The sequence below is a fragment of the Stenella coeruleoalba genome, assembly GCF_951394435.1.
Source record: "Stenella coeruleoalba genome assembly, chromosome: 1".
Lineage (NCBI taxonomy): Eukaryota > Metazoa > Chordata > Mammalia > Artiodactyla > Delphinidae > Stenella > Stenella coeruleoalba.
In genome coordinates, this window is record NC_137169.1 from 9150713 (window position 1) to 9265774 (window position 115062).

The following is a 115062-nucleotide window of genomic DNA, read 5'->3' on the forward strand; positions in this document are numbered from 1 at the left end:
TAGTCACATGTTATACCTTATTTTTTTTACAGCTGAAAGTTTATAACCTTTTACCGAACTCTCCCTATTTCCCCCACCTCCCAGCCCTGGCAACCACTTTCTACTCTCTGTTTCTATGAGTTTGATTTTTTTTTTAAGATTCCACATATAAATGATACCATGCAGTGTGTATTATATCTGTCTGTCTCTGATTGGCTTATGTCACTTATCATAATGCCTTCAAGTTTCACCCATGCTGTTGTAAATGGGAAGATTTCACTCTTCTTTATGTCTGAGTAGTACTCCACTATCTATCTATCTATCTATCTATCTATTCCATTATATATATATATATATATATAAAACACATCCTTTTTATCCATTCATCTGTTGGTGGACACTTAGGTTGTTTCCATGTCTTGGCTATTGTAATAATGCTGTGATGAACATAACGGTGTATATATCTTTTCAAATTAGTGATTTAGCCTTCCTCAGGTAAATACCCAGAAGTGGAATTGCTGGGTCATGTGGTAGTTTTCATTTTAATTTTTTGATTTAATTTTGGCCTCTCCTCCTACCTCTTTGGAGCAGGTCCTCAGGGCTGTCTGAGGAGCTATTTCCCAGGCTGTAGTCCTCAGTAAGGTCCCTGAATAACGCTGAAAACCACAACTCTTTTTGTTTTTTGGTTTTGGGGTTGTTTTGGCCGCGCCGTATGTGGGATCTTAGTTCCCCTGAAAATCGCAACCCTCAATTGTGCATTTTTCATTGTGTTGACAAGGGGAAGATACTGACCAGCTGGTACATTTGGGGGTGGGAAGATAAGGCTCCTGTTCTCTCAGTGAAACCCTTGGGAGGTCATGGGCTGAGAGTGAGTCAGGGATGGGGGGCATGAAGGTGAGAGGAGAAAGTTTAAAAGGAGCATACTGGGGGTTGGACAGCCAGAGAAATGTCCAAAAAAACTGAGGCCCTCCTTCGAGTTTTGCTCAATTGTCTGATATTTCCAGCAGTTCAGCCGCCCCAGAGCAGATGCTGAAAAGGCAGAGGGTGGGGTATTCCCAGCTGAGGAAGTTGGAGGGAACTTGGGGCAGGCAGAAGGAGGTGGATGGAGGAACGGGCTCCATCAACGCCGGTCTTTGGGGTGGAGGGATCACCATGCTCCCCCTTCCCTCCTTTCCTTCTGCTACCTAGGGCGTGGGGTCCTTCCTCTAACCTGAAGTCAGCTACTGCCCCCTCCCCATTTCCCACCCCACCCTCATCTATTGTTTTTCTTTTTAAAATTTTTATTGAAGTATAGTTGACTTTCCATGTTGTTTAATTTCTGCTGTACATCAAAGCGACTCAGTTATATATATATATATATATATATTCTTGTTCATCTTCTTTTCCATTACGGTTTACCACAGGATATTGGATATAGTTCCCTGTGCTGTACAGTAGGACCTTGTTTACTTCCCCTCTCCTGCATCTTCATTCTCTCCCTCTGCGCTGCCTCCTCCCCAGCGAAGTTTGAACCCCTTTAACACTTTCCTGATGTCAAAGAAAGAAAAAGTCCTCCTCTAACCTCACACCCCTTCCGGCCGGTCTCTCTGGAGCCTTCACTCTCCACCCCACTCACTCCCTCATCAGCTCCCCACAGTGGGGCTTCTAACACTTCCACTCCCTGAAAACGCCTCTGGTCAAGGTCATGACTTCTGTCCCGTGACATCCACTGGCCTTTACAGTCCCCACCTTAATTGACCTCTGGTGGACATTTGACACAACTGACTGCTCCCTTCTGCCCTTGATTTCTCGGTGGTCCCCAGTCCTGGTCTTCCTTCTGCCTCCCTGGTCTCTTCCTAATGACCTTCACATGCTTCTCCTGCTGCATCAACTCCCCTCAATGCCACCATCCCCTAAGGATCTCCCTAGAATGTTTTCTCTCCTCGACTTTGACCCTTTCCCAGGCCTTGTCCCCCATCCAGGCCACCGTATTTCTCTCTGCTTTAATTCTCAGGCTCCTAATTTGCTTCCCCAAACCTCCTTGCTTTCCAACAATAGCCACACTTTAACCAGAGTGGTTGTCCAACAGTGTTTCTCAACCCAGCCGGCATCACACTCACCTGGAGGGCTTGTTAAAACCCAGCTGCTGGGCCCCACTCTCAGAGTTTCAGATTCAGTGGGTCTTGGAGTAGGACCCAAGAACCTGCATCTCTAACACGTACCCAGGTGACACTGATCTGCTGGTCCCAGGACCACTGTGTTAAAAAGCTAATCTGATCATGTATTCATTTTTAAAGCTCTTCACTGCCTCCCCACTGTCCTCAGGGTAAATCCAAGCTCTTAGCTGGCACTGATGGCCATCTGGTTACTTGCCCTCTCAGCACTGTGCCTCCCTGCCCGGAATACCCTCACCACCCGGCTCCTGTTCTGCCCAGATGTCATCTTCTGTTAACAGTGCTCATCACTGACACCTGGCTCCCCATCACACTGAGCACTCCTTGAAGATGAAATATTACGGTTATCACTCTATCCCTAGAGGCCGGCACGGGGTTGAACACAGTGTTCAATAAATTTTTGTTGAATGAATGAAGATAATTATTTCAAGCTTTTAAATTATTTTATTTTATTCTATTTTATTATATTTAACTCCAAGAGAAATTTTTACTTGTAATGCCACCTATAAAACAGACTTTTTCTAGCTGGATCAGCCTCAGCTCTCCATCCCTGTTAAGTCTCGCCTCCGTTCTGCCCTCTGGCGGTAGTCTCGGTCCCAGCACAAGATGAATGAACTATTTGAGGTATTTCCGGAAACCGGAGAGTAAAGACTGCGGTTTTAATTTGCATATCCAGAATGCATTGCACCCAGGACAAATTTTCGACTAAAAATGACTCGATTCTCCTTCTTTCTTTAATTATTTTTTCCTAGAAGTGAAAACTCTTTCATAGAATTGTCTGAGAAAAAAGCAGATGTTAATAGCTCTTTCAGTTAAATAATCACCATTACTGTGTTAGGGGTAGCAGTTACCCGAGGAATGCGTGCCGCCCAGAAAGAGGTATACTCTGGTTTCTCTTCAGATCGTATAAATCTTTCGCCTTTTACTAAAGATTTCCGTGGAGAGGAACAATTCTGAGTTTGTACCCAATTTTTTGAGGTCTTGCGTTTTGCAAGGCCAATGATAACGTTTAAAAATAGATTATCAGTTCGGGGTGTTCTAGTTGGAGTGCGATATTTAACTTCGCGCCCCACGTTTGTTTCTCGGAGAGAAGTTTGTTGTGGTTTTCCAGACTGCTACCGTTTTGAAAACGTTGTTTTCGGTCTCCGTCATGGGAGTAAACGCTGTCAATATACTTAAAACAGAAAAACCGAACTACGGACAGTGGAGTAGTTGCTGTTGTTAAAGTGGAAGGGGTGTAGTTTATTCGTATTCTTTAGTTGCTTTTTCAGTGCCAAGTGCGGCCCGCGGTGGGAGGATTTCTTAAACTGTGGCGTGCAAGTTTTGGCGCCCCGGGATTTAATAATGGTGGTCAGTGGGCATAGTTCCCCCGCGTAATGCAGAATCATAGTTTCGCGACCACGAACCTAGACGCCGTCCCCCGCATTAAAAGAGAGATTCTTAACCGTTGGACCGTGAAGGAAATCTTTAAAATTTTTTCTTCAGAAAGAATTTAAGCGTGGATTCATTGTTTCTTCTAGAGTGTAAGTATCGTTGTTTTATTCTGTTGAGGTAATTTAGGTTTAGAACAGAAACTCTACTATTTGCGAAAAATACCACTCAAGAAAGACGTTTGATCACGGTTACAACGAATTTGATAGAACCCGAACGGAAGTGAATATTTTAACCGATCACAGTGGCCAGAATTCAGCTTTCTGAGCCCGCATAACTGCAAAGCAGGCTGGGAAATGTAGTTTTTTCTCCAGGCAGCCATGACGTTTGCGAGATCCTAGGAGGGAGGAAGTGAATATGCGGAAAGAAAACTAGCAGCGTCTGCCCAGTAAAGAAAGGAGGGAATCCATCCGCACGTTTCCTTCTTGCAAGTTCCTTTGTTGAGTTTCGTGTTCCTGCCTTCCAGGTTTCTACCTGTAGCCAGATCTCCCATACATGTACAAGAAACCTCTCGGAGGCTGTCATGCGGCTGTGGGGATCACCCCTTCCCAGGCCCTTTTGAATGTTCTCTTGTGTAGAAAACCAGAATCCCAGGCTCAGGCAGTTGTCCTCCGTCTACCCCTGCCCCACTGGCGCGGGTAGCTTTCTTGTCCCCCTAGAAGAAGCGCTGCTTTTCTCACGACGAGGTCTGGTCAGTGAGAACGAAATACTGGTGACAGTGCTTTCTTGGGCTCTGAAGACCGAGTGTTCATCCAAAGTAGGGGTTCTAACATTTTTGTTGTTCACTTTCGGCAAAAGCAACGATCCAGAGTAACGAGCACGCCGAGCAGCCAGAGAGCTAGATATTATATGTCTCCGGGTGAAAGAGTGCGCTGCTCCCATGAAATTGTCTGGCCGGGGAAAATCGAACTTGAGTTCGCTGAAGACTAGATCTGACCACTAATTGACAGAAGAGCAGAACACAGTCGAGCTTGTCTGCATCTCTGCGGGGATGGACGCAATCAGCAAAGCCCTGGCTGCGAGGAGCTTTTCAGGGCGAACCATCAGATTTTTTCAACAAATAAATTACAAGAAGAAATGAGAGAGGGAGATAAAAAGGGAATCTATAGGTTAAAAGAGTTAAAAGAACCCATCTTACCAAACAGAACTTACTGGGATTCCGGTTTAAACAAACACTATTTTCAGAACTTATTACATTTATGAGATGTCTTCATTTTTCAATCTGACCAGATATTTGATGATATTAAGGAATTACTGAAGAGTTTGGGGTACGATTATCATATTGTGGTAATGATTTTTGTTTTAACCTCCTTATACTTAGAAGTAGCTAAAGCAATATCTACAATATAAAGTTTTTTTGGGGGGTGGGGCACACCGCACAGCTTGTGGGATCTTGGTTTTCTGACCGGGGATGGAATCCACGCCTGCAGCAGGGAGAGCATGGAGTCCTAACCACTGGACTGCCAGTGAATTCCCCGGAAATATCTACAGATGAAATGATATTATATCTTGGATTTGCTTCAAAAGAATGAGTGCAAAGAAAAAGCCCCACCCCCCCCAAATAAAAAGAACAAAGACAAAAATAAAATTTTGTTTACGTGATGGTTGTTGGACTTGGTAACCAGCACACGGAGGTTCTTTATACTATTACGTCTACTTTTGTGAATGTTAAACATTACTCATAATTTAAAAGTTTTGAATATATTTTATTTATTTATTTATTGTTTTTTTGGCCGCACCGCTCGGCTTGTGAGATCCTAGTTCCCGGACCAGGGATCGAACCCAGGCCCCCTACAGTGGAAGCATGGAGTCCTAACCACTGGACCGCCAGGGAATTCCCCGAATACATCTTAAAACAACTTTGCGGTTGGTAACATATGCACTTCTTTATTAATAGATCAAATATTGGTATCTAGTGGGAAGTCTCATGACTACCAGCATTTCAAAGTCACGATGAACGTGAGCAATATTTCAAGATGCCTGCCACCACCGGGCGTGTCATGACTGCATCTGTGATTTCTATTTGTGACAATGATGCAAATGTCAAAGTTAATCATGGAAGGAGATGCTGAATTTCAGTTGGAGGTTAGCGAAAATAAAGATTTCTTCCAATCCAATTTCGCAGACCCCCTGACTTCTGTTCAGGGACCCAAGGTTTAGAAGTCCTGATCTGCGTTCCCTTGCCTCTAGGCACATAATACAAACAATTCCCCCTTGTATGGGGAGAAGGTTTTGAATTTATCAAAGCACCTTCACACAAGAGTCATTTATTTCATGGGAATTCCTAACCATCTTTCTGAAGTTGGAAGGTGTTACTAGACCCATTTTACAGGTGGGAACATAGAGCGTAACACATAACCCACTTGTTTGAGGTTACAGAATGATAATGACAGAGCTGGAGACAGAACCCAGGTCCCCTAACTCCCAGCCCACTCCCCACTCTTTCGCATCAAGCTCCCAGCTCCAGAAATGCTGCTTAGTTAACTTTTCTTGAAGTTTTCTTTTGAGAGACGCCACAGCCTTTCTCCTGAGCTCACCTGTCCTCCGTTTGGTCATCTCTCAGGACCCCCTTGAACAGCCACATTGATTCCTGTGGTGCTCGCGGGCAACCAGGAGCTCTGATTTCCAGCACTCTCCTTCACATACTAGCAGAGGTGATAATTAACCTGCCACTGGGAGAGTGTCAATCCTGCAAGGTGGTCAGTGACCTCTGGCAAGTCTCTTTCACTGTGTCTCAGTTTCTACTTTTGTAAAACAGGATGATGAACTGTCGTCCTTGGTTTTGGAGGAAGCTGTAAAATTGGCTAAAATTATGACAGTAACTAGGGGAGAGTAAGTGATTCATCCTCGGGAGAAATTATTACCTGTAATGTTATCATTGCCATGAGTTAGGGCCAGAGCCCACCTATACCTTGCCTTTACAGGTCAATGAGGTAGAACCATAAATCCCAACTCTCTAAGCTTATTACCTACTTTATTTCCCTTCCTGGACTCTATGCTCCAGACAAACTGAAGTATTACTGTCCATTGCCTCTCAAACTTCCCCATTTCTGTATGTCTACTCGTGCTCTGCCCACTGCCTGGACGGTCCTCTCCCACACCTTGACCTAGGATGTGGGATCTTAGTTCCCTGACCAGGGATCAAACCCATGTGCCCTGCAGTGGAAGCGCAGAGTCTTAACCACTGGACCGCCAGGGAAATCCCAAAGATTCACAATGAACATTTACTGAGTCAAATGATTTATTTGAAGCTTCCATCAGCCTAAGTCCAGAGGAGAGGCTCCCAGGAAGCACGATTATGAGACTAGGTAGCTTGTTCACAGCGAGGCTGCTTGCTCAGCTCAGCTGAGATGGGCCTCCTTTCTGCAAGGGGAGTAAGTGCCCCTCAGCAAGTGAGGTGATCCACCCAATCACCAGACCCCTAAGCCGATGGCCGGAGGTCAGACCACTGCTGCTTCTTAGGGGTGGGGTGGGGGGCTGAAAACAAGACCCCAAAGTGCAGGTTATCTTGTTCTTAAGGGTTTTTTTTAAGAGGTCAGGAATCCTTTTAAGAATCTGAGGAAAGCTACAGAAACTCTCCTCATGAAAAAAAAAAGTACATACATTTTGCAATTCCAGGGGTTCACAGGTCACTTGAAGCCAGGTTACGGACACTTGAGCAAAAAAACCTCTAAGGTTTTTTTAATCTAAGACCCTGCAAATGTCTGGATTTTTGGCTTCTTATCACCCTTGAAGAGTTCCATTCCTCCACTGGAAGAATATGACTGTCTTAGTCCGTTTGGGCTCCTACAGCGGAATACCACACACCAGGTGGCTTATGAACAACAGAAATCTATTTCTCACAGTTCTGGAGGCTGGAAGGCTGAGATCAGGTGCCGGCGTGGTCGGGTTCTGATGAGAGCCCTCTTCTGGGCTGGAGATAGCTGTCGTCTCTCTGCGTCCTCACACGGCAGGGAGAGGACTAGAGAGCTCCCTGGGGTCTCTTGTATAATGGCACTGATACCATTCATGAGGGCTCCACCCTCATGATCTATTCACCTCCCAGAGGCCCCACCTCCAAACACCATCACACTGGGGGTTAGGCTTCAACATGTGAATCAGCCCGTAACAACGCCCACAGGAGAATCCAACTTCCTCTTGGAAAAACCCTCCAGAGGAGCCCCAGACCTCCTGCTTAGTGTCTTAACCCGAAGCAAAACTTGTGTTCAGGTAGTTTATTTAGGAAGAGATCCCGGGGGACAGCAGAGGGAGGCTGGGGAGGGTAAAATGGAGGGAGGGAAATTGAATCAAGCGTGTCTTCCCAAGTTCTTCGCCACTGTGGGCAGTGGGGGGCCTGATCTTGCCGTCTGAGGAGCCGTGTAGAATGTGTCACAGAACTGTCCGCCCAGGGGATGGCGGAGGGAGCACTGGTCCACTGGCTCCATCTGTCATGGGAGAATGGCTGCCCCTAGCAGCGATATCCTTGGCCTGCTTTGAGGCTCCGCACATGCTGAGCGCAGAGCAGCTTCCTGAAGGTCAGAGAGAAGGTGAGGTCAGATGCTGCCAGGGACCTGCACCTGGAAAGAGCTGGTGGCTGCAACCACGGCAGGAGTGAAAGGTGGCCTGAGAGGACATGAGATGGGGCACGAGAGGCCAAGGTGCCCGTAGGTTTTCAGGGAGTTAATACATTTCCAAACCAACTTTTCAGCTGTTGGGAACTGCTGGGTAGTGTGCAATTCCATACCAGGTGTCTACCCCTGAAAAGCAACTTGACCAAGCCGCTCTGTGCATCTAGCCCAAGAAGAGAGCTCCAGGGCATTACCGGACCGTGAGAGGCAGACCCGCTAGAGTTAGTGGATGGCCTGCTCCCAACTGAGGCTGAACTGGAGGCGCTGCAGAGGCTCACGGCAGACGCCCAGCAGCTTTCAGAGTGGGCTGATGTCATCCCAGAGGGCAGGAGCAAATGCATTACCCACCCCATCCTGTGGGAGCCATCAGAGGAGTGTGTGGGGAGAGAGCATGGGCAGAAACAGAGTGTAGGGACTGAGAGAGAGGCTGGGCTGACAGTGAGCCCCAGTTTGCATCCCAGCCTGGGCTGCTCGGCCTTGAGCACATTTCCTCATCTCTCAAATTGGGATCTTAACCCTTAGCAACCTCCTCCCTGCATGAGGCCGTGTTGATGTAAAATACGTAACACACGTGCTCGCTTCAATGACCTATAATTCGCAAGTGTTCGTCTACTGAAATTCTAGTCGTTGGCTCAGTATTCTCCAGGCACAGGTACATGGGTTCATGTTTACATGTATGGGAGCCCACACCATGCCTGGTTCCAAGTTAACAGGGTGAGTGGGAGCCCTGAAGCGCTGCTCCTGTGGTCAAGTAACTTCCAGTTGAACGCAATGACTAGAGGGCATGTCACGCCAGACACCACAGCCCACCACACCCTGCCGCCAGCCAAGGGCCCCTGGCCAGAAGGGTGAGGCACCCCCAGGGCAGGAGTGGAAGGCGCACAGGACTGGAGCGACAGCAGCAAAACCAGAGCAACTCGTAGAAGAGCCTGAAACCCTTGTGTGCTTTCTCTCCCAGCCACCTGCGGGGGCCGGACACTCGGCAACTTGGCAAGCAAACCAGGCTTCCTGGTGAGCCAGGGTGCTCAAAACGCCCATCTGGGAAGCCAGGGAAACCACCAAGACACTGAGGATGATGGTCCACACTCAGCCCGGCCCCTCTTTGCTCCATTCTCCCCACAAAGGAAGGACTCAGACCTTAGCTTCGAGAACAATCTGCAGGAGGCCCACTCAGGGTTTTTCCTGCCCCCGGTCCTATGGGCAGCAAAACCGGGGCAGGCAACTCTCTTTAGGGCAGGCAGGGGGAGAGGCACTGCAGCAGGAAGGGGCCAGGGTAATGTTCCTCGAGCAGCCCACTCAGCTGGGACATGCAGCAATCCCCCAGGTGGGCAGCACGGGGGCCACCTCCACAGCCTCTGAGTGGGCTCCTCTGAAGAGGAGAGGACGTGGGAAAAGTATACTGTCACCACGGCGGGGCCTTTGCTTCGGACTCCACCCAAAAGTCTGGTGACCGAGGAAGGTCCGATGTCTCCAGAGGTCTCAACCACACGCAAACCGGTCGTGGAGGTTTGAAAGAGATTTATTTAAAAACAGAACACAAAAAAAAGCTTTGGTATTCCAAAACCCAACAATCATCGATCACTAGAAAGTTAAACACCTCCCCTAAAGCCCAGAGGTACAAAACCACAGATCTCCATAGGCTCACGATAAGAAAGACGCAATGTGCAAACCCGAGGGTGACGGAGACCCACCCCTTCACGCAGGCGGCGTGCGGGCCTCCAAACCTCCCGAGGTGGTGCACATTGGAAATCATTGCCAAGATTCCCTACCGAGAGTGGATGCAAAAGCCATCCAGCAAAATCTCAACAATAAATTAAAAATTCATTCAAGAAAGAACACATTAAATTAGGAAAAGAACACAGTTTTTCCTAGACAAGAGTCTTTTCAAAAGAGGGTCTATTTCCTGGGACAGAAGAAAGGGGGAAAGTGGAAAGAGTGAGTTCAATTTCAAGTATTTTCCATATAGGTTCACTTTATTGAGTCGAAAGCTTACAAAAGGTCCACCAGCCCCGCCCCTCCCGCTCCCTGATGCAAACTCCTGAACATCCACGCGCACTTCGAGTCACTGGTGTCCCCCAACAAGGCACAAAAGGCTGGGTGCTTTCAAAGGATCCCTTGTTCGCAGCAGCAGGACTTTCAGTGCTGGGTGTCTTGTGCAAGTGGCGACTGAAAGCAGGACTGATGCCACTCAGACACTGGGATCTTCCTGTTCAATCAACAAGACAGGTCGTTACTGCTCACGCCAACCCCGGTGGACAGCTACAGAAATCTCAAGGGAAGCAGGCGATGGAGACACCCTGCTGGCACCCCACCCAGGCTCCGAGCCCGCCTTGCTGACAGCGCTTGGCCCAGGGGCGGGCTAGAGCTGCCACAGACTCGGGGGCCCAGGCGCCTCCTTAGGCGAGTGCGGCGAGTTCACGGGCTCTGCTCTGGCCAGGCCCGGCTGGAGCTCAGACCTGCCTCTGGCCCTTCTCCCACTCCTTCAGGTCAAGTGCTACTTCCTTCTCCAAACCAGAAGCCACAGAGCCCCTCTCTCCTGAGTCCGGGCTCTTTAAAGAGTGGGAGCACAGAGCTGGAGCTTAACGTACCCTCCACCCCACTACACTAGACTCGGGACAGAACGCGAGGCCAGGGCCCCGGGCTCTGGAGGCGCAGTGGCTTTATACCTTACTCCTGAAGAGGGGTTTGGCGCCAGGCCCACAGTACTCGTTGTAGATGAGCTTGAATAGGAAGAGGTGGAAGAGGGTGATGAGGGAGGCCACGCTGAACCAGAAGAGGAAGGGCAGCCCGGGGTCCTGCTGGGCCATGTGCTCGTCGTGGGCCAGGATGGCCTTGAGATGTAGCGTGTGCCGCAGGTCCTGCAGGTGCGTGAGGTCGGTGGAGATGTAGAGCAGCGGCGTGATGGGCTGCGTCACCATGACCGAGAAGGTGTGGCCCTGGGGCGCCGAGGTCAGCTCCACAGGCTCGTCCAGGCAGCCCGCTTCGCAGGCGTAGATCTTGACGAGCTGGCCGCGGGACTCCACAGACACGTGCAGGTACGGCTTGCCCTCAGGGTCCGCGAGCACGGCCAGGTTGATGTGGTCATTCTTGTAGCGGATGCCATGCAGGGCGTAGCTGTTGTGCAGCACGTCGGGGTCAGCCTGGAACTGGAGGTGGTTCTCGGTGAACTGCAGGCCGCCGAAGCTGAGCACCATGCCCTGCAGGATGCCCGGGGCGCCCGCCCGCACCAGCCCCTTGCAGCCGCGCTTCTGCAGGGTCAGCCTCCACAGGTCCCAGAGCTGCAGGATCTGCTGGATGGAGGACAGGCGGCCCGGCCAGAGGTTCCCAGCGTGCATGGTGGCGTGGCCGCTGAAGCAGTGATCTTCATAGTTGAGTGTCGACTCCATCTGGTCTCGCTCCCTGTGGCTCAGGTCGGGGCTGAGCAGTGGCGCGGGGGAGCAGGAAAGCATGTAGTACAGCGTCAGGTTCACGGTCAGGCCTGATGGAGTGTGAGCATCGGTGATCTTCTTCATTTCCACACCTGCAACACCACAGAGGTTGTACATTAAGGAAGAATGGCATGGCCAAGAGGCTGAGGTTATGAAACAAAGATCAAGAGCAGCAGAGACACGAAGCTTTTGTCCTCAGGGATGAAAACAGCAGCTCCAGTCTCCCACGAGTACGGGAGAGCAGCATTGCCTGGCTTCCTCACGTGACCACCTTGAGCCCTCTGGGCCTGAAACTGAAAATCCCGCCAGTGGGGCTCCTGCCAGAGCCCAGAAGAACACAGATTTAGCCAAGCCTAGGGCGCCAAATCAAAAGGCCAGTTTCCCGACTCCAAGAACTGTCACAACGCCCTGGCCAGTCGTGGGCTGCTTCTCTCTCACCGGGCCTGCAGCTTTAAACAACATCTGAGCACAGGATCGCACAGATTTGTATGAGCTCTAGACTCAGACAGCTCACCGCCCACATGGTGTCTCAAGCTGGATGTCTGACAGGCATTTGGGAACGGACAAGGTTTGAATCCTTCCAGCCCCATGCTAATCCTTCCCTAAATCACCTCCAGACACCCGCTGGAGCCCTCCCCCCAAATCCAGGAGTCACCCTCAAGTTCTCACTCCCCACAGCCAGTCCACAGAACGCCCAGTGGTTGCAGCTGCAAAAGTTTCCGACTCATCCACCCCTGCTTCCACGGTTGCAGCGCTGGTCCCAGCCACCGTCCTCTCAGCTGGGCTCCTGCCAAAACCTCCTATGTGGTCTCCACACTCTACTTCCCCCTCTCCCCCACACTGTCTACACTCTGACACAGCAGCACCGCGACCTTTAAAAACGTGCACCAGATAGTGCCTCCGCCCTGCCTCCCATCTCACTTAGAATAAAATTCACTGTCCTCACCAAGGCCCCAAGGTAAACCCTCTGGCCACTGCCACCCTCCCCTTGCTCACTACCTGCCAGCCACACTGGCCACTCAACCAAGCCCGCCCCTGCCTCAGGGCCTCTGCCCTGCTGGCTCCCTCCAGACCACCACACAGCGCTTCCTCTAGCTGTGTAGGCCTCAGCTTCTGCAATTCCTGCTCACAGAGGCCTGCCCGACAGCGGAGCTACACACTCTTAGCCCCACCCACTGCAGTCACTCACCCCCAAGCACATATTTTTATCTTTTCTCCTTATAACGCTTGAGCCTAAAAAGCTATCTCGCTTTTTTAATCCAAATTTCCGCTTTCTAATATCTGTCTTCCGCCCGCCCAGAATTTAAGAACCATGAGAACCGGAACTTTGTTCTGTTTGCTTCCGTATGCCCCACGTGAAGAACACTTTCTGGCAGAAGCATTCGATAAATACTTGACTAAATTAAAGGCTCTTTGAGCAACTATGTTTAAGGATTTAGACAACTAGAACTCTGGAAACCAAAATCTCTTAATCTCTCTCTCCTCTACACTAGGATTTCCTTTTCTTAAGCAGTCAAGGGGGCGAAGGAGTTTTCATTTGACAGGAGCATCCCACCTGCTGAAGAGATTCCACTACACCCGCCCCCCATGAAAAAGCTGCAGCCACAACAGCGAGGCCACAGCTCAGGTTAGCGGGAGTCATGTCAAGAAGCCCATGCCTGTCACCAGCCAGAAATGTGGGGAACTGAGTTAAGAACCCCGGGATCGGGCTTTCCTCGTGGCTCAGTGGTTAAGAATCCGCCTGCCAATGCAAGGAACACGGGTTCGAGCCCTGTTCTGGGAAGATCCCACATGCCGCGGAGTAACTAAGCCTGTGCGCCACAACCACTGAGCCTGTGCTCTAGAGCCCGCGTGCCACAACTACTGAGCGCATGTGTCACAACTACTGAAGCCCGCGCGCCTAGAGCCCGTGCTCACAACAAGAGAAACCCGTGCAGCGCAATGAAGGTAGCCCCCCACTCACAACTAGAGAAAGCATCCGCGCAGCAGCGAAGACCCAATGCAGCCCAAAATAAATAAATACATTAAAAAAAAAAAAAAGAATCCCGGGATCGGCCAGGCCTCTGACCTCCCAAACCACGCTGCTCAAATGAGGCTTCAGCCACAAGAACGAATAACAATAAGATCTGCCCTTTGCACTCCTCTTTCACGACCATCTCATAAAAGTCCTCTGAGGTACGTGCTACTGTTATTATTGAACACAAGCCCAGAGAGAGTAGGGTTCAAGGTCACACAGCTACTAAGTGGTGGAGCAAGAGTCAGCCCCAAATCAAACGCCACGCCCAAGTTTGAACTACCCCGGGACCCCGCCCTTCAGTGTCACCTCTGCAGACTCTGCAGGGGCATCTCCAGGATGGACCGTGCTCACCCTGGTGCAAGGTGTGGACGGTGGACCAAGCACTCGCCAGGCCTCACCTGGGCTGAAGAGCTGGGCCCAGAGGCGCTGGTGGTCCTGAAGCAGCTCCGCCGCCGGCATCTCCAAGAGCTCCAGCATTTCCTTCCGTGCCAAGTCCTGGAGCACCTTGAGCTCCTTGCCTGCTTTGCTTTTGAGCACCTGGGGGTTAAGAGGGCCGGAGACGTGCACCACCCACAGCACAGTCTCGTCCAGTTGCGTCTTGGGAGCCACTTGGAGACGGTTCACTAACTTCTTGGCGGCCACCACCAGCAGGTGCACCAGCCCCGTGGGAAAAGGCGGGGACCGGCCCGAGTAGAGGAGGAACTGATGGTCTCCGACCTTCTCCAGGGTGCTGGTGAAGGCCTTGGGGACCGGGCCGGCAGTGGGCCCGACAGTCTGCAGCGCGGCCACGCGTTCCGTGGGGTTGTTGAGCTGGATGCGCTGCAGATAGACGTGGGGTCGGCCCCGGTGCGCAAGAAAGTCCTCTTGCAGCAGCACGCAGTCTCGGCCGGATCCCGTGACGAGGCCGGAGGCCGAGGCGGGGCCCGGGCCGGCGGCCGCAGGGCCGGGACCCGGAGTCCCGAGCTGCAGGCAGCGCACCCGCCGCAGCAGCCCTTCCCGCAGCAGCAACACTGACTCTCCGGCTTCAGAGAGCGCGCTCAGCGGGCGCAGCTGCACGAAGGGCACGAAGTCCGGCGCCACGGCGGGCTCCCGCTCCCCAGGGGTCACCCACAGCCGGTTGGCGACCACGTCCAGGGCCAGGAAGCCGTTGGCCACCAGGGCCGGCACTCCGGGGCCCAGCGGTACAGCCTCGCCCCGCTCCCGCAGGCCGCGCCACGCGCGGGTGGCTGCCTCCAGACAGGCAGAGGGCTCGGCGGCGCCCGGCTCGCCGCGGGGCCAGGGCAATAGCTGCAGACCGCCCGCCGCCCGCCGCGCCCCGGAGCCCGCGAACCACAGAAGCAGCACCAGGAGGCCGAGCAGGCAGAGTAGGCGGCGGGCCCAGCTGCTCGACAGCAGTCCCGGCAGCCCCTTAAGCCGCTGCTGCAGCCACATCGGGCCGCCAGGCGCGGGCGCGGCGCGGGGGCGGCCGCCGGGCCCGCCGCCCAGCCCACCGGCCCGGCCGCCCGCGCCTCACTCCCGGGCCCGGACCGCGGCGCCCACCCCAGCCCCCGTCACAGGCGCCGCGGCAGCCGCCACAGCTGCTCCCTCCTCCTTCTCGGTTGCCTCCGGCCGTCAAACGACGCGGGCCGTCAAGCGCCAGCTACTCTTTTGCGACAGATGGAAAAGGGGAGGGCTGAGGGAGGGGAGAGGGGCGTGCCCGGGAGAAGGAGGCGTGGCCACAGCGAGGAGGGGGCGGGCACCGCAGGGGTTTGACCACCAGTTCTCGGGCCTGAAAAGTCAAGTCCAGAAGAGGAGAGGGGTCTGCGGAGGACTGGAAGCGGCCAATTCATGGGAACTTAAAACAGAAACGAAAAAACCAACCGCGCTAGCCAAACCGAACACGTGTTGTGCCCCATTCGCTACTAATGGATTCAACAGCCCCAAGATTTTTAAAAAATAATTTTAAAAACTTTTTTTCTGTAAAAATGATCCTCACTGCAAAAAAAAAAAAAAGACTTAGTACAGAATAGTACCCCCCAAAAAAAGAAAGAAAGAAAAAGAAAAGTAAGCACTGTCAACCAGACTTCCTAGGATATATTTTGTTGACGACTCTTCCAGACCTGTCTGGCTGCATGTACAGCATATAGGACACAAATCAGGCCCAGGACTGTCCATTTCTCTACCACACCAAGTTGTCTTCTTGATGTCAACCGTGAGTCTTAACTTATTAAATAACATAAAACACTAAAGTCTCATGCTTTGAAAATGCTGTTAAATTGTGTATTATCAATGCAAAAGACAAATTTTGTTTCTGGGGAAAAAATTCAATCTGAGCACAGGGGCAGACAATGGGGCGATTGTTTCCACTTTAGTTTCAGGACATTCCAAAGCCAGACAGTGCTTCCCAGTTGTTGAAAATTAAATGGTCATTTGAGGTGGCTTCTTGTGGGCTGTGAGCAGACACATGTGTGTTTGCCAAGTCTTAGGGCCAGCACCCTATAAGAAGGCAGCTGTCCAGGTGATCCTACAGTATGCTTACCTTCTTTGTTTTCTTTTTTAAGATCATTATCAAAACATACACACAAAATTCTTAATTTCCACCAGGATTTCACAAACCCCACAGAATAACTTCATGGATGTGCAGGAATCCATAACCTACAGTTAGAGAGATAGGATCCATCCAAGCCCCTCAGGGAGGCAGAAACACTTGGGAGGCACAGTGAGATGAGAGCAAAGGACTAAACCAGGCTTGATCCCACCTGTGAAATGGGGATGACCAGAGAAACTGCCTCTCAGGTTTCTGAGGAATAAGTAAGTTAATACAGGCAAAGCAAGCAAGGTGCATGACATGGGGTAAGTACACAGTAAATGTAAACCCACATAATTATTTTTCGCTATTATGAATGTCTGTGTAATAGACATATATAGGCCTACTTTTGAGACTGTTTCTGGGGGAGCAATTCCTGGAAGTAGATTCCTACGTTAAAGAGAAGGTTCATGCTGGTGCTCTTAACTCCCTTACCACTCTCAAACACCCCAGGGGAGGGAATCACAGCCCATGATCAGCAACATAGCCACAACAAAGCCAGGAGGTCAAGAGTAAGGACACTGGCACGAGGCTGCCTGGGTTTTGAATCTTGGCCTTGCCCCTTGCTAGCAAGTCAGCTAACTTCCTTGGGCCTTGGTTTCTCCATCCATAAAATGGGGATCATGAGACAGAGTAGGATTGCTCTGAGACTTAAGTTAGATAAACAAGTTAAACATTTAGCATACTGCCTGGCTTAAAATAACCGTTCATTATTTTATTTATTTTTACTAGGAAACAGGAAACACATGTACATGACACAAAATTCAACATATATGAAAGGGTGAAGAGTGGCCATTAAGTCTTCCTCTTTCCTGGAGTCCCAGCTAGTCAGTTCCTCTTCCCAGATGCAACCACTGCTTCCTGTTCCTTGGGTGCTCTTCCAGAAATTCTATTCACTTACAGATATATAGCCATATAGACAGAGACCTATATTTTTCCCTTCACAGAAATTGTAGCATATTATATACTCTTGCATATTACTTTTTTTGTTTGTTTTTTTTGTTTTTTTTTGCGGTACGTGGGCCTCTCACTGTTGTGGCCTCTCCTGCTGCGGAGCACAGGATCCGGACGCGCAGGCTCAGCGGCCATGGCTCACGGGCCCAGCCGCTCCGCGGCATGTGGGATCTTCCCGGACCGGGGCACGAACCCGTGTCCCCTGCATTGGCAGGCGGACTCTCAACCACTGCACCACCAGGGAAGCCCTTGCATATTACTTTTTTCATTTAAGGGAACAGCTTGGAAATTCCATTATTATTATTATCATCATCATCATCATCATCAAAGGGGGTAGGTGCCAGTGGGACTGGCTGATGGGTGTAAACAGGGAGGAGGCTGAGAATCGGCTGGCAGCAGAGAACGTGGCTCTCCACTGAGGCCATCGCTCTTCCTCGGGTCAAGAAAGGAAATGGTAAAAATGGAGAAAAGCAGAGGATGAGAGGGAGAAAAGCCCCTTGTGGCACCAGACCACTACCCTCCAGTCCAGCTATCCTTTCTGCTTCCCAGAAAAGCAGAGTCCTGTGCCTTTAACTGTGAACAACAGGTGCAGCACTTACCCTGAGTAACATCTAGGCAGCAGCCACCCCTGGTTAAAGAGACAAGTCCTCCTTTTGGGTGAAGCTTGGACCGATTTCAAGTTCCAGCAATTTGGTGAAGGGTGGCAGGCAGGCTTCACCAGGATGAATCCTTTCTCCAGGGGCGGCCAGCAGCCTCCAAGATTGATCCCCCCTCCCGATTTGCAATGACTCTGGGAACTCTACTGCGCAAGGATTTTTTTCCGTCCATAGTATGCCACCATTGAGGTTCTCTTGGGCCCGAGCAAAAGGGAAGTTAGAGCCGGTTTCCAAAGTCGCCTCCCTTACTGTGGTCCCCCATCAGCTGTGTGACTTTGAGGAAGTTGCTTCACATCTCTGAGCCCCGGTTTCCTTATTTCACAAATGGGGGCAATACTGCCTAACTGGCAGGGCTGTGGGGAACATGGCATAAGCCAGAGCTTTGAAAATTGAGCCACTCAACACATGCTCCTCTTCCCCTCTGCTTATCTCTCCATTTCCTCCTCAAAGGAGCTGGAATTTCAGTCTGCATCCTCCTGAATTCAAAAACATCCGGTGGATTCTGGCACCATGTCCTGTCCCCAGCTGCAGAAACTCCCCGCCCTAGGTCCCAGGTCCCAACTGGATGGCAGCCCTGGATTGCACTCCTGCCTCTTCCCTTTACTTGCCTTTCGAATTTGAGCTTGCTGTTGGGTCCCCCTGGGCCTTACTTCTACCATCTTTACCATGAGTAAATCTCTGTTCAGTGAGATAATTTCCCAGGTTCGCAGGGACTGTACCTATCGTCTAAAAAGAACATGTGTTGGCTTTGTTTGGGTTGTACAAATAGTATATATTCATTGTAAAATGATTGTAAAAACAATGAAAAATATAAATAAGAAGATAAAAACTACCTGGCAAGAACACACACACACACACACACACACACACATTCCCACAAGTTGGAAATAATGACTGTAAATATTTGGCTGTCATTTTCTTTTAGCATCATCTCTATGCATTGTACCTGTAAGGATATATTTTTGCTGAGTGGGGTCATACAGTATATACTGCTTTTCCCATGTAACGTCATGTTGGTAGTGCATTACCCTGGCTGAATCAGTCTTAAGAGTACTGCCGATTTCTCTTTTCCCCAGGACCTAGCACGGCCTGCTTTATGTTGTTCATTGATAATCATGACATTCCTCCTCCCTCTGCCCTTTCCCCCTGTGGGTGGGGAACCCCCTGCCCACCCAGGGTTGTACTCACTACCCACTCCTCTGGAGCCTAACCTGCTGGAAAGGATCTCCCTTTGAGGGTCTCTTCCAAGGATGAAAATTGTTGTTGTTGTTTTCCCAGAGATGGCTGCCCCTAGCTGACATCTGCTCCAGGAACCCTTGTTCTAGAAACGCTTGAGTTGTGTTTTGAAGACCCACATCTGTGAAGAGACCCTAAACAACTTCTTTCTTCCTTCCTTCCTTCCTTCCTCCCTCCTTCTTTCATCCCTCCTTCCCTCCCTCCCTCTCTTTCTTCTCTCTCTCTCTCATTCATTCATTCATCCATTCATTCAACAATGTGACCTCAGGAACAAGACCTTCCTTGTCTCAGAGGTTCCCTTTGCCTCCCAGGGACAAAAAGGCAGATTAAGTGAGTCCCTTTTTGCGGGGCGGGGATGCACTTTTTGCACTTGCAGCAGCCAGGAGGGTCTTGGCAGGCGTGTGGATGCCTCTGAAAACATTCCTGCCAGGCCTCGCCCGCTCCAGGCTCAGAGCCTCACGCCCAGGGCTTTGGACAAGGGCGAATGAAATCTGAATAGCTGAGATTTACTGAGGGCTTATCGAGGGGCTGTTCTAAGGGCACTGCAGGTAACAATGTCATTAACCCGTGCAAGGCCCAACGCATAGATACCATTATAAACCCCACTTTCCAGAGAGGAAACCGAGGGTCACGTTTATCGATACCATCAAGGCTTGGCGCGGGGTCCGGGGTATAGAAATTGTTGCCTCGCCCCCGTCTCCCCTCCTCTTTCCGGTCGGAGTGAAGCTCCCCGGAGACGGGAGGGAGGAGGCCGGCGGCGGAAGGACCCGGGAGCCGCAGGGACGGGCCCGTAGGGAGCTGCCCAGACTCGGAGAGGCGGCGGGTTCGGGCGAGTCTGCAGGAAACCCTTCCCCCCCCCCCCCGGCACCACGGCGCGACACCGCCCCCGGGGCGGGCCCAGTGCGTGGCAGCGGGATCGCCGACCCCGTCGGGAAGTTTCCAGCCTGCGAACGAGCGCCGCTGGACACGCCGGACGTTCCCAGACACGGACCATGCGGCTCCAGCTGCTCCTGGCCCCGCTGGGCTGGCTGCTCCTTGTCGAAACGAAGGGTGATGCCAAGCCGGAGGGTGAGGGCTCCGGGCCGGGGGCGGGAGGGGGGATCCGGGGCCGGAGGTGGGGTGGGGGGGATGGGGGCAGGTGGGCTGGTCTGGGGGCTGCCTCCGTTAGGACCGGCCTGTAGGGGAGGCCTGGGCTTCCGAGGGGTTCTGGGTTCAGGCCAGTTGTCCACTGACTCAGTGGTGACTTGGACAAGGCACTTCCCCTTTTAGGGTTGCGTTTCCCACTTTCGGGCAGCTGGAGGGGAGGAACGGCCCAAGTCCCGTTCATTACCCAGAGGGGCAAATAATAATAGCACTCATAATAATAAGGACGATAACTACGTTTGTGGGGCACTGGCTATGAGTCAGACGTCGATTAAGCAGGACCCTAACCTTCAGAAGTGCATCCTTCTGTCATTTCCATTTTCTAGCTGGGAAAACTGAGTCTCCAGAGTTGATTGACTTGCCCAAGGTCACACCGCTTGTGGGCTTTGAACTCAGGATTCACACCTAGGCCTCATAACTATGGAGTGCGGGGCACCTGGGTGGGGTGGGAGACAGAAGGGGTGGCTCACATCACAGAGCCGTTTGTACTTTCACCCGTGTCCTCAGTGGTCTGCTCTGCCCCTCCCAGGTGGGTCTTACTCTCTCTGGGTTGCACATGAGGAAACTGAGGCCCAGACAGGTGTAGTGACTGCCCAGGGGGATCCAGCTTTGGAGCGGTGGGTCTCAGATCTGCTGGACTCCGGGTCTAGTGCTTTTTCTACAACCCCAAGGCAGATTGGATTTCAAAGTGTGTCCCACTATCCTGAGCGGGTGCTACTCTCCTCCCCAGCCCTCCCTGGACCACCTGCAGGGCCGCCCAGTCAGCATCTGAGAGCCCCAGGAGGACACAGACCACTGGCAGTCCCAGCGAAGCAGAGCCAGACTGACCACACCCTCCATCAGCCCCCGTTCCCCTTGGCCCACTCTTCTAGGGAAACTGGGAACCAGAGTGGGGCAGGATGGTAGTTTAGCAGACCCTTGGGCCAGGAAAAGGGATAGGAACCACCATTTCTTGAGTACTTCCTTTGTGCCAGGTTCTGCCCAAGGCCACGCGTCTCCCGTGGTAAAACAGTGGTGCTTAATCTCCACAAGGCTTGCTGTTCTAGCCTGCAAAACAGGTGTGATGATGCCTGCGCCCTAGAGCTCTTGACAAGGATTCCGTGGGATGAGGCCTGTTGGTGAGAGTTCAGCTCAATGCCCAGCCCATAAAGGCATTTTCTTTCTTGGCCCAGCGCTGCCAGCTTTCCTGGAGTATCCCAGCAGGACAGTAAGACAGGTCAAAAAATACAGTGAGGGAGGTGCTAAGCACAGGGCTGGGCTGGTGGTGTGTGCAGAGGTCCTGTGGCCTGGGTCCAGTTGCTGGCTTTTTTCCCCCTGGGCCTCTCTTCCCTCTGCTTTTGCTGATGTAGGCTCCCTCCACCCCAGACCATCCCAGGAGAAAAACTCCAGCTGCCCAGGGAGGTGATGAAGCCCGGGAGGTGAGTTGGAGGGACCAAATTGATGACAAGGCTTCAGGTGCCCTGACCCCTAGCAGGTGACGGGAGGGGACAGAGTAGACACAAGGCAGCCCCCACAGAGGGTACAGGATTCAGGGTGTTGCTGAGATAATCCAGGTAAAGCACCTAGTAGATAGTAAGCGGGTCCCCAGGCATGTGGCGAAAGTCAGGCCGCTCTCAAGTTTGAGGCCCTGTGCTTCCCTTGCTCCATTCAAACCCTTTTGATACATAAGGAATCATTGGCCTCATTTTACAGATAGGAAGACTGAGACCCTAAACGGTTAAACACCTGGTCTCAGGTTGCCACAGCTGATTGGAAGTAGCATCATTGACTGGGACTCAGACCCTCTGCTCATTCCTGCTGACCCCCAGCTCCAGATGGGGGGGCAGGTGTTGCCGGGAGATACACGGATAGAAAGAGGGACAGTTGTCCCTTTCAGCGTGCTCCCAATCTGAGGGAGGACACAGAGCTCCTCACCCCAGTGGACGCCCAGTCTGATGGGGGAGACACAGCCCTCTGCTCCCAGAGAGCCCTGTGCCTGAGGGAGGAGACAGTGCCCTGTGCTGGGGGGCCCCCAGACTGATGTGGGGGAAAGAAAAAGGCCTTCAACAAAGCGGCATCCAAACAAGCAAATTTGCACAGAGCTGAGGGGGTGGGAGAGTCCAGGAGCAACATGGTCCGTCCTTCTTTTTTTTTTTTTTTTTTTTGTGGTACGCGGGCCTCTCACTGTTGTGGCCTCTCCCGTTGCGGAGCACAGGCTCCGGACGCGCAGGCCCAGCGGCCACGGCTCACGGGCCCAGCCGCTCCGTGGTACGCGGGATCCTCCCGGACCGGGGCATGAACCCACGTCCCCCGCATCGGCAGGCGGACTCCCAACCACTGTGCCACCAGGGAAGCCCCCGTCCTTCTTTTTGTAGTTGCTTCTGGCTGAGACCCCCTGTCTCCCTGGGCCCATGCCTTTCCCTGCAGGCCTTCATCTGGCCACGGAGAGGGAAGGAGCAGCCTGAGCCTGATGGCCGCTGAGACCTGAGACTCCAGGGATGCCGGTTGGTCTTGGGTGGGAGCTTCAGGTTGTGCTGTTCCGCTGCAGGAAATGGAGAAGCAGGCAGACCCAGCTGGCTGTGTGTGTGTCAGGGCGGGGGAGTCTCAGGAGCCCTGAGGTGGCAGAAATGAGTGGGAGGCCAGACCTGGGGAAGAGGCAGGGCTGGCTCCAGCCCTGGGAATCCCCATCTCCTGGCTTCCGTTCCAGCCCCAGGTGGGTGTGGGGGATGGGAGAGGAGCTTCATTCATTCCCGCCTCCCCAGAGAGCAGCCTGGGTGTGTCATGACCGTGCCTAGGGAGCCAAGGCCACACGCTGACCCTCCACCCCCTTGCCTGGACCGGCACTGCTTGGGGAGAGGAGGTGGCATCTGAGGGAGCACAGCCGAACGGGGCCTGAGTCCTCAGCGTTCTCTTAGGATCCCAGAGAGATGTCTGCACTCCCCGCACGGCCCCCGTGCCCCCCCACTCCCCGTCATTCTCACCCTCAGGAAGGCAGCTCCTCTCCATCCCTGCCCCCCAGGGCAGCACTTTAATTCCCTGACCAGGGATTGAACCCGGGCCCTTGTCAGTAAAAGTGCAGAGTCCTAACCACTCCTGGACCGCCAAAGAATTCCCTGGTACTATTGTTATTACTCCCATTTTACAGATAAGAAAACAGAGGCACAGAGAGGCTAAGTTACTGTCCCAGCAATCTGTGGCAGTTGCCACTCCACTCTGCTCTCTGGTTTGTCTCTGCTGACCCTGGATCATGGGTCATCCATCTGGGGAAACCACTGCTGGACTTTGAGCAGCGGGTCAGGGGGACCAAGAGCCCTGTATGTTGGGCCTCATGTGGGCCCTGGCCTCAGCCCAAGGCGGCTGGCTGGGCCAGACAGAAGCAGGTGGGCGGGGCCCTGGGCCACGTTGTCACCTGTAGGCTGCCCAGAGCTCTGGCTGTGCAGTGAGTTGGGAAGAGACCTCATCTGGTGACTGGAGCGGGTGCCCACACTGGGGAGGCCTGAGAGAAGGTGGCTGGAAATGCTGGATTCAGTCTACAGCTGGGATTCCCAGCATTCCGGGTTGTTGGACAGGGAAACAGTGTGGTGAAGGGCATGGGCATTTGGAATTCCAGCTCGTTTCCTCCTCACTTCGAGGTCCTGTGACCTCGAGGTTATATAGCCTCTCTGTGCCTCAGTTTCCTCACCTGTAGAAGGGGGGTAGAAATATCACCTACCGCACAGGGTGTTGATGGTTAAATTTGATAACGAATGTAACACGCTTCACAAGGTGCATGGCACCTAGAAAAGGCTCAGCAGTGCTAGCGCTTCCTAGTCACCTCCACAGGGCTCCTGAAGGCCAGACACTGCACCTGAGGCCCAAGTCACACTCACTCCGAGTCCTGGGGAGGGGGAGGGACACCAAGGAAATAGAGACGTGGGCCTGGCCTGGCAAAGGGAGAAGCAGGTTTGTACCGGTACTTCACCTACTGTGCACACGGAGACTTCACGGGCCGAGGACTGACTGGGTAAGGGGATGAGATTGAGGAGGGCTTCCTGGAGGAAGTGGCCTGGGGCCTTTTCAGGGGAAGGAGCAAGTTTTGCAGGCAGGACAAAGGAATGGGGTGGCTGGATTCAGCGACGCAGTTTCATGGGGGTGTTGAGGGGTGATGCCAGGGTCCCTTAGGGGAGGGGCCTGCCTTGAGTTCTCTTGCTGTGAACCACCTCCCAGGCCCCTGCATTGGAGCCCAGAGTCAGAGGACCAAGGGATGGGTTTCTAAACGTGGCTGACATCAGAAATCACCAGGGGAATGTAGGACAAATCCAGACTCCTGGGTCCATCTCTGATCTGTGGTCCTGGGGCCCAGGAATGTGGATGTCACAGCCTCCCTTGTGATGCCGATATGCAGGCAGGTTTGGGGCCCTCAGCACTGGGGGACTGTGGGGTCCTTGGCCAGGAGAGTGGGCGTTGTGTTGCCCAAGGAACCCAGGATTTGTTAAGGCGCCGTTGCAAGCACCTGGCAGGAAAACTGAGTGGAGACAGGCTGGGCAGGAGGAAGGGGGCATGTGGGGAGGGTCCAGCATGGCCTGAGCTGGACACTCTCATTAGACAGATGGAGATGGACGCCTGGCCACGTCTCAGGCCTGAGCGGTGCATGCAGAGGTGAAGAGAGGGGATTCTGGGTCCGGGTATCTGGGTCCAAATCATGGTGCTGCCACTTCGTGGCTCCCTTGGGCAGGTTACCGTGTCTGAGTCTTGGGTTCCTCACTTCCCCTCCCCCACTTCCTGACTTCAGGAGCCCTGGTCCAACGGAGAGTCCAGAATCTCACATAGATACACACGCTGGCTTTTTCCATCCATGAAATGTGACACTCTTCCTGTCCCCAGCAGCCCCTGTTGTCGACAAGAGGGCCTCAGAGCTGGGGCTCTGGCTCTCCTTGCCTGAGGGCAGACTTAACCATCCTGGCAGGAGCTGGGGGGAGCCCTTCCCCAAGTGTGAGCAGCACCCCTCTTTCCTGGACCCCAGGGTCAGATGGTGAGGTCTCCCCTCTCCGTATCTGCCTAATGAATCCACCCGCTTCTGCCCCAGGTCTCTGGACCCACCCGCAGCAGATTCTTGCCAGTCCTGGCTGGGCCACCTGGCACCAACCCCTTGCTCTGGGACCAGCAGCCTGCAGCTCGGCTCAGCCAGCTCTGTCAGGCTGGACTTCTTTGTTCTTTTAGCCCAGGCTCCTCCTGACTTCCTGGGGAGGTCGAGGTGGGAGGGCCTTACCTGCCTGTGCTGGCCTGGCCACTTGGTGAGTCTGTTCACCCAGAAAAGTGTTAAGACCTGGACCCCAGGGAAGTAAGGCTCACCTAGTGAAACAATGATGGGCGCTGCAAAGTGGGGTCCTGCCCTCTGCTCAGAGAGAGGTCAGGAGAAATCCAAGAAGGCTTCATAGAGGTGGTGGCAGGGAAGAAGTATCACTGGCCCTGGGACCTGGAGGAAGGTTAGAGAAAGAGCAGAGAGAGGAAGCCCTAGCAGGAGGGAGGAGCCCAGCCAGGAGGAGGGCCCACTCAATGGAGGGAATGAGTGTGTCACCAGGCCAATCAACGGGGGCCTTGAATGCCAGAGCAAGGCGTTTGCCTCTCAGTAATAAGCACCAATAATAGCTTAGTGTGTGCCAGTATCCCAACAAGGATTTTACAGGCCTGATCTCATTTAATTAGTCCAGCAGCCCTGGGAGGTAGGTACTACTACTATCCCTATTTTACGAGGGGGAAACCAGCTCAGAAGGGTCAAGGACTTTCCCAAGGTCACACAGTTGGTAAGGAGCAGAGCTAGGAGCCTAACCAGGCCAGCTACAGGGAATTTTTTTTTTTGTTTCTCCTGTGCAGCGCGGCATGTGGGATCTCAGGTCCCCGACCAGGGATTGAACCAGGGCCTCAGCAGTGAAAGCCCGAAATCGTAACCACTAGGCCACCAGGGGACTCCCAGAGCCTTCACTTCTCGTAGAACACAGCCTCAAAGTATGGGCTGGGAGGTGCTTCTTCACGGCTCCCAGAAATGGCATCTGGGAGTGTTTTCAGCAGGTTCTGTTGCAGAGGTGAAGCCACACTACAGAGCCCAGAGAGGTCCCTTGTTAAAAAGGTAGCATAGCCGCTCTGGCCAAAGGCCAGGATTTCAAGTCAGTTTCCACTGCAGGCCAGCTCTTATTGGTTCTCACAGTGTTGGGAGAATCCAAGGCCAAGTGAGGCTCAGCAAGAAAGTCTGTTGGGATTGATTAGCAATGTCTGCCCTGAGTGCGGGCATGGAGAGCTGTGATTGTTGCCAGGCTAATGTCTGATATTGGCCAGAGAGGTCCTCCTGTTGTTCAGCATTCAGAGCGAATCCTTTCCTCTGCTCCTAAATCCAGAGAGACCCAGTCTCACCATGCAAGGTGCAGACACCTCTGCTCTGGGTACTTCCTGCCACATTGGTCAGTTACCAGATGAACGGAGCCCTGAAGGAGAATTGGGAGACCCAGGTTATGTCCCAGCTCTGTCATTAACCAGCTGAGTAGTCTTAGGTGTGTCTCTTCCTATCTGGGCCCTGGGCCCTTGTCTATAATGGGTTGACATGAAGATACGTCCTGTGGGATTTGACACATCCCGCTGGGCACGGTCATCCATTCCTGCTGTCACCTCTCTTCATCCTTCATTCCCTTCTCTGTCCCTAGACAACCTTTTGGTCCTCACGGTGGCCACAAAGGAGACCGAGGGCTTCCGACGCTTCAAGCGCTCAGCTCAGTTCTTCAACTACAAGATCCAGGTAAGGGGCTCCCCAGGTGGGGCAGAGATAGCCGAGGGGTGGTGGGAGAGTCCAGGAGCTGGATGTCTGCCTTTCCCAAACTGACTTGGGCCCAAAGGGAAATCTTCTGGAAAAGTAAGATGGGAAGACCATAAGCGAAGTCTAGGAGGTGCTGGAGATAGAGGGTGTGTGGAAGGTGAGACTCGAGAGGTATGTGGGCATACTCATGTTAGTGCATAAGACTCACCTGGGGACCTGTGGCTAGTTTAGAGGGTAGGGCCTGGGGATCAGCATTTCCACAAGGCCTCCCAGGTGATTTGGGGATGCCCTTGTCTGGATATCTTACCTGTATAAACACTGCTGTAAAGAAACACAAGCTAATGCCATGTCCACTGGTGGCATGGATTTCATGTCCTGTGCGTGCAGTCTGTGGGGCTGAGCCCTGCAGGGAGAGATTCCTCCATTTCACTGAGTGTGCTGAGTGCCTCCTTGTGTCAGGTGCCGTGGTTGGCACTGGGGACAGAATGATGGACGAGACAGACCAGGGCACTGCCTACACAGCTTGCAGTGTAGTGGCTTTAAGCCAGAAAGAAAGTGTATTCGTTTGTGGCTTCCCTGGTGGTGCAGTGGTTAAGAATTTGCCTGCCAATGGAGGGGACAGGGGTTCGAGCCCTAGTCCAGGAAGATCCCACATGCCGAGGAGCAGCTAAGCCCATGCGCTGCAACTACTGGAGCCCGCGCACCTAGAGCCCATGCTTCGCAACAAGAGAAGCCACTGCAGTGAGAAGCCCGCGTACCACAATGAAGAGTAGCCCCCACTCACCACAACTAGAGAAAGCCCGTGTGCAGGAACAAAGACCCAATGCAGCCAAAAATAAATAAATAAAATAAATAAATTAAAAAAAGTTCATTATAAGAAAGTGTATTCGTTTACATAAATGGGGCTTGAGGCAGCGGGTTGCTTCAGGCATAGCTGGATCTAGGCGTTCAAGCAGCATGGTAAGGGCCTTGTCTTTCCATCTCTAGGCCCTGTTTGTTTTCATTTGCAGACATGCTCTCTCTACATGGTAGCAGGATGACCACCAGCCATAGACCCACATGCCCCAGCTTCACAACCTCAGCAGAACAAGACAACCTTTCCTTACTTTTAACAGAACAGTCCCAGGGAAGACTCTGATAGGCCCTACTTGGGTTACATGCTCAAACTCATGGCTCTGGGAGAGATGGGAGACTCTGATTGGCCAGCCATGGTCACATGACCACACCAGGAGCCTGCTCAGCCCCACTTATGTCTTAGAATGGTTTCCCATGGGGAGGGGAGGAGGTGCTGGACACAGACAGAAGCACAGATGTGCACTGCCCAGGTGGGGGTGGAAATTGAGCTGGCCAGATCTTTTCTTTACCAAAAGCTCATGTTAAGGGGCCTTTCTCTGCAGGCGCTGGGGCTGGGGGAGGACTGGCATGAGGAGAAGGAGATGTCGGCAGGTGGAGGGCTGAAGGTTCGACTACTGAAGAAAGCCCTGGAGAAGCACGCAGACAAGGAGAACCTGGTCATTCTCTTCACAGACAGGTAGGCAGCTGAGAGGTAGAGGAATATTCTAGAATGAGGTCCTGCCAGGACATCAGGGATGAGGGGGGTTACTCTAGCTAAGGTTGCCTGCAGTTTTAAGGGGTCTGTGAACCCCAGAAAAGACCCATGTCCACTCTTGGTGAAAAGATGGGTGGGGGGACCTGCCCAGGTATGGTGAGCTATGCTTTGAGTGTGAGATGGGCACAGATTATGGGGACCACGTCTCTGCCCAGGAAGGGGGTGGAAACGTGGTGGGCAGGGGCAAAGGCAACAGAGCAGATCTATTTCCCAGACGTGGCCTGGGGCTGGCGTGGGAGGAGGGGGGGGAGCCTTGATCCCTGGTCTCCTCCTGCCTGTGCCCTCCTGAGCCCCTGCCTCCCTCTCCCCCGCCCTGCTCTCCCCCGCCCCTTCTCCTCCCTGTTCACCTTTGCCCTGCCTGTCTTCTCCCGGCTCTGGCCATAGCTACGACGTGGTGTTTGCCTCGGGGCCCCGAGAGCTCCTGAAGAAGTTCCGGCAGGCCAGGAGCCAAGTGGTCTTCTCTGCCGAGGAGCTCATCTACCCAGACCGCAGGCTGGAGGCCAAGTACCCGGTGGTATCTGACGGCAAGAGGTTCCTGGGCTCTGGAGGTGAGGGGCCCGGGTGCGGAGTGTGTGGCAGGCTGGGCAGGCTCCAGAGGGGTCCGTCTGCTGCCTGGGTGCAGATCCCCCCTGGCTTGACATCCCATGCGGATGGCTCACGGGTCCTGAATGCAGAATGACCTCAGTAGAACTCCTGATTTTTTAACCCTTAAATCAGCTTCTCTGCAATCTTCCTTGTCTCATTCAATAGCCCCCCATCTGCACAGGGCAAAACAGGGAGTCGAGAGTCACCCCTGATTCCTCCCTTGCCTTCCCGCACCTTAGTCCATCAGCAGGTCACACCACTTCCAGTTCAAAAGATCCCTGGAATCTGCCCTCTCATGTCCAGGCCCCTTGCCGCTGCCTCATGGGGCCCCTGGCATAGGCACTAGTCTCCTAACTGCTCTGCCAGCCTCCACCCTCGCCCCTTCCAGTCCATCCTCCACCCAGCAGCCGGATGCGAGTCTGCACACATCACTCAGTGACTTCCTACTGCACGGAGAATAAAATCCATATTTTATTCTGGATTCCTCTGTCCAGCCACGGAAGGGGGATCCGCCCCCAGGGACCACGTTTCCCCATTGGCCAAGAGAGTTAGCACAGTCCAGATGGCCTGGCCCTGGCCCAGGGGTAGAGGTGTTCCCTAGGGCAGGGCCCTCCCTGGCTGCCCACCTTCTCCCTTTTCTCTTCCCTTCTCACCAGTCTGCACTGTAGCCTGGGGTCTGTGTGGGCCTTACCCTCTAAGCCCTCCTGTACTGTGTGACCTTGGCTCAGCCTCTGCCCTTCTCTGGGTCAAGTTTCTCAGATAACTAGAAAAGGGGCTCCAAGCCTATGCCCCACCAGCCCTGCTCTCCTGGGCTTCTGGTCTAATTCATTTATTCACCACCTGTGTGGTGCCCAGGACCTGAGCTGGTGCAGCTTAATGGACAGCACTGATTTTTCTCTCTGGGCTCAGTGGGAACTTGTCACCAAGTGGCATTAACTGGCAGGCTGTTTCCAACCTGTAGACATCACCTCTTCTCAATCCAGGAGGGCTTCTGAGAGGAGGCGGGGCTTATGGGTAAGGAAGAGGGAGGTGGATGAGAGGGGAGGCTGGGAAGAGGCCCCTGGCTTAGAGGCCGGAAGCTAAGTGTCTGTCTCTGTGTGTCCCCCACCCCCAGGCTTCATCGGTTATGCCCCCAACCTCAGCAAACTGGTGGCCGAGTGGGAGGGTCAGGACAGTGACAGTGACCAGCTCTTTTACACCAAGATCTTCTTGGACCCGGAGAAGAGGGTAAGAGGCAGTGGGTGGGACTGTGGGATCTTGACGCTGGATTCCCCCAGACCAGGCGGCACTGGGAGCAGCCCCTGCCCCCCAGGCCTGACCCCCTGGGTTGGGCATTGACACTCCATTTATCTATTCTTCGATTCACTCATTTTTTCAGCAGGTATTTATTGAGTGCCTGTGGTGTGTGAGACACTGTCAGGTGTAGGGCAGGGATATGGCAATGAACAAGACAGTTGGGGTCTCTGCCCTCGTGGACCTTCAAGCTGGGGACACAAGGAATTTACAGCCTCATGTCAGGTGGTGAGGATGGTCATGAAAGGAACTGACAGGCTGAGCTGCCCCTACCCAACCCTACCTGGAGGGTTTCTAGGGGGCTGATGTGATCTTGGCTGGACCTGGGCCCCAGAAGCTAGGCCTCTCAGCCTGTCTCAAGGCAGGGATCATTGGGGAATTCCCTGCTGGTCCAGGGGTTAGGACTCTGAACTTTCATTGCCGAGGGTGCGGGTTCAATCCCTGGTTGGGGAACTAAGATCCCTCAAGCCACGTGGCAAGGCCAAAAAAAGAAAAGCAGAGATCATTGAGGGGAAGGGAGGCAGTAGAACTGGGCCAGTGTAGCCCCAAAGCCAGCCGGTGTCCTCTGGGCAGGCAGGAAATTTAGGGAGCCCTTGAGGGGCGTCAGTATTCCTGGATTCTTCCCTGCTTACCCGCCCAACCCCTGTTTATTCTGTGCTGCGTGATGTAGGGTAACTCACTTTCCCTCTTTGGGCCTCGATTTTGGTTATCCATGAAATAATGAAATGAAGCAATTGGACTTGTGCAGTGGAAACTATGAACTTGATCTTTAGTTAGCTCAGTCCTTGCTCCTCCTTCCCCTTTGCCTCCAGTGACATTGCTAGCAGAAGCCCATGGTCTAAAACAAAACAGTGGAGCTGTTCTCTGTGGGATGAAGGCTGAGCCTAGAGTGTCACTTGGCCTGGCCTAGGGCTCCATGAGACACAGTCAGATCTCGAAGAGGCAGCATTATGCAGTGAACGTGGACCTCAGGGCCAGGCTGCCAGGCTCAGATGCCAGCTTAGCCAATTACTACCTTGAGCAAGTTATCCAACCTCTCTGTGCCTTGTTTGTTTTTTTAAATTTTTATTTATTTATTTACTTACTTATTTGGCTGCGTTGGGTCTTCACTGCTGCGCACGGGCTTTCTCTAGTTGCGGCGAGCGGGGGCTACCCTTCGTTGCGGTGCGCGGTGCGCGGGCTTCTCATTGCCGTGGCTTCTCTTATTGTGGAGCACGGGCTCTAGGCACGTGGGCTCCAGTAGTTGTGGCACGCGGGCTCAGTAGTTGTGGCTTGTGGGCTCTAGAGCGCAGGCTCAGTGGTTGTGGCGCACGGGCTTAGTTGCTCCGCGGCATGTGGGATCTTCAAGGGTGTTGTGTGGATTAAATTAATGTACATATAATACTTAGGATGTGATTGGCACATAGTAAAGTGCTAAACAAGCATTTGTTGTTACTATGGTGGTTGTAGTAGTTGAACCAGCTGTTTCCTTGGATTCCTTCCAGTTCTGAGAGTCCCTGGTTCTCTATGAATAGAGCCACTAGACTAGTAGATCCCAGGGGCTTGGCCACTGGCTGGCCTTCCCAAGGCTCCCAGCTGCCCTGATGTGACAGGGCGAAGTGGGTGTGGGGAAAGGAAGTGGCAGAAGTCGGGGGACAGATTCCCCACACTGGGTGATGGAGCCTTGTCCTCTGCCAGGGCCTGTCCCTGCTGCAGCCTGGTGCCCTCTTTCCTGCAGGAGGGGATCAACATCACCCTGGACCACCGTTGCCGTATCTTCCAGAATCTGGATGGAGCCTTGGGTGAGCAGCCCTGACAGGGAGGGGGATCCTGAGAGGAGTGGTAAGGAGATGAGGATTCCAGGCAGGGCCTGAGCCGAGGAGGTTCCTCTCGGGTTGTTGTGCTGGGATGTCACCCACCTCATGCCCAGGTCCCCAGAGACCACCTGGATGTCCTCTGGGGGCAGAGCTGTGTCTCTCTAGGGGTGGAGAGAGGAGGGCTAAGAGGTCATTCCAGAGAGCCTGCCGGCCACCAGGGCTCAGCCTGGGAGGAGCTGGGTGATGCGCTCAGCGGGTACCGGATCCCTGCCCTGCATAACTGGTCTTTAGAGGTGAGCCTGCTTCACCTCCTTCCCCTGCCCTCCCACCTCCCAGGTGAAGACTTCCTGGGCTGGGGGCAGGGAGTTGATGGATGACTTCGGGAGCAGAGAGGCCCCTTGGCCCTTGAAACCACAAATGCTCTTGGCCTGGTCCTGTCGGTGGCTGGCGATGACATTGCTTTGCCACTATCTTGCTGGGTGACCTCAGGCAAGACACGCACACACACCCCTCAGGCCTCAGTTTTCCCATGCTTAGAAAAGAGAATTTGGACCAGATCATTGATTGGTGATTTAACGGGGTAAATGGACCCCTTTGAGAATCTGAGGAGAGCTCCGGCTCCCCTCCCAGGGAGGTGCAGCAGCATGGCACGCTTTGGCCTGTGGGTTCTGGGAGTTTGTGGACCTCTGTTAAGAAGCTGGGTCCAGACCACCTCTTAGGTGGATCGGGAGCTTGCACAGAGGGGCTCCCATCACGTGATCACCTACCACAAAAGGCCTCCCAGCCCGGCGTCTTCTCAGGCCTCTGGGAAAAGGCCCTTCTGCCTTTTATAACTGTCAGGCAAGGCAGCGTCCTACCCGCTGTCTTACGTGCAGACTGACCAGGTCAGAGCTAGGATATTGGGACCCTATTGCAGGGGCTTTCTCCACCGGGACAGGATCTGTCCCTGCCCGACCCAGGCCTCCCTGCTGGTTGAACTGCACCTGGAGCTGGGATGTTTCAGGTCTTTGCTTGCTCCCATCCTCTGCTTCTGGCTCTAATAAGTAATCACAACAAACAGTAGGGGTTGCCATGGATTCCATGCCTACCACGTGCCAGGCGTGGTGCTAAGTGCTCGCAGGACACGGAATCCTCCCACTCTAACCCCCATTTTACAGATGAGGAAACTGAGGCTCAGAGAGGTGAAGTGACTAGCCCACGGCCTCACTGGGGGAGGCTTCGGATTCCAGCCCATCCTGTGAGCCCTGGAGCTTGGCCTGTGGGCCTGATGCTGGACACGTCTCTGCTCTCTGCCCCCACAGATGAGGTGGTGCTCAAGTTTGAAATGGGCCAAGTGAGAGCAAGGAACCTGGCTTACGACACCCTCCCAGTCCTGATTCATGGCAATGGGCCTACCAAGGTAGGGAGGGGCCCCAGCTCCCGGGGGAGAGTGGGATGGGGGTCCAGAATCCCAATTGTGCTCCCACTGTGACACCACAGCTTCTCCTTGGGGTCAGGGCCACCCACCTGGGACCCACTCATTGCCTCTGACCTCACATCTGAGTTCAGTATGGTGCCTTCTCTCCTTACTGTGGTGGTTGGTGATGCCCTGTCCATCTCTGCTGGACCACAAAGGAGGCTCCTGTCCGTATCCAGGCCCAGACTGGGCTGCCCTGAGTCATCTGTACTCTGCCACTCCCGGGCAGGCTTGTTTCTACATTCAACAAACATCGATTGAATGTTTGTAGCAGGGCCTGAGGACTCGCCAGCCCTGAACAGGACAGACTGTTCCCTGTGCTCCCAGAGCTACAGAAGGGGCGGGGGAGCAGGCCAGACCCAACTGGACCCTGGGGAACGGGCCCCTGGATCACAGCACATTTCTTGGAGTGTGGTCCTTGACCACCCTCGTCGGAATCACGTGGGCGGAGGGGAAGGAGAGGGTGTTCAAATGCAGATTTCCTGATGCCACCCAAGAGCTGCTCATTTGGAATGTCTGCAGGGGTGGGGCTCAGGAATCTGCATTTTCCAAGCTCCCAGGAGATCCAAAGATGAAGAAGCACCAGAGCGCTGAGTCCTCCCTCGGCCCTCCCTCAGAGCAGCTTTGGTGATCTCCAGGGGGACGGAGATGTTCTCCAAGTCCCACCCCAAATAAAGCCACATTTCTGCCCCCTTAGGGGAGGCTGGGGTGCAGGCCCACAAGGGGCCCAGGGAGATGTGCCTTGTTGGTTGGAGGGGGCGGGGGGGCTGAGCCTGTTTCCTCTCAGACCCCTCGTCTCCCCACAGCTGCAGCTGAACTACCTGGGCAACTACATCCCACGCTTCTGGACCTTTGAGACGGGATGTGCTGTGTGTGATGAGGGCCTGCGCAGCCTCAAGGGCATCGGGGTGAGGCTGCTGGACCCCGGGGTTCCGTCCCTCGGGCAGGGGAGGATGGTGGATTCTGGAGACTCTGTTGTCTTTGGTGGGAGGTAAAGGGGTCACCTCCCTGTCTGGGGTTCCATCCTCCCCCGCCTCACCTATGCACCTCCTCCTGGAAACCTTCTCAAACTACACGCTCCAGCTTCCCCCAGATGCCTACGTTCCGGTTTCTTTTGCTTGGTCCTTCGGGTACTCCTGCAGCCTTCTCCCCATCCCACAAAACTTACTCCTCATTTAAGGCCCACCTCAGACCCCATGCCAGCCAAGCCCTCCCGACGGCGTGCCGTCAACCTGTCCTCGCTCCACGTCTGGGCTCACGCTGCTCTGGTCCCTGGCAGGGACAGCCTCCTGCTGCTTCCCTGCCAGTCCCTGCCTCTGCCATCTGCACATCCTGCTCGGAGCGCCCCGTCCCAGGCCCCTTTCCTGCTAAGTCCGCAAGCGTCTGCCTGTGGTCCAGATCCCTCAGGCCATCCTCGGGGCTCAGCGGTGGCGCAGTGGCTGGACATCGCCGGACTCTTGTGCCGCCCTCTCCCCATGCAGGATGAAGCTCTGCCCATGGTCCTGGTTGGCGTGTTCATCGAACAGCCCACGCCGTTCCTGTCCCTGTTCTTCCAGCGTCTCCTGCGCCTCCACTACCCCCGGAAACGGCTGCGGCTTTTCATTCACAGCCATGTGAGTAGCAGGCACTTGGTGGGGTCGCCGTGTGGCTTGGGTCAAGGGCTCAGCCTCACAAGACGCCCTGAGACCTCTGAGGAAGTGACTGAACGAGGGTTGTCTGGGCCAAACGGAAGTGGGCAGTGGGCTGTATCCCCAGTCGCTGGGTTCACTCGGGAGTCAGACTGGCCGGGTTTGAACCCCAACATCACTGCTTATATTAGCTGTGTGACCTTGGGCATGTTATTCAACCTCTCTGGGCTTCAGTTTTCTCATCTCTTAGGTCTATTAGATAGGGATAATGTTAGAGCAGGCCACGTAGAATTGCTGCAAGGGTTAAACAAGTTGCATAGTAGGTGCTCTCAGCTGATGTCATTGTCATTGTTTCCCTTCCTGGTCCAGGCTGTCTTTCCTGATTTGACCTGGTGATGGTCAAATTGGTTTTCATTCTTTGAGTACCTTCTGAGGAATCGGGGAGGGCCTGGAGGCCTGCTACTTTATGGCTCGCAGGGCTAGCTCCCTCCCTTGCCTGCCTCTCCTTCCCAGCCAGATAAAGTCCCACCTCTCAGCTTTTGCTGAGAGAAGCCAGATACGCTCTCCAAATTCTACCTGCTGTTTAGGCTCCTTGCCTTCCCTAGAGTCTTCTCAGCTGCCCCGTCTAGGGCCACCCCTTTCCGAGACCTCTCGGCCCTGACTGTCTGCACCCCACCCCCAGGGACCTGTGGTCCCCCACTCAGCTCAGCTCTGCGTGGGTCACATTCATTCAACTGTGCCACCTGGAAACAGGACGAGGGTGTAGGTCCTGCCCTTGGGAGGCTCCCAGCTTCCCTGGAGACATCAAACCTCACACGCATGAACTGTGACTTTGTATAGAAAAAGAGAAGTGTTCCAGGCAGTCTTTGAGGACCTGCTTTGTGCTCTGCCTTGTTGAGTCCTTGCAGTGACCCCGTGAGGGGGGCATGATCACCCTCCCATTTTACAGAGGAGGAAACTGAAGCTGAGACGGGTGAAGTGACTTGTCCAAGTTCATGCAGCGAATCAGAGCAGAGCTGGGTTTCTCTCTGAACCCTGGGTTTGTTTCTAAACACCCTGCTCCTTCCGCTTCCCGGTGCAGGGGCTCCAGGTATAAACTGTTTTTCAGAGTGCACTTTGAAGATCGCCTGGAGCATTTTATAGCAAAGCAGACTCCCCCCTGGGCCACACCCTGGCCCAGCAGAATCAGCGACTATGGGTGTGTGGCTTGTGGGGTGAGGGGCACTGTCCTGGTGACAGAGGCTCTTAAGAGGCCTGTGGGCCTGGCCTGGTCAGAGGGGGATGGTCCAAGGATGGCCAGGAAGGGCACTGCAGGCAGAAGGTCTGGTGTGGGCAGAGTTCTGGGGATAGGAAAGCAGATGGCCAGGGATGCTCCAGGAATGATGGAGAGCAGCTTGCAGTAGCAGAAGGTGCTGTGGTCCCTGGGGTGAAGCCTCATCCTCACCCTCCGTCCCCTCACCCCCAGGAGCAGCAACATAAGACTCAGGTGGAGCAGTTCCTGGCAGAGCATGGCAGCGAGTACCTGTCTGTGAAACTGCTGGGCCCCGAGGTGCGGGTGGCGAACGCGGACGCCAGGAACATGGGCGTGTGAGTTGGGGGTCGCGGCAGAGGGGCTGCAGTATCAGGAGCACCAGGCGGGGAGACAGGTTCAGAAGGCTGTGTGGTCTCCAGCAAGTCCTGCCCCTCTCTGGGCCTCAGTGTTCCCATCTCTCAAATGGGGAAATAGTTGAGCCAACCTCGGTGCTCCTGGGAGGGGCTGAGCACTGTCAATTGGATTCAGGAAGCAAATGAGAGAAAGAGGAAGGACTGGAGGCCCAGAGTAGATAAATGCTGACAAGAGAGAAACAATCTCTGATTTTTTTTCCTTTATCATTAAAACAAACAAGTAATTTGTGTTGACTATAAAAGAATTAGAAAGTCCAGATCCGAGACTGGCAAATGTTTTATAAAGGACTAGCTAGTAAGTCTGTGTAAATTGGCTTTGTGGGCTCAGCCGTGACCACTCAGCCCGGCTATTGGAGCATGAATGAGTGTGGCAGCGCTCCAATAACATTTTATTTATCAACACTGAAATTTGAATTTCATAGGATTTTCACATGACTTCTTTTGATTTTTGTGTTCCCCAACCATTTAAAAATGTAAAACTGTTCTTACAGAGTTGTGGGATGGGGTGGGGAGGGATGGATTGGGAGTTTGGGATTAGCAGATGCAAGCTATTATCTATAAGATGGATAAACAACAAGGTCCTACGGCTTCCCTGGTGGCGCAGTGGTTGAGAGTCCGCCCGCGGACGCGGGGGACACGGGTTCGTGCCCCAGTCCGGGAAGATCCCACGTGCTGTGGAGCGGCTGGGCCTGTGAGCCACGCCCGCTGAGCCTGCGCATCCGGAGCCTGTGCTCCGCAACCGGAGAGGCCACAACAGTGAGAGGCCCGCCTACCGCAAAACAAACAAACAAAAACAACAAGGTCCTACTGTATAGTACAGGGAACTATATTCAATATCCTGCAATAAACCATAATGGAAAAGAATATGAAAAAGAATGTGTGTGTGTGTGTGTGTGTGGGTGTGTGTATAACTGAATCACTTTGCTGTACAGCAGAAATTAACACAACATTGTAAATCAACTATACTTCAATAAAATAAATTTAAAAAACACAACAAACCGTTCTTAGCTCACGAGCTAACCAGGCAGTGGGCTAGATTTGGACTGTGGCCCGTAGTTTGCTGAGCCCAGCACCAGATAAACAAAAAAAACATAGATTTTTTTTTTTTTATGTAACTATTGTTGACTTACAATATTGTGTTAATTTCAGGTGTACAGCTTCAGATTCCTTTCCATTATAGGTTATTATAAGATATCGAATATCGTTCTCTGTGCTGGAGAGTAAATCCTTATTTTTTATTTTATATCTAGTGGTTTGTATCTGTTAATCCCATACTCCTAATCTATCTCTCCCCCTCCCCTTTCCTCTTTGGTAACCATAAGTTTGTTTTCTATGTCTGTGAGTCTATTTGTTTTGTAAATAAGTTGGTTTGTATTACTTTATTAGAATCCATGCATAAGTGATATCACATTTGTCTTTCTCTGTCTGACTTACTTTACTTAGTATGAGATTTTTAAGGCTTTGGGTACAAGTTGTCAGACTCTCCTCCAGAAAGGCAGAAACAGTTTACCCACAGCCCCGGGCAGTGTAGGCACCTGTCTGTGGGCCTGCTCTCGCCAGTAGCAAGGTTTTCAGGGCACTAGACACCACTTGCCAGGCTCTGGGCCTTGTCTTGACAGCTCCGTAGCCCAGGGGTTGGGTCTCAGAGTTGGGAGGGACCTGGAGGTGGCTGGTCCCAACCTGCAGCAGGGCCGGCCTGAACTCCCTAAAGACCCTTGGCTGGTACCTGGTGATCGTAGATAATGGGCAATGGTTGGGGACTGCAGCCTGGGGGTAGCTCTGGGATCCTGGGTGGGGAGGTTGGTGCCAGAACCCTGTCCCCGCTGACCCTGTGTCCCCCTCCCTGCAGGGACTTGTGCCGGCAGGACCGTGGCTGCACCTACTACTTCAGCATAGATGCCGATGTGGCCCTGACCGAGCCCAAAACCCTGCAGCTGCTAATCGAACAGAACAAGTGAGGCTTGGGTGGGCTGTGCCTGCTGGAACAGCAGGCCCTCGGAGCCAGGGCTCACGATGTCCCTGGGCCTGGGCCTGGGCCTGGGGTGGGAGCCCCTCCCCTGTCTTTCTCCTCCTCCCCCGCCTTGGCCTCACCTATGACCCCAGGCTTTTCCCAGCCTGGCTACCTTGGTCTAGGACGTTCCCCACCTCCCGGCCACAAGCCCCAGCCTCACCCCCCCACTCCCATCCCCCCAACCCCCCCCCCCCAGCCTTTCCTGGCTGCCCTGTGGGAGGGAGCTGGCACCAGATGGGCCAGACCCAGCTCCAGGCCCTACCCTAGGGAGGTGCTTGCAGGGTGAAGGCACTGTCCCTCCCCTTCCCCATACCTGGGTCTGCCCCAACCTCCCCGTGGCAGAGGGACTCCCTCTGAGGTGCTTCCTTCCCCAGGAATGTCATCGCCCCGTTGATGACCCGCCACGGGAGGCTGTGGTCGAACTTCTGGGGGGCACTGAGTGCAGATGGCTACTACGCCCGCTCCGAGGACTACGTGGACATTGTGCAGGGACGGCGTGTGTGAGTACCTGCAGGACGGGGGGCACCCTCATCTGTTTCCCTCCCTAGTATTCCTGTCCTATTGCTGTCAAATTCCTGTTTAACTGAAGAAAGGAAGACTGCAGTCAGACACACAGAAGGACTTTCTGATTGTTATCCTGGGCCCATGTGCCCAGGGTAGGGGAATCAAATCACCACCATCGTGCCCTCCCAGCCTGTGACTGCCCCTTTCCTCCTCCCCCTGACCCCCAGACTATGACCCCTCGCCATCGCCTGTGGCCCCCTCCATCTTCCTTTCTCTCCTTTAGCGGCGTCTGGAACGTGCCCTACATCTCAAACATCTACCTGATCAAGGGCAGTGCCCTGCGGGCTGAGCTGCAGGAGATGGACCTATTCCACCACAGCAAGCTGGACCCGGACATGGCCTTCTGTGCCAATATCCGGCAGCAGGTTAGCCTGGGCTGGGCAGTCAGAAGAGGCCCTGTTGACAGGGAAGATGGGCCACCTTGTCACCATAGGCCCTGCAGCTTCTGAGATCCCAGCAGGGCTGCTTCAAGGCTGCCAGGCCCTGGTGGGGGCACTTGGGGCCCCGGGCACGAGGGCTGGTCCTCGGGATCTGCAGGATCATTTTTTTCACACCACCTGTTTTCACACCACCTCTTTTATTTACATTTTCGACAGAGCCTAAAGAAAACTTTCTACCTAAAACTTTCCACCTTTACACCAAGTAATGTGCCCGAGATGCCCTTACCCTATCCCCGTGCCCCACCCAATATTATTTTGTGGTTATTTTAAAGACTATAACGGCAGGGTAATGTTTCCCCTGTGCCCACAACTTACTCCAGGATCAGAACACCATCCTTTTCTTTTGCACATTCATTCTTTCATTCCTGTTCAGTCCTCCAGGAAGTCTTCCTTGATTGCAACCCCAGTGTCAGGCCTCATCCAGGCACTGGGGAGATGAGGTGAACTCAAATTTGGTGGGCAGAGGAGGCTGCAGTCGTGCCCCCCCACCTCACCCCTGGGGGCGTGCAGGGGAGAGGGAGGGTCTCTTCCATCCGGCCCGTTCTCCCCAGGATGTGTTCCTGTTCCTGACCAACCGGCACGCCTTCGGCCACCTGCTGTCCCTGGACAGCTACCAAACCACCCACCTCCATAACGACCTCTGGGAGGTGTTCAGCAACCCCGAGGTGAGGCCCTTCGTGGGTGGGCAGGGGTGGGAGCGGAGGAGACCCCGGTGATCCTGTGGCCTGAGGAGCCTCCCTCTCACAGCCTGACCTTGGCTGGGACCCCAAGCCACCCCCACCCCCGCCGCCTCCCTCTGCCCCAGGGGCTTGTTGGGCAGGATTTCAGTGGGGAGAGGAGAATATCGCCAGAGGCAGCGCCGTCTGGTGGAGGAGGGACCAGGAGTCAGAGGCCGAGGTTTGTGGTCCATCAGCTGTGACTTAGTTGAGCCTCTCCACCTTTGGAGCCTCGGTTATCTTAGCTCTAAAATGGGTGTACTGTCCCAGCCTGTCTCACCTCTGAGGGTGTTGTGATGACAGCATCCCTAGACGTTGCAAGCTTGTGGCTGATGTGGGCACATGTACATACCTGCAGGCAGACCTGTACACACACACACACACGGGTACACGCACATGCAGACACCCCCTCCTGCAGGCACACTTGTGGGCCCATCAGCTCACATGACCCAGTGGCGCAGGCACATACCGGCTCCCCGCCCCACCCCGCCCCACCCCCCAGGGGGCTTGCGGGGCAGAACTCCATCTTGGAGCAGCGCATGCGGTGGAACAAGGGGTGAGCCCGAGCTGGCCCAGGCAGGCCCGAGAACCCCACCTCTCCCACTCCCCACAGGACTGGAAGGAGAAGTACATCCACGAGAACTACACCAAGGCCCTGGCAGGGAAGATGGTGGAGATGGTAAGGACTGGAGGCCGTTTGGGAACAAAGCTGCTTTATTCACATCCGGCACCTGCTGCAGGGAGGGGGACAGACAGCAGAGGAGCAAAGCCGGCTGACCCGGGCGGGGAGAAGGCACCTTTCTATGCTCTGGCACTGCGTGGGGTGAGGGAATGGACAGTGGGATGGGCGCCCTCCTCCTGCGGGCACTTTCCAACTGGAGTCTGCAGGGGCCTGGGGGTGCCTGACGCTTCCTCCCTGGCCTGAACAAGAAAGAAGAAAATATCCCCAAATGTGGTCTCAACTGTGGACCGTGGGCCTAGGATGAGAAACAAATGCTTCTCTGCTTCTCCCGGAGCCTGCGGGCCTCTGCTCCCTTGGGGCACTGGGGATACGCACGTCCCTTTCCTGGCCCTGGCTGCTCCTGGCTGAGAAGGGCGAGCTCTGAGCTCTGCTTCCTTCTCCCTTCAGCAGCTCACTGAGCCCCTGCTCCCTGGGGCCGCTGGTGGGGACATGGAGGGCCCACAGACTGCAGTGTGTGGGACCGGGCATAGACCACATGATGGGCCTTGCCTGCGGTGGGTTCTGCAGAGGGCCATGGGGGCAGGGGGAGAATGCGGTGATGCCACTCTGGACCCTGTGACCGAGTCCCCGCCCTCCCCAGCCTTGCCCAGATGTCTACTGGTTCCCCATCTTCACGGAGACGGCCTGTGATGAGCTGGTGGGAGAAATGGAGCACTATGGCCAGTGGTCTCTGGGAGATAACAAGGTAGGGGTCCCAGGCGCCTGGACCGCGGCTGATGGGGGCCGCCCCTCCCACCATGCCTGCCCTCTGGGCTCTTTTCCTGGCAAGCCAGCCAAGCTCTCTGGGACTCTTGGAGATGGGGGCACTGGCAGGGGGGCCTGCAGGTACTGAGGAGTAGAGGGATTGAGAGATGGGATGGGGTGTTGGTCCTCAAGCTGCCACTGCCGCTGGGTGACTTTGAGCTACCTTAAGCTTCAATGGCAGGTTTTCCAGTTCCTGGTTTCTCATTAGAATGATGTAGCTTCCTTCCCCAGATGAGGCGTGGATGGAGATGGGGGAGGAATGAGCAAGTGTGGGACGCAGAAGAATTAGGAAGCGACAGCAGTGCCAAGTTCACCAGACAGCAGAAGCAAGGGGCATGGTGGATGTGACAGGCTGTGCACTCCCTGAAGGAGGGATTCATACCTGCAACCTGCACCCATCTTGGAAAGTTCAGGAACCATTTTTAAAGGCACATGAGCCCCTGGGCCTCTGTGCCTCAGAGACCAGCTAACCTTTGGGCTGGCAGCTTGCCTAAGCAGTGGTTCTGGTTACTGCCTAACCTACATGCTTGGTGGCAGAGCTCATCCGCAGAACCCAGTAACTCACGTAGCCCGTGTGTGAGGTCTGGTGAACCCTTGTGCTCCACTGACCGGGCCAGCCCTGGGATGCTAGTGCCCCAGCTAACCTGTGGCCTTCTGCATCGGCTTCCTGTGCTGTGTAACAAATCACCACAAAGTTTATCAGCTTAAAACAACACCCATTTATTATCTCCCAGTTTCTGTGGGTCGGGAGTCCGGCTCAGGGCCTCACAAGGCTGCAGTCATGGTATCAGCCGGGATTGGGGTCTCATCTGAGGCCTGGGGTCCTTTTCCCAGCTCATGTGGCAGAACTCATTTCTTTGCAGCTGTAGAATTTCAGGCAGCTTGCTCCTTCCAGGCCAGTAGGACACAGAGTCTCCCTCTTCAAGATCCTCCTTGAAGGGCCCACCCAGGATGAGTTCCTTTTTGATTAACCGAAAGTCAATAGACTGCTTACATTCATTACATCTGCTCATCCCCTTCACTTTTGTCCTGTAACCTAACCTTATCCCATCGGGTTCACAGGTCAAAGGGAGGGGATTAGGCAGAGCCTGTACAGCAGGGGGCTGGAATTCCAGCGGGGTGGCAGGGGGCCCATCTTAGAGTTCTGCTTACCACACTCTCCTTGGTCACTTCCAGGACAACCGCATCCAGGGTGGCTACGAAAACGTGCCGACCATAGACATCCACATGAACCAGATCAACTTTGAGCGGGAGTGGCACAAGTTCCTGGTGGAGTACATCGCCCCCATGACGGAGAAACTCTACCCGGGCTACTACACCAGGGTGGGCGTGCCTGGGGTGCAGCCAGGATGAGGGCTTGGGGTGGAGTGGCTGGGGCTTGTGGGGAGGCGGGTGTTCCTGGCTCGGGGGAGAAGTGATGGAATATTTGGTCTCCAGGAGTGAAGTCGCCTCCCATCAGGTGTGAGGCGGGGCCCTGGGAGGCATCTAGGGTAATGGAAGGCCCCTGGGCCTCTAGCCTCTGACTCACTCCTTTGCATCTTTCCCTGTGTACTTAAATCCTGCCTCAGTGACTCCTATGCTAGCCCACCAAACAAGCCCCCAGTTAGCTGGCCAGCGTGCCCATTCCTTCAGCTCCTCCGTCGTGTGTCTTTTGACTGTCTCTTTGGCTTTTGCACTCCTTCTCTCAGTCACCTCCTCTTTAAATGGTTTTCTCCAAATACCTGCTTTGAGTGTGCCTGGGCCTTACCCTCAAGGAATCACCAGCCAGGACGGGTCGTGAGGATTAAGTTCATTTCCTTCCTTCTTTTTCTCCCCTCCTGTCCTCTCCATCCTCTCTTTCTCCCTCTCTTCCCTCCTTTCCTCCATGTCCTCCCCTTCCTTCCCTCTCCTTCTTTTCCTTCCCTTCCTCCCCACATTTTAACTAAGAACCTTTTCTGTGCCACGCACTGGAGAACACAGCATAAACAGACTGCTCTCCTGGCCAACGTTCCAGCGATTGGATGAGGGGTCCCTTCTATGCACCCCTGCCTTTCCCGGCCTTCGGGGGCCTCTCTCTAACTCCACTTCTCTTGTCCCGCTTCAACGCAGGCCCAGTTCGACCTGGCCTTTGTTGTCCGCTACAAGCCTGATGAGCAGCCCTCCCTGATGCCACACCATGACGCCTCCACCTTTACCATTAACATTGCCCTGAACCGGGCTGGGGTGGATTACGAGGTGAGGGCAGGCCGGGGGGAGGGCTGGCTGGGGAGTACTCACAGCGTGGTCGGGCAGAGGGGCCCAGGGTATGCCGGTGCCAGGGAACCCGAGAGACAGGATTCCAGGTCCATGGGGACGGCTTCTTGGAAGGGGTGGGTTCAGAGCACAATTTGGTGGGAGGAAGAAGGCTTTAGACATAATAGAGCAGCGGCACAGGAGGACCAGGACCAGGCTGCCTGGACCTGGGTCCTGCCTCTCCCCTCACCAGCTCTCTGTAACATATAACCAGGCACGTTTCTTAGCATCTCAGTTTCCTCACGTCTTAGATGGGAAAACCTAGAGGGGCCCCCATAGAATGGTGAGAATTAGATGAGTTCATCCAGGTAATTGCTTACATGGACCCATAATGAGTACTCAAGGAATGATAGCTATTAGTAATCAAAAGCTTAGGGTTTTCTTCATTCTTGAAAGTAAGATGCAGCTTTGGGAATGACAGGACAGAGTTAGTGCAGGTGTGGGGCACAAGCCAGAGGCCAGAGGGGAGGGCTGAGGAAACCAGGAAGACGTGAGGGTTTCGAAGGAGCAGTTGAGGGCCTCAGGGCCCCAGGGAAGGCCTCTAGGTGTGATCAACTAGGGAGCCAGCCATTCATTCATTCACTGACTCCTTAAGCTACTATTTTCTAAGAGCTTTTTGGGACTCGGTCCTGAGCAGGCACTGTGAAGGACACCCATAAAAACACCTATCATTTTTTTGAGAGTTTACAATGTATCAAGGTTCTCATAGGGGATGATGTTGCCCCCCTCCCTGGGGGGGACATTGGTAATACCTGACGTTGTCACAACTCTGGGGGTGCTACTGGCATCTAGTGGGTAGAGGCCAGGAATGCCCAGGACACCCCCCGTAAGAAAGAATTATCTGGCCCATGGTGGTGATAGCTGTGCAGCAGTGTGAAAGTACTTAAATAACTGTACGCTTAAAAATGATTATGATGGTAAAGTTTATGTCATGTGTGTTTATCCCAATTAAAAAAAAAAACAAAACGGGGGGGAGAATTATCTGGCCCAAAATGTCCGTAGTGCTGAGGTTGAGAAACTGAGCCCTAAGCTCTTACTTGTATCATCTCATTTAATTCTTACCACCCTGTACAGTTTGATGCCCATTTTCCAGAAGGGGAAACTGAGGTTCAGGTTGGTCACAGAGTTGCCTCCCTGCAAGGCCAGCGCTCTGGGTCCCTTGCTCTTTGCTGAGTGTCTTCCTTAGGCAGCTCATGGCCGTCGCTCTGCAAGGCATCCCCAGGCAGGCTGTGCTGAGAACCCCTTGGCTGTGATGGCTCAGATGGGAGAATGGGGGTAGTAGGGGAAGGGCCCAGCGTCCCATTGGGGAACTGGTGCTTCCTGTTGGGGAACTGACACCTCCTGTCTCCCAGGGCGGAGGCTGTCGGTTTCTGCGCTACAACTGCTCCGTCCGAGCCCCGCGGAAGGGCTGGACTCTCATGCACCCCGGGCGACTCACGCACTACCACGAGGGGCTCCCCACCACCAAAGGCACCCGCTACATCGCAGTCTCCTTCGTCGATCCCTAATTGGCCCGGCCCGGCCACCACAGACCTTTTCCTCTTTGTCAACAACCGCTGCCCAGCAGCCTCTGGGACCTCGGGGTCCCAGGGAACCAGATCTAGCCTCCAGGCTCCTGACCTCTCATTGCTCTTGGAGCCGCCATCCGAGAGACTGGGCCACAGGCTAGAGGCAGAGCACACCTCCTTGGCTGGGACCTTCCTGGTGCTCTGGACACAGCCCCGGGAGAAACTGTTCACTTTCACTGCTTTGTAGCAACTCGTCCTTTCCCATCCCTCTTCCTGAAAAACCCAGTCCCACTTCCTCTGCTTCTTCCAAGGGGCAACACTTGAGCAGAAGAGGGGCTGACCCAGCTGCCCAGAGAGACTCTCGGGGTGAGAAGCCACGCCCCAGAGCTTCTCCCCGGCAGAGCCGCAGCCCCGAGGACTTCTGCTTCAAGCTTCGGGGTTGACACCGAGACCTGGATCAGACTCAAGTCCCCACCCTGACCGTGGGACTGCTGAAGCCCCATCCTCCCTGGCTCCTATCATGAGAGCAAAACTCTGTCCCTTGGAGACGGTGACTCAGAAAACCTCCCGGGAGACAGGAAATGCACGGATGCCACAGCTCCATCCTCTACTTGACCTTTTCTGGGGGCGCAGAGCAGGGAGTGGTATGTCCAGACACTGCACTGCGTCACCCTGTCCTGAATGCCTCCAGAGAGAGGGACAGACAGAAACGGGAGAGTTTCTACTAAAGGTCATTCAAACCACTGAGTGGGAGATGCTGGGGTGGGTGGGTGTCTGCAGGGAGAAACTTTAACAGCTCACGATTGGCAAGGAAGGCCGGCTGTGGGTGACTTGGCATATTGGGTCAGGCAGATTGGGTGACTTGTGTTTCCCACACTCAGTCACGTGTGATCTCCATGTCCTTTGTATATTCCATAAATCCTCCGTATAAGCCAGGCACTGCTACCTGGGGCACACTGTGTCATCTCTTAAGATCTGAATCTGGTGTCACCCTCCTCCGAAGCCTTCGCTGACCACCCTTCTTGCAAACATGAATGTCAGGGAACAATGAACTTCTGCCCCACCATACCCTGGGCAGATTTGTAGCACCAATAACACTTCAGGGCGTTTATTAATAACAAGCAGTAACCTCTATCCATCCCTGCTCTGGGCTGGGCATCGTGCATGTCAGGCCGGCTCCGCACGCGGTCCTCTGGGGTAGGGGCTAGCATCATCTTTTTATAGATGAGGAGATGTAGGCTTGGAGAAGCCAAGTGACTGGCCTAAAGTCACACAAGTGCTAAGGACAGGGATTTGAATATGATTTCAGCAGAAATCTGGTCCCTGTCCCCGCCCCCCTCCGCCCCAGGCATCCTGTAATCAGTGGTGAGGACAAAAAACCAAATGCAGTTCACTGTGGACCCGGTGTGGACGGGTGTGATAAGTGCCACAATGCTTGTAAGAACTGCTGTGGGGAACAGGAGGGACCAGCAGCGTGTGTAATAATGCTTCTCACCTGAGGTGATTTTGCCCCCAAGGGCATTTGGCAATGTCTGAAGGGATTTGGGGTTGTCACACCCTGGGAAGGGGGGTGGAATGCTGCTGGCACTAGTGAGTAGGGGCCGGGGACGCTCCTAAACATCCTGCAAGGCGTCCCTGCCCCCCAACAAAGAACTACCCAGCCCCAAATATCAGTAGTGCTGAGGCTGAGAAGCCTGCTAGCAGATGCCATTGAAGCTGGGCCTTGGAGGGGAAGGAGGTATCCAATAGGCAGAGACGCTCTTTAGGTCAAGGGCTAGAGCCGGGAAGGCACAGGTGGGATCTGAGAAGCAGGTTGGCTCGTGTGGGTGGGGTGGAGGGAGTCAGATCGCAAAACCCATTTTCCCCGGCTAAGGAGAGTTGGACTTAATTTAATTGGAGTCATTCAGGGGGTTTGCATATATATACTAAAGATAAGTTTTTAAAAAAAATTTTTTAAATTGAAGTATTATTGATTTACAATGTTTCAGGTATATAGCAAAGTGATTCAGGTATATGTATATTCTTTTCCATTATAGGTTACTACAAGATATTGAATATAGTTCCCTGTGCTATACATTAGGTCTTTGTTGCTTATCTATTTTATTTACAGTAGTTGTGTACATGTTAATCCCAAATCCCTAATTTATCCCTCCCCTCTAAAGATAAGTTTTTGTGTTTAAAAAACCCATGGTGACGGGCTTCCCTGGGGGCGCAGTGGTTGAGAGTCGGCCTGCTGATGCAGGGGACACGGGTTTGTGCCCCGGTCCGGGAAGATCCCATATGCTGCGGAGCAGCTAGGCCCGTGAGCCATGGCTGCTGAGCCTGTGCGTCCGGAGCCTGTGCTCCGCAACGGGAGAGGCCACAACAGTGAGAGGCCCGTGTACCGGTAAAAAAAAAACAACAACAAAAACAACAACAACAAAAAAACCCATGGTGGGGCCTCCCTGGTGGCGCAGTGGTTGAGAGTCCGCCTGCCGATGCAGGGGACACGGGTTCGTGCCCCAGTCCGGGAAGATCCCACATGCCGCGGAGCGGCTGGGCCCGTGAGCCATGGCTGCTGAGCCTGCGTGTCCAGAGCCTGTGCTCCACAACGGGAGAGGCCACAACAGTGAGAGGCCCGCGTACCGCAAAAAAAAACAACATGGTGAATTCAAACAGTGCAAATCTTAATCTCTTTCCCGTCTCTCACCCCTGGCTTCCCAGTTGTCCCCAGAAGTGACCATGCCTAATCAGTTTCTTGGGTGTCCTTTCTGAGATGGTCTGTGCTATACGTGTGTGTGTGTGTGTGTGTGTGTGTGTGTGTGTGTGTGTGTCTTAGGGTTGTTTTTCATTGTTAACCTTTTTCTGATTATAAATGCAATTCATGTCCACCGTGGAAAAGTTCATCAAAATAGAAACAGGTAATGTGGAAAAGATGTCCTGCGAATGCACCGCACCCCTGCCCTGCAGCCCCACAATCACACGACCAGCCAAGCTAGGGGAGCCTTGTTATTGGAGGCCTCACAGCTTGAGGCAGTGCTTCGGAGAGAAAGCAGGGTGCTGGGTGGATGGTCATACTAGAGGCTGGGGATGGATTCCAAGGCTCCTGCAGCAGCCCAGGCAAGTGGCCAACGCCTAGGCCAGAGCTCGCAGGAGGGAACGGACAGGACAGATGTTTGAGGGGGAGAACCTCCAGGCAGAATCTTGCCCTAACTTGGGCAAGATTCTGCTGAAGAAGGGAAATGGAATTCACTTCGTGCCCTTGGAGTATTGACAGTCCCCTTAGGGAGGCCAGGGAGCTTGGAGGAGGAAAACAGACAGCTGCTCTACAAGGCAGCAAGTACAGGCCCCCGTGTGTGCCACATCCAGAGGCCTGGCCACACCCTGAGGCAAGGTCTGAGTGTGGCCTCACAGTCTGGGGTCTGACTCTTAGGATGCGAGGCTACTAACTCACTTAGCACAGAAAGGGCGGGACAGCTACCTCTGACCAACCTCACTGGGAACTGATAAGCTGGTTGGTCCAGAGGCTAACGATTTGCTTCTTAAGGTGTCCGCAGGCAAGATTCTACCATGGTTATAAAGCAGTGCAGTCCAGTAGGAATAAAGTTGGCCTTCCTTATCCAAATACGTATTTGGATGTGGAGGAGCTGTTCTATGCCATTTTATGTAAGGGACCTGAGCACTGAAGGATTTTGGTGTTCCAGGAGGGTCCTGGAACCAATCCCCTGCGGATACCAAGGTACAACTGAATAATGTGAACCATAAATCCTAGTGTAGAGGAAAAACTCTATTGTTTTTCCTTATACTCCACACAATACTCCACTTAATGACACTTCTGGTCACCAAATGTGTCTGGGTTTTTCCCACACCAAGCAGTCCTCCAATTCTGAGTGAAAACAGAAAGGCTGTCTTGGGGATAGCATCAGATCCCATAGGTTAAGGGCTCAGTCCCACAAGACCGTCCCCACTTCAAATGCCAATTGCAAGTCCAGGTTGTCACCTGTGCTTCTGATGAACCATTTATAAATTTCAGATTCCCATGAGCCCCTCCTGAACCATTTATAAATTTCAGATTCCCATGAGCCGCTTAATTTAATTTAATTAATCAAATTAAAGTTTGATTAATTTACTAGAGTGGCTCAGAGAACTCAGGGAAACAGTTTACTTACTAGATTACTAGTTTATTATAAAGGGATACCACTTAGGAACAGCTAGATGGAAGAGATGCAGAGGACAAGGCATGTGGGAAGGAGTGAGGAGTTTCCATGCTCTTTCTTTTCTTTTTTTATAAACTTATTTATTTATTTTTGGCTGCATTGGGTCTTTGTTGCTGCGCGTGGGCTTTCTCCAGTTGCAGCGAGCAGGGGCTACTCTTCGTTGAGGTGCTCAGGCTTCTCACTGCAGTGGCTTCTCTTGTTGCGGAGCACGGGCTCTAGGCGCGCGGGCTTCAGTAGTTGTGGCTCGTGGGCTCTGGAGCGCAGGCTCAGTAGTTGTGGCGCACGGGCTTAGCTGCTCCGCGGCATGTGGGATCTTCCCGGACCAGGGCTCAAACCCATGTCGGTTGCACTGGCAGGCAGATTCTTAACCACTGCGCCACCAGGGAAGCCCACCATGCTCTTTCTGGGCACGCCACCCTCCCAGCACCTCCACTTGTTTACCAGCCTGGAAGCTCTCTGGACCATAGTTCAGGGCTTTTTATGAGGCCTTCATTACATAGGTGTTAAAACAGGCAGGTAGGGCTTCCCTGGTGGTGCAGTGGTTAAGAATCTGCCTGCCAATGCAGTGGACATGGGCTTGAGCCCTGGTCTGGGAAGATCCCACATGCCACGGAGCAACTGAGCCCAAGCACCACAACTACTGAAGCCCATGCCCCTAGAGCCCGTGCTCCACAACAAGAGAAGCCACCGCAATAGAAGCCCACGCACCGCAATGAAGAGTAGCTCCTGCTGGCCACAACTAGTGAAAGCCCACACGCAGCAACGAAGACCCAACGCAGCCAAAAATAAAATTAATTATTTTTTAAAAAATACACCAAAAAAACAGGCAGGTAGCGAGATGTGAGCAGAGAAAGGGGAGCACAGGCCAGATGGCAGGAAACCATGCATCTTGGGGTCCACAGGCAGACAGAGAAAAGCAGGAACCTCCAGACTGACAGGAAAGCACATATCCTGGGGTGGCAGACAAAGAAAGGTGGGAAAAGGTGGGAATCTCCGGTGTCCAGATGTAACCTTTTGCTCATTATGCTCTCATTACAATAAAAATTAGCCTTGCAGATAAGAAATACCCATCATACACTGGCACCACGACACTTCCAATCAAGGGTTAAATAAGGACAAAAATCCCTCCTCCCCTTGGGAAGGTGGAGCTGGAATGAAAATCAGGGAACACGACCCCCAAGCCTTCCTTCTGCAATGAATATTCCGCCCCACATAACCGACTTGCCAAGAAAACTCGGGGCAGCCACTCACCTGTCTGCCCGCTCTCCCTTTGAGAGAGTACTTTTGCTTAAATAAATACTCAATTTACTTTCTTGACCTCCCTGTCTCATCTCTGAATTCTTTCTGCCATGGACAAGAACCTTTCTTTCACTGAGAATATAGGCATGGTTGATTAAATCATCGGCCATTAGTGATCAAGTCAACCTCCAACTCCTCTCTCAGGAGGTTGAGAGGGGTGGTGAGGCTGAAAGTTGCAACTCTCTAATCACGTGGTTGGGTTCCCCTGGCAACCAGCCCCCATCTTTAGGAGTTTTCCAAAAGTTGTCTCATTAACACAAACTCAGGTGTGGTTGAAAGGTGTGAATAACAAAAAGACACTCATTTCGCCTTTATTTGAATAGCTCTGAAGCTGTTTCAGAAACTGAGGACAGAACTAAATATTATGACAAAAGATGCCCCTATGGCTCTTATATAGGTAATTACCAGGACTTTAGGAGCTCTGCCAGGCACAGTAGACAAAGACCAAATATATAGTTCTTATTATAAACCACAATATCACAGCGAGCCACTTATGTAATTTGAGATTTTTTAGTAGCCACATTTTAAACAGTAAAATGGACAGGTGAAATTCATTTTAGTAATATATATTTTTTAACCCAATTTATCCAAAATACTATCATTTTACAACACAAAAATATCAATGAGATTGTTTACATTCCTTTTCTTACCGAGTCTTACACATCTCAGTTTGCACTGGCCACATTTCAGGAGCTCGTAGCACATATGGCTGGGGGGGTACCATACCTGAGAGCGCAGGCTTGGAGCCTTCCCTGCTGTTGTTGAGGCCATCAGGAGTCTGTTTATTGCGGTGTCCCAGTGCCTGGCACATAAGGAGGCCTAGTAAGCTGCCATATGTGAGCTGGGGTAATCTCCCCTCTGAGCCAACTGGGACCGCTGTGAAAGTCAAAACGATGTATGTTAGGTAGCCTGCTCAGGGACTGTTGCTGTTCTTACTTCCTCAAAGTCAATTGAAGGGCGGCAGGCCCAGGCTTGCTTCCTGTCTTACTCTTGAGAGCTCTTGTCTAAAATACCAAACGCAAGCTTGGATTCCAGAGCAGACAGGGTCCTTGGGGTCAGGCTCTGGGGCAACAAACGAAAGAGCGGGAACCTCTAATCCACGCCCTTGGTTTCTTTTCCCCTTGACAGCTCGTGGCCCCGCCCACCCCAGCCCTTACCGGCGCCTGGCGGAACTACAGCCCCCATGATGCAGCGGGAGACCCGAAATTTACGTCATCGGCTTGGGACGCCTGGGCGGTGAATAAGATCGCTGAGGCGCTTCTCCAGGCGCTGAGCCAGCTGACCCCTGACCCATAAGCGTTAGTAGGGTGGAAGCTGCTGAGCTCGGAGTCCAGCGACTCACTGGGACCAGAACGGCGAACCTGCGGCGGCTGGTGACGCGTGCGTCCTGCCTCCTCCTCCCGCCTGGGGGGCGCGTGTTGGTGACGTCGGGGTTATGATGGCCACCGGGAGGCCGGGAAGGTGAAGGTGAGAGAGCGAGCGCGTCGGGTGGTGGGGCCCGGCCCGGGCCAGCACGGCGAGTCCTGAGTCCCCCGGCGTGGGCCTGTGAGACGCCGGGTTCCCGGGGGCTCAGGATCCGGGCCGGCGGACGTCCCCACGTTCCGGCCTCGCCGCCGGACCCTCAGCGGCCCTGACAGGAGGGGGCGGGACGCGGGACTCGGGAGTGGGGTCCCCTAAGGCTTCTTGTCACCCCCGCTTTCTCACCCTTCTCCACCACATCCCACCCCTGCCCTTTCCCCATTTCTCATCCAGTTCTCTGTATTTGCCTGCACTTATTCAGCGCGAGAGGTGCCTACGTTCATCACCGTAGGCGCCCTGCTCTGACTTCCCCAAATTTGGGCATTTCTTGCTCTCGCACAGTTGTCTCTTGTTTGGCTTCTCAGTGGACGGTAAGCCTCCTTGAGGGCAGGGACTGTTTTTTATCCATCTCTACCTCTAGCGCCTAGCACACACACACACAGAGGGCAGACAGAAAATGTCGAATAATTAGCTGCTTGGATGCTTGAAGACAGAGTTGCCCAGTCCCGTCTGTTTTAAGCCTTGATTGCCCTGTTTCTTTAATTTCTCTATTTACTCTCTTTCTCTCCTCCCAGACTGTCACCCTTCCCATCCCCAAGGGTCGGGTGAGGCAGCTTCCCATAATTGAAAATAAGTGAGCTTTACAGTCAACGGGAGGTGATATCTCAGTTCCCAGCTTGGCCGCTTAACCAGCAGCCCATAAATCTCTTAAGTGTTCCAAGCGTCTCTTTGCACCATGGAATTGAGAATTAAGTAAGATATTTTACAACATCTGGTAGATAGAGGCTTTCAGTAAGTTCCACTTCTCTCTCTCAACTCCACCTTCCCGTCTCTAATCCTCAGTGCCACAGCCCTCAAGCCCAGTCCTTGACCTGGTTCTGCCCCCTCCTGTCACCCCTCTGGATGTGCCTTTACCAGGGTCCCTGCTTCTCACCAGCACACGTCTGAACACGTGTTTGTGCACACCCGGGCTTGGCCTCGCACCTGTGTGTTGTGTTTTTCCCCAGGGCACTTCCTCACATACCACCCCAATACCTCAGTGAGTAAGCTTCCCTCGGGGATGAGTTTGTTTGGCTTTTAAACCTGATTAGACTTCTTTGGCTTTTTTTTTTTTTTTTTCTGCCCTGTTGACATGTCCCTTTTCCTTTCCAATAACTCAGAATTGGTGGAGTCAACACAATCAGTAGCCAACCTCAACCTGAGACAGGACAGAGGAGAACTCAGATTCTTTTCATCTTTTTGCCTCCAGCCATGTCCATGATGCCCACCCTGTGAAGGTCTCTCACCATCCATAAAGTAAGTGGGGTGGCTGTGACACCTGGCACCCTGGATCTGGGTGGAGGGGAAAGGGGTGTACTCTGCTGGCCATCCAGCAGCAAGTCTCTTGGATGGGGTCATCTCTGCGCGGAGCTGGAGCATTCCAACCCACGTTGGAAAGAACTGTAGTTCCTTTTACCTTCCATGGAGGAGTTCACTGGTTGCCGAGAGAGCCCGGTTAAAGATTGACTGTTCAGAAAGTGCCTGGGATCTCTGGGCTCCCGGAAGAATGAGTCTCTTTCTCCCTCGTTTGTTCTCTGCTGTGCTGGCTCCTCCCTCCCCGTCTCTGCCCAGCAGACGCTGGCCCGCTGGCTCCTTATCTCAGCTCTTCTAAGAGTCTGCTCTGCCCCTTTACCCTGCATACTCTTTTGTTTCAGTTTCTCAGCTTTTCCTCTGTTCCAGTTGTGCCAGCAGACAGTCCGTGGATCCATTTTATTTTCCCTGCTAGGAGCTGCTCTGCATGAAACTGGGTAAAGAGGTGGTGTGGATTCAGGGACTGTGCCTGGGATCCAGACACACCTTGTGGTGAATTTTGCTGTTGCTATCCTTATACCCAAGGCACTTAATCCTCCTTAACTAACAGCCTAGGTTGAGGCAGAGCTTTTCAGTACCTGGGAGTGCTAATAGCTGTTTAATTTTTTTTTTTTTTTTTGGCTGCATTATGTGAGATCTTAGTTCCCTGACCAGGGATTGAACCCATGCCCCCTGCATTGGGAGCATGGAGTCTTAACCACTGGACCACCAGGGAAGTCCCTAACAGCAGTTTAGAATTGGGTTTGGTTCTGGTCTTAGGTTAATATCTGTTAATATTGTGCCCCCAGCACTTTTTTGGGGTGGGAGTGGGAAACTACTAGGATGAATTAGGCTTTTCCCAAAGTATGACCCACAGGGTTTTAAAAACTGTGACATGGAAGAAGGGTTTCTGCAGATAAATTTGTGAAATGCTGCGTTAAATACAGTTAAACAGGCCTTCCTTCCCAAAGTCTTTGCTGTGCTCGTGTACTCCAGTGGAGGGGGACTGTAGCACATAGTGTTTTACAGATTGATTCTGCTATGGGATCATTTTTGTCCACTGCAGTTCTGTGGACCACGCTTTGGGAAATGCTGCTGTAAACTCTCTGAAACCACGACCTCAGGAGCGCTTTGAGGCGGTCACAACAGCTTGAAGAGTGCCACGTAGTGTATAGCTGATACCGGAGCTCAACTCTGGCCCAGCTGTGCTTGGGGGACTGGCTGTGCCTGCCTGCTGTGAGCGCTGCGGTGAAGTAGGGGCTGTCAGGGCTTTCCAGAGGAGGAACAGGAACCAGCTGTTTCCCCCAGCTCTAGAAGCATAGGAAGCCAGCAGGTGGAACCCCAAGATAGCTGGGGCCCTATCTTGGCTTGTGTGTGTGTACTTGCAGCTGTGGTCCGTTTGTGCACGTACGTATGCCCAGCTTGCTCTTTGGAAGGATTACATTCTGGAATCTGAAAGATTTGTTTAACTCTCTTGACTCACTGAACTCCAAATAGTAGGAAACATACTTAGCCAAAGGCTGCTTTTTAAGAAAAAAGTAAATATACGTATTCCAGGATTGGAAGGGTAGGAAGGTAATCCCCTTTAGGGCATTCACTATCTCAAACGCTGTCTCTTACAGTTGTAGAGGAGGAAAGTAGAAATGGAAATAGGTCACTGCTGTGTATTAGAGACTGGCTTTCTAGAAGCTCACAGATTAGACAGGGAGAAAGTATGACGAAAAAAAAAGCCAAAAGTCTGGTAAGGTTGCACGGCCTCCACAGAGATGTCAAGGAAGGCTTCATGGAGGGGGTGACACTAGCGTTGGGTCTAGAAGGACAGGAGGAGTAGGCCAAATGGGTGAATAAGGAAAGAGGATTCCAGGCTGAAAGCAACATGTGTAACACGAACATAGAATCTCAGCTCAGGCACGAACAGAGGCAGAGAAAGCAGTTTGGAGGGGTTGGCGGTTCGGGACATGCAGCTGCAGGCTGGGTAATGTGAGAGCAGGGCAGCACCTGGATGGGCTGCACTCTGAGCAGACCAGGTAACCTGGAAGCACTAAGCTTTAACTAGTGTGTATGCTTTTAAATCTTGCGTTTACTGAACACTAACGCCTTTGGTGTCATACCCTTTGGACTTGCAAACAATGACCAGAATTTGAAAGCACTTGCTTCTAAAAGCCCAGCTGATCTGAGAACTTGCTGCCTGCAAGCAAGTCACTTCTGGGGTGGGGCACTGCGGAGCCTCGCCCCTGAGCTGACCTGTGTCCTTGGTCCCCATGGCAGCCGTCAGGCAGCTGTGGGTGTGCTGGTGGAGGAGTTGCCTCTGCCCTCCCCTGAAGGCTGGCTATTCCAGGGGGAAGTCTTGTGATCTTGCTGGTGGAGTTTATTACTCTTGTTGTTTTATAACATGTAAAACTACCTTTGAGTTCGTGCCATGTCATCTTTAATCTTCTCATGGTCTACGTGATATCATGCTTGTACATGTGACGAATCCAAGCTTCTGAGGTTTAAACAGCCGAGATATTTACAGTCACGATTTGAACCCAGCTCTGTCTGATTCCAGAATCTATCTATAATGCTAGCTACATCATGCCATCCCAGACCCAGTTCTCCTTTCGGTGACTTTCCTCTTCTGCTTACACATATCCCCTGTTTCTCTAAGAGTCTTTCCTGCTGGGCCACAGTAAGCCTGATTTCAATGTACTCTCCTTTTCTGCTTTGGAGGAGCCAGTGGTATTTTCTTCCTAGTTCCCCTTCTCAGAGCTCTGCTGTCTTTCTTATTTCAGCCTTTGACACGTGGGCTCCATGCTTAGAAAATCTCCCAGCTGTGGTGTATTCCTGGGGAGGGGGACACACACTCACTTTCCTCTCTCATCTCCCCAGAAATCAGGAACAGCGCAAAATAATTGGTAGGTTTAGGCAAAACCTGTGGGTCCCCATTTCCCTGTGTGTCTCTCTTTCTGCCCACCCTTTGGGATGGTTAGTTCCTAAGGGCCACTTTTCAGTTATTATGCATTTGTTCCAGATGTTCTTTCTGCTTCTCAGGAACTGGTTCAAATGCTTTGGCAGTTTCTCGTGTATGTTCGCTTGTGGGCAATGCGCTGTCATTTCCCAGCTAGAGCGAGTGCCGGGTCTGGTGGAGAGCGGCGTGATTAGGGTGGCTGGGGGAGAGGGGCCAACAAGAAATTGCTGGGTGTTGAGGAGGGCAGAACCGGGCACACACAGCTGTGCACACTCCCCTCATCCTCAGAAAGGCCTTTTCCCTGTGACTTCCCAGTGTCTGAGGGCTCTACTGAAGAAATGGCACTGTGCGAGCTGGGAACTCTGAGGAACGATCCAGGGATGCCCAGCCACATCTGGGGACCACCTTCTCTGGTCTGTCTCCCTCTTTTGACTTTGAGCAAAGATCTCTAGGGCTTTGGAGTTAAGCCTCATGGCCCCTCGCATGTTATTGCCATGTGAAGAAAAAGAGCCTGCAAAGATGTGCGTGTGATTGAATAAGAGCAGGAGAGCTACCCACACAAAAACAGACTGATGATAGGCAAATGTTAACGGTGCCTGTCACAGAATGGTGGGGTTGTGGATTTTTTTTTTCCTTTAGTTTCCACATTTTCTACAGTGTACACATTTAAAATGAAAGAGAACAGTAAACGTTTTTAAGTAAATTGTAGAAGTAGACCTCTCTCATTTGAAGATCACCCTTCCTTGCCATCCACTCCTCCACCCCTCCCCAGCAACCAAAAATAAAACCAAACACCAAAAACCTGTTAGGAATTAGGGCCATCAGGACTGGGCAGCAGAGTAGCCAGGGCAGGGTGGTGGGAGGGCCTGACCTTGAGTGTCACTATGCTGTCACTGCTTTCAATATTCAGCGCTTTTTCTCAGGGGGGTGATGTATAGGAAATAAGTGAAATTTCTGTCACTCTTTTCTGCATAAGGCTAGGAAGAGGGCTTCTCTGTGTGTTACCTTGTGGTTCCCCTCTGTCTCTCTCTGAAATGGGGAGGGCAGGCCTGTCCCTGTTCACCAGACAGGGAACAGCCAGCGCTAGACCTGAGCTCAGGGCCCTGGGTGCCCACACTGTGTGACATGGAGACAGGCCCAAGTGGTCCCTTCCTACTCTTGAGGTGCTGGTTCTGATCTTGCTGTCCCTGATCTAGTCCTGGAGGGCCCATGTTCAGGATGGACCCTCGAGCTGGTGCCTGTCCCCCTGCTGCACCCCGCTGCATGCCAGCAGAACGTCCTGAGCTGGGTGTCCCTGGGTTCGCTCACGTGTCTTCTTTCTCTTGCAGCGCAATGTCCCTGCTCTTCTCTCGATGCAACTCCATCATCACAGTCAAGAAGGATAAGAGACACATGGCTGAAGTGAATGCTTCCCCGCTCAAGCACTTTGTCACCGCCAAGAAGAAGATCAATGGCATTTTTGAGCAGCTGGGGGCCTACATCCAGGAGAGCGCCACTTTCCTTGAAGGTGAGACAGGCAACCCACTCAGCCAGGCCCACGCCTGTCAGCCTCAATATTTAGGTGGCAGGATTTGGGGATGGGGAAGTACAGCACTGCTCTTGAGGAGCTCATGACCAGATGGGTTGTCACCTTCAGTGGTGCTCTGCTCTTGGAATCATGGAATTGGACTCCGGGGAGATTGGGCCAGGAAAACAAGGGACCTGTCATTGAAGAATTCTACGAACTCTGTTCCATTTAGTCACGAGGGGTAGGTGAATCGTCTCCTCATCTAAGAGACAAGCAGATTGAGGTTTTGAGAGTTGTTTGATACCTTGGAAGTGACACAGCGGCCTTTACCCGGGTGTCTCTGGCTCCAAATCCCAGGTGTTTTCCTTGGCCCGGTCTGGCTGCCAGCAGTCCGGGCACTGTCCGGGTGTTGGTTGTTCCTGACCAGGGTGTTCTCTCACTGATATTTTTAGACAACAGGACTATGAATAAGAAACTTGTGTCACCAGTACCTTTTCCTCTAGTTACTAATCTGAGCCCAACCTCTAATCCCTGCTCTGTCAGCAGAGAAGGACTGGTTCCCAGGGCCCCACTAGTTCTGAGCACCAAGTCCAGCCACCGGCTTCTCAGACTCCCTCTCTAGAAGGCACACCTTGGCTCTAGGTCCTGGGATTGTCAGTGAAGACCCAGTAGCTGAATCTTATCTGTCCTTGGTTTCCTCATTTGTGAAAGAGGGGCTCAGGTGAGACCAGGGGGTTCCAAATTCTAGTCTGCAGAACCCTAAAAGTTCAATGGGAACGCCCCTGGGACACACTGCTCTCCACGCTCTGCTTTCCACTGGAGCACCTTGGCTTCTGGCTGGGTTACATGTCAGGTTGCTACTTTAGCTCCCTTTAAAGAAGGGAAATAGTTCCAGTACTGTGGTGTACATGTTTGTCCCTCCATGTTCACATGTTGGAATCCTGAGGCCCAAAGTGTTGGTGTGAGGATGTAGGGCCTTTGGGAGGGGATTATGTCACGAGGGTGGAGCCCTCATGACTGAGATTAGTGCTCTTATAAAGGAGACCCCACAAAGCTCCCTCGCCCCCTTCCGCCACATGAGGATACAACAATAAATCTGCCACCTGGAAGAGGACCCTCACCTGACCAGGCCGGCACCCTGATCCGAGACCTCCAGCCACCAGCACTGTGAGCAATACGTTTCTGTTGTGTCTAAGCCCCCAGTCATGGTGTTCTGTTCGAGCAGCCCGAATGGACTAAGCATGGACTCTATGCCCTGCCCTCAGCGTGGTGCTTGAAGCAGGAGAGGCGTTCCCGAAGTATTGGTTCCATTTAAAAATTTGAATTTCAGGGTTATAAGATTGGTGGTTGCAATTATTCCAGTTTATTATCGTTTGTTTAGCAATAGTTCTGGTGTGCCTGGCCCTGTGCCTGCAGAGATGGGACAGACCAGGCCCCTGTCCCGCCGGAGCCCAGACTAACCCTCTGTGATGCTCTGACTCACTCAGATGGTTCTGTGGATGAACACGTGCTTAATAATGAAGGTGTTTGTGTGGTGGCATCAGGAGTGGGTGTTTTGGTTTCTCTTTTTGTGAAAATATGGAGCCTCTCGTATTGGCGGACTAGAAGGGAAAGCACTGGAGCGATCCTGAGATGTATTTGGGATTGTCCTGGCTAGCGAAGGGGTTGGCTACTGCCTTGGGACTGTTCTCTAAAGGGCAGGTAACAAGAGCTTGTTGGCCTACTGCCTGTTTCTTTTAAATGTAGCCACAGGCTTAAGAGCCAGCTTCCTCTGGGGCGCAGTCCAAAGGCCACACCCCGGTGCCCACATAAGGGAAGAATGTTGATGGGTCTGAGTAGCGGGTGACCAGTGGATGTGGGGAGGTCTTGTTGGTTTGCTCACTTCCTTTCGTGGCACCAGCTGCGGGGGAAACTCACTGGGCATCTCTGAAACGCGCTCGCCGTGCTCTGGATGCTGTGGGAGTGCTCTGCGTGCTGGGGCCTGTCAGCCCAGTGGTTCACAAGTGCCTTAGTCTGTTTGGGAGGCTGTGACAGATACCATAGACTCGGTGGCTTGTAAACAACAAACCTTTATTTCTCACAGTTCGGGAGGCTGGGAAGCCCAAGATCAAGGTAGCGGCAGATTTGGTGTCTGGCGAGGACCAGCTTCCTAGACTGCTGTCTCTTCTCTGTATCGTCACATGTAACCACACGGCAGGAGGGGCTGGCTAGCCCTTTGGGTCTCTTTTGTAAGGGCACTAATCCCAGGCATGGGGTCTCCATCTCTATACACAGTTGACTCTCGAATAACATGAGTTTGAACTGCGCGGATCCACTTATATGTGGATTGTTTTCAATAGCAAATACTATGTAGTAGTACAGAATCCATGGGTGAATCTGGGGATGCAGAACCGTGGATACGGAGGGCTGACCAAATTACATGCTGAGTTTTGACTGTGTGGAGAGTCGGCGCCCTAACCCCCGTGTTGTTCAGGGGTCAGCTGTACCATCATACCGTCATCACATGGGGGCACATAAACATTTAGTCCATTGCAGCAAGAGTGTGCTGAGGGGCAAACACCCGTCTGCTGTCCAGCCAGCTCGTGACCTTCCTCGCGCAAGTACTAGATGGGATGGGGTCAGGATCTTGCTCAGTTGCTCCCGTCTGTCATCGTACGTTATCCACCTGCCTGTCAAGGGCCCTGGGAAGAAGCAGTGCAGTGATCCTAGTATCTGTTTGCTTAGTGAACATTGTGTACCTGCTGAGCGCTGGGTGCTGGGATCAGACAGCTTGGCCTTCACGTGGTAGGTGGTGCAGACAGGTGAGCTAGGCGGCTACCCTGTGGTGAGATAAGGGCTAAGACAGGAGAAGTACAGGGTGCTGTGGGAGCATAAACAAGGGGACCAGACTCAGGGGCGGTCAGGGCAGGCTAAGTGGGAAAGAGCCAGGCACCGTGAGGCGGTGCATTAGTTCTTCAGAGTAGGGGAGGGGCGTGGGGAAGCACTGAGCAAAGCCCAGAGCAGTGGCAAGTGTGGGGATGTGGTGAGGCAGCATGCGAGGCAGCGGGTGCCCAAGACCTGGCTGGAGCAGCGAGCGGGTCCAGAGCAGGCAGGGCCTCGTGAAGGTGCAGAGGGACCCGGTCCCAATCCCAGCTCTGCCATCTGCTAACTCTGATGGGTACACGCCGTGGATTAAATGAGACCGTATTTGAAAAGTGATCAGGGGCTTCCCTGGTGGCGCAGTGGTTAAGAACCCACCTGCCAATACAGAGGACACGGGTTTGAGCCCTGATGTAGGAAGACCCCGCATACCGTGGAGCAACTAAGCCCCTGAGCCATAAATACTGAGCCCGCGCTCTAGAGCCCACGAGCCACAACTACTGAAGCCCACATGCCTAGAGTTCATGCTCCGCAACAAGAGAAGCCACCGCAATGAGAAGCCCATGCACCACAACAGAGTAGCCCCCACTCGCTGCAACTAGAGAAAGCCCACGTGCAGCAACGAAGACCCGACACAGCCAAAAATAAATAAATAAAAATTACAAAAAAAAAAAGAAAAGTAGTCAGAACAGTGTCTGGCATATAGTGAGAACTTGGTAAGTATTTGTTAAGTAAGAAACATATAACTTAATTAGGTACCTGCCCCCATTCTTAGCGATTTTGTGTTTTAATCCATTTAATCCTTTCAGTAGTCACATGAAGTAGGTACTGTTGTCATCTGTGTTTTAAGGGTGAGGAAACTAAGACCAGGAAGGTTCATTTGCCTGGGGTCACAAAGAGCCAGGAAGAGGTGAGAACCAGCACTTCTTGCACTGGGATTCAGGCAGACTTGCTCCCAAGCTGTGTTCTTTGTTTTCTGGCCGCGACCTCCCACCAAGGATCGAACCCACACCCCCTGCAGTGGAAGCTTGGAGTCTTAACCACTGGACCGCCAGGGAAGCCCCCCAAGCCGTGTTCTTCACTGCACTGCGGCCCACAGTAGGGAGTAGCAGGGAGCCGTGGTGGTGGACCCTGCCTTCCAGACTTGTGACTGTGGGACTCTGACCGTGGGGTGAGCCATTTTCAATCTCCGCCTCCAGACACCTACAGGAATGCGGAACTGGACCCTGTTACGACAGAAGAACAGGTTCTGGACGTCAGAGGTTACCTGTCCAAAGTGAGGGGCATCAGCGAGGTGCTGGCCCGGCGGCACATGAAAGTGGCTTTTTTTGGCCGGTGAGTCTCAAAGCCCTCATACCTTCTTTCTTCCCAGCGGGGGGCAGGCAGGGAGGCAGGCACTTTGTGTGGGATCACAGCCTGAGGGCCCCAAGGCAGAGAAGCAGCTGGCATGCTTCAGTGCTCTCCTTCTTATTTATTTTTAACTGTGGTTAAGTACACATAACGTAACATTTACCATCTAACTATTCTTAAGTGTATGGTTCAGTTTCGTTAAATACATTCCCTTGTTGTACAACCATCACCACCGTCCATCTCCAGAACTTCTTCCCCTTGGAAAATTGAAACTCTGCCTGTTAAGTAACAACTCCCGTTCCCCTCTCCCCACCCCCCTGGCAACCACCATTCTCCTTCCTGTCTCTATGAGTCTGACTACTCGAGGTGCCTCAGGTAACTGGGATCACACAGTATTTGTCTTTTTGTGACTGGCTTCTTTCACTCAGCATAATGTCCTCTAGAATCATCCATGTTGCAGCAGTTGTCAGAATACCTTCCTTTTTAAGGCTGAGCAATATTCCATTGTATGTATATACCATATCATGTTTATCCATTCATCCATGATGGACACTTGTTGCTTCCACTTTTTGGCTATTGTGAATAATGCTGCTATGAACGTGGGCGTACAAATATCTGTTTGAGACCCTGCTTTCAATTCTTTTGGGAATATACCCAGAGGTGGAATTGCTGGACCATATGATCATTCTGTTTAAAAATTTTTTTTCTTTTTGGCCGCGCTGCACGGCATGCGGGATCTTAGTTCCCCGATCAGGGATTGAACCCATGCCAACCTGTGCCCCCTACAGTGGAAGCTCAGAGTCCTAACCACTGGACTGCCAGGGAAATCCCCTGTTTTTAATTTTTTGAGGAACTACCCACCATATTGTTTTCCATAGCGACTGCACCATTTTAATTCCTACCAGCAGTGCACAGGGGTTCCAGTTTTTCCATATCCTCCCAATACTTGTTTTCTGTATTTCTGATAGTAGCCGTCCTAAAGGGTGTGAGGTGGTATCTCTTGTAGGTTCGATTCGCATTTTCCTAGTGATCAGTGATGTTGAGCAGCTTTTCATGTGTTAGTTGACCATTTGTATATCTTCCTTGGAGAAATGGCTATTCAAGTCCTTTGCCCACTTTTAAATTGGGTTGTTTGGGGGTTTTTTTAATGTCGTTTTGGTGTGGTTTTTTTGTTTTTTGTTTTTAAGTTGTAGGGGTTCTGGATTTAATTCCTTATCAGACATATGATTTGGAAATATTTTCTCTCATTCTATAGGTCGCCTTTTCACTCTGTTAACTGTCCTGTGACGCACAGAAATATTTTATTTTGATATAGTCCAATTTATGTATACTTTTTTGCCTATACTTTTGATGTCATATCTAAGAAATTGCCAAACCCAGTGTCATGAGGCTTTTCCCCCATGTTTTCTTCTAAGTGCTTTATATTTTTAGCCCTCAGATATCCTTCTTGTTATACTTTGTGGTCTGGTAGGCACCTCTGGAACGTCTGCCACAGTACCAAGGACTTCTCCAGTTCTCGGTGGGCACTGACTGGGTGGCCTACACAGTGAACTCAGTTCTGACACGCTGCCTGGAGGTGGCGTCAGAACCCCCAGGTTAAGAGCCCGGTCCCTCAAGACGCCCCCGCTTCAGGTGCCATTCGGAAACCTGGGCGTCTGACCCACTGGCTATAGATCAGAGGTTCCCACGACCTCCTCCTCTTAATTTGCTAGAGCGGCTCACAGAGCTCAGGGGAACATTTACTTACATTTACTGGTTAGTATATAAGTATGGGATACTGTAAGGGATACAGGTGAAGAGGCACACAGGGTGAGGTCTGGGAGGGTCCTGAGCACAGGAGCTTCTGTCCCTGTGGAGCTGAGGTGCACTGCCTTCCACCCTGAAGCTCATCAGTTCTCATTGTTCAAGAGCTTTTGTGGAGCTTAATCCACAGCGCCCTCCTTCCTTTTCCTGGAGGTCAGTGGGTGGGGCTGAAAGTCCCAACCCTCTTATCACTTGGTCTTTCTGGTGACCAGCCCATCCTGAGGCTGCCTGGGGGCCCCACCTGAGTCACCTTACTAGCATAAACAGGTGTGCCCAACAGGGGCTCCTTATGAGTAACTGCAGACACTCCTGCCACTCAGGAAATTCCAAGGGTTTTAGGAGCTCTGTGCCAGGAACTGGGGACAAAGACCGAACATATTTCGTGTTATACCACAGCACCTTTAAAAAAAGCAAAGCCCAATACAGGAAAAAAAAAGACACCCAGACGGTTGGGTGCTGTGCGCACAGTGGTAGCCTGAGGAATTGGCACTCTGCCACCCCTGCCCCTAATCACCTCGGGGTGGCCCTCAGACCTCTGGGCTGACATTTTGCGTCCTCCCCTCAGAGGTGTGGCCCTGGCTTTGGTGAGCTGAAGAGATGAGTCTGCAGAGTAGAGCTGTTTTCAAGACCCAGAATGTCGGAAAGGGGTGTGATGGGCAAGAATGCTACAGTAATCTGCCCTGTAGCAGGCCCTTATCAGCTGGGACTGACAGGTGGGGCTTCATGTTTGGGAGGAGCATGGTGGGAGAAGAGCGGCAAAATTGGCCTTTTGTAGAAAACCAGGGACTTTGGGGTCATTCAGCTGAGGTCACTTAGACTGAGGAAGACACCCTGGGGGTGAGTCAGTGGTTCCAAGTAGAAGAGGAGGAGTGGGTTGTCCCTCGGAGTCAGGTCATCTCCAGAGTGATGCTGAGAGCCTCAAGCTCGATGGTGGGCTCCCTTGAGGGCAGTGAGTGTCTGCGTGCCAGTGCCACACCGAGGGAGCCCCTCGTAGGCTGGTTTGCCGTGATGAACCGGGAGCACATCACAGACACGGGTCACGGTGTTTGTCCAGCATTTTCATAAACACAGAGAGCCCTCCCTCTCTGCCTGTCTGGGCACACGTCTCACTGTGGAGAACAAGACTTTGGACTTCCAGGCTGTAACTTCTTAGTGACAGCCTGAGACGCAGATAGTGGTAGCTTCACTGACAGCCGGGATTTCCTCGTAGGACGAGCAACGGGAAGAGCACTGTGATCAATGCCATGCTCTGGGACAAAGTGCTGCCCTCCGGGATCGGCCACACCACCAACTGCTTCCTGCGGGTGGAGGGCACGGATGGCCACGAGGCCTTCCTCCTCACGGAGGGCTCAGAGGAGAAGAGGAGTGTCAAGGTGAGGGGACAGCGCCGGCCCGACTCTCAGTCCTGGGCGTGCTGGTGGGTTAAATCTGGGCTTAGACCAACCAGCACATCCACTGTGCCAGGACCACTGGAAGCTCTAAGGAGAAGGCAGTGCCCTCCACTGCGGTAGAGTCTGGGAGGCCCTGTCCTAGCCTGGCTGCTTGGGAGTTGCGAGAGCTTCAGGGAGGGTCTGAAAGCTGGAGCGCCTGAAGTCGGGATTCACAGTCCTTGTGAATTGCTGGGCAGGCCTTTTCTCTTTGTGATGAAGAGCATATGTGCCTTGTTCTTTGGCGTGTTGCCAGAGAGCGATCCCTGCATTTGCTCTGTGATTCTGACACGTCAGCTCGGGGCTTGCGTGTTTTCATTTTTCTGAGAGCCAGCTGCATTCTTGGTTGGGGCCAGATGCTCATTTTGGTTCATAAAGAATTAATTAATGCAGAAAACCCTCAGTTTTAGGACAACATCCAAGAAAGAAACTCAAAAGAGGAGTGAAGAATAGTTGGTTCTTATTGACAGCTCCCAGCTCTTGACTTTTTATGTGTGAAATGAAAGAAAAAGGGGTAGCAGATCAGGCAGCAGTCTCAGGCCATCGTGCTGTGGCCACATGGCACTGGAAATCTCCACGCTGGAGGCTCTTCCTCAGCCCTGATCTTTCTTTCCCTTCTCTCCCATCAGACTGTGAACCAGCTGGCCCACGCCCTTCACCAGGACGAGCAGCTGCATGCCGGCAGCCTGGTGAGTGTGATGTGGCCCAACTCCAAGTGTCCGCTTCTCAAAGATGACCTTGTGCTAATGGACAGGTAAGAGGGCAGGTGCCTCCCCAGGAGGTCCAAACTGGGAGGGCACCAGGTTTCCATTTCTGGATCATCCAGGCCAGGATCCCCTAGGTCCCGTTGTTGCTCTGCTTAAGTATTGCTTTTCAAACTGGCTCAACCAAATCTTCCTGCCTCTTGGATTTCCTCCAGGGTCTGGTTACTGTATCCCTGGGCAGGTGTCAGGGCCCTGAAGATGTCCCAGTGATGGCCTGTAAAGAGGGATAGGGAGGATGCTCAAAAGTTGGGAAGGTTCTCAGCCTCAGCCCAACATTAGTGTGTTTATTTGGGGCGGGGGGGTGGAGCTTGCGGTGGTGAGGTCCATGTTGTATTTTATTTTTCTCAAAGGAACACTTTGCACCTGCTTTGTGGACAGGCTGTAACTATACCAAGAAGTGGGGTACTAGGGTGCTTGCAAGACTCACATAAATACAGAGCTTCACCTTAATTATATACCCCCAAAGTAAAATTCAGATCATTACGTTTTTATAAAAGTGATAGACGTGTATGGCAAAAACCACATTTTCAGAGTCTGGAAGGATATGAGATGAAAAGTAAAAATCCCTCCAATAAGGGCCAGGCCCAATTTCTCTCCCTTCTGTAGCTTTCTCCTTTGCCTGGCTGCCTCAGGTCTGTTCAGAGCAGGAAGGATGGGGCCCATGGTCTGTGTGTCCGGTGACAGTTTATCCTTGTCGCCTCTAGCCCTGGCATCGATGTCACCACAGAGCTGGACAGCTGGATTGACAAATTTTGCCTGGACGCCGATGTGTTCGTGCTGGTGGCCAACTCAGAGTCCACCCTGATGCAGACGGTAACCCCTCCTCCACCTTTTCCCACACTCCGAGGACCCAGCTGAGTGGGCGGGCTGGCAGGGTCTCGGCTGGCACAGCTCCTCCCCCACTGAGGTCTTCCCCCCCATCCAGGAAAAGCAGTTCTTCCACAAGGTGAGCGAGCGCTTGTCCCGCCCTAACATCTTCATCCTGAACAACCGCTGGGACGCGTCCGCCTCGGAGCCTGAGTACATGGAGGAGGTGGGTGCCTCTTTACCCAGCAGTTTGCGGAATGCTACCCCATGTGTCTACCCAGACCCTCTTTATGCTCTCCCAGGCCACATCCCTGAATGAATTTCAGCACCAAAGAAGTCCCGGGTGTTCCTTGGGGTCGCTGATGGCTTTAAAAATACCCCTTCGTGGGAGTTCCCTGGTGGTCCAGTGGTTAGGACTTAGTGCTTTCACTGCTGAGGCCCCAGGTTCAATCCCTGGTCAGGAAACTAAGATCCCACAAGCTGTGCAGTGTGGCAAAAACAAAACCAAACAAAAACAAACTGAAAAAACAAAAACAACTCTTTGGGACTTTTCTGGAGGTCCCGTGGTTAAGAATCTGTGCTTCCAGGGGCTTCCCCAGTGGCGCAGTGGTTGAGAGTCCGCCTGCCAATGCAGGGGACACGGGTTCGTGCCCCGGTCCAGGAAGATCCCACATGCCGCGGAGCGGCTGGGCCCGTGAGCCATGGCCGCTGAGCCTGCGCGTCCGGAGCCTGTGCTCCGCAACGGGAGAGGCCACAACAGTGAGAGGCCCGCATACCGCAAAAAAAAAAAAAGAAAAGAATCCACGCTTCCACTGCAGGCAGCACGGGTTCAATCCCTGGTCTGGGAACTAAGATCCTGCCTGCTGTGTGGTGCGGCAAAAAAACACAACAGCAACAAAACGCAAACCCTTCACTTCTCCCATTCGCTTTCCCGGACCCCTCTACTCTTCAAAAGGTTTTCTTCCAGGTCTGAGAAGCATCCCTACCACGTTAGCTGCTGCACCCTTGCTTGCTCTCTTTATTTAGTTCATAAAGAATTAATCATTATAGAACAGGCTTAGCTTTAGAAAGACATCCAGGAAAGAAATTTAAAAGAGGAGTGAAGAATAATTGGTTCTTACCAACAGCTCAGAATGCTTTACTTTTTATGCGTGAAATGAAAGAAAAAGGAGTAACAGACAGGTGATATGGGGTGATGATAAAGCACGTAGTCAGCAGGCTGACACTGGGCAGTGTGACTGGTAAATTCCCTAATCCCTCCGGGAAATCCTCACCTGTGAGTTGGATATAATAGAGTTGTTGAGAGGATGAAATCTGTTAACTTTGAGAAAAGGTCTGGCATGTGGCAGGTGTCCACAAGAGGCTGTCATCACTTTTAAGTTCCAGTAGTAGAACCCTAGGGCTTCAGAGCTAGGAGGGATTTTGGGGTGCGGCCACTCATGTAATAAACGAGGCCCAGGGTAGACTCAGCTTGTCAGTACAGAGTCCAGGTGTAGGTTTCTTGACCAATCCCCCCCCCCACCCAGGTTCCTTTCCTTCTGGGGCGCCAAAGTGAGACACTCTGTAGGCTCTAACAAGGCAATTTGGGGCACATGTAAGCATTTCATCTTGTTGATGCACCAGCTGTCTTTGACAGGCTGTACCCGAGGGAACCCCTGTGACGTGGGTTCTGGGGAGCCTGGTGGCTGGAGAACAGATGGTGGGAGATGGTCGCTGCATGTGTGTTTGTACCTTTTGAATCCTGAGCTGTGTTAACAGATTATCTGTGTTTTAGAAAAGAAGCAGTTGGGGGCCGCGGGCTCCATCAGGAGGGGCCCACCTGCACCCTGCCTGCTCACGTAACGCCCGTCTGCTTGGGCTCCAGGTACGGCGGCAGCACATGGAGCGCTGTACCAGCTTCCTGGTGGACGAGCTGGGCGTGGTGGATCGAGGCCAGGCTGGAGACCGCATCTTCTTTGTGTCTGCCAAGGAGGTGCTCAACGCCAGGATCCAGAAGGCCCAGGGCATGCCCGAAGGAGGTGACGATGGAACCAGCTTCTTGCTTTTCCCGAACATTTGAGTCTTTGGGTCTCACACTAAGTCAGCCAGTAGAAACAGTTCTGAGCACGAGGTGGTGAGAAGAGCCCTGAGTGAGAAGCTCTCGGCTGCGAGTTATTTCTCGACTAATGTGGTGCAATTCTCCTAGGGGGCGCTCTTGCAGAAGGCTTTCAAGTGAGGATGTTTGAGTTTCAGAATTTTGAGAGGAGATTTGAGGTGAGCACAAGCCTTTGATCCTGGTGTCTGGCGATTCTGTGCCTCCCCGGCTCTTTCCAGCCGTGTCCCTGGCAGTGGATGCCAGAGCCTGGCCCTTGGCCAGCGGCCTCTGCCCCACTCTGTGCCTCTTGTGTTCCAGGAGTGCATCTCCCAGTCGGCTGTGAAGACCAAGTTTGAGCAGCACACAGTCCGGGCCAAGCAGATTGCGGAGGCTGTTCGCCTCATCATGGACTCTCTGCACATTGCGGCGCAGGAGCAGCGGTAAGAGCCCCGGAGGTGACAGGAGGGAGCGTGGCAGTGACCGCCTCACCGCGGCCTGGACCCAGCCCAGGGCCAGAGCCTGGCCGCCAGATCGGAGTCTCAGGGCTCCCTCCAGGCCCCATTCGAGCCACGAGGAGCAGCCTGGTGAGGAGGCCGTGGGGCGTCTGTCCGTCCCACCTGGCCTGTGCAGCGAGGCTCCCCACGAGCCCACGTTGGCGGCCTTGGGCCAGTGCTGCGCCGAGCACAGCAGCCGTTCTCAGAGTTGAAGCAGGACATACTTCTTAAAAATACCCTTTTTTTGGAGAAATTAAAATATAGGAAAGTACAGAGAATAGCATACCATGCTTCCATTGCACAGAATTGACAATATTTGCTATATTTTTAAGTTAAAGTAAAAGACATACGGCAGAAACTAACACAACATTGTATAGCAATTATACTCCAATAAAGATGTTAAAAAAAAAAACACAACAACAACACAGAAAAAAATGTTGAATACCCTTTGATTCTTCAGCCCCTGTCCCAGTGTCCCTCTGCCCACTCCTCAGAGGCAACTGCAATCATGAATTTGGTGTGTAGTCCTGTCATTCATGAAGCAGTACTTTTTATGTAAGTTCTGAAGAATACATAACGTTGCTCTGCAAGTGCTTTAAATGTGCAGGTACGGGATCATGCTGCACCTGGCTTCTCTTTCCACTCAGCATCGTTTTTGCCCTTTGTCCTTGTTGATACCTGTAGATGGAGTTTAGGACTGTTAGCTGCTGTAGAGTAGTCCATTGTGAATGTACCTCATTTTCCCGTAGATTGATTTTTAGATTTCATTATTTTGCTATTGCAAACCCTGCTGCAGTGGATGCCAGTCTGTGTGTCCACTTGTGCACATCTGCGAGAGTCTAGCATTAATTCCTGGAGGTGGAAGGTTTCCTCTTAGGGTATATGCATTTCAGTTTTACTCAGTTTTACTTGTGGCTTTCTGAAACATCTGAACCCGTCCAAGGTCCCACCAGCAGTGTGTGCTGGAACTCCCATTTCCCTGACCCCATCAGTAATTCAGACTTGGGGAATTTGGCCAGGCTTCTGGGTAGTGTAGTACCTCTTTTTTCTTTTTCTTGATTATCCTAGTGATTTTTTTCTATATTAATTGGCAGAACTTGTTCTAAAGCCCCTGAAAGCTCCCTCCCCTGTCGGTCACCACCACATCTTCCAAATTTGGAAAACTTGAGTGAGTTGTCGGCGCCATCTCTCCCTCATACCTGGGAAGGGGAAGAGCAGGCGTCCGGGGATGTGCATGGAGCTGCCAGGATCACCGCTGGGGCCCACACAGGCTTCCCCGCGTCACCTCTTGCTTCTCTGCTTAGTCGTGTGGGGACCTGCGTCGCGTAACCAGAGCTCGCTCTTTCAGGGTTTACTGCCTGGAAATGCGTGAAGAGCGGCAGGAGCGGCTGCGATTTATTGACAAGCAGCTGGAGCTCTTGGCGCAAGACTACAAACTGCGAATTAAGCAGATTACGGAGGAAGTTGAGAGGCAGGTGAGAGGCGGGAGAGGAAGCACACTGGGGAGATGCGGACTCCGAGTAGAGGCTGGGGAGCTAGAAAAGTGAAAACACAGACGTCCTATTCCTTGGGGGCTCCTCAGCCTTCCAGGAGGAAGTCGTGGCCCTGATTCAAGAATGTGGCGCCTCCCTGGGTTTGCTCTTCCATCGTGTGACCCTGGGCAAGTCCCCCCTCCTCTGGGCCTTCTCCTCCATATCTTACAGGAGTGTTTGGTCAGCCAGTCTCTCTACCTCAAAAACTTTTAATTCCGTAGATCAGCTGAGGACACTGCATGGGCGAGGGGAAAGATATCCAGTGTGTTAGAGTCTGTTAGACTCTCTCCTGGTGCTGCGGAATTGAACCACGTTCCTCCTTGACGCTTACCAGCATGCTGCTTCTGCTGTAGGTGTCCACCGCGATGGCTGAGGAGATCCGGCGCCTTTCTGTGCTGGTGGACGAGTACCAGATGGACTTCCACCCTTCCCCAGTGGTCCTCAAGGTTTATAAGAATGTGAGTCGTTAAGTGGCAGGTGCTCTGGGCAGGGGCTCCCCTTATTCCTTGTTGGCTACTGGAAGGGATCACCAAGCAGACGGCGATTCAGCCCTGCTGCTCTGAGTCAGGGCCCCTCAGCCGGGGACACGAGCCCCGGGCTCCCATGCGGCCTGCCTGCCACTGTCGCCTGGTGGGCCTGGGCTGACCAGCCTCGGATTTCCCTGTCCCTGGGCTCCCCAAAGGGAACCTCTGGCAGAGGGCGCCGCTTCCCTTCACCTCTCTTCTGGCTGCAGGAACTGCACCGCCATATAGAGGAAGGACTGGGCCGAAATATGTCGGACCGCTGCTCCACGGCCATCACCAGCTCCCTGCAGACCATGCAGCAGGAGATGATAGGTCAGTGCTGTGGGGGCCTCGGGACCTGGTCCCTGGGCTGCCCAAAGATCAGTTCCAGGCCAGTCTACAGAAGTAACGGCCTTTCCTTGTCTGTCACCTTTTATGATGAGTCAGCTCCATACCTTGGGGTTCTGGGCATGTGTCATGAGTTCATTCCACACATAGACGTGGGGGGTCGGTCGTGGGGGGAGGGCATCCTTTTTTAATTTTTTAAATAAATTTATTTATTTATTTTTGGCTGCGTTGGGTCTTTGTTGCTGCACGCGGGCTTTCTCTAGTTGCAGCGAGTGGGGGGCCACTCCTCGCTGTGGTACGTGTGCTCCTCATTGCAGTGGCTTCTCCCGCTGTGGAGCACCGGCTCTAGGCATGCGGGCTGCAGTAGTTGTGGCGTGTGGGCTCAGTAGTTGTGGCTCGCGGGCTCTAGGGTGCAGGCTCAGCAGTTGTGGCGCATGGGCTTAGCTGCTCCACGGCACGTGGGATCTTCCCAGAGCAGGGCTCGAACCCGTGTCCCCTGCACTGGCAGGCGGATTCTTAACCACTGCGCCACCAGGGAGGTCCCCGTGGGGGTGTGTTGTGTTACCACCTGGAACTAGCAGAGGCTGAGAGCTCGGCCTGCTCCTTAAATCCGCACGTTAGCTGGTGTGGAACCTTGGCCTGCATCCCCTCGCCCACTGGCCCACTCTTCCAGGCCTGGTTTCTGGGCCTCACCGTCAGCATCCTGGGCCGCAGCGAGTGTTCTGAGGCTCAGCCCTGGCGTGGCACGGGGCTGAGCTGCTGTGCTTTCTCCGCATTTCTGTTCCTGACAGACGGCTTGAAACCCCTCCTTCCTGTGTCCATGCGGAGTCAGATAGACTTGCTGGTCCCTCGGCAGTGCTTCTCCCTCAGCTACGACCTGAACTGCGACAAGCTGTGTGCCGACTTTCAGGAGGACATCGAGTTTCATTTTTCTCTCGGGTGGACCATGCTGGTGAACAGGTTCCTGGGCCCCAAGAACAGCCGCCGGGCCTTGATGGGCTACAACGAACAGGCAAGCGAAGTCCCGCACCCTCGGGCATCAAGGGAGGTCAGTCTGCACCCCAGGCACACAAACTGTTCTGAAAGGGGTGCCCTGAGGTCACAGCCGTGGCATGTGGGCCACCGCCACGGTCAGGTTTTTGCCACAAATCAACCTAGCTTTATCCTAAGCACTAATATTTGTGAAATTACAAATGCAAGCTGCATTTTTTTTTCTATTACATGTTAAAGTGAGCATGTAACTATTAAATATAGATGACCTATCTGTCCACATACCACCATTTTCATGTTTGGATGTTGAACCCCCCCATCTCTGTACCATTGGAGTTACTGCCCGGGCTGCTCTCGGGCCACGTCCCACACCTGGGGACCTGTGCTGAAGCGTTCCAGGGCGGCCACTGCTCCTGTTCTGTGGTACCCCACAGTGCTCACCTTTGGGCCGGCAGGTCTGTTAGGAGCTTAAATTCTCTGCTACATGTGAAGCTCATTTTCCCTTTTGGGAAATTGAAGAGCCACTCCCCGTGCCCCTGTTCTGGACCCTAGAATGAGAGACTGGCCGGTATCTTCTCAGCCCCGCCTCGTTTCTCTCTGCAGGTGCAGCGGCCCATGCCCCTGACCCCGGCCAACCCCAGCATGCCCCCACTGCCCCAGGGCTCCCTCACCCAGGAGGAGCTCATGGTTTCCATGGTCACCGGCCTGGCCTCCCTGACCTCTAGGACCTCCATGGGCATTCTCGTCGTTGGAGGAGTGGTCAGTGACAAGCCCTGCTCGGGAAGGGGGGTGGCAGGTGTGTGGGGACCGAGAGGCACAGTCTGGTGGGTGTCCCCGCATCGGCCCTGCACTTCACATCCGTGATGACTTTTTGCTGTGATCTCAGGAGCCGTGTAGCCTTAGCCCTTTAACATACATTTATTGACTTATTTAAGTCTCACTCAACTAACGTGACATTTAGGTTCCCGTTCTACAGAAGAACATCTGCAGTTGGCTTGCCAAGTACACACAGCTAGGATTTGAACTCTGGCCCCATCTGACTCCAGGACCATATTCTTTCCCCTGTAGGGCCAGTAGGGTAGGGAAGTGACCTGAGAAATTGACGGACCTGGGTTCTAGAGAGGTGGGTATGACCAGGAGTTTCTCACTGGTAGGTGAGTAAACCGAGAGCAAAACTTGCAAGGGCTTGAGACAGAAAGAGGCCAGGCTGGGCCTTGAACCCTTGTCTCTCCAGCTGCAGTTTTATTGCCCTTTCTTTCTGCCCCAAGGCCTGAGATCACAGGCTGCCTTCTTGATTACTGGGGTACTCCCATGTCTTGACCCAAGACACACTGCAGCTAGAGTTATTTATGCCTTGGATTTTCTTGATGATGTGGGAAAGTTCTCTTTGTCACGGTCATTTGAGTTGTGGAGTGGTGGCAGAGCGTAACCGTAACGAAGCTGCCAGGAGTTCCATTCTCAGCTTGTAAGACTAGGGCGGGCTGGAGCTGAGGTCCCCTCCCTCCTGGCTGTGGATGGTACATGCTCTGGTTTTTTCCACAGATGGTGACCTGGCAGAGGGTCATGATCTGAGAAGCTGACACTTGATGGTTATGTAACCCTTTTTACAGTCAGTGTCTCATTTTACCCAAACAACCCTGAGAATTGGGTGGGGGCCGTTATTCCTATTTTGGGAGGAAACAGGTGTAAACAAACTTGCCCAAGTCACCAGCCAAGGAAGAGCTTCACACTAGAGCCTCGATTTCTGGCTCCAAGTCCAGTGCTCTTTGACTGTAACTACACTGCCTCCAACCAAAGTGTTACAAACCAGACCAAAAGAAGCCATCTACTGAGGACCGATGTGCAGAATTCTGCTTGTCAGTGTCACCAGAATGGAAGGTCCCTTCAGAGTACTCCAACGTTTATCTTTAAGATTTTTCTGTGCCTGGATCTGTGCTTCTGGTGCTCACAACCACAGAGGTGGACTTTGCACAAGTCATGTTGTGTGGCCCACACTAAGTTTCCCTCGTCTCCAAACTAGACAAGGTCCCTGCCCTTCTGGCCTCAGTGAGACCAAGGAAGACATTGAAAGGAGTGTTCTGAGTAGAAGCACAGAGGCTCTTGGGAAAGTCCTAGCTGAGAGGATGGGCGGTGGGATGGCAGAGGGACTGTGCCAGCTGACCACTGTGCCTCTGCAGGTGTGGAAGGCTGTGGGCTGGCGACTCATCGCCCTCTCCCTTGGCCTCTATGGACTCTTGTACGTCTACGAGCGTCTGACCTGGACCGCCAAGGCCAAGGAGAGGGCCTTCAAGCGCCAGTTTGTAGAGTACGCCAGCGAGAAGCTGCAGCTCATCATCAGCTATACCGGCTCCAATTGCAGCCACCAAGTCCAGCAGTGAGTGGCCCCGTCAGCCCCGAGGGGCCGGTGCCGGCTCCCGTGGTTCAGGACTGCCCTCTAGGTTTCCTCCTAACCTGACCTGGAAACCACTGGGCCCTGAGTGCTGTCTGACTCTGGCCTTCAGCTGTGCAGCGCCAGCGTGGAGGCTAGGGATGGGGGAGGGGTCTCCAGGGACACCTTACGTCCTGGGCTGGGACCAAGTAGGCCTCTGGTCTCCCAAGGAAGGAAGACATGGGAAGACGAGGGGTGTTACCTGTAGCCATCTTTTAAAGGTTACCTCGAAGGGCTTGGGTTGTGGGCGTAGCTTTGATGTTCTGAGCCACAGCCCATTCTTCATGGCGTATCTTAGGGCAGGTGGGAATGGATGGCTTGCTCTGGGTGGTGGTCAGGAAGGCGCTGGCTGCCTGCCTTTTACTGCTATGTGGCAGGCCCTCTGCTAGGCGTTTGGCACCTAACTCTTCATTTTCTCCCCGAGCCCTTTGAGGTAGACGTTTTTACTGGCACCTTGTTTTTCAAAATGAGGAAACGGAGATGTGAAGAGGAGTCATGTGTCTCCTGCACTCGGCTGATTAGCAGCGGGGCCGCGATCTGCATCCTGGTCTCTTGTGCCCGAGCCGGGGCGCCTTGCTCTGTGCTCCGGGTTCTTGCTCTGTGCTGACGCTAGCGCGTGTGGTGGCTGTGATGTCCGCGGCCTCAGCAGCGGGCGGGGACAATTCTGACAGACCAGGACAGGCGCAGGGGACAGATGGGCTGGCTGCTTCACCACCGACGTGGCCTGCTTGATCCTGACTCTCCCCCCTCAGGGAACTGTCTGGGACCTTTGCTCATCTGTGCCAGCAAGTTGATGTCACCCGGGAGAACCTGGAGCAGGAAATTGCCGCCATGAACAAGAAAATTGAGGTTCTTGATTCACTGCAGAGCAAAGCCAAACTGCTCAGGTGAGGTTGGCCATGTGGCAGCAGAGGAGGTCTGGTCCCTGGGGTTACAGCTCACAGGCACGTCCTTAACCGTGGTGTCTCAGGCACTTGACACGTGCTGTCCCATCTTCAGCGTCCCTTTAGGGACGTATCATCACCTTCACTTTATAAAATGGAAGATCGAGGCCTAGAGAGGTTAAGTAACTTATCTGGGATCCCACAGTAAGTGGTCAAGCCAGGAGGAGAAGAATCCAGGCGTGCTAGGCTCCAGCACTCTGTGACACTCCACACGTTGATTGTCCTTTACCGTCGGCGGGAACAGTGGGCTACACCCGGCCCCCACTTTCCGCCATTTCACGGTGCGGCACGGCAGCATCTGTGTCCACGGGGGAGCCGGCCAGGTAGCCGGTGACCGGCAGAACCCGGAGCAGAACCCAGGTCTGCGTAGGGTCTCTGTTGAAAGTCAGAGCTTCCAGCAGCAGGCTGCTGGGGAGAGGATGGGTCTCAGGAGTCAGGAGTCCTGGCTTCTGGTCCTGGCACCCCCATTTGGGCAAATCGCTGAGCTTTCCTATGTCTCATTGCTTTCGTCTGTGAAATGGAGTAAGGTTTCATGACACAGTCACAGAGCTGAGTGTGCGCGTGCTCTGCAGAAGCCCTCGGCCCACTCAGGCCGGGATAACATCAGCACACGGGGACTCTGTTCTTCCTGCCCCCGCCCTGACGTCAGCACAGAGGGGAGCTGCATCAGAGGGCACTGGTGGGCCTTGCCCTCCCCGCCCACTGCCCTGGGACAGCTGTGTTCTAGAGACACGCTGCTCATCCCCGGGAAAATCTCACGCGGCGTGTGGCTTCGGGGTGGCGGTGTCTCTGCTGCTTGTCACCTGCAGCGACAGGGTGAACCTGAAAAGGGCTGCGTGTGAGCAGCCCAGCCTCCTGCTGACAGGCAGGAAGACTGTTCCCAACAGTCCAGGGACTTACCCGTGGTCCCGGCATGAAGCAAACACAGAGCTTGAGGGTCAGAAAAACCTGATTTTATTTCCACCGCTGATTGGTCGCGTGACCGTAGGAAGTTATTGAACCTCTCTGGGCCTCATTTTCCTCATCGGTGAAGTGGAGGTTATTGGAGGGATAATGAGTAAATGAGTCTGTACAAGTCAAGCGTCCGGTAGAGCAGCACTTGGCCTTGGCACACAGTGCTCTTACTTGTTATCAGCTGTTACTGCTACAAGGTAACCGTTTCTCTGCAGGAATAAAGCTGGTTGGTTGGACAGCGAACTCAACATGTTCACGCACCAGTACCTGCAGCCCAGCAGATAGTGGGCAGCCCGGAGCCGGAGCCCGCGTAGGGAGGGGCAGCGCTGCCAGCCGCGAGGGGCCTCCCACCAGGGCCACGTGCAGCTCCTGTCCGTTGCCGCCACCGTGAGAATGAAAGCACCCACTGTCTCCCACCGTTTTGAGCCCTGAGACGCTAGTTATTTTCCCCCTCCTTTGCCTGCTGTTGCAGGAAGATATTCCAGCTCATACCCCTAAAGGAGACTTGTTTTTTTCAATGATGACTCTGGACAGCATGATACTGAGGAGTTAAGTCGAGTCTATTCTCGGTTTTGTCAGGCTCTGTTGATTGAGAATCATGATTGCTTGATGAGGTCTTGGGATCAGCCAGCATTGCAGAAGGCCTGGTTGGGCCTTTAAGGATATCAGGCAAGACACCCCCTCCTCCAGCCAACGCTAACACTGACCCACGCGCACCTGCCTACCACGCACCCCAGCGCACCCACAGAGAAAGGCCACCTTAGGAGGTGGTTGCATTTTCTTCCCGGATTGCGCTGGGAACAGTTCCAGGAAGGCCAAGGCCGTCCCAGGATGGTTGTGGCTTACGTGTCAGTTTGGTCCTTCGGCTTTCATACCTCATCCCATCTGCAGAGCCTTCCAGACCAGCCCTTCAGTCTTGGTGGCGGGGCTGAGAGTGCAGAGGTAGCTGGAACGCTGACTGGCATGTGTGGAGGGCGTGTCCCAGTGCCCCTGCTGTCACAGGCGGCCGGGGCCGTGATGGGGGGAGGCTTGCCTCCTTCTCCTCATTCTGTCTCTTGTTCTGGTTTCGGTCCTTAGCCTATCAGTCTGGTTTCTTATTTATGAAAGATAGGTTGGTGCAGATAGTTAAAGGATGTAGTAGAAGGAAAGATGGCGGAAGGAGGGAACCTTGGCGGCAGGCTAAGAGGAGTGGGCCCCTCCCAGGACAGCTAGAGAATCTGGAGTTGATGCAGAACAGGACCTTGCATTTGACCTCGCTCTGTGAGGGGTTCGTGGGGTCTGAGAGCCCACTCTACTAGCTTGATGCTCTATAAGAGACATGTTCCCACCCCTCACCCCACCTCGACCCAAGCTGCCCTTGGCCACCAGACCTCTGGATGCAGTCTCCTGTGCCAGCGATGCTGCACGTGGCCAAGAGACAGTGCGGGGAACCCAGCACCCAGCCTCCCACCCTCCCTGATCCCAGAGCCTCCAGGTGACACATGGGGCCTCGTGTTGATTTTGAGAAGTGTTTCCTGTTGTTGAGTTTGGGGATTGTTACCGGTCAAAGTGGGGGCAGGTTCCTGTCTCCAAGGTGTTAACTGTCTGGGGCAAACAGCCTTCGGGTGACAGCCTTTGCAGGGTAGGTCAGAGAACTTCCTAGAAGCCAGCAGCACGTCTCTCCCAGAAAGAGGCTCAGGCAGAGAGGTGGGGCTTGTCCTGCTCTCTTGAATCCACCCGCCCTCCGACTTTGGGGAAATGACTTGGTGACCTCTGCTCACTGGCGGGTGGCATGCAGGTGGCGAGCTCTCCAGGTGCCCGCTTGTCCTTCAAACCCTCAGTCTACCCTGGTGCGTGGAACAAAGCGATGGACTTGGCCGAGGCCGCCGTGCGGCGGGACGACGCTCTGAGCTTTTTGCCAGCCTGGATGGTGGTTACCTCCCAGTGTGTCTGGAGAAATCAGTGTCACACAATTCCAATGAATCTTGTGCTTTTGGGGGGGGGTTATTTAGAATAACTAAACATGAATTTTTTTTGAATGTAGCCTCTGGGCAGTGAATGAGATTTTGAGCTTCTTATACAATAAGTAAAATTGAAATTACACCACTGAGGGCGAGACTCTGAAAGAACTGTGGCAAAAAGCACTTTAATTTAATGCTGCTGACTTCGTCCTCTGTTTTTATGTTCATTTGCTGGAGTTCAGGATGTGCTTGACATGGTGGGTTTTTTCTCTGATGTATTTAAGGTGATATATTTGCCTGAATTATTCCTGTATCATTGCTGATAATATTGAACACTAAAATAAAACCTAGTTGGAAACCATTTGTGTTTTGTGTGTCTCCTCAGCTTACTGTTCCTATGCAAACTCTTTGACGTGACAAAGTCTGCAGGCTGTATTTTGAAATGACCTTAACTTCGTTTAGGGGAAGTTCCCACTGTAATCTGCCTGTGGGTTCCTCCTGACTCTTGGAAGGAATCTGATACTCTCAGAGGAGCAAAAGGCGTAACTGATCTTTGAGAACCAGGAAATCTAGAGTGATTTCTTTACAGATTTCGCCATAACTCTAAACCATTCATTTTTCACTTAAAAAGTAATGACTCAGACTGGTTCACCCTAGTTTGTCTTCTGAGAAATTGGTTGTGACCTTTTCTTTCTTTTTTTTTTTTTAAAGGGCCCTCAGCAGTGGCTCGGGCGTGACTAGTCAGTTTCGCTGACCCTGCACACCTGTCCCCTGGGCTCTGCACTGCCCACTGCCTGCGCTGCTTATCCATTTCAGAGGCCTCCACACCTCAGCGGATGGCATCCTCGTCCCTCCAGATTCCCAGGTCACAAACTTGGGGCGTGATCTGGACTCCCCTGTCACACGTGCTGCGTCCAACCTGTCAGTTTCTGTCTTAAAAATACACCTCGCCCCTGACCATTTCATCCACTCCATTCACAGTCACGGCTCTGACCCACGTTACTACCTCTAACTCAGCCCCTCCTCCCACCCTGGCCCTCTCACACTTGTTTCAAAGCAGCAGCCAGAGTGACCTTGACGTAGGCTGGAAGTAGAACCCAGCTCGTGTTACTCCTTTGCTCAAAATACAGCTCTGGCTCCCTGTCCCACCCAGAGTCGAGGCCCAAGTCCTTGTGGTGGCCTTTCAGGATCCACTGCCCCTGATTGCCCCTCCCTCTTCGGCTCCCTCTGTTTCGGCCACACTGGTCCTTGCTCTCCCTTGAAACTGCTGCCCACACTCTACCGTACGGCCTTTGCCTGGCTGACCCTCTGCCCGTGGTCCAGAATGCACCACAGCTGACTAACTCCTTTACCTCCAGGTCTGCTGAGACGTCACCTCATTGAGGTCCGTGCACACCCTTCCCTATTAAGATCCCTCTCTCCCCTCCCCCATGGCACTTCTGAGTACCCTTCTGAGTACCCTCCTACCTAGTCATCTGAGCAATATTGTCTGTGTCTGCACCTGCTAGACATAAGCTCTAAGAACATAAGCAAAACATGAGAATTTTACATGTTTTGTTCATTGGTAAAGCGCCCAGGGTCTAGACCAGTGCCTGGCACAGAATCAGAACTCAGTAAATACTTGCTGAATTAACAGATCCTGCCCTGATAACACAGTCGCACCATTTATCAACCCTCTAGCGCCGGGGGACAGAAGTAACAAATGCTACTGGAAACTTCCGATAGGTAGGCATGGCGCCTAGGGGCTTTCAAGTGTGTTGTATGTTTAGTAATTAACATTTTCCACTCCACTGTGGAAACTGAGGCTCAGAGAGGTTGGGACTAGTTCAGACATCAGCAGCTGGAGGGTGATGGAGGCTGGATTGGAGCCCAAGTCCAAATTCCCCAAAGCCCAGTGGCTTTTGAACGTTTTTTTACCCTGACCCATTATTAGAAATGCATCACGATTGAGTACACACATATATGTGCGAGTGACACCAAAAAAAAGTCAATCATTACCCCTTTTCTGCAATACACAGGTATTTTCTCATGAAGAAGCTGCTGTTTGCAACCCACTAAATTGCTCACCAGCCACTCCTGGGTCGTGACCAGTCGTTTGAAAAACGGTGTTCTACCCTCTTTGCCTCACTCAACACCTCCTAGTTCTTTATTCCCAGTCAAGGCCAGACTCATTCCTGTGGCTCCTCAGACTACCTCATCTGCCCACTGAGAGTTCTGGGGAATCAAGAGCCTGAGATTTTGGGCCCTTCAGTAACAGTGTCGCAATTTAATCACGGAATATGTAGCCGGGAATGTACCTCCCTGTTCCAAGCGCTGGGTCCTGCTCACAGATGTCAGCTAGGTTCACTCTGACCTCCAGGCCAGGGTTTTCTGTCTCTGAGCCAGACTCAGAGATTAGAACAGGCAACTTTTGTAGAGGGCTTGGCTTGTGTCAGACATGCATACGCGTGACTGCCAATCCTCTCAAAAACCTAGTGATCGATTTTCCCCTTTGTACAAACGATGAAGTTTATTCATCAAAATATTTGAGTGCCTGCTGTATGCCGAGCATGGTTCTGGGCATTGGAGACGCAGCAGTGAATAAGGTGGAAAAAAATCCCTGCCTTTATGGCGCTTACATACTTGTGGGGGAAGGCAGACAGCAGGCAAAACCACTGAGTTAAAGAGTATGTCAGAAGATAAGGGCTATGGGGGAAAATGGGGCAGGGAAGGTCAGGGAGGGGGTAACAAGAGTGTGGCTGGGGTAGGCCTGGCTGAGAAGATGATGTTTGAAGAAAGAGCCGAATGAATTCGGTAGGGAATGAAGCCCTGTGGACATCTGGGGCGGGGCATTCCAGGCAGAGCCGCATGTGTAAAGGCCCTGAGGTACGAGCATGCCAGTAACTTCAAGGAACAAAATGAGACTAGCATGGCTGGAGCAGAGCAAGGGAGGTGGAGAGCAGTTGGACTTCAGTTGCGAAAGGAACCAGGGGAGACTGGGGTCTTGCCGGCCACTGTGAGGACCTTGGCTTCACCGTGAGCGAGGTAGATGCCATGGAGAGTTCCGAGCCAAGGGGTGACGTGAGCTGACTTACTTATGCTCGAGCGGTCCCGGGTCCTGCTATAGGGAGAGTAGACAAGAGAGTAAGGATGGAAGCAGGGGGGACCAGTCAGGAGGCAAGTGCAATATTCCAGGGAGGAGAGGATGGTGCCTTGCACCAGGCGGTTCTGATGGAGGCTGTGAAAAGTGGTCAATTCTGGAGACCTTTTGAAGACAGAAACAATGCAATGTGCTGATGGACTGGATGAGTCACGGCTGACTCGGGTTTTGTCCTGGGTCGGTGGCAGGATGGGGAAGCTTCCTGGTGGAGCAGGTGTGGAAGAGAAGATCGGGAGTTTTGTTTTGGACGTGTTGAATTTAGGGTCCCTCTTCCATAGTTGGATATGTGAACCTGGAGTTCAGGTGATGTCTGGTGCAGAGACGCACACTGGGGAGTCAGCATGTGACAGTGGCAATCACAGCTTCGGGTTCCTGGAATGCAGAGCCTAAAGCAGAAGGCTTGTGCGCCCTCGTTTTAATCGGCACAACGACCCCAGAGAAACGCAGTGAGGGCGGAGGGGGCGGTCAGAAGGAGGGAGAGCCAGCAGGGGTGTGCGTGGTGGAGTTGGCCGCCACCAAATGTGACCCTGAGGAGGCATGGAATGAGTCTCGGCGCCCCTTCCTGGTGGAGAGGAAGGGGGCAGAATTTATTCACCGTCTCCCTCTTCCAGCTGGTGAAGATTTGCCCCATGGGACATTGACTCTGTGCATTTCTGGGTTGCATATTGAAATGCTTGAGCACCAAGTGGGGCCCGCGGGGGGTGGTGGAGGTGAGAGGGCCAGGACTCAGGCAGGGGGTGTGGCCAGGCGAGTTGCGTTTGCATCAGACCGCTCAGCCGAGGCAGAGCCGGAACAAAAGGCGGGTAAGGCCAAGAGGGTCTGAAGCGTTCACCCCTCCGATCACTCAGATCTGCTCTTGCCTCCCCGCCCTTCTTCCCCGAGAGGGGAGGTCTAAGTCCCATTAAACCGAGTCCCCTTCGAGGTGATACGGTCGGTCCCTCGTCCACCCCCATTCCATGGCCAAAACTGCAGCTAGTCTGATTATTTCCCGGTGGGGTCATCCAGATCTTCATCCCCGAGGGATCTGAGCCCTTGGCTGTTTGCCCTGGGTGGGCTGTGATTGCCACAATTGCCACTTACTATTTTCAGTGGGTGTGGAGACACCGAGAGACACCAGAGGAGGTTCTGGAAAAACCTCTGCCTCATTTTGTACACGCTGTCCTGACTCCTCATGGGGATGGGAATCTATTAGCCCCAGCAGTACAGTAATTCTCTTTGCCTGCTGGTCCACCAGCAGAGAGGCCCGAAGACCAGGTGATGGTCACGTCTTCAAGTTCATTGGGACTGTGGGACCCTATCGTGTCCCCTGGCAGAAGTTTCCTAGCCCCGGGCACTGGCACTTCCAACGGGGCAGAGCCAATGTTTGCAGGGATAGGAAACGCAAGTTCCACAAGTGCTTCACTGCGAGCAGTAGGGAGAGGGTCCACCCTCTGCTTCCCTTCCCCATGTAATCTAGCCTCAGGGGACACAGCTGCATATGTCAACTTCCTGGAGAACACAGCTGTAGCGTATGGTCCCTGAGCTATGTCTTTAGCAGGACATGCCACTCGGGTGTTGGGGTCCCTGGTAAGATCAGTGGATCCTTTAGTCAGATGCCCATTGTCCCACCTGTTCTGCAAAAAAATGGGTCCCTTGGTGTGAGACAATGTGGTGTGGCATACCACGTCACTACATCAGGCGGCCTTAAGCCCTCAGGTGGTGGTGCGGGCAATAGCCCTGAAGGCAGGTCAGGCGAACCCTTACATGGAGTAGCATCAATTTCAATAAGTACAAACCGCTCCCTTTAGGGTCAAAGGGGACCTGATGTAATTGATCTGCCACCAGACCAATGGCTGGCTGGTCTCTTGGAGATGTCGTATCAAGGGCTCAGCTTTGGTCCTGCAGACTAGGGGTCCAGCAGCAGCAGGACCGAGCCTTTAGGAGAGGAGCCCAGGCTACTTCACCCCGTCATCTTGGCTGCTCTGTCCCTGGGCCCATCGCACCTGCACTGGGGTGGCTGAGCAGAGAGGGGGGCTGATATTTACCAGCTGCATCGTCCGTTCCAGCTGGTCGTGGGCCGTCTCCCAGGCAGCAGATGTCCTCTGGTGGATTTGAAACATGAGACACCAAGATGTGATCCCGTGCGCCCCCATGTACCGGACAGCATTGGTTCATCTTCCCCCTTTCCCCAGTTCTTGGCGCTAGTCTTCTGATCTCTTTCTCCTGAGCTCTGACCTCCAGTCACACCATTTGCCACCACCCAGGAGATTGTGTATCATCTCTTCCTTAGACTGTTCATCCCTCCTCATGAATGGATGACCAAGTGTACAGCTCACAGCTCTGACCACCAGGAGGATTAACCTTCATCCCTGAGGCGGCATCATGGCATAAGAGTGGAAATGGTCCATTTCCAGTGAGGGCAAACATACTGCGCCCAGCTAGGCCAAGTTCTTTATTGTTTGCTTACTTGCTTCATACCTTTTAATAGCTTTATTGAGATATAGTTAACATACAATAACTGCCCATGTTTTTTTTTTGTTTTTTTTTTTTGCGGGCCTCTCACTGCCGCAGCCTCTCCCATTGCGGAGCACAGGCTCCGGACGCGCAGGCTCAGCGGCCATGGCTTACGGGCCCAGCCGCTCCGCGGCATGTGGGATCTTCCCGGACCGGGGCACGAACCTGCGTCCCCTGCATCGGCAGGCGGACTCTCAACCACTGCGCCACCAGGGAAGCCCTGCCCATGTTTAAAGTGTACAATTTGATAAGTTTGGGCAGATGTATGCACCTATGAAACATCACCACAATCAGGACAGTGAACAAACCCATCATGCCCCACGTTTCCTTGTGCCCCATCATCATCCCTCCCGCCCACCCCATCTCCAAGCAACCCCTCATCTTTCTGTCACTATAGATGAGTTTACATCTTCTCAAGTTTTATATAGACTGAAGATTCAGTGTGTACTCTTTTCCCACTCAGCAAAACTTTGTTTTTTTACTTTTTTTTTTTTTGGCCGCGCAGCTTGCGGGATCCTAGTTCCCTCACCATGGATTCAACCCACACCCTCAGCAGTAAAAGTGCAGAGTCCTAACCGCTGGACCGCCAGGGAATTCCCAGCATAATTATTTTGAGATGCATCCGTATTGTGTGTGGACAAGTAGTTTGTTCATTTTTATTGCTGAGTAGTATCCATTGTATGGATGGATGTACCACAATTTGTTTAGCCATTCCCCCCTTGATGGACACTTGGATTTACAATATGGCTGCTATGAACATTCATATACAAGTCTTCATGTAGATTATATTTTTTCCCTTAGATAAATGCTTAGAAGTAGAACAAATGGGTCACGTATGTTTAACTTTAAAAAAAAAAAACAGCTTTACTGAGGTACAATATATGTATCATAAAATTCACTCTTTTTGTTTGTGTTTTGTTTTGTTTTGTTTTTGCGGTACGCGGGCCTCTCACTGTTGTGGCCTTTCCCGTTGCAGAGCACAGGCTCCAGACGCGCAGGCTCAGCGGCCATGGCTCACGGGCCCAGACGCTCTGCGGCATGTGGGATCTTCCTGGACCGGGGCACAAACCCGTGTCCCCTGCATCGGCAGGCGGACTCTCAACAACTGCGCCACCAGGGAAGCCCCTAAATTCACTCTTTTTAAATGTACAATTCAATCATTTCAGCAAATTTACAAAGTTCTGCAGCCCTCATCACCACAATCCAATTTTAGGATATTTTCATTACCTCACAATGATCCCTCCTGCCCATTTGCAGTAAATCTCTGTTCCCACCCAGACACATGGAACCACTAATCTTATTTTCTGTCTCCATAGATATGCCTTTTCTGGACATTTCATATAATCGGAGTCATCAGTATGTGGTCTTTTTTGTATGGCTTCTTTCACTTAACGTTGATGAGGTTCGTCCATGTTGTAGCACGTGTCAGTACTTCATTTCTTTTTATTGCCATTTTCTGTTGTATGGATACCACATTTAGTTTGTCCATTTATGAGTTGATGGACATTTGGATTATTTCCCCTTTTTTGTGGCTATAATGAATAATGCTGCCAGGAACATTCTTGTACAAGTCTTTGTGTGGACGTGTTTTCATTTCTCTTGGGTAGATACCTAGCACTGGAATTTCTGGGTCATATGGTAAATTTATATTTAACTTTTTAAGATACTGTCAAACTGTTTTCTGAAGTGATTGTACAATTTTACCTTCCCACCAGCAGAGCACATGGGTTCCAGTTTTTCCCTGTCCTCGCCAATACTGGTATAGTGAGTCTTTGATTTTACATGCCATCATTTTAGACACAGAAATAGTTACGCGGCGGTGTCTCATTCTGGCTTTATTTTACATTTGCCTAGCAAATGGAGCCTAGAGCAAGAGAAGACTCTAGAAAGACAGATTGGGATAAAAGCTGGTGCTAGGTGTATTAATGGTGGGTAAGGATGCTGAGCTGAGTCTCTGACCAGCCTCAATAGGAGAGTTCTGTGACGTGGAGCATCTTTTTGTGCTTATTCACCATCTGTATGTATCTCTTCTTTGGTGTTCGATTCTTTTAATCATTTAAAAAATTGGGTTGTTTGTTAGCCAAGACATGGAAGCAACCTAAGTATCCATCAACAGATGAATGGATGCCAATGAAGAAAGCAAGCATCCTGTCTTACCCCTGTTCTAGCCCCAGAGCCTGTAATGGTGAACCCGCTGGAGCTAACTGGGAGAGAGGATGAGAACTTGTTCCATAAGGAACTGTCTAAGATACAGCAAATGTCTGTGGACAGCATTTGCTTGGCTTTTCTTGGCCATTCATAGCGAGAATAGTTTTGGCTATTTTAGATACTTGGCTAATTACATGATGTTCTCATTCTGCAGCAGCTTGTTCCTTGTTCCTGTATCACTCCTGGAAAGCCTCCTCGAGTTAAAAGGTACCATTGCCACTTACCTGCTTGTTCACCCAAAGGTCCAGCCCCTTGTCTGGAGCCTGAGAATGATTTCAGGGGAAAGGAGTAAGCCATATTTCTGCTCAACTACAGTCTGAAGTTAAGAGGTCTGAAGAAAGAACAAAGCACACATAATGGAATCCAATTCTTGGAAGACATCAAAAATGGAACATTCTTGGGAATTCCCTGGTGGCCCAGTGGTTAGGACTCTGTGCTTTCACAGCTGAGGCCTGGGTTCAATCCCTGGTTAGGGAACTAGGATCCCACAAGCCGTGAGGTGCAGCCTGAAAAAAAAAAAAAAAGGAACTTTCTTATACAACCTAGCTGTTCAAATTAGCATACAATCATTTCAGCCTTTCTAAATAAAAGTTTTGGTTTTTTAACCTTAAAACAAACAAACAAACAAAAAAACAGATGAATGGATAAAGAATATGTGATTTTTATATATATATATATATACACAATGGAATATTACTCAACCATAAAAAGAATGAAATATTGCCATTTGCCGCAACATGGATGGATCTAGAGGATATCATACTAAGTGAAGTAAGGCAGACAGAGAAAGACAAACATTATATGTGGAATCTAAAAAATAATACAAATGGACTTATTTACAAAACAGAAACAGATTCAGAGACATAGAAAACAAACTTATGATTCAGGGGGAGGGATAAATTAGGAGTATGGGATTAACAGATATACACTACTACATATAAAATAGATAAACAACAAGGATTTACTGTATAGGGAACTATAGTCAATATCTTGTAATAACCTATAATGGAAAATAATATGAAAAATATTTAACTAAATCACTTTGCTATACACCTGAAAATAACACAATATTATAAATAAACTATACGTCAATAAAAAAAATTGGGTTGTTTTCTTGTGAGTTGGGAGAGTTATTTATATAATCTGGATACAAATTCTTTATTAGACATGTGATCTGCAATTATTTTCTCCAATCTTGCGGCTTGTATTTCCACTCTCTTAACAACGTCTTTCAAAGAGCAGAAGTTATTAATTTTGACAAAGTCCAAATTATCCATTCTTCTTTTAGAGATTGTACTTTTGGTGTCGTATCTAAGAAATTTCTGCTTAATGCAAGGTCACAAAGATTTTATTCTCGGTTTTCTTCTAGAAATTTTATAGTTTTAGGTTTTACAATTAGGTCTATGATACATCTTGAGTTAATTTTTACATATGGTACAGATATGGTACAGATAGAGGGTTTTAAAATTTTTGTTTTGTTTTGTGGTGTGTGTGTCTTTAGCATATGAACATCCAATTGTTCTTGTACCATTTGCTGAAAAGGCTGTCCTTCCTCCACTGAGTTGCCTCTGCATCTTTGTCAAAAATTAATTGATCATGTATGTGTGAGACAATTTCTGGACTTTCTATTCTATTCCATTCATTTATTTGTCTACCTTGATGTCAATACTACACTCTCTTGATTACTGTAGCTTTTTTAAAATATTTATTTATTTATTTATTTATTTTTGGCTGTGTTGGGTCTTCGTGTCTGTGCTAGGGCTTTCTCTAGTTGCGGCAAGTGGGGGCCACTCTTCATCACGGTGCGCGGGCCTCTCACTATCACGGCCTCTCTTGTTGCGGAGCACAGGCTTCAGATGCGCTGGCTCAGTAGTTGTGGCTCACAGGCCTAGTTGCTCCGCGGCATGTGGGATCTTCCCAGACCAGGGCTTGAACCCGTGTCCCCTGCATTGGCAGGCAGGTTCTCAACCACTGTGCCACCAGGGAAGCCCGATTACTATAGCTTTATAATAAATCTTAAAGCAGGTAGCGTAGGTCATCTGAATTTGTTGTTTTCAAAATTGTTTTGGCTCTCTAAGTCCTTTGCACTTCCATATGAATTTTAGAAATTGTCAGTTTATACAAAGAAACTTACTGGGATTTTATTTGGGATTTTATTTGGGTATTGAGTCTATAGGTCAATTTGGGGAGAATTGATATCTTAAAAATTTGAATTTTTCAAGCCATGAACACAGTATATCTCTCCAATTATTTAATCTCCTTTAATTTCTCTCAACACTGTTTTATAACTTTAATATATAGGTCTTGTATTTTGGGGGTCAGATTTATCCTTAAGTATTTAATTTTTATATTTCTTGATGTATTTTAAATGGTTTTTTAAAAATTTCAGTTTCTGATTGTTTATTGCTAATATATAGAAATACGACTGGTTTTTGTATATTGATCTTGTATCTTGCAACTGCAAAACCCATTAACGATTCTAGTAGCTTTTTTGTAGAGTGCATGAGATTTTCTGTTATCATGCTGTCTGTGAATAAAGAGTTTTACTTCTTCCTCTCTGTTCCAGATGTCTTTGATTTTTCTTATTGCACTGGCTAGAACTCTAGTGTAATATTGAATTGAACTGGTGATAGCAGACATCCTTACCTTTTCCTAATTGTAGGGAGAAAGCATTGTCTTTTATTATGAAATATACTGTTAAATGTAGGTGTTTCATAGATGCCTTTTATCAAGATGAGAAAGTTCCCTTCCAGTCCTAGTTTGCTGCAAGATTTTTTTTTAATTTTTATAAATTTATTTATTTTTGGCTGCGTTGGGTCTTCGTTGCTGTGTGCAGGCTTTCTCTAGTTGTGGTGAGCGGGGGCCACTCTTCGTTGCGGTGCGCGGGCTTCTCATTGCGGTGACTTCTCTTGTTGCAGAGCACGGGCTCTAGGTGCGTGGGCTTCAATAGTTGTGGCACATGGGCTCAGTAGTTGTGGCTCGTGGGCTCTAGAGCGCAGGCTCAGTAGTTGTGGCACATGGACTCAGTTGCTCCAAGGCATGTGGGATCCTCCTGGACCAGGGCTCGAACCTGTGTCCCCTGCATTGGCTGGTGGACTCTTAACCACTGCGCCACCAGGGAAGCCCCAAGATTTTTATTTTTAAAGATTTTTATTAATTTAGTTAAACTAAAAAAAACCCCACTTCACCCATTTCTCCTACTCCCTGCCTCTTGCAGCCACCAATCTCTTTTCTGTATCTATGAGCTTGCTTTTTGTTTTTGTTTTTTTAGATTCCACATATAAGAGAGAAATATTGTATTTGTCTTTCTCTATCTGACTTATTTCACTTAGCATAACGCCTGCAAGTTCCATCCGTGTTATTGAAAATGGCAAGATCTCCCCTTCTTTTTTTTTTTTTTTGCGGTACGCGGGCCTCTCACAGTTGTGGCCTCTCCTGTTGCGGAGCACAGGCTCTGGACGCGCAGGCTCAGCGGCCATGGCTCACGGGCCCAGCCGCTCCGCGGCAGGGGGGATCTTCCCGGACCGGGGCACGAACCCATGTCCCCTGCATCGGCAGGCGGACTCTCAACCACTGCACCACCAGGGAAGCCCAGATCTCCCCTTTTTTACGGCTGAATCATAGTCCATTATAGATATATACCACACTTTCTGTATCCACTCATCCATTGCTGGACACTTCGGTTGTTTCCATATATTGGCTATTATAAATAATGCTGCAATGAACATGGGGGTGCATCTAGCTTTTCAAATCAGTGTTTTTGCTTTCTTCAGATAAATACCCAAAAGTGGAATTGCTGGATAATAAGGTAGTTCTATTTTTAAATTCTGAGGAAATCTCAAACCTCCATACTCTTTTCCATAGTGGTTGCACCGATTTACATTCCCACCAACAGTGCACAAATGTTCCCTTTTCTCCACATCCTTGCCAACACTTGTTATTTCTTGCCTTTTTAGTTATAGTCATTCTAACACATGTGAGGTGATAACTCATTGTGGTTTTGATTTGCATTTCCCTGATAGTTATTGATATTGAGCATCTTTTCAGGTACCTATTGGCCATCTGTCTTCTTTGGAAAATGTCTATTCAGATCCTCTGCGCATTTTTAAGTTGGATTGTTTGGGGTCTTTTTTGCTATTGAGTTGTATGAAGCTGGAAGATTTTTTTAAAAAATCAGAAATGAGTGTTGGATTTTGTCAAATGCCGGAACATCTCTTTAAAAGATTGTGGCACGCCAATTGCAGCTACTAAGAAAAAGGGACAGTGCTTGGTGGATTTTTCTGTATCTATTGAGATGGCTTTTCTTCCTTTCCTTTCGTCTGTTAATTTGGGAATTATACTGACTGCCTCTAAAATGTTCTGGTCAAGTCACTTCATCTCTCATGACCTCGTTTTTTGCTTTGTCTGTAAAACGGGACAATAATATTCATCTTAAAGCACATTTATGAGGCCGGCATGCATTGGCATATGGAAAATACATGGCGCAAAGTAGGCACTCCATATAAACTTGCCCATATTTTACAGACTGGATCACAGCTACCTGTGTTCATATCTTACCCGCTGCCTCTCCCCCTCCTCCAGGAAAGGACCCTTCTTAATTCTTTCCTGCCTCCCAACGCTTAGTACAGTGCCTCTTGGCACAAAATAGGCCTAAGTACTCGAAAGAAAGTATGAAAGCATGGGTCACTGGCCGCCGCCTACCCACAGCTGCATCTTTTGGCTCTGCGGAAGCATCAGGTCCGGACTCTGACACTGCCGTCACCAAACGTGAAATAGCCGCGGCCTTGTCTTGACCAATCGGAGCCCGTCTTCTGGGGTCCCGCCCCATTCCGACTATCGACCGCTAGACCTGGGAAGTTGACCAATCAGATGTTGAGCACCGTCGTTATCCCCGCCTCAGTGTTGAAAAGGCAGTTTCTGAAGGCGAAGTAAAGCTCGCAAGAGCGTCCCGGCTCCGCCCCATATCTGACCAATCAGGGCTCCCGGATCAGGCCCCGCCCCCCGGCCGCCGAAGCGTAGGGTGGCCTGGGCGGAACTCCCCGCAGCGCAGGCGGCGGTGGGCTGCGCGGCTCCGGGGCTTCCTAGAGGTGAGTGAGGCAGTGGCGGGGCCGGGTATGGAGAGGAAGGGCTCGACGGGTTGCCTCACGTACGCCCCCACGGAGGGTCCGTGGCCCGCGAAGGGAAAGAAGAGGGAGGCTGAGTCTCCCTTTCCCGGGGGTCCCGCCCTTTTGTTCCGCGGCACCGCAGCTGGTACTCTTGCTGCCCCAGTTTCTCTTTTGAACGTCGCCTTCCCGTTACCTTGGTGCGGCTTTAGCTTTCCAGAGCGCCGCCGGAGCCGGAGGTGTTCTCTTTAACACCGTGCGAAAACGGAGATCCTCCAACTATAGGTCTGCCCCAGAGTCAGATAAGGACGGGAGCCGGGAGTCCCTGTCCTGCGGATGAGGCTTTTTACCCCGCTTGTCTGCACCACCCCCCGCACAGTCTGTACTCGCATCTCCGCTGCCCCCCTTCCCTGCATGGGTATATGTGGGGACGGCTCCAGGGTAGCCTGGCTTCTCTCTGCTTTAGCCACTGCAACCGGGCCCTGAGGAGGGGACCCGGGTGTGGGCGGTCCACACGTGAGGAGTGGTGGTGGGAGGGCTGGGATTCTGAGAGTAGGGTGTCTGTCTGGACGCAGTGTTAGAAAGGGATCGTGTGTACTGGGGGAGACTCAGTTTCTGGTTGGAGGCATCTGGGCTCGGGACTCTGAGGGAAGAGGAAGCCTCTTCCCCTAGTCTGCAGAAATCCCTTCCAGCAGCATCAGTGTGTCCCTGAGTCTGGATCCCTGGGGGGCCAAAGGCTGGGAGAAGGAGGAGGCAGCTTCCCAGGCCCCCCTCCACACTGTTTGGGGAAAGGCTGGCATAACCGTGTACCCCGGAGCCCGGTTTGGGTTCAAATCCTGGCTTTGCCACCTACAAGCTGTGTGACTTGGGGCTAGTAGCTTAACTTCTCTGAACTTTGGTTTCTTCGTTTGTAAAAGGGAAGAAGGAGGGAGGGCAGGAGAGAGGGAGGAGTCCCTTCACAAATCTGATTTGTGTTGAATTTGAAAGTTATCATGCTTTACATCTGTGGACTTGCCCTAGTTGTCTTCTACAAATTAATCTAGTAATTTCATAGTTAAGGTTGTTAAAGAGGAATTTTTTTTTAAGATGTTGGGGGTAGGAGTTTATTAATTTATTAATTTATTTTTGCTGTGTTGGGTCTTCGTTTCTGTGCGAGTGCTTTCTCTAGTTGTGGCAAGTGGGGGCCACTCTTCATCGCGGTGTGCGGGCCTCTCACTATCGTGGCCTCTCTTGTTGCGGAGCACAGGCTCCAGACGCGCAGGCTTAGTAGTTGTGGCTCGTGGGCCTAGTTGCTCCACGGCATGTGGGATGTTCCCAGACCAGGGCTCGAACCCGTGTCCCCTCCATTAGCAGCAGACTCCCGACCACTGCGCCACCAGGGAAGCTCGTTAAAGAGGGATTGATCTCTTTTGACATGTTAGGAAACACGCTGTGGCCAGTGTAATAATAATAGGCATTTACTGAGTGCTTACTGTGTGTGCCAGGCACTGTACTAACATTTAATATACATGATCTCCTTTAATCCTTACAACAGTCTTATGAGGTCAATGCTGTTATCGTCTGTTTGGCAGATGAGGAAACTGAGGCACAGAGAGGTTAAATAACTTGTCTGCGGCTGCACAGTTAGGGAGTATCAAAGTGGGGATTTGAACCCCGGCCTCTGGCTCTGCAGGGCAGCCTCCTCAGCGCTATGTTGTGCTGTCTATCTTGGCTTCAGGTAGGAGAACTTGGCCGTGAGGGCGCTCTGTGGTCCAGGAGTCGGTGACACCTGTCGTGGGAAGCCAGTGGATACGCCTGGGATGGTGGAGACCAGAGATCTGGCACAGCTACGGCAGCTCAACCTGGAGCTCCTGAGGCAGCTGTGGGTCGGACAGGATGCCGTGCGGCGGTCCGTGGCCAAGGCAGCCTCAGAGGTGAGCGCCTTGGCCAAGTCCCGGGAGTGAGGGAGGGGCTGCCTAACCCTCAGGCCAGAATCCAGGGCTTCCGGGTCCTCTCGTGCAGCATGCCCATTTTACTGATGATGAGAAAACTGAGTGAGGCCCAGAGTGGGAAGGGACTGGCCTGGGACATGCAGAGGCTGGAGCAAGTGTGAGGACCAGGCCTTCATGCCCAGTGCAGGCCAGCTGGGTAGATGGCTGGGTGAACTGGCCTCTCTGTTCCAGTCAAGCCTGGACTCCAGCAGCAGCTACAACTCAGAGATGCCGTCATCCCAAGAGACGTCCTCAGTGGCCTCAAGAGCCTCCTGCCCACAGGATGCCCACCGAGGTGACCCCTGTGATAGGGACGGGGCCAGCTCCGGGGTGGTCTCTCTCCCACCTGCCAGGTGCCTCCACCAGGAGCCCCCGGGCCCATTGAGGCCCTGCTCGGCTCCCCTGCTGGCCACCTCAGACTCGAGCGACCCAGAGCCTTCAGCAGAGCTGGACAGTCTAGACACCCAGGAGGCACAGGCCCTGAAGTCCCTCCTGGCTCAACGGAGCAAGCTGTCCGAGGTAATGCGGGTGAGTGGAGCATCCACTGACGGGCACGTCGTTGAGCCTCAGTTTCCCCCCTGACAGATGCACTCATGGGCAGCCTCCCTTCCAGGGTGAGGCTCCTGGGAGGTACCGTGAGTCAAGTCCAGCTCAGCCTAAGTGCTTGATAAGTTGTGGCCATTAGTTTCTCAGACAGCACTTTGGGAAGAAGGTGACCAGCCCCATTATGCAGATGGGAAGACGGGCGTTCAGAGGACAGACTTGTTCAAAGACACACATGGAGGCGGGTGGGGGCCAAACTCTTGTCCTCCAGCCCCCAAGCCCTCGGCTGAGCCCTGGGGCCCCTGGCAGTGTATGAGTTAAGACACAGCCCTTTTCCTCCCTGCAAGGTGGGACCTCCTTTGGGCCAGGCCTGCTGGCCTAGCCCTTGCCCGTCTTTGCCTCCCTCCTCAGCCGCGAGTGACCAACAAGGAGTCTCCAGTGCCTGAGAAGAGCTGGCGCCTCAGACCGTGCCTGGGCTGCGACTGGATTGCAGGTGTGACTAGCCCCCGTGCCCGGGGCGCGGGTGGAGGCCCCCGCTTGCTTCTGCGCCTGCCTGCGCCCCCAGCGGGCGCTGCTGCTCTTTTTCCGACTGTTCCACCCCCCTCGGGGAGCACCTTCAGTACCGCGTCTCCTGTCTCAGCCCTTGGCACAGTGACAGGCACAGAGATGGTGCTCACCGAGTGTTTGTTGAATGAATGAACAAATCAGAGCTGCTGTATTTTCTTGGCATTTATTGTGTGCCAGGCCCCTGTGAAACTCTGTATGCGTGTCATCTCTTTATGTTTTACTGCCCATCCCCCCACTCCCCCAGCACTCAGTGGCTTCCTGGCTGGTCTCCCTCTGGGCTCTTTCACCCCCATTATCATCCATTTTCGGCACAGCAGCCAGAACTAATGTTTAAACACGGGAATCAGATCACGTCACTCAGAGTACTTAGCACTTAGAGTAAAATCTGAAATCCTTATATAGAGTTTTGAGGTGTGATCTGGCTTCTGCTTGGCCCCGTGACATGGCCTCTTAACCATCTACCTTCTGACTCCTCACGCCGGCCTCCTTGCTGGTCCTTGAACTTGCCATGCTCACGGCCACCTCGGGGCCTTTGCACTTGCTGTGCCCTTTGCTTTGAACGCACCTCCCCAGGTTCACACCTGCTGGTTCCTTTTCGTCACTGAGTGTTCAGCTCAAATGGTAGGCCTTCCACGAGCACAACGTTGTAGGGCCACCACACCTGCATCCTTGCCTGTTGCATCAGCCGTTTGTATGTTCCTTGTATCATTCATTCATTCTCAGAAGTCATCTTGTTTGCTTGTTTCTTGTCTGACTTCTCCGGTGGACTATAAGCTCTGTTGGAGCAGGGGCCTGGCCGTCATTTTTGTTGCTGTGCTCCCCGAGTCTGAGCCTAGAACGGTGCCTGGCACGTAGTAGGCCCTCAGCCAACGCTGGCTGAGTGAGTGAGCGGGCGGCCCTAGGAGGTTGGTGCTATCGGACCCCCACTTTCACAAAGGAGGAAACTGGTGTACAGAGAAGTTGAGTTGCTGCCCCAAGGCAGGTGCTCTGTGGGGCTGCTGAGACCCTGCGGTGGTGGGGACACAGGCCCCATCCCAAGGACTTCCCTGACTGCCAGCTCACTGCTTTGCTTCCTGTCTCTAGGAAAGTAGAGGCGGCTGCCCCCTGCCTGCCCTGTGTGTGTGTGCGTACGTGTGTGTGCGCACGTGTGTGTGCGCACGCCTCTCACCCCCCTTTCCGAGCCCCCGTCCTGTCCCTGCATTTGTGTGCTTGGGCCCCATCCCTTCTTGGCTCCCAGAAGTTTTTTTTTTTAATTAATTAATTTATTTATTCTTGGCCGCGTTGGGTCTTCGTTGCTGCACATGCGCTTTCTCTAGTTGCGGCGAGCGGGGGCTACTCTTCGTTGCGGTGCGCAGACTTCTCACTGCAGTGGCTTCTCTTGTTGCGGAGCGTGGGCTGTAGGGGCATGGGCTTCAGTAGTTGTGGCACGCAGGCTCAGTAGTTGTGGCGCATGGCTTAGTTGCTCCGTGGCATGCGCGATGTTCCCGGACCAGGGCTCAAAACCGTGTCCCCTGCATTGACAGGCGGATTCTTAACCACTGCGCCACCAGGGAAGTCCCTCCCAGAGGGTTTTTTCCCTGTAATTCTCTCCTCTCCTTCCTCCACCATCACTCTGCCCCGTCAGTATATGAGCGCCAGGGAATATTAATGACAATTGATTTCAGTGAGTGCTTATTATGTGCCGGGCCCTGTGCCAAGAGCTTTCCTCTGCTTCGCTCCCATTCACTCCTTAACTTCTCACAATGATCTGATTAGGTGGATGCTGATACTGTCCCCACTGGCAGATGAGAAGGCTGAGGCATCAAGAGACTGAAAAACTTAGCAAAGTCTCACATGTGGTCAGGGGTAAAGCTGCAGTCTGTGATTTCCCATCCTGAGGAAGCATCGCTCCCTTTATATCCTGCCTTTGCTTCTAGTTACTGCCCGTGTTCTCTGCTTTTCTTTATAACAAAACTCCTCAAAAGGGCCATCTAGACTCGCTGTCTCCAGTTTCTCTCCCTGACTTTTTCTTAAACTGGACTTCAGCCCCTGACACCCTCTGACGCTGTCTTCGGCCGGGTCAGCAGTGACCTCTGCATTGCCAGCTCCCAGCTCAGTGCTCAGTCCAGAGCTTTCTTGGCCCCTGGGTAGCGTGGACACAGCGGCCACTCCCTCCTCCCCGAAGCTCTTTCTTCCTCTGACTTCCAGGCCCGGACCCCCGCACTGGCTCTTCCCCACTTCCCTGGCTGCTCTATCCAGTCTCTGCTGGATCCACTTCCTTGTTCCACATTCCAGAGGCCCCCCCTCAGTGCCGAGGCTCTCCATGCTCTCTTCTCCCTGACTTTATCTCTACCCGTGCTGCTCCTCTGAATTCCAGACTTGTATATCTGGCTTTCTTCTCTGCAGAGCTCATTAGGTATGTTAGACTAATCTCAGGTCCAAAATCAAGGTCCTGATTTCTGCCCCACCTGGTCCTCCTGCAGTCTGTTCTATCTCTGTTAGTGGCAACTCCATTTATGGAGCTAATGGCCATAATCTTGAGATCAGCCTTGATATTTTCCTCTCCTTTTCAAACACTGTGCATCCTGGTAGTCCTGCCTTCCATGTATTTCTAGAATTTTACTGTTTGTCTCCACCAGGATGCCTGCAGTAGCCTCCTAACTGGTGCCCCTGCTTCCCCTCACCTTGCAGCAGCCAGAAGGGGGGTCCTATAAAAGTACATGACTGATCTGATTGCGTCACTCCTTGTCCCCAAACCCACCGCTGGCTTCCCAGCCTCATCTCCTCCACCCTCACCCCTACACCTATTTTTACCTCCTGGGTGTTCCTTAAACATACCAACCACAGCTGCCCCAGGGCCTTTGCATTTGCTCTTCTGTCTGCCTGGGATGTCCCCACGGCTCCCTCCCTCCCTTCGTCAGGTCTCTGCTCAGGTGTCACCTCCTCAGGGAAACTTCCTCTGGCTCCCCTGCCCTACCAAGTTCAGTTTTCTGACTCTCTTTTATTTATTTATTATTTTGGGCTGCGTCAGGTCTTAGTTGTGGCACGCGGGCTCTTCATTGCGGTGCACAGGCTTCTCTCTCTCTAGTTGTGGCGTGCAGGCTCAGTAGTTGCAGCACGTGGGCTTAGTTGCCCCATGGCATGTGGGATCTTAGTTCCCTGACCAGGGATCAAACCCGCGTCCCTTGTGTTGGAAGGCAGATTCTCAACAACTCGACCACCAGAGAAGTCCCTCCTGACTCTCTTTTATTTCCTGGCAGGTGTCACCCCTCAATGTTGTATTACAGGTTTCTTTGGTGACTAGCTCGTCTGTTGCCACATTAGAAAGTAAGCCTCATGAGGGCAGGGGCTTTGTCCAGGTAGCTGTTCTTTCCCCAGCACGTAAAACAGTGTCTGGCCCGTAGTAGGGGCTCTATAAATATTTTTTGCGTGGACGATTGGATATGCATGAGGGTAGACAGACACGAGACAAAACCAACAGTCACATGAGTGGAGGTCCCCTCCAGGTCTGTACGAGGTATGGTGGGGTCAAAGCAGGTGGCCTGGGGTGCTAGTGCCCAGCTTCCCCTGAGTCTTGGCCACACAGCAGCTCCTTTGTGTGTTGCCCGCTCCAGGGTCTCCGGACAACAGCTCTCCCGTCACCAGCAAGCCCGAGGCCTTCTTCTCAAAGCTGCAGAAGTTCCGGGAAGCCAACAAGGAGGAGTGTATTTGCAATGACCCTGAGTGAGCAGCGGCAGGCGCGGGGCGGGCAGGGCGGCGGGCTCAGGGCCTGTGTCACCCTGGCCTGCTCACCCTCTCGCCCTCACAGATCCCAGTTCCTAGGCCTGCAGGAGAGTAGTGCTGCGGAGGGGGACCACGAATGTGAGTGTAAACGCTCGGCGGCTGCCCCGTAGCCCAGCTAAGGCCTGGGGGCCTGGGGAGGCAGCTGGGGACGGGGGGGAGGGAGGCCTGGGGTCCAGGCAGGGGGGCCGCGAGCCTGGGGTGAGCTGAGGCCTGGCCTCAGGGGGAACAGGGCCTGCTCTGTGCTATCCACCTCGCCCCTTGTCCGCGCCTTCCGTTTTCTCCCAGCTGCCTCATTTTCCCATGTGTCCCCACTCCCTTCACCTCCTCTCCACACAGGGGTCGTCTGGGTGGGCAGCGGGGGGGGATGTTCCAGCTCAGTCACGTGGGCACCCAAGTCTTTGCTGTGGGTTTGCACGAGCAGCATACAGTGTGTACATGTGTGTACATATGTGTGTGAGGCGTGTTCCTATGGATGTACGTGTGTGTGCACCCTGTGTGTGTGATTACAAGTGTAGGCACGTTCATGTGTGTCCACAGATATGACTGTATGAAGCCGTGCTTTGTGTTTGCACGGGTGACATTTGCACATGTGAAGTTGCTGGCCTGTGCACGCGAGTGTCACGCTTGAGTAGAAGGCGGTGCTCAGTGTTGTTGCATGTGAGCACGTGTGCGTGTGCATGCTCTGTCTGTGTACACGTGGGTGAGCCTGTGTGGTTGGGGTCCAGGGACCTAGGTTCCCTGGCTGAGGGGGGCTTCTGCTTCTCACGGATCTCACAGGTGTGTATTGTTACTGTGTCAACCGGCGCCTGTTTCTGGTGCCTTCGGATCCCGGCACCCCCTGCTGCCTGTGCCGGACACCACGGGGCCAGCGGGGTCCAGAGACCCTGGCAGAGCCAGCGCAGGTCAGGTGAGTGGCCAGAGTAGGCAGGACACCGGGGGGAGCTGTAGGGGCAGCCGCAGCTGAGGACGAGAGCAGGGCCTGGGGCCTGTGGTTTTGAGGGAGGGCAGGATGGGCCACAGCGGCCTGGAGGCGCCTGCAGCAGTGCCCCCACTATTACCCCCGCCAGGGTGAGGATCCCGCTGTCTGTCCTGGACCCCCCGCACCGGTACCGCATCCACCGGCGGAAGAGCTTCGACGCCTCCGACACGCTGGCGCTGCCCCGGGTGAGGCTGGCCTTGGGGCTGTCCCCTGTCTGGCTTAGGTCTCTGGACGTGTCCTGAGGCCCAGAGGGCCAGGGACTGTCCCAAGGCCAATAGCAAGGCTGGGCTGAAGGACCAAAGTCTCTGGGGTTAGGGCTGGGCCACTCATGTCATGTGTACCGTGCTTGTTCCCTGAGGGAGGCTGGGCTCCCCACCCAGCCCCTGGCTTCCAGGAGGACTGTCTGCCCGTGCAGTGCATTGGCCTAGTGCACACGGGCCCCGTTTCTTGCGCTCTTGTGGCCACATGCACAGTCCTTAGGGCGATTATCTCGTGGAGCCACAGCAACTGAGAGTGCAGGTACGACTGTTATCCCACTTTACAGATGAGGAGACTGAGGCAGGGGGAGGTGACTTGTCCAAGGTCAGCGGGATGGAAGAGCTGGGATTTCAACCTAGGTCCTTTGTGTCTCCTGGGTAGGACAGGGGTCACTGGGGACCCCACTCATTCCCAGTGGAGTCCGGAGGTGCTGGGGTTGCGGGGAGGAGAAGGGGTACTGAGGAAAGTCAGTTTGCTCGTCTGTAAAATGGGTACAACATACTATCCTCAGGCTCATGGGGTGGACAAGGGGCAGGTCAGTGAGTCAATACCTGTCGGGGGCTTGGGGCAGAACTTGGTCCACAGGACGTGCTCCATCAGCGTCCACGGCCTTCCCTCCACCCATCTGTGGTCGGGGCCCAGGGCCTGGGTCAGCAGGGTTAGGAAAGGGAGGCCTGGGGTAACAGTGGTGGATAAGACCCCTGCCCTCGGGGAACCTCAGTCCATGGGGGACACTGATTGGGAGGCCCCTTCACCCTCATGGGGGACACAGCCCTGTCCTAGAGGATGCTGCCAGTCCAAGGGGAGAGGTACAGCCCCTCCCTGGGGTGTGCCCAGTCAGTGGGGAGCCCCGCTCCAGGCCAAGCACCTTAACCCTTTGCTCTCCACAGCACTGCCTGCTGGGCTGGGACATTCTTCCTCCGAAGTCTGAGAAAAGCTCAGCCCCCAAGAGCCTGGACCTCTGGTCCAGTGTCTCTTCTGAGGCCCAGCGTCGGAAGCTGTCAGCCACCAGCCCTTCTCACCGGGTACGGTCCAGGGAGCCCTGGGAGAGACAGACGCCTTGGAGCGGCCTGGGGACCGCAGAGTCCTGGGGGGCAGGATTGGGGTAGGAGTGCAGAGCCTGGAAACGGCTCTCTGTGGGGTTCCCTGGCCCTAGCCCTGGCCCTGACCCACGGCACCTCTCCAGGCACCACTGCTGCCTGCTGGCTACCCCACCCCACCCTGGAAGGTGACCCCAACTCTGAGATCCAGAAGGGGACGAGGCTGCCCCCAAAGAGGCCCCCCTGACACTCTTCCCTTCACTCTCCAGGCCGTGCCAACGTGGGTCCCAGCCCCACCCTGATCTGGTCAGAACCCTCCATGCCCCAGCCCCGTGCCGCCCGGCCGAAGCCCGAGGACTGGCCACTGGGAGGTGGACAGTGCCCCTACCGTCGTTTCAGCCTCTCTCCGCCGGCAGGGGCGCCCACGAGAGGGGAGCTTTGCCCAGCCTCAGCTGGAGGTGGACTCTGGCCCCACCTTCCTAGGCTGGGCCGGTGGGTGGCCTCAGGCCTGTCTCCTTCCTGGGGACAGAGGAGACCCTGGGGTTGGGCCGAGGGGCTTCCGTGACACGTTTGTAAATAAAGCTTAGCACTCCCGCAGCTCCAGGTTCCCACGTGCGCCGGCTCTGTCCTGCTGACGCCCTCAGAGCCCTAGAGGCGCCCTGGCCTCGGCCTGCCCCCCTCACTTGCAGAAGGACACCTCTGACAACCTGTGCTGGGCAGGGTGGATCCAGTGCCCTGAGTGTGGCTCTTTGTGCAGCTTCTAACTCTGGGTAGGTGGCCTCCCCACCAGATAGGTGGGGGTGAGGCTCCCCAGAGTAAGGCTGAGGCCAAGGTCAGCGTTAAAAATCCATCTCAGCAAGGGGCTTGGGGTCTCAGGCTGTTCCCTGTGGATGAGGCTGGAGCTGTGACAGTGGGGAATGAGTGAGCTCTCCCCTTATTCTTGGCCCCTGACACTGGGGTCCAGTGATGGAGGGACTCTCTTGAAGTCCCTGGGCCAGGTGGCTCCTTCACTCCCATCTCTAGCCCAGCCCTAGAAGCCACGGGTGATCTAGAACCCCGTCAGGGACACATGGGGAAAAGGCCAGGAGGGTTGGAGTCAGAGGCAAGGTTGGCCGAGAGCCCAGATCTGCCCTCCTGGATTAGTAAGCAGCGCCTGTCTTTATGCTCCCATAGGTTGAACAATATGAAATTCCTGATTTTTAGGTACAAATGGAATAGCTGGGGAACCTAAGCCCAGGGAAGGCATGTGCTTTTTCTGAGGTTTCTCGCTTAGAGCCGTGGAACTATGGCTGTGGTCCGTGGCTCCCACCTGGAGCTTGTGAAGCTGAGAAAACCTTTCCCCGTCCAGCACAGCACATGTATTAGTCAGGATAAGCGAGGTTATGCCACGGTAACAAATTAACCCCCAAATCCCAGTGGTTTGACATAAAGGCCTATTTCTTGCTGACTTGCTCATACTACCTGTCTGTCATGGGTCACATGGGGCCTCTGTTTTGACATCATCTTTTGGGGACCCAGACCAGTGGAGGCTCCACTGTGGGGGGACATCACCAGTTGCTTGAGCCCAGAAATGACACACAGGTCACTTCTGCTCATGGTTCATTGGCCAGAACTAGTCACAAGGAGTTGGGACATGGAGGGGGCTCATGGGGTATTGGGTGAGTGTTACTATCCTCCACATCCGGACTTAACCAGCTCTGTTCCCGCAAGGCAGGCCTCCTGCGCAGCAGAGGCCATTCGCAAAAAAACCAGACACTACGAGCTCTCGCCTAAACGTCTTCCCTTGCTCCATCTGGGGTTCCAGCCTCCACGCCTTCAGTAGCCAGGCATGTAAGGTGACTGGGAGTGGGGGACTCAGGGCCACCCGGCAAGCATGCATCCCCTCCAGACGCTTTCAAGTTCAAATGCCTCTGATCCAAAGCACGTGTCTGGGCAGATTCAGCAGCAGGTCATGGTTTGCCACTTGATTCTAGCACCTGAAGAAACAAAGTCTCTTCCACATGTAATTTTTTAAATTAATTTTTAGAAATTTATTTTCGGTAGTGTAAAACATAACAAAATTTACCACTTTTATATGTGCGGTTCAGTGGCCCTAAGTCCGTTTACATTGCTGTGCAACCATCACCACCAACCATCCCCAGAATTTTTTTCTTCTTGCAAAACTGGAACTCAATACAGATTAAACACTGACTCCCTATCTTCCCCTCCCAGCTTCTGGCAACCACCATTCTACTTTCTGAATGTGACTACTCTAGGGACCTCGTACCACTGGAATCATGCACTATGTCTTTTGTTTCTTATTTGGCTTCTTTCATTTAGCATAATGCCCTCAGAGTTTATGTTGTAAAGTGCCAGAATTTCCTTCCTTTTTAAGACTGGAAAGTATTTCAGGGCTTCCCTGGTGGCGCAGTGGTTAAGAATCCGCCTGCCAATGCAGGGGACATGGGTTCGAGTCTTGGTCCGGGAAGATCCCACATGCCGCGGAGCAACTAAGCCCGTGTGCCACAACTACTGAGCCTGCGCTCTAGAGCCTGCGTGCCAAAACTACTGAAGCCCACACGCCTAGAGCCCATGCTCCCAGCAAGAGAAGCCACCACAGTGAGAAGCCCACACACCACAATGAAGAGTAGCCCCTGCTCGCCGCAACTAGAGAAAGCCCGGGCGCAGCAACAAAGACCCAACGCAGCCAAAAAAATAAATAATTTATTTTTTAAAAAATTTCCTTGTATGGATCTACTGCATCTTGTTTATCCATTCATCTGCCGATGGACCTTTGGGTCACTTCCACCTTCTGTTATTGTACATAATGTATACATATATCCCCTCCCTCTTGGACCTCCCTCCATTCCCCCCATCCCCGCAGCTAGGTCATCACAGAGCACTGAGCTGAGCTCCCTGTGCTATACAGCAGGTTCCCACTAGCTATCCATTTTACACATGGTAGTGTATTTATGTCAGTCTAATCTCCCAATTCATCCCACCCTCCCCTAACCCCGCCCTGTGTCCACACGTCCGTTCTCTACATCTGTGTCTCTATTCCTGCCCTGAAAATAGGTTCATCTGTACTATTTTTCTAGATCCCACATATATGTGTTAATATATGATATTTGTTTTTCTCTTTCTGACTTACTTCACTCTGTATGACAGGCTCTAGGTCCATCCACATCTCTACAGATGACCCAATTTCATTCCTTTTTATGACTGAGTAATGTTCCATTGCATATATGTACCACATCTTTTTCCATTCATCTGTCGATGGACATTTAGGTTGTTTCTGTGACCTGGCTATTGTAAGTAGTGCTGCAATGAACATTGGGGTACATCTGTCTTTTTGAATTATGGTTTTCTCAGGGTATCTGCCCAATAGTGGGATTGCTTGGTCATATGGTAGTTCTATTTTTTGCTTTTTAAGGAACCTCCATACTGTTCTCCACAGTGGCTGTATCAGTTTACATTCCCACCAACAGTGCAAGAGGGTTCCCTTTTTTCCACACCCTCTCCAGCATTTATTGTTTGTAGATTTTTTGATGATGGCCATTCTGACTGTTGTGAGGTGATCCCTCATTGCAGTTTTGATTTGCATTTCTCTAATAATTAGTGATGTTGAGCGTCTTTTCATGTGCCACTTGGCCACCTGTATGTCTTTTTTGGAGAAATGTCTATTTAGGTTTTCCACCCATTTTTTTATTGGGTTTGTTTTTTTGACATTGAGCTGCATGAGCTATTTGTATATTTTGGAGATTAATCCTTTGTCCATTGCTTCATTTGCAAGTACTTTCTCCCATTCTGAGGGTTGTCTTTTCACCTTATGGTTTCCTTTGCTGTGCAAAAGCTTTTAAGTTTCATTAGGTCCCATTTGTTTGTTTTTATTTTCATTACTTGGTGGGTCAAGAAGATCTTGCTGTGATTTATGTCAAAGTGTGTTCTTCTTATGTTTTCCTCTAAGAGTTTTATAGTGTCCAGTCTTACATTTAGGTCTTTAATCCATTTTGAGTTTATTTTTGTGTATGGTGTTTAGGTAGTGTTCTATTTTCATTCTTTTACGTGTAGCTGTCCACTTTTCCCAGCACCATTTATTGAAGAGGCTGTCTTTCCTCCATTGTATATTCTTGCCTCCTTTGTCATAGATTAGGTGACCATAGGTGCGTGGGTTTATCTCTGGGCTTTCTATCCTGTTCCATTGATCTGTATTTCTGTTTTTGTGCCAGTACCATACTGTCTTGATTACTGTAGCTTTATAGTATAGTCTGAAGTCAGGGTCCCTGATGCCTCCAGCTCTGTTTTGGTTTCTCAAGATTGCTTTGGCTATTTGGGGTCTTTTGTGTTTCAATACAAACTGTAAAATTTTTTTCTAATTCTGTGAAAAATGCCATTGGTAATTTGATAGGGATTGCACTGAATCTGTAGATTGCTTTGGGAAGTATAGTCATTTTCACAATATTGATTTTTCTAATCCAAGAACATGGTATATCTCTCCATCAGTTTGTGTCATCTTTGATTTCTTTCATCAGTTTCTTACAGTTTTCTGAGTACAGGTCTTTTACTTCCTTAAGTAGGTTTATTTCTAGGTATTTTATTCTTTTGTTGCAATAGTAAATGGGATTGTTTCCTTAATTTCTCTTTCTGATCTTTCGTTGTTAGTGTATGGGAATGCAAGAGATTTCTGTGCATTAATTTTGTATCCTGAAACTACCAAATTCATTGATTAGCTCTAGTAGTTTTCTGGTGGCATCTTTAGGATTCTTTATGTATAGTGTCATGTCATCTGCAAACAGTGACAGTTTTACTTCTTCTTTTCCAACTTGTGTTCCTTTTATTTCTTTTTCTTCTCTGATTGCTGTGGTCAGGACTTCCAAAACTATGTTGAATAATAGTGGTAAGAGTGGACATCCTTGTCTTGTTCCTGATCTTAGAGGAAATGCCTTCAGCTTTTCACCATTGGGAATGATGTTTGTTGTGGGTTTTGTCACATACGGCCTTTATTATGTTGAGGTAGGTTCCCTCTATGCCCACTTTCTGGAGAGGTTTTATCATAAATGGGTGTTTAATTTTGTCAAAAGCTTTTTCTGCATCTGTTGACATGATCATATTGTTTTTATTCTTCAATTTGTTAATATAGTTTATCACATTGATTGATTTGCCTATATTGAAGAATCCTTGCATCCCTGGGATGAATCCCACTTGATCATGGTGTATGATCCTTTTAATGTGTTGTTGGATTCTGTTTGTTAGTATTTTGTTGAGGATTTTTGCATCTATGTTGGTCAGTAATATTGGTTTGTAATTTTCTTTTCTTGTGTGATTTCTTTGTCTGGTTTTGGTATCAGGGTGATGGTGGCCTTGTAGAATGAGTTTGGGAGTGTTCCTCCCTCAGCAATTTTTTGGAAGAGTTTGAGAAAGATAGGTGTTAGCTCTTCTCTAAATGTTTGATGGAATTCACCTGTGAAGCCATCTGGTCTTGGACTTTTGTTAGAAGATTTTTAATTACAGTTTCAATTTCATTACTTGTGATTGGTCTGTTTATATTTTCTAATTCTTCCTGGTTCAGTCTTGGAAAGTTGCACCTTTCCAAGAATTTGTCCATTTCTTCCAGCTTGTCCATTTTATTGGCATGTAGTTGCTTGTAGTTGTCTCTTAAGATCCTTTGTATTTCTGCAGTGTCAGTTGTAATCTATCCTTTTTCAATTCTAACTTTATTGATTTTGAGTCCTCTCCTTTTTTTTCTTGATGAGTCTGGCTAAAGGTTTATCAATTTTATCTTCTCAAAGAACCAACTTTTAGTTTTATTGATTTTTGCTATTGTTTTCTTTGTTTCTATTAGATTTATTTCTGCTCTGACCTTTATGGTTTATTTCCTTGTACTAACTTTGGGTTTTCTTTGTTCTTCTTTCTCTAGTTGTTTTAGGTATAAGGGTAGATTGTTTATTTGAGATTTTTCTTGAGGTGAGATTGAATTGCTATAAACTTCCCTCTTAGAACTGCTTTTGCTTCCTCCCCATAGGTTTGGGTCATTGTGTTTTTATTGTCATTTGTTTCTATGTATTTTTTAATTTCCTCTTTGATTTCTTCAGTGATCTCTTGGTTATTTAGCAGTGCAACATTTAGCCTTCATGTGTTTGTATTTTTTACAGTTTTTTTTTAAATTAATTAATTTATTTATTTTTGGCTGTGTTGGGTCTTTGTTGCTGCGTGTGGGCTTTCTCTAGTTGTGGCGAGTGGGGGCTTCGTTGCAGTGCGTGGGCTTCTCATTGCAGTGGCTTCTCTCATTGTGGAGCATGGGCTCTAGGTGCACGGGCTTCAGTAGTTGTGGCATGTGGGCTCAGTAGTGGTGGCTCACAGGCTCTAGAGCACAGGCTCAGTAGTTGTGGCACATGGGCTTAGCTGCTTTGTGGCATGTGGGATCTTCCCAGACCAGGGATCAAAGCCATGTCCCCTGCATTGGCAGGCGGATTCTCCATGACTGCGCCACCAGGGAAGCCCCCATTTTTTTTCTTGTAATTGAGTTCTAATCTCAAAACGTTTTGGTCAGAAAAGATGCTTGATACGATTTCAGTTTTCTTAAGTTTTCTGAGGGGTGTACAAATATGTTTGAACCCCTGCTTTCAGTTCTTTGGGGTATAAACCTAGAAGAGGAATTGCTGGATCATATGGTCATTCTACGTTTAATCTTTTGAAGACCCACCCTCCTGTTTTCCATAGGAGCTGCTGCACCATTTTATGTTCCTACCAGCAATGCACAAAGGTTCCAATTTCTCCACATCCTCACCAACATTTATTTCCTGCTTTTTTTGATAATAGCCATCCTAATGGGTGTGACGTGGTATCTTATTTATTGTAGTTTTTTTTTTTTTTTTTTTTTTTTTTTTTTGCAGTTCGCGGGCCTCTCACTGTTGTGGCCTCTCCCGCTGCGGAGCACAGGCTCCGGACGCGCAGGCTCAGCGGCCATGGCTCACGGGCCCAGCCGCTCCGCGGGATGTGGGATCTTCCCGGACCGGGGCACGAACCCGTGTCCCCTGCATCGGCAGGCGGACTCTCAACCACTGCGCCACCAGGGATGCCCTTTATTGTAGTTTTGATTGCATTTCCCTGATGATGGTTAGTGATATTACGCATCTTTTCACATGCTTATAGGTCCCATTTGTATATCTTCTTTGGAGAAATGTCTATTCAACTCCTTTGCCCATTTTTGAGTCGGGTTGTTTTGTTTTCTGTTGTTGTTCCACATGTGATTTTAAGTCAGAAAGCCTGTGGGAATCAGCGTTTCGTTAGAAATTCTTTGGCCAGAAGGAGAAGAGAATCTGGAAGGCTTCTGTCAAACAAAATGATGAAATTTACAGCTGAGATCACCTTCTAAGTTTAGCTGACCCAGAAGAGCAGCAGCTTGAATGAGATAGAAATGTCTCTTTCCCACAAAAATGTAGACTGCAGTGCTGGGTCCCTTAAATCATCGGGGCAAGTGGTTTCTCTGGAAGGACCCATTCTTTTGAAAATTTAGAAGGTTTCCAGCTTCTGTCTTGCCCATGCTGCCTCTCCAGGGCCACTCCGAATGAATAGGCTCTTTGGGGAATAGGCTTTTTCAAACCTGAGGGGCCCCGAGAATGAAGGTCGTGGGCAGAGAGGCCCCTGCACAGAGCTTCCAGTCTCCAGCCCTGCCTCACTCACCTGTACGCTCCCCACTGTTCCAGGATTGTCACCGCTGTCCTCCAAGGTACCTGCAAGCCGTCCATAATTCTTCCCGGCCTTCCCCCTCTCACTTGGGGCTGCCCAGATCTCTCCTTGTCCCCCACCTTCACCCCTTCCAGATGCACATCTCAGCTGGAGGGTCTCTTCTTCCAAGAGGGCCTTCCCTGAACCCCTGGGCCCCTCAGATGCACCCACCCCCTCGCACACTGCACTTCCCTGCAGTCCTCCATCCCAGCCCTCGTGTGTTATTAAATTACTAACCGTGAGGCTCATTGCTTTAGCGTCTCCCTGTCCCCTGCCAGAATTTAAGCAGAGGCGGCATTTTTCTCTTAGTTGGATTTTTTTTTTTTTCCTCCTGTTTTCTCAAAAGTAGTGACCAAACTGTATTTCAGGACCTGGCTTTTCCCTCTAGCCTGATTTCCCACCTGCATCAGGAAGGTGATGGGAAGGATGCTTTAATTTCTCTGAACCCAAGGACCCTTGTGGTTGGATACCTTACATGCTTAATAATAGTGTTGTTTTTTGTTTGTTAGCAGACGTCCCAAAGGAAAAAGAGCAAGATTCGCTTACATCTGACAAAATCGATATGCCCGTCATTTAGAAACAGGAACAGAGGGTCTGACTCTGTCACTTGTTTCACAGCAGAGACACAGACCCACACAGGTCGTTCATTCATTCGTTCTCTCATTCATTCATTCACCGCATATGCATTGGGCTCCTCCTCTGCCAGCCTCTGTGCCAGGCTCTGCGGGCGCAGTGGTAAACCACACAATAGCAACAGGAACAGTCCCCATGAGCCCCTGCTGCCTGCGCTGGGGCTGAGATGAGCCTGCACATGTAAATGCGGCAGGAAGTGCCAGGAAGGACACCGGGGCAGGGCCTGACCTCTGCTTCCGTCTTCCCAGTCTCACCTCCTGCACCCCTCCCAGGTGAAGCTCCAGCCCTGCTGAAGCTTTTCTCTGGCTTTTTGTTTTTTTTACATCTTTATTGGAGTATCATTGCTTTACAATGGTGTGTTGGTTTCTGCTTTATAACAAAGTGAATCAGTTATACATATACATATGTTCCCATATCTCTTCCCTCTTGCGTCTCCTTCCCTCCCACCCTCCCTATCCCACCCCTCTAGGTGGACACAAAGCACCGAGCTGATCTCCCTGTGCTATGCGGCTGCTTCCCACTAGCTCTCTATTTTACGTTTGGTAGTGTATATATGTCCATGCCCCTCTCTCACTTCGTCCCAGTTTACCCTTCCCCCTCCCCGTGTCCTCAAGTCCATTCTCTAGTAGGTCTGTGTCTTTATTCCTGTTGGTTCCCCCTGGGTCTTCATCCACCCTCTGCCCTCTGCCCAAAGCTCTCTCTGTCCCCTTAACTCCTACTCAGTCCTCAGCTTCCATGTCTGCTTCTCAGAGGCCTTCCCTGATCCCACAGGACTGGCTGAGGCACCTGCGTCAGAGATCCCACCTCTGCACCCCCATCCTATCCCATTATGTTCAACTGTAATGTTTCTTGAGGGCAGGAACCAGGCCTGCCTTGTCCTCGGCTCTGTTCTAGCATGGCATGTGGCATTTGACGGGTGCGCAGTAAATAGATGTTGGATGAACAAGTGAATGAGCTCCCAGGTCTTGGGAAGATACAGGCCACACAGCTCAGGGACCTGAAGGGAGTGCGTCCCAGGAATGTGACACCGGGAGTGCACCGTAGCTGCTGCAGCTGTTCCTGGTTTTCAGGACATCATGTTGTCCTACGTCTCGGGCAGATCGTCATGGGCCTTGCTCAGTACCAGCAACCCCTGGGGTGTCTGGCCTTCTGGGATGGGAGGTGGGGAGTGACTGGGGACAGCTGTGACAACTCCCTCACCCAACAGCAGCCGTGGGTTCCAGGCCCTTGCTGAGCAGATTGGGGAGTCTGTGAAGACAAACGAACCCCAGCTGGCTTCCCAAGGGACCCTTCCAGCTTCCCACAGAACAGAATCATCTCCTGATTGCCATCGAGGAGGTGGTTCTCCCTGGAGGCGGTGAGAGACCATTCAACTCCTGCTTCTATGACCTCATGGAGGTGGACCGTGCATGGCCCAGGAAACACAAAGCACAGGATTTTCCAGAATCATTTCCCCAGGTGCCTTTTGAACAGAGCATCCTGATTTCTGAGGATGTACATTTTGTTGCAACAAAAGTTCCTGCTGGGCTTGCCCCAACCTTGCCAGTCCAACTGGTCCAACTGGGGAGCCACACTGAAAGCCTGACCTGGGAGAGGGGCTCAGAACATGGCTTCAAAGAGACTGGAGTTCAGACCCCCTTCCCACCCTCTGCCCCGTTTGGGGCATCTAAACTGGAAGGGAAGAAGTAAAACTCTATTTGCAGGTTATATGATATGTATAGAAAACCCTAAAGCCCTCACAAAAATGCTGTTAGAACGACAAACCAATTCATTAAAGCTGCAGGATAGAAAATCCTGCTTCCTGACTATGTGACCTTGGGCACGTCACCTCACCCCTCTAGCTCAGTGACATCACCTGTGCAGGGTGGTAGTGCCAGGGAGAGAGAGGTACAGGAGATCAGACAGGCGGAGGGCTCCCGTGGGCTGGCGCGAGAAGAGGGCGATAAGACACCATGATTGTCATCAGCTCGTCCTGTCCCCCCACCCCACCCCGTCATGACACCAATGTCACCCTAACAGGCACAGGGGCCTGCCCTCTCTGAATTCACTCGGTTGAGCTCACACCTTCCCTGGGGAGATAAAAGGGAACCAGAAATAACGTATCGAGTCATTTGCTTTCAAGTCTGGCTCTCCCTGCTCCTCCTTCCTTCTGGGCTAAGAGCAAGTGCAGCAGATGTGCCAGAGGTCAGCTCACCGGGTTTAGGGCTTTGCCCACCAGGAGGCAGAGAGGTTAAGGCAGCCGATGGGGCTGTGGTGACCAGCACCCTGCCTGTGGCCAGCGCCCCAGGTGGTTAGGGTGGCCGGCCGGGGCTGTGTAGGTAGTTGGCAGGAGAAACCCGGGCCCTGTGGGACCATGCTGTGGCATGAGGTTGGGCCCCAGTGATGACTAGGTGACTGACGGTGGCTTAGATGGCCTTTGGGGACATCCCCCTGTCGTGGCACCGGGCTGAGCCCTGACCACACGGTGTTCTCCCTCAGGCCCTCTTTGTCTGTGGCCACAAGCCATGAGGCTTCTCCCTCCCTCCCCAGGAGCCCCTCCCAGCAGCCCCTGAAATTCAACAGAGACCCCCAAGCCCCGTGTTGGGCAGGGCGCCAGAAGGACCCAGGCGCGCTAGGCTCCAGCTCCCAAAGTGAAGAGACTGTTCTCAGATGGCCAGGGCTCAGGAGCCATGGCGTCTCAGCAGAGAGGGAAGGCGAGGCGGGGCTTTGAGAATTTTCCAGGTCCCAGATCTGGTGCGGTGGACCCTTCCTGCACCAAAAGGATCAGAAGACCCCAGCCCAGACGGAGGCCCAGCTGCCCATCCTTCCCACTCCCCAAAAACTCTGACAAACTTCCCCTGGTTCCTTTCACCCAAGAGCCAGGAGCATGAAAGAACACCCTCCTGGATCTGTCTGGGGCCGGTGCCAGCTGTGTGAACAGAGCACTGGATCTGGAGCTGAGGCCTCGGGTTGAGGGCAAGCCAGTGGACCTCTCTGAACCTCGGTTTCCTCATCTGTAAGATGGAGGTTATAATGCTACCTACAGTATTATATGGGTATTTTGAGGAGTAAATGAGACAATCAGGTAATGAAATGCTTAGAGCAGTAACTGGCACTTAGTAAGTGCTTAATAAATGCTTAATAAATATGAGATGTTATTATTTGAAAACAAGGGCTCATGTGCATATTGCAGGATGGGGATCCTGTTTTGGGGGCAGTCTACCTCATCTGGCCTGAAACACAGGAATGAGAGAGGGTGAAGGGAAAAGTTCTAGGTAGTTTCTCCAGTAAATGATTGATAAAGGACTCTGGCTCCGTGTCCCTGCTGGGCTGGGCCCCCGTAGGCCTGCAGGTCTGGGAGAGTTGGGTGGGTGAGAATAATTCTGTTGGGCTAAGGTGGAAGGGTCAGAGGCCTGGAAACCACTAAGGCCTTTCCAGAAATCCTTGGGTTCAAAGTCTGGGGGCGTGGGACAGTGTGTGACACAGCCTGGAAGATGGCAGCTGTGGCCGTGGAGGTTACATAAGCCTCCATCTGTCCCCTCCTTCGGGGACTATTGCCCAAACTTGTCCTTGGCCTCCCTGTCCAACCCAGACACTCCCCGACACCCATCACCCAGCCCAGGGTGCAGCCTGGATCTCAAACTTCCAGTCCCCAGCACTGTGAGACAACACATTTCTGTGGTCTAAGCTGCTTGGTTTGTAGGGCTTTGTCATGGCAGCCCGAGCAGACCCAGACACCCTTCGTGCTGGGAGATTCCTCGTGGGGCTTAAGGAGGTGGAAGGGAGCTGGGGGAACACGTACAGCCCCTGCCCGTGAGCCCTGCACCCCAGAGCTGCCCTGGCCTGAGCCTTGTTTTCTCTGCCTGGAAATTCAGTCACCTTCCCAGACAAACCAGCGTCTTTCAGACGATGCGTGGAGGAGAGGAGATCTGGGGCAGATGGCGGAGGTTTGGGGGGTGAGCAGCAGACAGGCCTGGGGACAAGGTGCCTCACCACACCTGCCTCTGCCCCAGTCACCACCACGCTGGGACTCAGCCTGGCTGCCCTTGGTGTCCTGTCATTCCAGCGTGTGATGCATTTGGGGATTTTTATAAACCCGGGATTCACCTGTCCCGGGAGCTCATTGCTATGCTATTAACAAGGAAGATTTATGCAGCGCTTGTTACATGCCAGGTGCTGCTCTAAGGGCTCTGCATCTCTTAACCCTTCGAGTCCTCAAAACCACCCTACGAGGTAAAGTTATTATCCCCATTTATAGGTGGAGACGTTGAGGCACAGAGAGGTTAAGTGATGTACAGAAGGCCACACAGCTAGCCCATGACCAAGTCGGGATTTGAACTCAGACCACCATGAACTCCAGAGTTCATGTGTCTAACCTGCAAGTACAACCGTCCTGGTATGTCTTGCCTCGGGGGGCTGGCTTGGGGTTGGACTCCAGTTTTCCTTGGGAGGCAGCTCAGCAAGGAGCCGTGGCAAAACCTGGGTCATGAGTGTGGTCCCCAGGCCGGGGAACACTGGCAGGTGACCTTGCTGCCCTGTGCTTCACCTTCCTCTCCAGGTGATGGGGGCGTCTCTGCCTGGGCCGCTGTGCAGCCGGGGAGGGTCCTGGATGCTCTGCTGGCCGCACGGCCTCACACGTGTGCGTGCACACGGGCTCCCTCTCACACACGCACCCTGTGTCTACGCACTTCATGCATCCATGGGCACA

At 52.3% G+C, this 115062-nt stretch overlaps 4 protein-coding genes across 6 annotated transcripts; 3 read left to right on the top strand and 1 right to left on the bottom strand.

Annotated features, from left to right (window-relative positions):
* Positions 1-9649: 9649 nt before the first annotated feature.
* KIAA2013 lies at positions 9650-15218 on the bottom strand. Its single transcript, XM_079923483.1, has 3 exons — positions 14014-15218; positions 10837-11690; positions 9650-10376 (listed from the first exon to the last, which is right to left on the bottom strand). The coding sequence occupies exons 1-3, from the start codon at positions 15044-15046 to the stop codon at positions 10359-10361; spliced, it is 1905 nt and encodes a 634-aa protein (XP_079779609.1). The 5' UTR covers positions 15047-15218; the 3' UTR covers positions 9650-10358.
* Positions 15219-19876: 4658 nt separating this feature from the next.
* On the top strand, positions 19877-47967 carry PLOD1 (procollagen-lysine,2-oxoglutarate 5-dioxygenase 1). Its single transcript, XM_079938706.1, has 19 exons — positions 19877-20095; positions 26824-26915; positions 28331-28464; positions 28927-29090; positions 30242-30354; positions 32138-32201; positions 33518-33615; positions 34479-34580; positions 35154-35285; positions 36766-36887; positions 38815-38919; positions 39351-39476; positions 39764-39905; positions 40532-40645; positions 41310-41375; positions 42019-42123; positions 43359-43505; positions 44271-44396; positions 45806-47967. The coding sequence occupies exons 1-19, from the start codon at positions 20020-20022 to the stop codon at positions 45959-45961; spliced, it is 2184 nt and encodes a 727-aa protein (XP_079794832.1). The 5' UTR covers positions 19877-20019; the 3' UTR covers positions 45962-47967.
* Positions 47968-52741: 4774 nt separating this feature from the next.
* MFN2 (mitofusin 2) lies at positions 52742-80329 on the top strand. Its single transcript, XM_079915360.1, has 19 exons — positions 52742-52923; positions 54135-54270; positions 58579-58757; positions 62816-62951; positions 65980-66142; positions 66826-66950; positions 67665-67773; positions 67886-67993; positions 69632-69785; positions 69953-70020; positions 70160-70281; positions 71684-71810; positions 72221-72325; positions 72601-72703; positions 73510-73730; positions 74312-74467; positions 75886-76082; positions 76889-77023; positions 78250-80329. The coding sequence occupies exons 3-19, from the start codon at positions 58583-58585 to the stop codon at positions 78317-78319; spliced, it is 2274 nt and encodes a 757-aa protein (XP_079771486.1). The 5' UTR covers positions 52742-52923; positions 54135-54270; positions 58579-58582; the 3' UTR covers positions 78320-80329.
* A 12487-nt stretch (positions 80330-92816) lies between these two features.
* Positions 92817-102473, top strand: MIIP (migration and invasion inhibitory protein). 3 transcript variants are annotated; one of them, XM_079914542.1, is made up of 10 exons: positions 92817-92901; positions 94634-94829; positions 95079-95414; positions 95841-95922; positions 99590-99698; positions 99784-99836; positions 100536-100665; positions 100826-100922; positions 101886-102020; positions 102305-102473. In XM_079914542.1, the coding sequence occupies exons 2-10, from the start codon at positions 94716-94718 to the stop codon at positions 102335-102337; spliced, it is 1089 nt and encodes a 362-aa protein (XP_079770668.1). In that variant the 5' UTR covers positions 92817-92901; positions 94634-94715; the 3' UTR covers positions 102338-102473. The 3 variants fall into 3 exon arrangements, with proteins under 3 accessions (XP_079770668.1, XP_079770669.1, XP_079770670.1); XM_079914543.1 differs by having other exon boundaries at positions 95079-95405; XM_079914544.1 differs by lacking the exon at positions 92817-92901 and having other exon boundaries at positions 94657-94829; positions 95084-95414.
* The last annotated feature ends 12589 nt before the right edge of the window (positions 102474-115062 follow it).

Coding starts and splice junctions, on each gene's coding strand:
- KIAA2013 (XM_079923483.1), bottom strand. CDS start 15,046: ATGTGGCTGCAGCAGCGGCTTAAGGGGCTGCCGGGACTGCTGTCGAGC. Junction 11,691..14,013: donor GGCCCAGCTCTTCAGCCCAG/GTGAGGCCTGGC, acceptor GTGGTGTTGCAG/GTGTGGAAATGAAGAAGATC.
- PLOD1 (XM_079938706.1), top strand. CDS start 20,020: ATGCGGCTCCAGCTGCTCCTGGCCCCGCTGGGCTGGCTGCTCCTTGTC. Junction 26,916..28,330: donor TCTTCAACTACAAGATCCAG/GTAAGGGGCTCC, acceptor CTTTCTCTGCAG/GCGCTGGGGCTGGGGGAGGA. Junction 39,477..39,763: donor ATTGTGCAGGGACGGCGTGT/GTGAGTACCTGC, acceptor TCTCTCCTTTAG/CGGCGTCTGGAACGTGCCCT.
- MFN2 (XM_079915360.1), top strand. CDS start 58,583: ATGTCCCTGCTCTTCTCTCGATGCAACTCCATCATCACAGTCAAGAAG. Junction 58,758..62,815: donor GAGCGCCACTTTCCTTGAAG/GTGAGACAGGCA, acceptor CTCCGCCTCCAG/ACACCTACAGGAATGCGGAA. Junction 77,024..78,249: donor AGCAAAGCCAAACTGCTCAG/GTGAGGTTGGCC, acceptor GTTTCTCTGCAG/GAATAAAGCTGGTTGGTTGG.
- MIIP (XM_079914542.1), top strand. CDS start 94,716: ATGGTGGAGACCAGAGATCTGGCACAGCTACGGCAGCTCAACCTGGAG. Junction 100,666..100,825: donor GCAGAGCCAGCGCAGGTCAG/GTGAGTGGCCAG, acceptor TACCCCCGCCAG/GGTGAGGATCCCGCTGTCTG. Junction 100,923..101,885: donor ACACGCTGGCGCTGCCCCGG/GTGAGGCTGGCC, acceptor TGCTCTCCACAG/CACTGCCTGCTGGGCTGGGA.